Source organism: Cricetulus griseus, chromosome 2 (genome assembly GCF_003668045.3).
Source record: "Cricetulus griseus strain 17A/GY chromosome 2, alternate assembly CriGri-PICRH-1.0, whole genome shotgun sequence".
Lineage (NCBI taxonomy): Eukaryota > Metazoa > Chordata > Mammalia > Rodentia > Cricetidae > Cricetulus > Cricetulus griseus.
This window is the reverse complement of record NC_048595.1, coordinates 184,749,369-184,893,547: the sequence shown is the minus strand read 5'-3', so window position 1 is coordinate 184,893,547 and position 144,179 is coordinate 184,749,369. Positions and strand designations below refer to the sequence as shown.

The 144,179-nt window shown below is 37.8% G+C and overlaps 1 protein-coding gene across 8 annotated transcripts; it reads left to right on the top strand.

Moving 5' to 3' along the window:
* Positions 1-42,058: 42,058 nt before the first annotated feature.
* Positions 42,059-129,333, top strand: Csnk1g3 (casein kinase 1 gamma 3). Of its 8 annotated transcripts, none has more exons than XM_027400908.2 (14): positions 42,062-42,304; positions 68,487-68,912; positions 77,358-77,398; positions 81,633-81,702; positions 87,588-87,736; positions 89,599-89,833; positions 101,789-101,874; positions 101,994-102,078; positions 104,071-104,219; positions 105,023-105,118; positions 108,469-108,564; positions 119,907-120,013; positions 120,524-120,547; positions 127,018-129,333. In XM_027400908.2, exons 2-14 carry the CDS (start codon positions 68,735-68,737, stop codon positions 127,070-127,072), a joined length of 1,371 nt encoding a protein of 456 aa, XP_027256709.1. In that variant the 5' UTR covers positions 42,062-42,304; positions 68,487-68,734; the 3' UTR covers positions 127,073-129,333. The 8 variants fall into 8 exon arrangements, with proteins under 8 accessions (XP_027256711.1, XP_027256712.1, XP_027256709.1 ...); XM_027400909.2 differs by having other exon boundaries at positions 42,063-42,304; positions 104,074-104,219; XM_027400910.2 differs by lacking the exon at positions 120,524-120,547 and having other exon boundaries at positions 42,059-42,304.
* The last annotated feature ends 14,846 nt before the right edge of the window (positions 129,334-144,179 follow it).

The window sequence follows — 144,179 nt, the reverse complement described above, 5'->3', positions numbered from 1 at the left end:
GGCTCCCTTTTCACCCAGGAGACTCCAGAGAGTTAAGGATTGAGCTAACATTATTTATCACCCACTGCTCCAAGTTATTGGTTTTATTTTTGGTCATTTTAGCTGAGTTACTGAACAGACAAAATATTCTGTTTTTGATTACTTGTTTTAAAGCAAATCAGTTTTTATTCACTTTGTTCAAGATGTCTAACCCAAATGAAGCAATACTGCATCTTGCTTTTCTTGATCTTCGCTTCCTGGGATCTATTATCCACACCAGAATGCTGGAGTACATGAGCAGGTGCTTATGAAAATTTTGCTTGGAAAAGGAACATAAACCATCAGGAAACTTAATCTATCATCATTGTACAGCTCTTTCTGTGGTCTTTCGGACATTGACCATGGGCTGCCCAAAGTCCTTTCTTCAGTGAGTATTCGTTGTGGGTGACCAGAGATGGTAACTGACTTCAATTTGAATGGCTACGCTGTCAAAGTAGCTGACTTTCACAATAGCTTAGTGTTTTTTTCCTGACATTACTTTAAAAGTCTGTTACCAGAAATGTCTATTACTTATTCATCTTGCTGATGTCTTAGCAGTCATAGTTCTTTGTGTTGGATCATTCTTGATGAAGTATTGGGCATCCTGGGTTCTCAATTGGTAAGCATTTACTGAACAGGATGGTGTTTTCTAGAATAGCAAGGAAATCTGGTGTGGAATCCCTGCTTCAGTGCTATTTAGTACCAATAAATGATGAACTATGAAGATTGTACAACAGGCTCTTCCAGTTATATTTTGACATATTATTATTATTGTATGTACAAATGGGTTCCAGGTTATTAAGATTACACTAAGCATTAACTTTCTCTGACCACACAGCACTCAGTCATTTAAATAGGTATTTTAGTCAAGGCAAAGTACTTGTGTAATTTGCAGTGTTGACTATGTAATTTAGAGATAAGCCTTTTAAAAAAAAATACCAAGGATAAAGGAGCAATTCTGTTGTGTGTGAAAAGACTCTAACAGTTCTAATGAAATGTCAAGTGTGGCAAGATTAATGATTTATATATTGGAGGGAAAGGGGAACAGGACTAACCTGCTACCTCTAGGATAGAATTTTGCCTCATCAATAAGTGAAGAATTACTTTAGGTGAACTACAAAGTGTCATTCAAATCTGTTATTCTATGAGTCTACAGAACACGAATAATTACATCTAACCAATGTTAGAAAAGCATAGTTCAACAGGGGATGCAGCTTGATTTGGTAGATGTCTTGCCTTGCCTGGCATGTAGGAAGTGCTGGGTTTGATCCCTAGAGCCACATAAAGTGAACGTAGTGACAGGTGCCTATAGTACCAACTCTTGGGAGGTGGAGTCAGAGAGATCAGAGTTTCAAAGGTCATTCTTTGCTCCATAGTTAATTTGAAGCTAGTCTGGGCTGCTTGAGACTGTCTCAGGCCCCCACCCACAAAACGACAGTTCATTGAAATCCATATGCTATAAAGTGTAAAAAAGGGAGTTTGCTTTTGTTTTCCTATTAGAGGGAATGATTGTCAGGCAGAAGGGCTATGGGGCTTATTCCATACTTGTGTTGGAAGTTCATGTAGGTATAATTAAGAAATTATTCTGTTATATCTGGAAGACTTTCTTTGTTTTGAGACTGTGTTTCACTCTGTAGTCCTGACTGGCCTGAAACTCATCATGTAGCCCAGGCTGGCCTCAGACTCATGTCAATCCTTCTGTTTCAGCCTTTTGAGTGCTGGGATTACAAGTGTGGGTCACTATGCCTAGCCCATGAGGACTGAATAGGAACTTGACAAAGTGTGTTGGAACACAGAACCACTCTGTGTGTAATACAAATTTCATCATAGGTATTGGTGGCTCACTCATTTTTAAAGTGATTGATTGATTTAGTGTGTGTGGGGTTGCATGAACACCTGGAAATCGGTTCCCTCCTTCCACCATGTGTTCTGAGGGTGGAGCTCATGTTATCAGGCCTAGAGGCAAATGCATTTACCCAGTGAGCCATCTTGCTGGCCCACTCCTTCATTCTTGATATGGACTTTCTGTAATACTTCAAGTTGAATTTTAGGCCACTATGTCAGCTATGGAAATCTTTGCAGTTTGCAACAAGCTACACATTTCCTGTGTGGCTGCAAGAGGTTTTGCTTTGTGAAGAATGAATCTGACCCTTGCCCTACATGTTATGCTCTGGAAAGTTATGTAATATTTTCATATTACTACATTGAAATGTCCTTGGCCACAGCTTAGATGACCCCTCTTAGTACCTTCAGTATGAAATAATGGTGGCTTTGAGGCAGCAAATAGTCCCCAGAAAATATAGTTTCACAAAGGTGATATGGGAAAGAAAGCTTTAGAAGCAGATGCCCTCCAACCATGGTATGACTTACAGGCAGACACAGTTCACCTACTATGATTGCTTGAGTGGGGGATGTGTGACTCTTGGACTTGGGTAATGACAATGAAAAGTAGCACTATAATATCAAGAGAGGGGGTTCAAGGCATGGCTCAGCAGGTAAGAGTACTTGTTGCTCTTGTATTGCACCTGAGTTTGAGTACCACACGGTAGCTCACAACCACCTGTTGCTCCAGTTCCAGGGGGATCCGATGCATTCTTCTGACCACCAACTATGCATGAGGTATGCATAAATACATTCAGGCAACCATTCATATACATAAACTAAAGCAATCTTTAAAAAAAATTTAAGACCAAGAAGGCCTAGGTTTGTTTTTTGAAAGTCATTTTCATGGAATCTCTCAAAGGTACTTTAAATAATACTTAGCAAATAAAACCATGATTTGGTGTTCCTTTATTTGGAATCCATTTTCCCCAGTGGAAAAATCTGGGCTTTGATCTTTACCTGTGAATCACTCAACATAGGCCTCAACATGTTTTCCTTTATAAGGAATGACTGTGCTGGATTCTGGCATGAATTTCCCCAAGGCTTCTTTAATGGCCTGCATTTTAATGCATGATAGTTTTAAACCCTTTTTCAATTTGATCGATTGCTTTTAAATCTGAATGCGCTTCTGCTCTTCCTTACAGACTTGGATAATGCTACTGACTCAGAGGCATGGGACCTGCACTTTGAGTGGATTCTGCAGTCGCGGTGGCATGAATCAGTCCAACCCAGATACGCCCACCCAGATCTCCATGTGCCTGAAGATGCTCCTAACTAGCAGAGTCAGACCTGGATCCCAGCCTAGAACAGAGTGAACTCTGGAACCTCCCATCGGGCTCACTCATCCTGGGCCTCTGTGCTAGGATTCCATGACCGGCAGATTTCAGAGATAGTAGGGACTTCTTTCATCTCTGAGGTAGACGTAGACTCCTACTGTCTCATTTCTCGTCCCATATCTTTAAGCAGGAATTGTTTTATTTGCTAATATTCTCTAGCTTAGGTCAGGTTTGCAGCCAAGGACATTACTGCAAGAGAAGCAAGAATAGAAAATCAATACTGTATCGATTGCCTGTGAAAATGGCTATGAATAACTTCAGTTATTTCTTCATAGTTTAAGGACCATTGTTCTGTCTTCCCTGTTTATGGATCTCTGAATTTTTATAATAAAAATATTAAATTTGAGTCAAGGACCCTAGGAAAAGCAATGTCTATTCAAGTTAGTAAACATCTAAACAGTGTGCTTAAATAAAATCTTTCAACATTGACCTAAGTTATATAGTTTTCATTTTACATACCAACCCCAAATCCAAATCCCCCTCCCTCCCCTTCTCCCACTCCCCTTGCCTCTCCCCTTTCCACTCCTATCCATTCCTGTTAGTGGGTAAGGCATTCCTTGGGGAGTCAACAAAGTCTGGTGTACCAAGTTGAGGCAGGACCAAGCCCTTCCCCCATGTGTAGAGTTATTTTATTATTATTTTTAACTATGTGAAGGGGTGTGTGTGTGTGTGTGTGTGTGTGTGTGTGTGTGTGTGTGTGTGTGTGTGTGTTGGTTATGTACCTGTGAGTACAAATGCCCTTGGAGACCAGAGGTGTCAGAGCTGGAGTTAAAAATGATTGTGAGATGTCTGATGTAGGTGCTGGGAACTGAACTGGAGTCCCATGGAAGGGCATAGAGTGCTCTTAACAGCTCAGCTGCTCTCCAGCTCCCCTCACCCCCCACCCCCCATCCCCGCCACACACACACACTTATTTTCTTGGTCACAATCACTAACACAGTAATCATGCTTGCTTAGCTCTAATTTACTTGTGCACAACATTGCCATTCCATTTCAATATATCACAGGCATATTGTTCATGTGATAATGTATTTATTTTAGATCCTGACATTTCCTTCAGATACGGAACAGAAAAGGTAGCATTTAGCTGACTGTTGAATGTATAAATGCTTTAGCCTTCGGAGAAGCCCCAGAGTGCTATGTCATGCTTTAAGAATTTCAGAACATAGGAAATGCATTCGTTAGTTACTGGAATAGAGAGTTAGATTAGGAGAGTCAGCCTGATGTGCTCAGTAGGTTCCTGGAGAAATAAGATTCTGCAGCTAGATGGCAGCTCTTTGGGGCCCCACAATGTGCAGATCCAGGGACAATACTCCTGGATCTACTCTTAGGAAGGTAGATTCCAGTTCTTGCTGTCATTTTTGATACTGAATCATTTGGTTGCAAACAACAGAAATGACCTCAGCTGACTCAAATGAAAGAAATATACACTAGAGAAATATGAATAGTCTCAGAAGACAGGAAACATTGAAGACCCAGACTTCCGGAAAGGAAATGAGCTAAAACAGAGTTGGCAACTGACTGTGCATGGAAGCCTACACTTAGCAGTGAGGTAACATCAGTTAGGCACCATTTCTTCCTTTCATTGTTGTTATTCAAATTCTGGGTAAGTGCAATTGATGTAGTCAGTGTCTTGGGCCCTGACTGGGCATGACACTTTGATGTGTTGATGGGAGATGGTTCTCAGAAAAAAAAAAAACCTAGGAAACTAGCTATTACCAGAAGGGCAGGAAACCAAACTAAAACACCAATAACAACAACAAAAACCCATTTATTCCCCAAAGGTGGCATTTGTCTCATTCTACTTTTCAGATGTGTCATTCATTGTCCCAATGACCCCCTCTCTTCATAGCAGTAACATTATGGACTTGACTCCTAGAAAGAACATACAAGCCTAGTTTAGCTTTAGTCAAACTCTGCATTCCGGAGTCCTTAGCTTTGGTTCAGCTAATGCCTATGGTCTGGTTTGAGCACCATTTTTTAAGACACAGCTTGCTTCTTTCTTCTTTTCCAGTTAGAAGAAACCCTGAACTGCTTCTAGCTAGTCCCTCATCCTAGCAAGAGGCTTGGATACTTTCCTGAACACCCAGTACCTGGCACTTTTCCATGTTATCGAACTTCCCTGAGCTGTTCAGCACAATTGCTTCCATATTTCTCAGCACTAGGCTTCTTCTACGAGAATATTTTGATTTTCCTGGTGGGTCCAGATAATGACAACTGATTGTCTGCCAAATCTCTCTCATAAATCCAGCTCTTTATACAGTTCTGGCTCATCCACTACTACTTCTATTTAATTTATCTTTTAATTTTTATTCTAGTCAATACTGAGTCATTACAAAAATCCTAAACATAGTATACATAAGATTTAAAGAAATAGGAAATAATCAAAGATCCTGGCCAGTGTTGGGGTTACAGGCATGCACAGCCATGTCTATGCCTAGCTTTTTACATGGATGCTGGGGATTCAAATTCAGGCCCTTACACTTGAATTGCAATTGCTCTTATGTAGTGAGCCCTTTCCCCAGCCTGTCCATCTCATGGTTTTGAAGCACAAGCTCTGGGCTGAACTGGAGATTTTCTATTTGACTAGATATTTCAACCAGTGAGCTTGGTCCCCACAGCCACTCCTGTTGGGATTATATGCCCTCACTATGGAGTTCAGCTTTGTATTTTAGTTATTTTTAGTTTTGGGGATTATAATTTAATTACATCATTTCCCCCTCCCTTTCTCCCCTTCAAACTTTCTCATATACCCTTCTGTGTTCTCTTTCAAAGTCATGGCCTCTTTTTTCATCAATTGTTGTAACATACATATATGTATGTGTATATACTTATACATTCTTAAATACATAAATACAAACTGCTCAGTCTGTATAAAATTACTTATGCGTACATTTTTAGGGATGACTATTTGGTATTGGATAACCAATTGGTAGGCTCTTTCCAGGGGAAGACCATTTCTCTGGCTGTCAGCATTCTTTAGTGGCCTGTAGTTCTTGGGGTGGGGTTGAGGCTTGTTGGGCTTTCTCCAGTCCATGTTAGATATCTATTGTTGTTCTTGTTCAGCTCATGTTTAAGCAGTCATGTTGGTGAGACTTTATGGGTGTAGTTTCTGACAATCCTAGGAGACACAATCTCACAGCAAACTCCTTGGCCCTCTGGGTTTTTACAATCTTTTTATTCCCTCTTCCACAATGTTCCATGAGCTGTTTTGTAGATGTAGCCACTGGAAATGGACTCCACAACTCTACATGTTGATTGGTGGTGGTTTTCCTTAATGGCCTCTATTGCAAAGAGAAGCTCACTTGGTAAGGGATGAAGACAACACTTATTTGTAAGCATAATGACAAACATTCAGAATGTTCTTAGGAATCATGCTGGTTTAGTAAAGTGGAAGTTGTAGGTTCTCCTCCAAGATATGTGCTTTTAATAGCACTGGATAGTTAGCTGGTTTCCAGTATCAAGCATGGTTTCCCTCTTACTGAGTAGATCTTAACTCCGACTAGAAAGGTGTTGATTACTGACAAGTTATGTGTGATACTAGTGCACCCTTAAGGTTATCATGCCATGTTGGCGATTGTTATGGTTCATAAGGCTCATAACTGGGTAGGACTGTTGTTTGCTTCCCTCCTTTGGAAGCTTTCATAGTGTCTTCTGGCCTCAGGAAAGCTAGTCCTTAGAGAGGAGGCTTTCAAATCAGTTCTAGCCCAAGGACCTCTGGGCCTTGAGTCAGAAGTACATTGTGTCTTCAGCAATAGAGACTTAACCTTCCACCCCTGGAGGGCAATAGCAATAGTCTGTAACATTCTGGGAGTCTGACCAACAACTCAAAAGAGAGCTTCTCATTCTTGGTGTTGGGTTTTTATTAGATGGTCTTCGGCCCTTGGTGGAAGCAATTTTGGCCCAGATGGGAAACTTTAAAATATATATGTATGTTTATGCACACTTATGTGTATTGTGCTTTTTAGGTAGATAATTAATAAATTGTATGATAACTTATGACTTTTCGTTGGACATCCTTTGTGTTATTTTACTCTCCCCTCTCCTTTGTCTTTATCTCTTGGCTTGTAACCATAGCCCCTCCCATTTTCCCATTTTCCCCAATCAGGTCACTTGTACGCTGTTCCCCTCCCTATTTCCCCTGCCCAGGCAACGGTCCCTCTTTACTTTCCTGCTCTGAGATTACTCCTAAATATGTACTCACATCAGAAGAGTTAAAATGAGGAGCCTCAGATGAGAGAGAACATGGGGCATCTGTCTTTCTGGATTTGCGTTACCTGACTCAATATGATTTTTTTCCCTAATTCTATCCATTTACTTACAAAGTTCACGATTTCATTTTTCTTTACAGCTTAATACTATTTCTTAGTGTGCGCGCATTACACTTCCATCATCCACTTGTCAGTCGGAGGGCATTTAGGTTGTTTCCGTTCCCTCGTTTGTAAATAGAGCCACAATGAACATGGATGGCAGGTATCTGTGGAGAAGGATGTCCAGTCCTTTGGCCTTACAACAAGGAGTGGTGTAGCTGGGTTTGATGGTAGATTTATTTTTAGTTTTTTGATATTCTCCTCACTGATTTCCAGATTGGCTGGAGCAGTTTGCAACCCCAACAGCAATGAATGAAGTTTTCCTTTTCCCACATCCCCGAATGTGTTGCCAGCTGTTGGGTTGAGCATTACCATGCTGTGCAGGGTGAGATGAAATTTCAATGTTCTTTCAAATTGCATTTCCCTATTAAGGACAATTAATATTTTCTAATATATTTTTTTTTCTTACAAGGACTCTCTGTTTAGGTCCCAGCCACATTTTTTGTTCATTTGTTTGTTTTTTTTTTTTTACTCTGTTTTCTTAGTTCTTTATATACTCTGGATTATTAATCCCCTGTCAGGTGTGTAGTTTACAATGGTTCTCTCCCATCTGAAGAGCCCAGGTTTTTATGAGTGCTGGAGTTCCCAGTTCAGGTCTCCTTGCCTGTGCACTTCGTGAACTAAACCATCTCTCCAGCTTCACCCCTCTGTCTTAAAGTACCACTTTGCCTGATGGATCAGAATGGGTCCAAAGAAACTTGCATATCAAATAAAATTGCCTATGTTTAACTAAATTGATGTCACTGTTACACTGCTGAAATAAGCATACATACTTTATGAGACAACTCTTAGCTAGTGTCCCCAGCACCCTGTTCCTCATGGTCAGATTCTCCTTGCTCCATTGAAAGGCACATTAAAAACATGTCTATAGTACAAAGATTTGAGGTCTTTAAATCATCTTAAGTTGAATTGATCTTTTGGTTTTTTGGAAGAAATTTAAATTAAATTTTAATTAATTTATTGTGTGTGTGTATGCGTGTGTGTGTGTGTGTGTGTGTGTGTGTGTGTGTGTGTGAGAGAGAGAGAGAGAGAGAGAGAGAGAGAGAGAGAGAGAGAGAGAGAGAGAGAATGTATGTTCTCACACATGAACAAATACTCACGCCATAGCAGACAAATAAAGGTCATATGACAGACTGTGGTCCTTCCACCAAGTGGGTACTAGGGATCAAACTTGGATTGTAAGCCTTGGTGGCAGGTGCCTTTATCTATCTCTTGTTCTTTTAATTTTGTTTTATTTCTTTCTTTTTGAGAGAGGTTCTCACGTAGCCTATGCTGACTTTGAACTCACTGTGTAATTCCTGGTCCTCCTAGCTCTGACCTCTCAAGTGTTGGAAATACAGGGATGCATCCCATGCTCAGCTCTAAAATTGGTCTGAAGAGCACAATCCAGCAGATATCCAGAGGTCCTGACCATACATAAGAAAGATAATACATTGCATCCATACTCCAAAATTACATGGTCACCTATGGAACCAAAGGTATCATAGCAAGACAGTAGTCATCTATGAGACTATTCAAACACTGTTCCTGTTCATCTTGCCTCCCATCTCCACATGTTCACTCCTGCTAAACCAATCATCTTATTTTTGGATCAGAATTACTCCAGGTACACGCCTCAGTCAAACCATTTACTATGTCAGATTTTTCTCTCAATACATCTTCCTTAAATATAATGCTCTTTCTTCTTACATTTCCATTCTGAGCACTATAAGCACCACACAGTGGGTGCTTAATGAATGTTTGTTTTGTAGAAAATATAGAGACAAGAGTCAGCCTACCTAGGACTTCTCAACAAACTTCTGTCTAAAAATAGTGTTTAAGGATGACTTGTCTGAAAGATCACTGCACTGATATTTTTAGAAAGAACCATAAACCAATAATCAAACTTGAACACACAATGCACTCAAAGGTCAGATGGTGTCAGACTGACTGCCTTTCTGTTTAAAATTTAAATTCCTTAGCCCATATTTGAACTCTTGTCTAATATGCTATTCTGTCATTTTCTGGTCTCTGAGTTTGACACTGTTCCAGGCTGGCCTGACAAGGCCAAGTGGCAAGTGGGCTGGGAGAATGCTTCATATTCAGCCTGACATACTAAGCAGGACCTCCTAACAGGGCCCTTACATCTGCACCCCTACACTCACCCCACGTCTCCACCCCCAGTGTGCATCCCTGATATGTGTGAGGAATGTTCTATGGATGTTAGCAGACGGAATCACATTCATAAGTTAACTCATTTCAGCTTAAGTGGATGTGTCCATGGGGATTGCCACCCACATCAGAAATTCTCTGGTTATAATAGTAATGGTTTTTCTTTCTTAAAAGAAATCCCATTTGGCTGACAATAAAAATTACTTAGAATTTCAATGTTTGTGATGCTGTCTTGAAAAGATCCCTGAGCCTTTTTAAATCCAATTTAGAACAAAGTCTATAATATGCAGAATGTTGCTTTCAATAAGAAAAACAGGCAAAATTTAACACATTGAATTCTAAGGAGGACATGATAAGTGCATTCACAGTCCCTGTGTGGGGGTTGATGCTATAGTGGCTGAGTGACTCAGAACAGCATTTCTCTCTGTGGGTGGTGGGTGGCAAGGAGTGTCTTGTGTGCAAAGAGCTAAGTGACAAACACATTTTTGGTCACAAAGCATGGATGGCATTTGTAAAGCCTTGGAACACAAAACAATCACACATAGACTGTACACATTTAGAAAAGAATCAGTAGTGTACATCTCACTATCTAGTTCGGCTTTCTGAATAGCCCAACCCATATTCCTCTCTTAATAACGGAAATTAGATCTGGGCAAATGGAAATTAGATCTGGGCAAACACAGACTGGCAGTGTATTTTAGCTTTTCCTTTTGCTTGTGCACCTGGGCTCTACCGAACACTATTATCATCCAGCTCCTTCATTTGCCCTGCAAGCTAGGCAAATTTCAAATTCAACTGGCTTTAGGTAACAAAGCAGGAGCTGCTTGACATGGTGATGAATAAATCTCAAATTTTCTCACTTCAAATTTTTCTAAAATTATGTGCATCTGTGTGTACCTGTGTGCCTTGAACTGTGAATGAGTGAGCACCCATGCATCTGGGGCCCAGAAGAGAGTTTTGGATGCCCCGAAGCTGGAGTCATAGGTCATTGTGAGCCATAAAAACATATTTACTTGACTAGTAAGCTCCCATTGTACCTTTATGTAGAAAATGAAGCACTAAATTCTGGGGCTGTGGAGAGAAATAGGGAGCCTTCTTGCTTCTAAGGAGTTTAGAAACCACTGACCGCTTAGCCTCTGATAATTTCTTGAAAACCAGTATGCTATGCTTATGCATGTCTTTCAGATAAGACAGAAAATTTAGACTACCTAGAACTTCAAACCTTCAAATCTATCAATATTGACTACAGTATAAGGTTACTGTGCCTAGGTTATGTTACTATTCATTATAGCACTAGGGGAATAAAATAACTTCTTCATAAACTGACAATGTAGACAATGCTGGATGAATTTTAGCCATGCTTTTCACTTTTTTTATAAATTTACAACAACTGATGGGTTTTCTCTTTGTATAAACATATATCTATTCTCCTGGGATTAAAAAAATAGTCAAAATGTACAATAGATGTCTATTTAAGTATTTAATACGGATCAAAAAAGCCTGGTAATCTATTATAACCCAGAAGGTTTTTTGTTTTGTTTTGCTTTGGTTTTTCGTTTGTTTGTTTGTTTTCAAGATTTTCAGTTGAATGTCAGCTGCTGCTAATATTTTTATGAGCTGGAGGGTACTAATTTTAAAGCCCCAAACATAGTTGCTGTTAAAGCATTTTCTTAAGCTTAGTAACAGTCATAGTAAATATTACTTGAAATTTTGTTGGCTTTTGTATTGACTTGGGTAGGGCCATTAATGGATAGCACTAGCCAATCCTTTGTCATGATTCTGTTAAAAGGTAGAGAGGTTGCCACATGTCATCCCTAATTGGTGTTATACTGAATTGGAAATTATAACAATTATTGTTACAATACAACTTTGAAAATTGGCCAGAGTTATTTCCCTATGTAGTGGCATCCTTTGTAGTACTGAAGTGGGTTAATCCTGAAAGCAAGTTAACAATAGTAAGGGTACCAATGAGGAAAACTTGCCAAAGATATATGACTGGGCTGCTTTTTAAAATACCAAGCTCAGGAATCAAATTCATGCAGCCTATTACTCTAGTGGATCTATCTTAGCTAAAGGATCCAAGAATCTCCAATGATAAATGTTTTCCCATTTCAATGAAATTATAGTGAGGAAGTTTCAATAAATAACAACTGGTTTGACCCTCACAGGCAGAAACTGGTCAATAATGACTGTAGGGATAGGAAAACTATCCACACCTTAAGGAATTAATATGTCCTATCTATAAATGCTGATTAAAAAGAAAAGGAGAAGCATAGGGCAGTTACAACAGCACAATCACATGTGACTGCTTGTTACTGCCTTTAATTACTCTATAGCTCATTCAAACAAACGTGTCCAGGACTGGAGAGATGGCTCAGTGGTTAAGAGCACTTGTGTTCTTGTAGAATACCCATGCTTGACTCCTAGCACTTCCTCTGCGGCTTGCAACAATCTGTAACTCCAGTTCCAGTGGCTCTGATAACTTCTGAGTTCCATAGGCTCCTGTACATATGTGGTGCACGTAAACTCAGGCACACTCCACCCCCAACACACACAACCAAAATAAATACATAATATTAAAAAATAAATGATGGTGTCTCATTTAATTCATGGATAATGAAATAATAAAATAATCCATGCATGCCAAATAATTTAAATTGACTTCTTTTTAAATCAGTTGGTTTGAGTAGTATCATTATTACTAATTTTCACATATTTCTCATGAACCCCATAACAAAATGTTACATAAACCTGAGTTTTGATGAGCTGGCCCACAGCAGCTACAAAGGAAAGAACTTTAGTTATCATTCGTTTGTTTTTTCTCTTGAACTTTATGCTGCATCAGCTTGAGGTCAATTCCAATGATGCATGAGTCTGTCTTTCACATCTTCATATTCAGTTCTTGTTCATCTATGCTGAATTCAAGTAATTCAAGACCTCTGGGGATTGACTGAGTCCTCTGGATTCTATGATTAAGAGTGAAGGTCACTCTGGATCTAGAAATATGGTATAGATCTAGTTTTCTTGTTCCTTTCTGCTCAACACAGCTATGATCCCTTAAAATAATGTGAAAGGTGATCAAAGGAGAAGTGTGAAATATGATCAGAAGACAGTAGTTTGGGACCCCAAGATTACAGAATACTTGTAGTAGACTATGCACCAATGTTACTCTCTTTCCAGAGAAAAGCCCATGGCAGGCTCTCCTGTATGTTCTTACACAACAGTGACCAAAATTGACTTTTGCTCTAGCAAAAGAAAGCAGCCCATGTAGGTTCATTTCTTTCCCTGGATCACACTGAAGTCTTTCTGACAGCCCTATGTGGGACTGACAACCACTAGTAACAGGATTAACCTGGGAACTGCCCTTGGAAATCAGTGGTTGAAGAGTCACTCTTGCTCACCACTGCATCTGAGACTCTTTTTATCTATGAGAAATAAGACAGATGGCAAGGCAGAGCTCTCAGGAGAGACTGGGACCTGGTCAGGAAAGTTCATCTGTTCTTACAGAGACTCTCCTCACCCACCCAGAGACGCCAGAATGGTAAGCAGAGGGGACAATAGGGAGATACCAATAGTGACACTTTTTAATTGAATTAAAACGGACTCTACAAAATCTCTTAGAAGGAATTTCCTAACTTACTTTACAAAGGCCAGCATTAGCCCTAACAGCAAGGCCAATGCCATAAAGTAAATGACATCAACAAAGCAGAACAAAAATTATAGACAAATGCAAACATTGTGAAAAGTGGTTAAGCAGACAAATTTCCAAAGTAACACATATAAAATGTACACTGTGACCAGGTGGCATTTATTATATAGGTAAGCAAGCTCATTGATAATTTTCTTTAAAAAGTTAATTTTATCTGTGAATGGAGAGATGGCTCAGTGGTTAGGAGCACTTGCCACACTTGCAGAGGACATGAGTTCAGTTCCCAGCACCCTCATGGTGGCTCACAGCTACCTATAACTCAGTTCCAGGGTACCCATTCCCTCTTTTGACCTTCAAGGGGATTGGACATGCACATGGTACAGAGACATACATGAAGGCAAAACACATATGTAAAAATAAAAGTAAACAAATCTTTAAGATGTTAGTTTTATCTACTTCATCAACAATCTAATAAAAGGAAACTCCTTTTACTTAACCAATGATGCCTTTTGCTATACAGAGCTTTTCAGAAGCTTTATGGAGTCCTATTTATTAATTATTGGTCTTAATGTCTATGCTACAGGTATGCCAAAGAGTTCAAGGCTATTCTTTATTTTCTCTTCTATCAGATTCAGGATATTGGGCCTTACGTTGAAGTCTTTGGTCCATTTGTAGTTCAGTATTGTGCAGGGTGATAGATATGGATCTATTTACATTCTTCTACATGCAGCTATACAGTTTAACTAACACAATTTGTTGAAGATGCTGTCTTTTCTCCAGTGTGCATTTTGGCTTCTTTGTAAAAAATTAGGTGTCTGTATGTGTATGGAGTTATGTTTGGGTCTTCAATTCTATTCAGTTCATCAGCATGTCTGTTTTTATGCCAATACCATGCTGGTTTTATTACTACAGTTCTGTAACACAGCTTGAAATCTGGAATAATGAATATTTCCAGCAGTTCTTCCATTATTCAGGATTGTTTTTTTTTTTTTTTTTAGATTTTATTTATTTTGTATACAATGTTCTTCCTAAATATCTGCCTGCAGGCCGGAAGAGGGCACCACATCTCATTATAGATGGTTATGAGCCATGATGTGGTTGCTGGGAACGGAACTCAGAACCTCTGGAAGAGCAGTCAGTGCTCTTAACCTCTGAGCCATCTCTCCAGCTCCCAGGATTGTTTTATCTATCCTGGGTTGGTATTGGTGGTGGTGGTGGTGGGGGGTGTTTGTGTGTGTTCGTGTGTGTGTGTGTGTGTGTGTGTGTGTGTGTGTGTGTGTGTGTGTATGTGTGTGTGTATGTGTGTGTGTTTCTATGTGAAGTTTAAGATTGTTTTTTTCAAGTTCTGTGAAGAATTGTTTTGGATTTTTGATGTGGGTTACATTGAATCTGTAGATTGCTTTTGGTGGGATGACTATTTTTACTATAGTAATCCTACCAATCCATTAGTATAGGAGATATTTCTTCTGAAGTCTTATCTGACTTCTTTCTTCAATGTCTTAACATTTTTATAATACAAGATGAAATGATTTCCCATGCTTGAGTTGGCTAGAGTTGTCCAAGGATGATATGTATAGGCTATTGTGAAAGGTATTGTTTCTTTGATTTCTTCTTAGGCTGTTTGTCATTTGTATATAGGACCCTGTCACGAAAGTGGTAAAATAATTTAGAGATTGAAAGAATACATTGCAAAATAATGCTGCTATGAACATTGTTGAACACATGTCCTTGTTGTATGAATATGCATCTTTTGGGTATATGCCTAAGAGTGGAATTGCTAGATCTTGTGGTAGACTGATTCCCATTTTCCTGAGGAACCGCCATGCTGATTTCTAAAGTTGCTGTACAAGTTGGCACTCCCACCAGCAGTGGAGGAGTGTTCTTCTTTCTCCACATCCTCTCCAGCATAAACTGTCATTGGTGTTTTTGATTTTAGCCATTCTAACAGGAGTAAGATGGCTGTTTTGATTTGCATTTCCCTGATGGCTAAGTATGTTGAGCACTTTCTTATGTAACTTTCAGCCATTTTAGATTCCTCCATTGAGAATACTCTATTTAGTTCTGTATCCCCACTTTTTAATTGGATTAGTTGGTGTTTTGGTGACTAGCTTGGGAGCAACCTAGATGCCCCTCAACTGAAGAATGGATGGAGAAAATGTGGTACATTTACACAATGGAGTACTACTCAGTGGAAAAAAAAACAATGGAATCTTGATATTTGCAAGAAAATGGACAGAACTGGAAGAAACCATCCTGAGTGAGGTACCCATTCACAAAAAGACAAAAATGGTATGTACTCACTCATATATGGATTTTAGACATAGATCAATGGATTACCAGCCTACAATCCACACCACTAGAGAAGCTAGGAAACAAGGAGGAAGCTAAGAGAGACATACATGGTCCCCCAAAGATGGGGAAAGGGATAAGATCTCCTGGGCTAATTGGGAGCATGGGGGAGGGGTCAGGAAGTTAGAAGAAAGAGAAGGGAAGAAGAGGAGGGGAGAGGAGGACATGAGACAGCAGGAAGATTTAGGGGGAAGAATAGAGAAGAGAAAGAAAAGAGATACCATAATAGAGGGAGTTATTGTAGGTTTAAAGAGAATTCTGGCACTAGGGAAATGTCCAGAGATCTACAAGTTTGATCCCACACAACAATCTAAGCAATAGTTGAGAGGCTACCTTAAATGCCCTTCTCTGATAATAAGATTGATGACTACCTTATATGTCATTATAGAGCCTTCATCCAGTAGCTGATGGAAGCAGAAACAGACACCCACAGCTAAACACTGAGCTGAACTCTGGAATCCAGTTGCAGAGAGGAGTGATAAACAAATTGGTCAGGACCATACTGAAGAAACCCACAGGGACAGCTCACCTGACAAGGGGTTGCTCATTGACCCCAGACTGATAGCTGGGAAACCAGCATAGCACTGTTCCAGACCCCCTTAATGAGGATGCCAGTTTGAAGGTCTGGGCAATCTATGGGGCCTCTGGTAGTGGATCAGTATTTATCCATAGTACACAAATGGACTTTGGGAGCCCACTCCACATAGAGGAATATTCTCTCAGCCTAGACACATTGGGGGAGGGCCTAGGTCCTGCCCCAAATTATGTGACAGACTTTGATGATCCCCCATGGGAGTGGATAGGGGTGGGATGGGGGAGTGGAGTATGGGAGGACAGGAGGGAGAGGGAACTGGGGTTGATATGTAAAATAAGATTGTTTTTAATTTAAATATCAATTTATTTTTAAAAGACACAAGAATAAGTAAAAAGAAAGCTAAGAAAGGAAAAGTAAAGCTCTATTTTACTTTTGTATTGAACCAACTTATGACATAAATACTTGATACATGAAGTCCTCAGGGCCACCTTTACCCTCTTTTGATAATAATCAAGGTTACTGTAAGGAATAGTCCAAGGTGTGTCAAGCTGTCACCTGGCCAAAGTTCCTTTAAGAGTTTCACTATCAACAGTCTCAGGCAAGACATTTTGTTTGTTTTTTGTTTTGTTTCAGACAGGGTCTCTCTACATAGTCCTGTCTGTCCTAGAATTTACTATGTGAAACAGGCTGTCCTCAAACTCACAGAGATCTGACTGCCTCTTCCTCTAAAGTGCTGGGATTACAGGTATGTGCCACCATGCCTGGAACTCAAACATGACTTTTTTATATACTTTATAGGACACTGATTGCTGATCTCAGCTATCAACTTCATGAGGTCTAAAATCATGTGCATGTCTCTGGGAATGACTACAAGAGATTATCTTGATTAACTTGAGGCAAGAAGACCTGCCTTCTACTGTGGGTGTAACCAATCCATGGACTGGGATCATGACTTGTATAAAAAGGAGAAAATTAGCTGAACACAAGCATTTGTCACTCCCAGCTTGACAGTGGATGCAGTGTGACCAGCTTTCTCTTCAAGCTCCTTCCACCATGATTTCCCCACCAAGATAGACAGTATCTGGAAATGTGAGACAAAACAAACCCCTCCCTCTCCCTCCCTCCTTCCCTCCCTTCTTCCTTTTTTTCTTTTTTTTAGTATGAGAATACTTCTCTCTGTGTGTGTCTGTGTCTCTCTCTGCCACAGCATGCATATGAGGTCAGAGGACAGTTTTGTAGAGCCTGTCTCTCCTTCTACCTTTAACATGTGTTGTGGAGAACCAAAGATAAGTTGTCAGGCTTGCTTAATTGGGTAGCAAAGGCCTTTCTCATAGACTCAGCTCTTCCTTCCTTCCTTCCTTCCTTCCTTCCTTCCTTCCTTCCTTCCTTCCTTCCTTTTTCTTTTGGGATTATACATTGATTAGAACATTCTTTTCTTGCTATTTCCTACCTTTTCATACATATACCAATCCTAAATATTAACCCTTCCTTCTTAGATTGTATTTCTGGCAGTATTTTATCACTGTGACAGATCAGTAACTAGAAACCCAGTCTCTCATTTTCTCTTAGCATGAATTGGAAAGATAACTAAGAGAAGAAAGTGTAAAATATCAATTTAATTAACATTTTAAAAAGTAGATTAAAACTGATAAAAAAATACCCCAATAGTGTGTCAAATGGTAGATTAATGTGAATTTTTGCCATGATGTAATGTGATTTACACTGGGACTTAGTTCTGGGGTTTGGATTTTACTCATTTCTGATCTTTAGAAATGTATTTATAAGGACTTCAATATGCCATGGGGGAGGTCTGGGGTTGGAGAAAGATGCTAAACCAGCAGCAATTAAGTAATATTTGAGAGAGCCATGAAGACCAGAAATTATACACCTAATCACCTACCATTTGGAAATGGCTTTGTGTCAGCCAGCACTCTCAGTATTTCTATCTTCAGAGTCAGTGAACAGCAACTCTGTCCTCAGAAGCACAGATACAATGAGCAATGGGCATGACGCCATACAGTCTCTCTACAGACAGCATCTAGTTATAACCAACCATAAGAGAATTGTCAGCCCACCGGAGGCAAAGCAAATGCAAGAGGCCACTCAGCATCCAGCATGGGAAGACGTTAATAACAAGTGTATGTGTGTAAGTGTATGTGAATACTGGAGGTTTTGCAGTTGGTACTATTTCATAGGCATTGCAAATTCCATTTCTGTTTGACCTTCACCACTCTTTTTTTTTTGGATCCTTTAAAGCAGTGCACCACAGCTTTTGAATTCTTGAGCTAATTAGATTAGAATGAAATAGTTACCCCATTTTCAGAGAACAATTTCACTAATAAGAAAAATAAAAGGACCCTATCTTCAGGATTTCTGCTCTGAAAAAGGACATTATAAGAAGGAGCATCTTCTTATCCCTTAAAAATGTAGAGGGAAGAGAGTTCATCATGAAGAGCACCAATTTTGAGAATTTTTTTTCCTGGAATTTTGTTAATACCCAGAAATAATCTTGTGTGGTTCTGAGGCACATTAAACAAATGGTGTGCTATGGAGCTACTGTTTAAAAATGAAGGATCCTGCAAGATGATTTATGCCACATTAGTAACTTAGTATCGGCCATTGTAGGAATATAACATCATAAAAATAAGCAAATTCCCCCATTACCTATCTGTCACATGGGTGGGGAGAGATGTTCCCATCACCATCCACACCTGAGACAGGTGGTGAGAGAGCTTGCCCTGAGGTCATAAGAGCAGGAGAGCTGCACCACTCAAGAGAGCTGGCCTTGCACACCTCGCCTGGGCAGCACAATAGAGCCAGTCCTGTTGTTGTTAAGTGTGGTTGAGCCAGCCCTGAAGTTGTGAGCATGGGAAAGCTGTCCCAATTACTAATCTGTCATGTGGCATGGAGGCATGGGTGGGTGGGGGAGAGATGGCCCCACCATCAACACTTGAGGCAGGTGGGAGAGCTGATCCTGCCCCTCATCAGCTGCAACATTCAAAAGAGTGGCTGCTTTCCCACACCAGGGCAACACAGTAAAGCCGGCCATGACTGTATAGGTGTGGGAAAACCAACCCTGAGGATGTGAAAGCAGGAGAACTGGCCCCACCCGTTGCTTGTCGCTGCAAGGGGTAAACAAGCCAGGGCAATGCAGGAGAGCTTCCCATGGTGGTGAGGACAAGAGGGAGCTAGCAGGCTAACCAACTTTGCAACTACCCAGGCCCAGAACCAGGGTTATATGTTAGCCCACCCCAACATCCACCCATCTGGATCTGTTGGAGTTTGTGAAGGGGCTTGTCTAAGGACAATTTTGAACTTTCTAATCTTGAGGAAGGATGAAATGGACCCCTCTTTATGGACCCTGACAGGCAAAGAGACCAAGAGTGAGCCAGCCAGACACCAAGAGAAGAACTAAGACAGTCACAGCCAAAACAGCTGAGTTATATAGGGGTGAGAAGCTGGGAGAAGGGAAGTAGAAGACCAACTCCTCAGAGAGAGAGGTTTAGGGTAGGGGCGGGATGAGAATTGCTGCAGCCACAGGTACTGATGCTGCAGCATCAGTACAGGTACAGATGCTGAGAGAGCTGTCCAGTGTTGCTTGAGATGCTAATTGGTACCTCAGTTGACCATTAGTCCCCTACATCTTTGAGGCCTAACAAAACTGCCACAGACAGTTGGTTCATAGCCCTTTACTACAAGCTGATAATGTGGATTTTATTATTACTCTCGGTTCTCATTGTAATTTTTTTTTATCTTGTCCAGAGTCATATACCAATATCTGCACTGATAAAGACACTTAGGTTTTTAAATTTTAACTTTAAAATAACTCCTAGTATAGCATGTTTAGGAAAGAAACATTCACTAAGATTGGCATACAGCCAAAATTGATTCTGATGTGTCCTTTGCTGTGATAGAATGCCCAGAACTGTGTCATTTATAAATGTCAGAGATTTCTTTCTTATGGTCTGGAAGCTGAAAAGTTTAAGGTTGAGTTGAAAAGTCCAAGTTGCTGCTGTTACAGAAGCCCTGAGTCTACTTCCCAGCACTCTCATGGCAGTGAGCTCACAACACTTGTAAACCCAGTTCTAGGGGATCCAATACCTTTAACTGACATTCTCAGACATCAGGGACATATATGGTACAAAGAAGCTATACACCTAAGTTAAAACAAGCTAATTGTCTTAGTTTGGGTTTTTATTGCTGCAAAGAGACACCATGACCACAGCAACTCTTACAAAGAAAACATTTAATTGTGGGGCTCATTTACAGTTCAGAGGTTCAGTTTATCATGGTGGGGAGCATGGTGGTGTGCCAGCTGAGAGTGCTACATTTTGCAGACAACAGGAAGTAAACTGACTCATTGGGTGGTATCCTGAGTATTTGAAGTCTCAAAGCCCACCTCCACAGTGACACACTTCCTCCAACAAGGCCATACCCACTCCAACAAAGTCACATCTGCTAATAGTGCCACTCCCTATGAGATTATGGGATTATGGGGGCCAATTACTTTCAAACTACCACATTAATAAGAATAAATCTTAAGATAAGAAAGAACTGTGCCAAATAAAAAGCAAACTAATTTTAAGATATGAGAGAGATCAAGGAGGGAGGGAGGAGAGGGAGAGAGAGAGAGAGAGAGAGAGAGAGAGAGAGAGAGAGAGACTATGAGACTATTGAATGTTGACTCAGGCCCAGGGAATAGTATTTATCTCAACCAAGGCTTTAGTTTTCTATGAACTAGTGCTCAATCAGGAATTGCTACTCTAGGCGTTTCTTATAGGTGACTTCATAAAGGAATTTTTTAATGTAAAGTAGGAAATGTGGAAAGTGAATGTAGAAGTTAGTAATTATGAGTAGCTGCAAGAAGCTGAAGTTGCTTCTGAGCTTGATTGCTTACTTATGGAATGCCCCATTCAAAGGTCACCTTTGCAATTCATGTCCTGCTACAACCACACTTGGGTGTGGTTTTCAGGGCAGGACAGGAAAAGCAGAGTTAAGGGGAAAAGTGTTCTCTGCTTTTATTCCAGTGAGGGAGGTTCCTGAGATTCTTGATGGAGGATTTGAACCCGAGGGTGATCTGGAAATTAACTTAGGCTCCCAAAGTGGGATTAAAGCAGAGTTAATCTCCAACACTCAGATCTGACATAATTTCTGATGTAGGGATTCCAATGGCTTCCAGAAATGCTTTGCAACCATTCACTGTAAACCAACCGGATCGTGCACAGAGCTCTTCAGGATGGGCTCCAAAAGGATCTAGGAATCCATAATTTGTAAAAAGCCTTGGATTGAAAGGTTTTTAAAAAATCTTAAGTGTTTCACGAGATCCACAAAAATTTACTCTGGAAATGAAATGGGTTCAGGAGACATTTAAAGGTTAATGTGGTTGAATTGCTTGCATATGGGCCCACATGAAATATATGTTATTAAATATGTGGGTTTGTGGGCATGTGGGATCTGTGTGTGTGTGTGTTGGGTGATGGTAGTAGATAGATAGCATACAAAACAAATGTGATGCTAAACTACTTATCTATGTAGTACAACAATAAATACATAGTATTTTATGTGTTAGACTATATATGGAATAATTATATATACTACATTCTATAAACTGTTTATTAAATCAATGTGCTTTATACACATATGAATTTAGAATGTCAGTAGCTATAAACTTATAGCAGTTCCTTTTGTGTCTACCTCATCCCAAATGAATCTTGGTTCATACTAGCTTTACAGGATGGTGGTAGCCTTACACCACATTAAAGAACCCTTGGAACATATAATCTACTTGGAGACAGTAGAGACACATATGGAAACAGCACTACTGAGACCACAATGAGGAACCATAAAAGGGGACAAGCATGTTTGTGGCAAGAAGAGAGTAGAAATGAGAGATTTGTTGAGACAGTATGTCTATAGTATGCCACCACACCATTTTGAAACACACTCTGTGTTTAGGAGCATAGACTCGGTAACCCATGGAGATTTCATTTTAATCAGATTCCTGAGCCAGGAGACCTGGCAAAGATTTATTTGGTTTTCGTATTTTCATTTCCCAGCTGTTAGAATCCCTATTGCTCTTATTTACATACAAAGTCTCTATATTAAATCAAGGAAATTTTCTAAAGGGGATAGTCAAAAAAATAACTAAGAAGCCTTGGAATCTTAGCACACTTCCAAGGACACAGTTTCTTGCCCTCTGTTCCTCCATGTCCCAAGCACTGGGTATGACACTGAGTCTCCTCATAAGAGAGCTGATGTGGCACTCGCTGAAGCTGGCATAACAGAACAAGGAAGGCGGGAGGCAGCTTTCTCCACAGCAAAATCACACCCTGTCTTTAAGAGGTGACCTTGATGGGTGGCACTAAATTGTCTGGGCAGGAGGAACCCTCCCTAACTTCATCTTCCATGTGGACTGCAGTGCATGGGGAACTGCTTTTGACATTTGGCAACCTTCATTTAGTCTACTAAAGAGCTATTGGTTTTGAGAAAGAAAATGGTTATGTAATTCTTTCTCTTATATACAAAACATACATTCATGTTAATTAAAATATACTCTGCATCAAATCTCTCTCAAGACACGTCTGGTTATGCTGCCATGTGTAGTATTGTCCGTCCACTTACTATAAGCCTTCTCACTAGCTGCCCTTTGTGGTCTAAAATCATCACAACAGCTGGCAAGATGGTCTTCAGTGTAAATCAGATAATATCTAAGCCATCCTTAAACTGTCCAGTGGCTTTCCTTTATTCTTCCCATTTGTAAGATGATCTGAGAAAAGTACCAACTTGTTGGGAATTTTAAAAAGATTCAAGGAGTGCATGTGGAGTATTTTATAGGTGTCTGCATATAGTGGGCACCTAATTAATATTTAAATTTAGCATTGCCATTATTTCTTAGGGGTGTTGATAAGATTTATTTTATACTTCTCATTCCTTTTCATTACTAGTGGTGGTATACAAAAATGACCCCAGCATGTTTTGGAGCAATATATAGAGAGCACGCCTCATAAAAAAAAAAAAAAGCAGTCTCCTCTGCAAATGCTTGCCCATGCTTGTTTCTTTATGGTTTAAGCTGGTCTGTGTTTGTTTTCTCTGACTGGAATACCTCAAATTGACAGCACATTTCTCCACATTGGAGACACTATCCTAAACATAGTGTGGTTGTTCTCAAAGACAAGTGCAACTCTTCTTAAGGTGTCTCTCAGGAAGTCCTACTGTGAAATCTAAAGGTGGCACAGTTAGGCCAAACTAACCTAAGCACTGTCCAAATTTTGAAATATAACTAACAATAGTTATAAAATACACTAAATCGTTACATAAGCAGAAATCTCTATAAATCTAAGCATACATTTGAGATTCTGTGTGTGCATGTATACATGTGTATACACAAACACACACATACACACACACCATAGCAAGAAAAATAAAGGGAGAATAAATAAAAGTGGAAGAATCAAGATTATACCAGAGTTGATGGCTAAAATGCATGTGATAAGGTACATGAACTACCTAGAAGTAGGCTGCAGGCTGCAAGCTTCCTATCAGCTTGTGCACCCGAATAGATGTTGTAGTCAAGGAATTAAAACAAACCATCTGTTTGAAAGGATTGTAGTCATTTTAGGTTGTCACTTGAAAAGTTTGTTCTTTCAGTCCTCATGATGAGGTTATGGTACCATGCAGTGTCATCCTCACAAACACTCCTATAGCTGGTGTGATGGGATAGAATTGCACCAGAAATCCCAGCTGAGGGGGTAGAGACCAGAGGACTATGTAGCAGGCACCTGTTTCAAACAAACCAAACAAAAGCTTCCTATAGTAACTGCCATAGTGTGTTTCCTAGGACTGTTTCTTCTGTTCCTCTGGCAGCTACAGTGACAACAAAGGGGCACAGGAAAAATAAAGCACATCTTGTTGAGGAATGCTCCTTGGGCAAGAGAGAGATACAACATCATATTAGTGAGATATGACATATGTCTGACTAAATGCAAATGTATATTTGACACTAAAAATAGAGGGGCGGCACTTTTTAAAAGGAAAGAAAGGAAGGAAGGAAGGAACAAAGAAAGAAAGAAAGAAAGAAAGAAAGAAAGAAAGAAAGAAAGAAAATACTCTACAAAGGTATTTTTCCACTCAGTTTTTTGGTAAGCTTAATGTGACAAAGCAGTTTATAGTAATATAATAGTCCCAGAGACTTCTCTTGATACCTAATGGCAGAGCAGACCCATTAATTTAATAGGCACTATTTTATCAGAGCTTAGCTTAAGTAAGACATGCTAGGATAGCTACTATCTAATCTCAACAATGCAACCTCCCACTGAATGCTGAAGCACGAAGCAGTTGAATAGGACACTTGGGGTTGAAATCCATTTAAAATGGAGGACTGTTTGCTAAAAATAATTATTGGGCTGGCCTGATGGCTTAGTGGATTAAGATGCTTGCCACCAAATCTGAAGATCTGAGATTGATCCCCTGGGACTCACATGTACTACAAGTTGTCCTTAGACCCTCACTTGCACTCATGTACACACAAACACACACAAGTAAATAAATAAATAAAATAATTAATTTTTAAAAATTAAGAGCTGGATCAGCAGTTAAAGTAGTTGCTATAAAGACAGCAGAGGTGAAGAGTTCTGATCCCCAGAAGCCGGCTAAAATTCTTGGTGGGTATTGTAGCCCATCTGTAACTCTTATGCTCAGAAGGCAGAGAAACAAACCCACTGGGGTAAACTGGATGATATCTATGTGGTGATATCTTGCACAAATAAAGCCTGTCTGGGGGTCAGAGAATGGAACTTGCCACTAACTAACTGTAGAGGTCTGCAGGTCTGTGCAGACAGGCAGGAAGTGATGTAGCTGGGCAGAAACTACCACTAGCTAACCATAAAGGTCTGGAGGTCTGTACAGACAGGCAGGAAGTGACATAGCTGGGCAGTAACAGTATATAAGCAAATACAAACAGGTAATCTCTCTCTTCTCTGTAGTCTCTGTAGAGACACTTAGGAGGTAAGGTGTGATGTGGCTTGCCCCTTCACTCTGATCTTGCAGCATTTCTCGATATATCTGACTTTGGCCTTTTGTTATGTAGACCAATTAAGGACTCCATTTTACAATACTATCAGCTAGCTTTGGGTTCAGTTGAATGACACTGCTTAGAAGAATAAGGTAAAAAAAAAAATAATTGTGCTTGGGTCTATGATGTTGTCTAGGTCAGGGCTGCTGCTAGGGCCATGTCTGGGTCCAAGGCCTTACTGAAACCAGGATCTGTGTTGATGTCCATGTGAAAGCCCTGCTAATGCCAGGGACCTGGGCTACCACCTGAGGCTATGTTGCTGTCTGAGGGCCACGATGCTGCCTCAGAGGCTATGACCATCTGAGTGGCCTGTGCTACCTCCTGGGGTCATAATGACATCTGAACCCAGGCTTCTGCCTAGGGCCATGTCTGGGTCCATGGTTGTACCATGGCTGGGGTCTGTGTTGAGGTCCATGGACCATGTTGCTACCAAAGATCACACGGAAGCCCAGAATCTAGGCTGCAACCAGTGGCCATATTGGTGTCTGAGGGCCATGCTGCCACCAGGGCCATGCTGATCTGGGTGGCCTGTGCTGACAACAGGGTCATGGTGTCATCTGGGCTGGGTTACTGGCTAGGGCTATGTCCGAGTTTGTGGCCCAGCAGCAGCCAGGGGCTGAGTTGATGTTCATGACTCCTAATAGTACAAAGCACTGTACAGATGCCCAGGGTCTGGACAGCCACCTGAGGCCATGTTGATATTGGAGGGCCGCAGGGGACATACTGATTAGGGTGGCTTGTGCTGCCACCAGGGCCACGGTGATATCCAGGTCAAGCTGCTGTTGAGGGCCATGTCTGGGTCTGTGTTCCTGCTGCAACTGGGATGTGTGATTATGTCCATGGCCCATGTTACCACAGGGGGTTATAGGAACCATGCATGTTGAAATCTGAGGGTCATTCTGAGCTCTCCACCTCCCCAGCCCTCACTGGCCATAGAATAGCTGACCCTGACCCTCTTTGGTCACTGTAGCAGAAGAGCTAGCTCCTGCACTCCAGAGAGATGGTCCCCCCTCTCACCATGGGCAGAGGTTAGCTGGCTCTGCTCCTTGCCTGAGAGGCACAGTCCCAGTGGCCAGGACCAACCAGTTCAGCTACCATGCATCTACCCTATCTATGACCTCCGGAGTGTGTGAAGGGACTGGTCCTGTGGAACAATGACCGCAGGATCCATGACTCTGAGCAACAGCAAGATATCCAAGAGGAGTTTCGATGAAGGTCCAGTGACAATGGTGTGCCACAGGCCTTGAACCAGACCAATGACTCATTGCAATGAACATTTTGTGGGTGGGGCTGATTGTAGCAAAGGGTGTATTGTGTGACACACTGCAGCTCCCGATGTCACTAGGATGAATGAAGAGGTATTGGAAAGTGAGGTGAGGTTTTTGGTTTTGTTTTAAATTAATTTTGGGGTGGGAAGATGCTGGGGGGAGGGTGAAGGGCAGACATGGAGGGGTTAGAAGGTGAGCAGGATTGGGATGCATGATGTGAAATTACCAAAGAATCAATAAAGAATTACATTACAGGAAAATTGTGAAAGATTCCAGACATCAGCCTCAGATCTCCACACAGATGTGAGTGTGTACCCATGTGTATGTATGCTACACACATCCACGTGAAAAGGAAAGCTACTAAAAACACAAAAATAATTAATGATTGAATACAAATATGGCAGAAAAGATCAAATATATAACTAAACCATTATTCTACAACTAATAGTACTTGAAATTCTTTAAGATTTATTGTTTTTTTTGTCTTAAAAATCTGTGATTTCATTTTTTTGTGTTCATGCAGTACAGGCTACCCAGATCAACATGGCCCTGGTGGCAGCATAGCCCTCAGACATCAACATGGCCACTGGTTGCAGCATAGACTCTGGGCGTCCATGTGACCTTTGATAGCAACATGGGCCATGGTCCTCAACACAGACCCCAGCCATGGTACAACCATGGACCCAGACATGGCCCTAGGCAACAGCCTGGGTTCAGATGTCACTATGGCCCTAGGTGGCAGCACAGGCCACTCAGCTGGGCATAGCCTCTGAGGCAGCATCGTGGCCCTCAGACAGCAACATAGGCCCAATTGGTAGCCCAGACCCCTGGCATTAGCATGGCTTTCAGTGGTATCAGAAGCCATGGGCATCAACATAGACCCTGGCTTCCATAAGGCCTTGGACCCAGACATAGCCCTAGCAGCAGCCCTGGCCTACACAACATCATGGGCCCAGGCACAATTATTATTATTATTATTTTTTTTTACCTTATTCTAAGCAGTGTCACTTAACTGAACTCATAGCTAGCCAATAGTATCACTATCCAGTTTACTCCAGGGGGTTCATTTCTCTGCATAATGACAATCATCCCATAAATAGTCAGAAGAGTAGCAGTGTGAGATGTGATGATGGGTGCAGAATTTAGAGTGGTGTGGTACTGGCTTTTAATACAGAAGCAAGGGATACTGGAAGCCTCTAGAAGCTGGAAACTGCAAGCAAATGAGTTCCCTCTTACAGCCTCCAAGAAGGAACATAATCTTGTGAATGCCAGAATTTTAGATGAATGAGAACCATTTGTGTACTTCTAACCTCCAAACCATGAACTACTAAATTTACATTCTTTGAAGCTACTAAGTTTTGGGTCATCTACAGCTGTAGGGAAATAATATAGTGCTGTGCTATATTTGGAGTCTAAAATATTCAGCTTTCCTCTGAGTCTTTTCAGTGAACCAAGCTATAAAACACTTGTGAGACCATGATAATATTCACACTTCCAAATCAAATTTAGTTCCTCTCTCTTAATTTGTATGCAAAAGGTAACTTAGACAAATGTATACATCAAATCTGGCTGTTGGAACTGGAATTGAGAATTTTGCCTAACCATCAGTGCAATTTGCTACATGAAACATCACAGGGAGGGAAAGATATAAAATCCCATCTCACCAAGGAAGAAATACTGACTGATGCAATGGTTTTAAAGTGAATGTCTCTGTGCTGGTTAGTTTCTGTCAACTTGACACAAACTACAGTCACCTGTAATGGTCTTGCTTTCCTTTGCATATGACTTGGTAAGTTTTAGAAAGTTATAAATGCTTCTCTGTGCATTCTATTGTGTAGTCTGTACTAGAACTTTCCATTATTTAAATAATCTTTAAACACCATGAGCACAGAAAATGAAGGTGTTCATTATCCCTCCCCCAAATATCAATTCCATAGTTTTTGGATAACAATAAGTAAATCAGGTAAAATCCCAGACAAATAATTCAAAGGAATATTCCCCAAAATACTTAGTGAAATAAAAAAGGATAGAAATAATCTTAAAAATGAATTATAAGAGAATACAAATAAGCAACTGTGAAAAGGAAAGTCAACACAGGGACTTGAAACAGGAATTCAACAAAGCAAAGTTTTACTGGAAGAATCAAATTGAAATTTGGAAACGAAAAGCTCAGTCAAATAAAAGACTCAGGAGAAGACTCACCAGTAGGATAGATCACGTGGAGGTCAGAAGGTCAGGAATGGGAGACAAAATAGACAAATTAGAACGTTCAACTCTGACAAAGCTAAAAATAAAAAAGTATGATAATATGAAATCTATAAAATAGCATTAAAAGACCAAATCTATAAATCACAGGGCTAAAAGAAGAGAGGAACTTAAGGCTAAACACAGAAACAATATTCAATAAAACCACAGTTGAAGAATCCCCAAATCTAGCATGATTACAGCCCAGACTTGTGAGGCATTTAGAACACCAAACAGACAAGACTAGAAAGAAACCTCCCCAGATTATATTGTAACATTAAAAGCATTAAACACTAAACATAGAGGAAAAAACAGATTGATAGATGCAATAGAGAAGCGCTAAGTTGCAGAGAGATGAACCCTTCATAACCACAGCACACTCCTCAACACAAAACCGAAAAGCTAGTAGAGAATGGTGCACTGTATCCCACGCACTAAAATACAATGGTAGCCAGGCTATACTATTATATCCAGCACCATGTCTATCATTGTTGGAGAAAGGAGAACTTTCCATGACAAAACAAACTAAAGGAATTCATGACAGCCTTATCAGTACTATAGAAGATATCTGATGGAACCCTTAAGACTGAAGAGAAAATCCAGGAAGCTATAGGAAAGACTGAAGTTGGCTAGAAGAGTAGTAAGAAAATGAGGCATAGGAAGACATCAAACATCACATCAACAGAATGACAGGGACTGGCGCTCAAATTTCAATGATAACTTTGAATATTAATTGCCTAAATTCCCCAATCTAAAGATTAGCAGATTTAAATTTTAAAAAATGGATTTAAAAATCAGGATCCATCTACTTGTTGCCTCTAAAAATGTGCCTCAACATCAAAGACAAATGTAAGTTTAGGATGAAGGGACCAAAAAAGATATTCCAAGAAAATGGGTCTAGAAAGCTAGTGAAGATTGCTGTTTGAATACCCAACAAAACAGACTTCGAACTAAAATATGGCAGAAGAGATGAAGGTCAGTCTCTACTGAGAATATTGCAATTTTGAATATATGCATGGTGAACATTTGTATACCCAATTTTATAAAATAAACAGTAATGGATGTAAAGGCACGGATTGACCTAATATAATAATAATGGGTGTCTTCCAACAAACCCTTCTTACCAATAGGTAATCTTGACAAAAAATAATCAGAGCAACATTTGAGTTAATGTTATCATACATCAAATGAACCTAACAGCCATCTACAGAACCTCCCACACAAACACTATAGAACATACATCTTTCTCATCAGTCTATAAAAATTTCTATAAAATGGGTCGAATAGTAGGATACAAAGAAAATCTTAACAAATATTGTGTGGTGATATATTGCTTATGATTTATTAAAGCCACTGGAGATCAAAGGAGAAAGAAGATCAATAGTTTAATGTTAGCTTGAATTTCTTGAGGCAAATGGTCTATCAAAATTAAATCAAGATGTGATAAACAACTTAAATAGAGTTATAACAAGAATGAAATAGAAACAGTAATAAAAAACAATTTTATAGCTAAGAATTTCCAGGTCCCGATGAATCCACAGACTTTTAAAGGAGAACTAACACCAATGTTTCTTTAACTACTCCTAAAACAAAAAAGGGGATAAATGCTACCAAGTGTGTGTGTGTGTGTGTGTGTGTGTATGTGTGTGTGTGCGTGCGTGTGTGTAATGGAACCAGTATCACCCTGATCTAACAACCAGATAATGATAGGACAGTAAAAGAAAATTATAAGCCAATCTCCCTGATGAACATAGATGCAAAAATTGTCAATAAGATACTTGCAAATTGAATTTAAGAACTCTTCTAAATGATCATTTACCATAATGGAGCTGTCTTCATTCCAGAGATACGGGAATGGTTCAACATATGCAAACCAGTAAATGTCATATACCACATAAATGGATTCAAGGATGATCACATGATCATCTCAGTACATGTAGTCAAGGCTTTTGATAAAACCCAACATCCTTTCATATAAAAGCCTTAAAGAGACTAAGAATATAAAGAATATATCTCAGTGTAACAAAAGTTATATATGACAAACCTATAGTTAATACCTGGGGAGGAATCCTCAAAGCATTTCCACTAAAATCAAGAAGAGAACAAAGGTGTCCACTTACTTTTTTATTAAATATTTTTTTTTAATTTTAGAAGCACTCTTATTTACATATCAATCCCCCATTCCCTCACCCTCCCATCCTCTCATGCTCCCCACCAACCCCCCAGCCCACTCTCCCACCCACTCTCCAGGGATAGTGAGGCCCTCCTCAAGGGACCATCCAAGTCTATCACATCATTTGGGGAAGGGCCTAGGCCCTCCTTCCCATATCTGGGCTGCAATAGTATCCCTCCATAGGGAATGGGCTCCCAAAGTCCATTTGTGCTCTATGGATAAACACTGGCTCCACTGTTAGAGGTCCCATAGACTGCCCTGGCCTCCTAGCTGGCACCCACATTCAGAGGGTTTGGTTCGGTCCAATGCTAGTTCCCCAGCTTTACGACTAGGGTCTCCGTGCTCTCACTAGGTTAGGTCAACTATTTCTGCAAGTTTCTCCAGGACAGTCTTGGCTCCTTTGCTCATCCCTCCTCCCTCTCCACAACTGGATTCCAGGAGTATGGCTCAGTATTTAGCTGTGGGCACCTGTTTCTGCTTCGATCAGCTACTAGATGAAGGCTTTCAAGCAGAGGACAGAGGGCGGAGGGGGTTGTCCACTTATTATACTCCTATTCAACATAGTGCTGGGGATCTTAGCTATAGCAATAAGATATGAGAAGGAAATGGAAAGGAGACAAATAGAAAAGAAAGAAGTCAAAATATGCTTATTTTAAAATGATAAGATTTTATCCATAAGATATCCTAAAGCAGTGGTTCTCAATCTTTCTAATGCTGATACTCTTTAATACAGTTATGGCCTGGTGACCCCCAACCATAAAATTATTTTTGTTGCTACTTCATACCTGTAATTTTGCTACTCTTATGAATTGTACTGTAAGTATCTATATTTTCTGATGGTCTTTGGTGATCACTGTGAAAAGGTCATTTAACTCCCAAAGGGGTCACAACCCACAGGTTGAGAACCACTGATCTAGTTACTCAAAAAATAATGCCAACAATTGACAAATGAAATTTCATGAAATTAAAGGCTTCTGCACATAAAAGAAATAACCAGGATAGATACAGTCTACAGAATTGAAGAAAAATTTTTGCTGTTATACCTCTGACAGAACATTAATGTCTAGTATACATAAAGAATGAAGAAAGGCCAAACATCAAGAAATCAGACAACCCAATCAATAAATAGACAAATGAAATGAGCAGACATTTCTCAACAGATAAAGTTCAAATGACCAAGAAACAGATGAAAAAAGTTCAATTTTACTAGCCAGTAGAGAAATGAAAAGTAAAACAAAATTGAGATTGCTTTTAACCCTAGTCAGAACACCAGTCATTAAGAAAGTAAATAACAGTCAAGCAGTGGTGGTGCACTCCTGTAATCCCAGCACTTGGGAACCAGAGGCAGGCAAGTCTCTATGGGTTCGAGGCCAACCTGGTCTACAGAGCAAGTTCTAGGACAGCCAGGGCTACACAGAGAAACCCTGTCTGGCAAAACAAATAAATAGCAAATGCTAGAGAGAATACAGATGAAGGCTTTTGGGAATATAAACAAATGCAGTCACTATGGAAATCTGTGAAGCTGTCTCTCAAAGAACTAAAAAAACCCAAACCAACTAGCCAATCAACCAAACAAACAAAAAGCAGAACTACTATATGACCTACTCATACCATGCCTGGCTATTTTCCTAAAGGGATACAAATCAGTGTAGTATAGCCTTGCACAGCAATGTTTATTACAGCACTATTCAGAATTAGCTAAACTACAGAACCAGGCTACACATCTGCCAACAAAAGAATGGATAAAGGAAATGTGGTATATACAGAATGGAATTTCTTTCAGCTGTAAAGGAGAAAGAAGTTTTATGTCATCTGAAGGAAAATAGATGCAGAAGTAGAGAATTATAAAGTGGATTAACTTATTCTCAGGACGATGTCTGTGTTCTCTAGATGTTATGTAGACAGATAAAATCGTATATGTGCATGTGATATGAAAGCAGAGGCAAAACTGCCTTGGGGGACAGGGGGTTAACAGGAGATAAAAGGTGAGAAGGGGTTTGGAGATGGGTAGTGGCTATGCTGAATGTACAGTGTATACCTGCAGGAAAATGACCTTACAGTATCCAATAGAATAAAATTTAAAAATTTAACAAGTCATTTTATATTGACAAGATCAAATTATTATTTCTTTTCATCTACTAATTGCAATCCTAGTATTTATTACAATTTTTATGACTTTGCTCAGTGTTTTGAGCATAGTAATCATAAATCATTATTAACACTTAGTCACATGAAAGTGAGTTTACTGATATCTGGAAACATATTTATGGTAACCTTGATCATGAATTGTAGAGTTCCCTGTTCAAACCACTTACAGATTTCCAGTGAAAAACTAATGTGTAATCAAAATACATCAGAGGGAGGCCCAGGACTGAATCTTCTGTTTGTAGCGCCAGTATTCTACAACTAGATTGTCTCAAATATCCCCTAACAAGAACTGGTTTTGTTAGGGAACTTGCAAAACCAAATTTAAGCAAACCAACAACTTGCTACACCATCTCCAAGTGCCCAGATGGCAACAAAATATTTACAGTACAAGCTCGGTGGTGGTGGAACATGCCTTTAATCCAAGCACTCGGGAGGCAGAGGCAGATAGATCTCTAAATTCAGGGCCAGCCTGGTCTACAAAGTGAGTTCCACGATAGCCAGGGCTATACAGAGAAACCCTGTCTAGAAAAACAGAAAACAAACAAACAAACAAACAAACAAAGACATAGTACCTAGTAAAGAAGCCAGTTGATTTTTTTCCTCTTTAAAAGGTTTATTTTGCATTTTGTTTTCTATAATGCTTATGCATTTGTCTCTCTCTGTCTTTCTCTCTCTGTGTGTGTGTGTATGCAGGTGCTTGAGGAGTTCAGAAGAGGGTGTTGGATCTCCTGAAGCTGGAGTTACAGGTGGCTGTGAAACCCCTGATGTGGGTGCTGGGATCCAAACTCAGGTCTTGTGCAAGAGCAGCATACTCTCTTAACTGCTGTGCCACCTCTTCAGCTCCAGTTGGTATTTATTGATCAGTTAGACTGTAAGTTAGAACAGAAGACTGTAGGAAACATAAGGGACTGAGATATTGGACTATATTGACTTTCATTATCTTAAATATACATTGATAAATATACACTTATACATATGAAAGTAACAGTTCCAGAAAGCAGCAAGTGTTGGTAGTGGGCTAAAACTTGTTTTCTGTTAGATCAGGTTACTCAGGCTGGCCGAACACAAAGCCTTAAGTCACAGTCCAAAGGGTTAGGCCTGCAACTGGCAGGGTTTCAGTACGAAGCTGAGGTAGACTGCCTGGTGACAGGATGCAGCTGCATTGGAACACAAAGCATTGGCAGGGTGTGATCAGCTTTGTCAATTATCAGAACACAAGCCAGAGTCCAGACGGACGGGTGGCGATTAGAATGGAGCAAGGCTAAATTCAAAAGTTCACAGGGTAGAGTCAGAGCTGGCAAAGAGAAGCCGATGCATGTCTTCTCCCTTTGTCCCTCCCCAACCTTAAGGCATTCCTACAGGAGGCAGGGCCCTCGCTGCTGAGCAAAAAAAAATGTGGAGAAGTCATCCAAAGGAAATCAGAGTGCACCTAGGAAATGATATCCAGGTGGGGGTCAGACAATAAGACCATAAATGTTCATATACACATACGAAAATCAAGACTAATAGGGCTTGAAGCAAGTTCAAATGATGTTTTAACATGGGCGCTAACAGTTTAAGACCATACATCCAATTCTAAGGCTTAGAATTTTACACTAGGAATATCTTGGAACTTGATATTTTCAACTTCCAATTACTATTCATGTTGGGTTGAAGAAAAGAGATTCCTGGGGGCTTGTGGTGTCTAATAACAGGCATCTATTTAGTGTTTACTGTGTGCTGGGCAATGTGGTAAGTATATTACATATTTATCACTGCATTTAATCTTTCTGGTGTCAGTATTCTATAGGTATTACTGGCCCATTTTGTAGATCAACTAAGGTCAAAACTACTTAAGTAGCTTACAGAAGAGGCATAACTCTAATTATAGTTGCAGAAAGAAAGTAAATAGAAGTAAGGGTTCTAACTAAGAATCTTCTTGCATCAATTTTAACTTTTTTGAACTTCTATTTGTTCCGTCAAATATGAAAACTATACCCTGGGAGAAGTAGGTGAGAGGATAAAGAAATGCTGTGGGATGAAGTGAACACTAGGAATATCCAAGTATGACAGAGATTAAAGAAGCAGAATTAGACAAAGAGGCTGACTTCCTTGTTTACTGTCCAAAGGGCACACGAAGTTCACCCTACCCTTGGCACTGGTGTAGTCCTACCAGGCAGAATGATTTAGCAATAGAGCATGATGATCCGTTTAGAAGCATGAAGCAGCCTTATCCAGTGACGTATGTTCAAGCTGAAACTGGAGCTAGTGAAGAAAATTTCCATGCAAATGCATACCTGCTGTGTGTGTGCTGGTTGGGAGCTTAGGAAAGGTTACAATTTTATTTAGGAAAGGAAGCTGAAAAAGTCTAGCAGCAGGTGTTAGGCAGATGGGTGAGTGAGTGGCAGAACTTTACTGTCCCCAGAGCTCAGCTCAGAGGCTGAGCACTGCCTGATTCTTATTGATGGGAACTGAGTAGACACCTAGTCTTGTTCAGATTTGGCTGTTATGGGCTCCTGAGTGGATATAGGGAGATATGATTTCAGAATCATAGATGAATGGGGAGGGTTGGAGCAGAGATAAATTATTAAGACCATCTAGAGAAGTCAGGATTCACATTACCCAGAATTCAAGCTATCCTGGAAACTGAGAGAGAGAGAGAGAGAGAGAGAGAGAGAGAGAGAGAGAGAGAGAGAGAGAGAGCGCTTTACCTAACTCTTCCATTTGTCACAAAGCAACATTCTCTGAATAGATAATCTTGTTTAAGAGCTGCCAAAATTCAGGACTCCTAATGGCAAAAAAAAAAAAAAAAAAAATTAAATTGCCTAGCAGGAGACTTAGCCACTCTTTTTGGCAAGACTTTATGTTTTTAGACTTTTGTGATTTTCTTTATTAAAGCTCCTTCTCTTAAGCACACACTCTTTTCTTTTATGAGGTTCTGACATAATTGTCCAAAAGTTACTGTTTTTTACTTACAATGTGTCTGCCCTTCAGCTTCTCTTTTATTTAAAGATGATCTAACTACTTCCTACATGCCATGTATTATTTTGAGGAGTGCTTGGGTCTGGATTTTGTCTTTCCAAAGTTTATGTGCTCAAACTTGAAATCCTAATACCATGATGGTACTTGATGGTGGAGCCTTGGGAGGTAACCCAGTTCAAAGTCAGGGTGCGAAGCCTTCAGGGTGGGATTAAGATTACAAGACAGATCACTGCTCTTGTCCACACACAGAGATAAGGGCATTTGAGGACAGAAGAAGGCACTAAGCCCAAAGTCTAGATAAAAAGCTCTCCTCAGAACTTTGCCTCCTTGGTAGTTTGATGTTGGAGTTCCCAGCTCAAAAAATGAGAAAATAAATTCACAATTTTAAGACATTCAACTTGTTATATTTTATTGTGATAGCCTGCTTTAGTCCATATCCCATTGAATAACATAGCACACAGTCTGGATAAATTTTAGAGATCCATTGATGTCTTAGTCACTGTTACTATTGCTGTAATTAAACACTGTGACCAAAAACAACTTGGGGAAGAAAGGGTTTATTTCACTCACAGTTCTGTATAACAGTTATCATTAAAGGAAGTCAGGACAGGCAGGAACCCGGAGGCAGGAGCTGATGCAGAGGCCATGGAGGGGAATTGCTTGCTGACTTGCTTTCCATGACTTGTTCAGCCCACCTTCTTATAGAACTCAAGACCACCAGCCCAGGGATGGCACCACCCACATGGGCTGGAACCTCCCCCCACTGATTACTAATTAAGATAGATCTTATGGAGGCATTTATCAACTGAAGCTCCCTTCTCTCTGATGACTCTGGTTTGTGTCAAGTTGACATAAAACTACCCAATACATTTGGGTTCGTAGTCCTCCAGGCTGGGAAGTCCAAGATCAGGCAGTTGAATGGCAGAGGATGAAGGGCCAATGGGTACATAAAAGACAATGTGAGGAGTGGACTTGCTTTATAACAACTTGCTTTCAAAGTAAGTCATGCAGTTCTCTGAAGGGATTCACTCAAGTACAAAAGGCATTCATCTACTTACTCTAGGGAGCTCTGCTCTCATAACTCAAATGTCTCCCATTGGGCCCCACTTCCAAAGCTTCTGCAGGGAGGAATTTCTCTGACCTTTTGGGGGACCTACCCAAACCTTGGTTCAGCTTGAACCCCAAAACTGGGGTTTTTATTAAACATTTCTGAAGATCATTTTTATAAGATATAATAAAGTCTCACACAAGTTTGGGGATTGTTGTATATACATTTTCCCATCTACAAAATATTTTAAAAATCCTGAGGATGGGCCGGGTGTTGGTGGCACACGCCTTTAATCCCAGCACTCAGGAGGCAGAGGCAGGCGTACCGCTGTGAGTTTGAGGCCAGCCTGGTCTCCTGAGCGAGTGCCAGGATAGGCTCCAAAGCTACACAGAGAAATCCTGTCTCAAAAACAAACAACCAAAAAAATCCTGACGGTATAAAGCAGCGCGTTGACTCTTTCTAGCAACAGTCACGCAATAGTTAGTATTTTGTGAACCTTGGGGACACATGAAGCAATACTCAGCCCAGATATCAAGGACAGACTAAAAGTTCCAACTTGGTGGACCAGTAAGTTTACTGGGCTTACTTAGATAGTATGGCTGAGGGATCACTTACACGTGTGGGTTACCACTCCCCAAACAGCTGCACCACCAAAGTCTCACCCTGGCATAGATTTCTAATTTCTCCCCCTTCTCCTCCCCATTTAACTTACTGCACTTTATATTCTCTGACACCTACTGAGAACACGAGGGCATGTGCAGTTTGGGCAGAATTATAGTAGGAAGGAGTGATGGTAATCTTTTTTTTTCTTTTGGTAGCTTTGGAGGCTGTCCTGAGACTTGCTCTGTAGACCAGGCTGGCCTCAAACTCAGAGATTTGCCTCTGCCTCTGAGTGCTGGGATTAAAGGAGTGAGCCACCCCCGCCAGGCCATGACAGGAATTGTAGATGTCTAATGACCTTCCCAACTCCTTTCTTCTATAAGGGAACATGGGGGCCAATCATCAAAAAAGTTTATTCTTTGAGAATTCCATATGTGTACTTTGATCATATTCCTCTCCTGTTACCTACCTGCTTTTATCCACCTCCCATTCCCTCTGGACCACTTCTTCTCAAAAAGTCCCTTTTGTACTTCCATTTCTTTCCACTTAATTAGGGCTTTTTGCAATGAGTAAAAGGGAGGGGCTGTTTATTGGAACATGGGGAACTTACCTTTGGCTATACCACTGAAGGGGAGAGTTAAAAAAAAAAAATGACTCCCCTTCCTGAAGTAGTCACTCACTACAGACAACAACTCTTCAGGGATGGGGCCTCATGCGCCCCTCCCCCATCTGTGATGGAATGTTTATAGGCTATGCGGTCCTGTACAAATAACCCCACTGCTCTGAGTTCATGAGCGCAATGACCACATTATGTCCAGAACACAGTGTTTCACGGCACTCTTCCTCATCCTCCATTATTTATGCTCCTTCTATGATATTTCCTTAGCCTTGGGCATGGTGTAGAAGAGTGTGTGTGTGTGTATGTGATATAAATGTTCCATTTAGGACCTAGCCATTAACAACCACTTGTTCTCAGCACTTTCACCAGTTAGGAGTCTGCACTAACCTGTACTTACTGAAAAAGAAGCTTTTCCAACAAAGACTGAAAGTAGCACTATGGGTATAAACATAAATTTTTAGAGGGCAGTTTGACACCATTTGCATTTTTATTTAGCAAAATGACAGTGGGAGGTAGGTTCCCTCTGAGCCTACGATGTCCACCAACCAATGGGCTTTTGATCAGGTTTATAGTACCCTGGACGAATTCCATCCTGTGGAGAAGGTTTTGAGTCTAATAGGGGAGTCAGTACTTCTTTCCATTACAGTCTTGCCACCATTGTATCAGTGGGCACATCTTGACAGGAAGGTCTTTGTTGTAGTATGCAGGGCCCACCACTGGGTATCATCTCCTGGCTCTATGAAAGGTAGCCAGAGGGAAGGAAGCTTCTGTTTCAGTTCTAGTGTGACTTCTCTATGTCCTGCAACCAAAGTATGTGCTATCCTCATCAATAAAATCTTACATAACAGTCCTGGTGGACAATCCATAGCAAGGGGTCTGTGGGGCTTCCCTGATCAACACTCAGAGTGAGGTATCACACACATTGACTGGCTCAGTCTTGTGGATTGCTTGCACATAGTGGCAGCTGCTTTGAAGACCATAGTAAGGTCTGCTCTTCTTAAGAGGATAGCATTCTACAACAATTGCAAAGAAAGTCTGCTACATAAACTTTCCCGTAACTGCAAGTTTCTGCTGCATGTGCCTGGCATTCTCATGGAACCCTTCCTTTTGCACTCCTTGATTGCAGGGTTCTCTGTAGGTGAAGTGGTTAAAACGTGTCCTACGTTTAATCCCAGCACTCTCGGATCTCTGTGAGTTCGAGACCAGCCTGGTCTACAAGAGCTAGTTCCAGGACAGCCTCCACAGAGAAACCCTGTCTCGAAAAACCAAAAAAAAAAAAAAAAAAAAAAAAAAAAAAAGTGCCCTACTTCCAGGCTATTGCTACAGTGTCTCATTTTGTTTCATTTTTCTTTTTGTTTGGCTATTTGATTTTTCTTAATTACACCTCTGCCACAGATAATAACCATAAGGATAATATTGAGAAAGAAACAGATGGGTTTACTTTAGTAATGCCTCAGGCTTTATCCTAGGTCAACCAGCAAATCATTATAGCAGGCTTCCAGGTAAAATATGTGGAAGAAAAACAACAACAAAAACCCCAAATGCTTCATCTGGTTTTGCTTTGAAAGGTTTTAATACGCATCTTAATCTCATAATTTCTCCTGCGTATAACTAAGAGCCCCCTTTCTCCTGCTTGAAACCTCACTTCTTAGGGAGGAGGGAAAATGGCCAGTTTTGCTTTCCGTACTGTACTGTTCCCTCTTTCCCACACAGCAAAGAACTGGTAGGAAATGCAGTTTCTCACAAAAGAGAAATCTGACAAATGAAAGTTTTCAGTGTGTTATAAAAGACTGCGGCTTCCTGAGCACAGGAACTGATGCTACAAGAGTGACAAAAAAATATCTGCAGAGTGTATATGTGTCAGAAGAATGGCAGTGTCAGGCTGAGTGATACAAGCCAACTGTGTTGGTTTGCAATTTAGCAGACTGGAAAGCACTTCCTGTTGGCTTTGTTGAGACATTATGCTCTGAAGCCTGTTGTTGAACTGTCCTTGGTTTGGCTTTTCCTCTCCTAGTATAAGCTAACTTCATATTGACTTTGTTTCTTCCTTACAAGTTATTGGAAGAAGCTGGAAATTGAATTCCCACCCAGATTTCTTGCTAGTTTCAATTCACCAGCTTCTAGTCAAGTATCAATGAAAAATATTTACTTAAGTATTCGAAATATAAACATTCTCACTCACGTCTAATTAAAATATATTTAATCCACATATTTATATTTGTGGTTTAAGAGGGTTTGCATTATTTACTGAAACTTGGCCTGGCCTGGTGACTCAGGCCTGTGATTCCAACCATATAGGATGTTGAGGTAGGAGGATTACAAATTCAAAGTCTTCGTTGGCTACAGAGTGAGTTCAATGTAAGCCTGGGCAATTTAGTGAAACTCTCAAAAAGAGGAAGGGCTTTAGATGTCTCAGTGATACAGCATTTGCTTAACCTCAAATACAACACTTGAGGTAGATAGCATATAATGGTGATTGCGAGACATTTCTCTTCCATTTATTAAGTTTAACTTCATTTCTTTTCTAGTACTGGGTCCTTGGAAGATCAGCTTTTTAGACCAGAGTTTGGGATATGTTGTTTGAAGAGATACATTATTACCTAGCCTGAGCATGCATACACCTTACCTGTTCTCTCAACACACTGGCCCCCTTGTACTGTGGACTGAACTTAAGAACTGAATGCTAGGTTAGATTCTGTTACTAAGTCTCAAGCCAGCCCCAGCCCCTGTCTGTCTCAGTCTCCCCAATAGCTGGGATTATAGGTCAGTGGGCCTGCGCCTGGCTGTCCTGTATTACACAATGGTGCTGTGTTACTCATGAAGTAGTGCTTAGCGAAGAAGATAAATCCTCTGCTCTTTCAAAGTGGCCAGAGTGGCCTGGGAAGTGGATTCCAAAACCACTGATTCCAGTTTGAGCTTTACAACGTCATGATTTAAGTCCCGTTTAGTGTCCACACTCTTAGAGCTTCATTTGAAAAAAAAAAAATGGCAGTAATATGACACAATTTGAGCTCAGGGGATGGTGACCTGAGCTCAAAAATGTGAACCACAAACTATTTTTCTAAGAATCCAGGGTCAGAAGGAGGTGGAGAACATAACAACCTGGTCCTGATTAGCTGGCACCTGGAGGGCCGTCCAGACATTGTTCAAGGCCTTGACATCCTGGCTGAGCAATGATGCCCTGAATGCTCTGTCCCTTGATTCTTGGCAGCATTTCTGAAGCTCTCCCAGTTCTCTGCAGACCTCGCTTAGCCTGCCTCCCACAGCTTCAGCCAGAAGCCACCAGGGACCTACAACCGCTCCCCTCTCGCGCGCCGCTCGTGCGAAGGCGGGGCGGGGCGGGACTTAGGACTTTCTAGGTCCTGCCAGCCAGTGAGCGCGTGGCCTCCTTTCCGGCCGGCGAGCCGACCAATCCGAGCGGTCCTGTGTCATCTTCGGCTCCACTCGGCTTTTTTCGCTGATGCGGGCAGCTTGGGGGCCTCCGCCGCTGGAGAGACGAGACGCTTTCCTTTTTTTTTTTTCTTTCTCTTTTCTTTCTTTTTTTTTCTTCCCCTCCTCTCATGTGTTCACTTCCGGGTCCGGTGCCGCTCCGGATGCTCGAGGCAGAAGGATATTTGACCTCCGGATAAGCGAGGCGCCGCCGTGCATTCATTCCCGGTTGCATCGGTGGCCACAGCCGCGGCCCGGCGCTCAGCGGCGGCAGTAGGAGGTGCCGGTGGCGACGCGCCGAGCCAGTAGACGCGGGCCCGTCCTTCCCTCGCTCGCACCTTCCTCTCCCCGGCTTCGTTCATCTTCTGCGGCCGCCGGCGGCGGGGATGTGCCGGCGCTGACGGGCGGACGCGCGCGCCGGGCCGAGCCCGCTGCCCGCGGCTGCGCCTCTGAGGTAAATTCCGGTCCGCGGAGGCCCGCGGGCTGGCGAGGCGAGCCAGGGCGGCGGGCTGGCGGGGCGCGGCCGGGGCGGCGGCGCGGGGGCTGCGGGCCCGGGCTGGGGAGGGGCCCGGCGGCCGCGCGGTTGCCCGAGCTCCCGGCGGGCGGCGAGGAGGCGGCAGCGGCGGCGGCGCGGAGCAACTTCCCTCGGCCAAGGCGGCGGCGACAGACCCACGGTGTGCCGAGCCTTCCTTCCGCCGACTTGGAACTTGGCCGAGCCTCTCGGGAAAGGCGGCGACGTGCCTGCCGTGGGCTCCGGGGTCGGGCTGCTGTGTTTACCGGCTCGCGGGGGAGGAGACGCCGCAGTTCTTGGGTGCGGGGTGGTGATGGAGATCCTGTGTGCTGCTGGAATGGGGGGGGGGGACTTCGGGCTGTGGCATCCCCGATCGCTCCTGTTCGCCCACCCAGTGTTTCAGGCCGAAAAGTTAAAGGGTGAGGGAGAAGTGTGAGTGGCAGCGGGCTACTGTTGTTGCTCCAGGCTGGGGATGAGTTTTAGCTCTGTCCGGATGAGTATCCGGGCGTAGGTCCGTGCCCCCTTTGAGCATTCTGTTCAACGTGAACTTAACATTAGAAGATGAAACGCCTTTGGATAATAAACTTACGAAAACAAACTGTTTTTTTAGTCTTGCAGTTACTTCTTGCGATTTTACTTGGCATTTGACCACAGGTAGAGATACCGAACTGTGAAAGTGGAATAGAATCAACAAATTTAAATGTATGCTTCTTTCAAGAATCTTGGCTTTCCCTGTAAACACAAGGTGGAAGCAAAATAGTCACAGAGTTGTATAAGAATAATCAAAATCAGACGTGAGACTGCTTTAAGAAAGTATATCCTGTGACAAAAATGAAATGCTTTGCTACATTCCTGATTGCTTGTTTTCTGAGATGTGCTTGCAGTGTTTTATAATGGTTACCTAACTTTGCTTCCACTGTGAATCTGCCCTAAGAGAAACTTCATATTTTGTATATTAGCTATTCTAGCTGCTCAGAGATTAATATTGTATTTCTAGGCACTGGAAAAAAGGTGTTATCAAATACATTGTGTGACTTTCACATACATTCTTAATAGAATGTATAGTTTTGCTTTAAATGAGCTTGCATTTCTGGATTTGCATGCATCATGTAGAAGGGACAGAAAGGTTCTATTTTGTTTTATTTATTTACTTACTTATTTTGGAATTTTGAAATGGTCTGACTGCATAGCTCAGATTGGACTTGAATTTTTTAATCTCCCTGCTGAGGTCTCTTGAGTGCTAGGATAACCAGCTAGTGTTCCACCTTGCTTTTAATGTTGATGTGGATTTGACTTTTTTTGAGGTTGTGGGGCATCTTGAGGAATGATTATTGATGATTTATGTACTTCATGCTCCATGACCCCCCTTCCATCAGCTTAAAAATTAATGAATTATGTAATTATTGACATTTTCGTTACTAGATTTGCAAATGTTAATGTATAACACAAATCTTATAAACACAGAAGTCATTTGTTTCTCTTTTCAAAATAAAGTACTGGGATGAGAATCAAGTGATAATTTAATGAGTTCATGCCTTTACCACTTTATGTTATTAGAAAAAAATGGGTGGAATTATGAATATGAATGAGACTCCAGTTACCTTCAAGGGAGAAGCAGGCATGGTCACAAATAATTGCAACACAAGCTTCCTGTAGGTTTTATTAGAGGTGGCTGGAAGCATGGGGAGCATGTCAAAGATACTAATTTGAAGGAAATTATGAATGAGCGTGGAGCTGTGACACTGTTTGGGCCTTAAAATTTTTGATAGGCCCAGGGGGCTGGGGACAGTATTTTTGTAAGTGGAGGGCAGCTGAGCACTGTCATAGGGCTGGGTGTTAGAACACCTGTTGAGCCTGATGGAAAGCTGCTGTGGAAGAGGAAGCTGTGAAAGTAGGTGGAGAACAGGCCATGGGGGTTCCAATGCCTTGTATTTAACAATGAGTCAGTTTGAGGTGTGAAGGTTCAAATGTGTCTCTTGTATGGTGACAAGAAGTAGACAAATCAGAATGCTATGTTTAAGGAAACAAATTATAACTCAATAGTTAGCTGGCTATCAATTCTGCTACTCAGAGGGAAACAATGTATACAATGGAAATCAGTTTATACATGGCTTTATAATTTTTCTTACATTGGAGTATGGGTGGGTCTGGTAATCTGGTAATTGCTTTTACGTGAAATAAATCAAGACTGTAAAAATGACTCGGGAGAAATGGGAAGCTCTCCAATTATTTCTGTGTTCCCTCTGATCCATCCTGTAATCTTTTCCCTGCTGGTAACAGAACTGACAATTTCTATGGTATAGTTTTTAGTTCAGTTTTTTTTTTCTTCCCAAAGTAGAACAAGTATTGGTTTAATTATAAAGGGTATCCCCAAACAGTATATACAGTTAAAGGGAGTGCTGAACTACTAAACAACACAACAAAATTCAGGCCGTTGCATAATCTGTTACCGTGAATGCATTTGAAGGTGAGATTTGCTATGGATAAAGTGTCATGAGAAAAAAAAAATCTACACATGAAGAAAACTGTAAAATGAGAATAACCACAATTTCAGGTAAACATATATGAGGTTTTTAGTCATCTTTACTATCAGTAGATTCTAAAATAATTTAACCCTCAAATCACTATAACATTGCTTAAATATATCACTCTCATACCATCAGTTTTGAGTGCTTGTAAAAAAGTGAACAATGTTACAATGAAGGTTTTTTTCTCTTTCTAATTTCTAATTTAATACTAAAAATACCTAGATTGTGACCAAGTTTATATTATCTTGAAACCTCTCCCCTAAAAAGAAAACTAGCTACAGTTTACTTTTAAGTCTACTTTGTGTAGTAGCATTTTGTGTAGTACCATTTTGAATTCTGGGGAATTCAGGTTAATGATGGGACTCCCATTTTGAGAGCAGGAAAGTCTAAGTGATTTTAAGTAAGCTGAAAATATATTTTGGGATAAGAATGTAAATTTGAGTGCTCCCCCACTTCTTAGTTACTAATATCATTTTTTTCAACTTTCATACTTTTTGTCTTTAAGCCAATATTACTTTATTGGCATTTAGTAATACTATTTGATACTGTTAGTATGTTCCAGTGTTGACTCTTTAAGAAAGTTGGCACTTTCTTTAGAAGTGGCAATTTGGGGATATATGTCATTTTCCAGTTGCAAGGAATCTATAGACTCAGAAAACAGAAAACAGAGTTTCAGTGACAAGCATTCCCTTTGTGTTGGGGTCTTATTTTTGGAATCAAGTATGCATTATTTGTTAATGTGAAATGACTCTGGAAGGCCTGGAAACTTCTGAGAAAATATGTAATAAGGCCTGGGGTTATAGCTCAGTGGTAGAGTGCTTGCCTAGCAAATACTGCAGGAGAGAGGTATATGTGGGGATTATTTTTAGATACTCACTGTAAGGCATGTTTTCCTAACTCACTTCTCAAAGTTGAAGTTTAGAAACTGTGTGTTTGAAGCGTCCTTCTATTATGGGACCTGGAGTGAGCACATACTGATTATGTTCCTAGACTGTAAGTGGTTATATCTTTTCATCCATTCCAGTTTCTCACCTTACTTAGCATTCTTTTTTTTTTTTTTTAAAGATTTACTTATTTTATCTTGTATACAGTGTTCTTCCTACATATATGCCTGTATGCCAGAAGAGGGAACCAGATCTCATTATAGATGGTTGTGAGCCACCATGTGGTTGCTGGGAATTGAACTCAGGACCTCTGGAAGAGCAGCCAGTGCTCTTAAACTCTGAGCCATCTCTCCAGCCCTTAGCATTCTTAACAGTGAAGTGTTAGTGTGTTTTGGGTAGAAAGAAATAAATTTTATCCATTGTCTTTAGTAATGATGTATAACCTACTTAGAATTAAGTGTAGTAAACTTGTTGGCTGAATCATGTCAACTTTTTATTTTTATAGTGTTTAGTGGTTTAAGTAAAAAATACCACATCATATCAGTTTTTTTTTTTTCTACTTGATGCTTTTTTCCTCTAGTATAGTAATGCAAGACTTGAAGTTCAAGTTTTTATTTGCATTTAGCCAATTCTGGATTGCCTAGAAATACTTTTTTTAGGTTATAGCTACATTTGGTGTGTGTGTGTGTGTGTGTGTGTGTGTGTGTGTGTGTATGTGTATGTTGGGGAAAGAGGAGAGGAGATGAGATTGAGGGTTGGTGTTGATTCTGCCATTATGCCCTTCATTGAGATTCAGCCAGCTGTTTTGAAAGTGCCGAGGTATGATGCCATATAGTTCTTCATTTCAGAAATTGCTGGTATGTATCAACTGCTAAAAGGCTGATTGTTGTGTAGAATAATCCAGGACTCTTGGGAAGACTCAGTATAGGAGAATGCCTCTTAAGTGACCTCTGCCTAAACTGTTCATGAGCTTGAATGATACTTTCTTCTCCCTGTAGAAGTGACAGAACAAAACCCATGCTGCATGGGGTGGCAGTAAGTTATTCTAGTTTCCGCTTGAACTTTCATTCCTACCAGTTGTCCCTCCCAAGAATCTTTTGTGTTTACGCTCCAAGAACCATTGGTGGCAGTTACATTTGATTTTGTAATCACATATTGCAGTAAAACCTTGTTCAGCAAATTCTGAGGTCAGAAACGTGTTTGTATGAGAGCAATTTGGCTGTGTTGGAAACAGCAGTGTAGCATAACCAATTACAGTTGAAATATCGGGGAGGATGAAATTATTTTAATCCAGGACAACATATAAAGACCCCACAATAAGGCTGCTTAAGTGTTGTGAGATGCACTGCAAGATTGCCCTGCAAATGGACCTTGTTTTGTAGCAGTAAATTATTTAGTGTCTGTGGGGTTTTTGCTGTTGTTTTGTAGATTTAAATTTTTTTCTCTTTAAAGTTAATTGACATCTTGCTGATAAATAAGCTAAAAAGGAATCTCCTAAAATCAAATCTCCTAGTTACACCAGCTTTGAGACTTACTTAGTAGCATTGCTTAATGATTGGTTTTGTTGTTGTTGTTGTTGTTTTTGTTGCTTTGTTTTGTTTTGAGATGATTTTGCTCTGTAGTGCAGATTAGCTTGGAATTCACTATGTAGTCCAGGTTTATCTTAAACTTTAAATCTTCCTGTCATCTTCCCAAGTGCTAGGGAGTTAGCGGCTTGAGCCACTTTGCCTGGCTGCATCTTCTTTTGAAAACAAGAAGGAAATTCTGGTATTCCTGACCCTACCAGAAGGCCATTTCTCAGAATAAATTGTTTAAATATCTAGTCATGTGATTAATGTAAGTCTCATATAGTTTGCACTACACTTGACTGGTCAAATTTCATGTGCTACTTTTCAGCTTTTATACAGCATCAGGAATGGAGTAGAGCCTTCTCATTTCAGTAGCTTGTCTAGTTAAGTAGGGACTACTAGGGTGAATTGGTAGGTGAGGTTGTTCTTAGAAAGTAAAATACCACTCCCTTGATGTGTAGCAGGGACACTTGAGTGTGGCGCAAAGCATGCTGTGGGTGGCTGAAGATTGTGGTGCTGACTTGCCTAACTTAGCTCAAGCTGGAAAGGAGGATCTGCAGTTGAGAAAAGAACAAGGTCTAGGTTGAGAAAGATGCAGGGATATGCGCTTATGTGGGTCCCACTGCTTCAGAAGTCTGAAATGCATTGTACTGTAGTGCAGCCTTGAATCAGAAAGGCTCAAGGCTGAGTCTTTAGTTGTTTTCCTTTCTGTGACTTTGCTGGCTCTGGTCTGTGCTCTCAGTACATCTGTAGGCTGCTATCAGCTCATATTGTGTTGGCAGAGGAGGGAGTGGAGCTTGCTTGCCTGCCCTTTCTCCACTTGTCCCTTCCTCCCAAATCAAAGAAATCTTAGCATTGGCCTACCAGCATATTTTTCTTCATATTTTATTGATCAGAATTAATGGCACACCTGTTTTATCTAGTTGAGACAAGGGAAATAGAGTTATCTTTGGTGTCTGCTGGTCAGGATATATCCCTTGCCCTGCAGTTACATAGTGGTGAGAGGATATTTTGAAAATAGTGTGAGAAGGAAGAATGGGAGAAATGGATATTAGAGATGTAATCAATAGTGACCATTATATCTGCTTGTTTTGAGAATGAAATAAATAATGCATGGAAATGCACTTTGAACTCCTCCATGTTATACAGATGCAATGGATGAAAGGTTAGAAAGCTTCCATGTTGTACTGTCTTAAATATACTCCGGGCTCAATATTTTTCAGACCTAAAAATATTTCTAGCTTCTAAACTGATTTCTTGACTCACTAAAATAGGTTATCCAAGTAGTAAGATTATATATTTTACACGGCACTCTTGAAGCTATTCTAATGTCAAATACAAAAATTCATGAATACATTTACTTAATTATTTACTAAATTGCTGCCCTCTGGTCCTTGTTCAAAATACTGCCTATACCTTTGATCTCAGTAAACTACTTTGTCCCTCACACCAAGTGGAGAGTAAGCACTCTGAGGAAATAAAAAAAATGTCCGACAGACTTGAAATTGGGGAGTCCCAAGGACAGGAAGAAAGGGTGGTTTCTTACCAAATTTGAGAACAGGAGAAACAGTGGTGGTGGGGTGGGGAGGTGTGGGAGAATCACACAGTTTTAAAATTGAATGAGTCATGGGAAGGTTGAGTGAAATATTGATGTCATGCACTTGATTAGTAGGACTCCGGTCTCCAAATTACTAGTGTCATACTCTTCTGACCAACAAGTGGGAGGCCATAAAAGTAGTCTTGTCCACCTGGCAGATTTAGGCTGTGACTGCACATCAGTAGGCCAAGCATTTCTGGAGCAGGTACAGTGTTCTTAGTCTTGGGAGGTGGTCAGCTCGAGTTTTTTTTGTTTTTTGTTTTCCAAGTAACAGATTTTTTTTTCCATTTCTCTTCAAATAAGCAGTAACAAACACTGAAGTGCACACCTGTGCGTCATACACTCACTGAATAATCTCGTTTGACTTGCTTCAGTGCAAATGCAAAACAGAGTGAGGATATATCCTCTTACATATATTCATTTTGAAGAGAGTTATATTAGACATTTCCTACCTTCATTTTATGTAAAGGGAAGGCACAGATATGTACATGTGTACATAAATATATGTACTATTTATCCCCCAAATGAATATGTTAGTGAAAGTTATTATTTTTTTTTTTTTTCCGAGACAGGGTTTCTCTGTGTAGCTTTGGAGCCTATCCTGGCACTCGCTCTAGAGACCAGGCTGGCCTTGAACTCACAGAGATCTGCCTGCCTCTGCCTCCCGAGTGTTGGGATTAAAGGCGTGCGCCACCAATGCCCGGCGTGAAAGTTATTTGTAAGTGATATTATTTACAGTTATTTTTACTTTTCTCCTTTTGGTATTTTTCTGTATTTGCATTTTCAGTTATGTCTGCATTTCTTCATCCAAAAAAAAATATCGTTTTTTTTTTGAGTAAAGAGAATAGATTTCTAGTGAGGAATGTTTTCTGCCAGTATAGGTATTTTTATACATAATTTTACTGCCATCATGTAATACCGTGAAATAAGTATTTCCTAAATGTATTGGTACATATATTTTTTTTTTTTTGATTTTTAAAATTGAATGCATTGAGATTATGTTAGTTTTGAGTTGTATGTGAGGGTGTATGTGTATGTATGTATTCACATGCGTGTGTGTGTGTGTGTGTGTGTGTGTGTGTGTGTGTGTGTGTGTGTGTATTTGCCTGTGAGCTGAGGCCAGAGTTCCTTCAGTATCTTCCTCTCTCTTCACCACAGTTTTTGAGGTAGTATTTGTTCCCGGACCTGGAGCTTGCTATTTCAGCTAGACTGACTGGCTGGAGCCCCTCAGATCTGCCTATATATCTTTGTCATGTTTCCTCCACCACTACCCCTCATGCTGGGAATAAGGCACGAGCTGCTGCCATGCCCAGCAATTGTACGTAAGTGCTGGATATCTGACCTCAGCTCCTCAAGCTCATGCAGCAAGGACTTTATTCACTGAGCCATCTCAGTAGACCTCTGAAGTTTTAAGGTAAAATTGGCCATATGATACCTTTTGGTGCAAATATACTTTGTAGAAGTAATAGGTTTCTCATTATTTTGAGATGATTGTTTTGTATATTTTTTTTTTTAGATTTGTTTTTGCAAGAGTACTAGACAGTGTATTAGAGTGTGATATATTTGAGTTAAAATTATGTTCAGAATTTCCTTTGTGAAAAGGGAAGTGAAAATACCTTTTCCCCCCCTTACACCCAGTCTGTGTCATGTTTATTCTCTATTTCTTTGAAATACTCTAGCAGTGAGTACTGCACATTCATATGGCAGGCAAATATGTTTGGTAAAGTAATGGAGAAGAGAGAACATTCATCCTGTCCCATAGTCTTATGTATGGCTTGTGTTGTGAAAACATATGACCATGAATCCTTATAATGAAATTGTAATCATGGATTGCCTGGCAGCAGTTTGCAGGTGTAACTACTAGGCATTAGTTGTTGGGTAGGTGTCATTTGTTGGTGCAAAGGTTTGTAAAGTGTTATTTTGTGTTCATTCCTGGGATCTGAAAATAATATTACCCACAACACTTCCTAAATCTAATTCTTCAAGACATGGAATCTTGTGATATCAGTTTTCATTCAAGCAAATGGTAGATTGTTTTCTGAGTTCTTTTCTAGCATGTGAATGTTAAGGTCTGTTGTGGCTAAAATATCTTTATGTAATTGAGATTCTATAAATGCTTATTGTTTATAAGGTATTAAAATGTTGCCCGTTTTGTATATTTTCTGATCTGTTGAAAGTTAGTTGATTAAATGAGTATGTGCTGTATGGTTTGCTAATTATCTTAATACTGTACTTATAAAAGTTCTTTTTGAAGACTGGAAAACAATTTATGAGTATTTAGGATGAGAAAAATCAGGTAAGTGGTTGGGCAGTGGTGGCACACCTTTTTTTTTTTTTTTTTTTGGTTTTACACACCTTTAATCCCAGCACTTGGGAGTCAGAGGCAGTCAGATTTCTGGGTTCCTGGCCAGCCTGGTTATAGAGGGAGTTCCAGGATAGCCAGTACTGTTACAAAGCAAAATTCTGTCTCGGAAAAAAACCCCACAAAAACAAAAAACAAGACAAAACAAAAAGTCAAAGGAGTGAAAATGAATCTTACTGCATGTATTTTCCTCCCTGTGGTAAGAGAAGAAAAGTATATTTATAAGATTGTGTTTGTAGACCTGAGAGTGGGAGTGCTAACACTTTGTTAGTAGATGAGTGGAGAGAAAGGACCCCGGAGAACATTTCCTATCAGTGGCTCTGAGCCCAAAATCCCTGTTAACATTTTCATAGGATGTTACCTAACTAATTTATATGTGAATGTGGTGATTGGGCCAGAGTGTTGGTATGCTTTATATTTCTATAGGCTATTCTAGTTGGCTGCAAGGTTGAAAAGAACTGATTTCCTCCTTTCTTTATACACACCTTTTACTATTAAAAACCAGTGACTTCATGCTGTCATTTTAATTGGGGATGAGGTGTGAAGATGATAAAAGAAATGCATGGGAAGGGCATGGTGGCTCGTGACCCCATAGTCTAGTACTCAGAAGGCCAATTCAGGTGGGTTGCTATGAGTTTGTAGCCAACCTGGTCTACTGAATGAGAACAAAATAAACAGACATGCACATACACATGGCTATTATTCAGAGGACCAGGTTAAAAAAGTGACTTTTTATAGCATCAGACCCTGCTTACTTGGTGAGGAATATTTATTTCACATTAATAATTATTGGTAAGCATAGCATTCAAGCTAGAACATTTAAGATATCCTGTAAGGCTTTTTAAGTGGAAACTTATCAAGAAGAAATTACAGCAGCAACTAGGGAGTAGTACCCTTGGATATATTAAGAATTAAGTAATAAAAGCAAATACATCTCTAAAATTATCTTTAAAGAATGCTTGCTAATTAAAAGTTACTCATGTTACATTGATCATATTTAGAGAATCATTGGGTTGTCCTTTTTTTTTTTTTTTTTTTTTAAGGTTTTTGTTAGGTTTTTGAGACAGAGTCTTGGTGTATAACCCAGACTGCAAACATTTGAATTTGCTTTCTTAGCTGCTAAGTGCCAAAGTGACAGGAGTCTCCTTGGGGACAGAAGAGACTTCAGTGGTCATGTAACAGACGTACTTCCTCCTTCTCTTTTGTATCATGGCTTACAAATACCTCTGAGTTTTCCTCAGTAGAAATATTTTATCTCAGTAATAGATATGCTATATTGTCTATAATAGATATACTGTATTGTCTATATATTATCTATATTGAGTATAGTTAGGAAATGTATACACAGTGTACATACTATACACTATGATAATAGGTGTGTATAGGATCCTGTTGTCATTGTTTCCTATTTGAGGTCTTTTTTTTGTGTCTAATTTGATGCTAGCTTTTGTCTCAGGAGTAGCCTCAATTGTTAAAACACTTTTGGTCTGACAGTATGGGAGCAAGCCTTTTACCTACCTACCTACCTTCTTTTTTTTTTTTCAGGGGCAGCAGGATTTTTCCGTGTAGCACTGGCTGCCCTGGACCTCACAATGTAGATCAGGTTGGCCTTGAACTCTGAGGTCTCCCTTCCTCTGCCTCCTGAGTGCTGGGATTAAAAGTGTGGCAAGGGAACAAGCCATTTTATTATGAGTTCAATTCAGTCCGTCCGTTCCCCCCCCCCCCAATGATGGCAAGTTTTTGTCATTGTTTTATAAATTGTAAGGATTAGATTTCTAAAACTATCCTGATATTAAGAATTTGTAGTAGAGAGCTTTAACATTGCATACTAGGATTTGGAGAACATGTTATTTGTGAACATTATGAATGGCTTTTGGAGATTATTTTTAATTCAGTAAAATACCACAGAACCATAGTAAAATAAACACGAAATGAAGAATAATGAGTACTGGTTTATAGGACTGCAGTTTGTTATTAATAATTTTACTATACAAAATGTTCTAAAATAAAAATTTTTTATTTTTGGCATTGACTTGTTTTAAAAATGCAAAATCTGTTCTGAGATGTTATTGTTAGTATTCTTAATTTTTAAACTGTATATGGTGTGTGTGTGTGTGTGTGTGTGTGTGTGTGTGTGTGTGTGCACATGCACTATGGCATGTGTGTGGATGTCAGAAGACAATTCTAGTTAGTTCCCTCCTTCCAGCTTTTGTGTGGGTCTGGAGCTGTGGCTGCCATTCCTTCATGAGAAGGTCCATTATATGATGAGTAGTCTTGCTGGCCCTTTAGGTGTTTTTTTTTCTTTTTTTCTTTTCTTCTTCTTCTTCTTCTTCTTCTTTTTTAGTGCTGGGAGTCAATCCAGGTTCTTGTGTATGGTAGGCAAGCAATCTGCCAGCTGAGGTATCTGTTACCCTTATTACACTATTTTATGTATTTGTAGGTTTCATTATAGATTTAGCAAGTGTATGACTTTTTTTTTTTTCTTTTTTAAATGTGTTGTCTTTCCTTACTGGGGTATATGCATCTGTCAAAACCTGAGACTTTCTGAAAAAACAAAAGGTGACTGCAAGAACTTTGAAAGGTGCTGTGTGGATTTGCATCTGCTGCTTGACAGAAACTACTTCCTAGGAATGCTTGTATATTACTTCCCTGGGTAGTTTCAGTAGATACTAGTTAAAATTTTTGCTTTCTTCCTTGTAAGTTTCTGTTCATCAATAGGACTTTATTATAATTTGCGTTAGTTTCTTTAACAGTATTGAAAGTCCCTCCCATCACTGCTAACCCTGGATCTTGGGCCTGATGAGGTCCCAGGAGCATAATGTAGTTAAGATACTCAGTGTGCACCCATGTAAGGAGTCTGGGCGCAACTGAGATCCAGGTGCTCTCTTCTGTCTTCAGGACTATATCAAGGGTATTGCACATGATAACTTCATGTCAGAGCACCTCCAGACAGCCTTCTTTTTATACATTTTGACTCTGCCCCAGCCCCAGCCCTCCTTAATGACAGACTCAAGGGTGTGGCTCTAATGTCTGTTTTAGTTTCCTTGAACTTCCTTCATTTATTTTTAAGTCAACACTGTAAATATCTTTATACCTATCTTGGCTACTCTTCCCCTTTACTTTCTAATCTGTACCTTCTCAGTTAGCTTGCTTTTTCCCTTCTGTACTTTCCTTTGTAATCTCCTCATTCCTCCCTCAAAATAGTGTTTCTCAAGAAACTTAAAATTGTGGCATTCTGTAACAGATTTTTCTTTTTCTTTTCTTTCTTTTTCTTTTTTTGCTTGCTGTAAAGGTAGCAGAAACAAACCTGCTTATAAAAGTCTTGTAGGAACTTGCTGTAGGGGAATGACACTGATTGTGAGGTATGGTGTTCTGTGTTTATGTTCTTCTTGCTTTCTTTTCATCCTGAAGAGTAGGGAGCAGTGGGCAGGGCTTCATGTGCTTACCTGTGTTTTTTTAGTGTACCAAGATACCAGGCACTTGAAGTTGCATATCCTAGAGTAAGCATGTTGAACCTTGTAGATAGCCAACTTCTCTACTTAAATGATAAGGCCTAAAACTTACAGTGCAGTTCTGTACACTTGGCATGTGTTCAGAAAGCCCTGTACTTTCATTGTAACACCTTACTGCCTGTTTAAATTTACAATGTCAAAAACTGTATGTGTCTTATTTGATTTCTTTATTTCTATGTTTGGCCCATAGTAGGCATCTAATGGCTGCCTATTTGTTGGAGAAATGAATTGTTTCATCTTTTTATTGGAAGATTATCACTTTAAAAATTAATGTGTGTGTTCAAGCACTTTTCATGTGTGGGTAGGTCCTATCATTCTCTATATTATTTCCTTAAGACAAGGTTTCTCTGCACCTGGAACTATCCTGTGCTGTGCCTCCCACAACATTGACTGGGGTTACAGGCACATGAAGTCACACCAGCTTTTATTCAAACTCATATCCTCTTGCTTGTGTATCAAGCAGTCTTAGCTGAGCCATTTTTCCAGTCCTTCAGCTTTAACGTTTAAAATTCTGTTTCTAGATTAACCTTATTAGACTTATTTAACAGAAAGTAACATTTAAGAGCTTTTATTGTTTAAAAAAGGTAGTATATGTATGTTGTATCTTTAGTGGTGTTTTTTAAGTACTGGGGATTGAATATGGGGCAGTGTACGTGTAAGCAAGTGCTCTACCATTGAGTTCCTCTCCCTTGCCTTCTTTTTACTTGTATTTTGAGGCAGGGGCTCACTAACTAAGTTAACCAGGTGTCCTTGAACTCATAACCCTCCTATTCATCCTGACATGTTGCTGGGATTTATAGGCCCAGTTTTTGTTTTTGTTTTTTCCTTTTTGGATCTTAGCATTTTGGAGAGTCAAAATTATGATATTAAAGAACTTTGAGGTCATCCTGATCTATAGAGTAAGGTCATCCTGATCTATAGAGTGAGTTTCCGGACAGCCTGGACTGTTTCACAGAGAAACCCTGTCTTAAAAAACAAAAACAAAAAACAAAAAAGACCTTTGATCCTAGTCAGGCAGTGGTGTCTCTGCACCTTTAATCCCAACACTCAGTAGGCAGAGGTAGATAGATCTCTAAGTTTGATGCCAGCCTGGTCTCTAAAGCTAGTTCCAGGATAGTATTACACACACAGAAACCCTTTTTCAAAAAACTAGAAGGAAAAAAAAGACTTTTGATCAATGAGCTATTTCATTTCATGTGGTGTGTCTTGGAACTGAAAATTGCCTTACAGCTTTATGATCAGCATTCTAGCTCTATATTTAGAAAGGAAACAGCGATATGAATTAATACTCTGAAATTTCTAAGAACATTTTCATCAATCATTGATTATTCTTTTAAACACTTTTTTATTATTATCTTAGTTAATTTGCCTCCACCCCCTTTTAAACAGTTTTTTTTAATGTGTTCTGTTATTGGGAAGAAAAGTTGAGTAGCATGACTTTTGAGGACATCAGATTAACAAATTGGAGTATTTTGATACTAAATAGAAGAGTAAAGCATTGATCTCTAGGCTTTCTTAACATGGACAGTGAAATGAAGAGGTCTGATTGATTCAGTTTCAGATGTTTTGCTTCTTTTGGAAAGAGTTGAACATTCTTATGATATTAGATCTTTGTTATATTCACCAGGAGTCACATAGTGTTGATATTTAATTCTCATTCCTTATTCATTTATTAGAGAGAGAGAGAGAGAGAGAGAGAGAGAGAGAGAGAGAGAGCGAGCCAAAGAGAGAGAAAGCCAGAGAGAGAGAAAGTCAGTGATTGACATCTGGTGTCTTCCTTATTTGTTCTCCATTTTGTTTTTTGAGAGTGTCTCTCATTGAAGCTGGGTCTCAGGATTTGGCTAGAATGGATGGCCTGCAAGCCCTGGGCATCTTCCAGTCTCCGCCTCCCTTGTGCTGGGATTACAGGTGCATGCTATAATCCCTGGTTTTACTTCAGAGAGGGTTGAGGGTACTGGGGCTTAAATTTATGTCCCTGTGCTTACATAGTTAGCACTTTCACCTGAGCACTCTCTCCAGCCCTGGAATTAATTTTTTTTTTTTTTAAAGCCAAGGTTTCTCACTGTGTTGCCCAGGTTGGTCTCCAATTTAAGATGCTCCTACCTCAGCCTAGGATTTCAGATGCAGACAGATGCAGTGTTTAGCTTTTTATTTGTATGCTGGAGATCCAAACTCAACTCCTTGCTTGTATGACTGAACCATCTTCCCAGCCGGAGTTGGGATACTTTCAATGAGAAAATTTTCATCAATTAGAGAAGAGTTCTACTTTTTTTTTTTTTTTTGACTGTTTGAAGATTCCATATTTTTAAATTTTTCTGATTGCTGACATTGATTTGTAGCCTGACAATTAATACTCCTGCTGCTGTGAGTATCAAGTGAGTCACAAACAGGAGCTTATGAAAAGTAGAAAAAACTTTGATTTAGTTAGTGTGTGTTCCCAGCTGAGGTTAAATAAGGTGACTTAGTCCCCTGGTGTTACTTTTCATGACGAGTCCTTTCCTTTTCATTTTCCTTGTGTGATTTTGTTTAAAATGACTCCAGATCTTCTGTTGAAGTGATGAATGATGTTCTTAAACATAAGGAAACTGGTGTGTCCTGGAGAAAATAAATCCGTTCAGGTGCAGTTATAGGTATAGAGTTGTAAAGTGTTTTAAAACAGAAATATACATAAAATAAGTTTGGATATTGCTTGGTTGATTGAACTTTTGTGACCAATTAAAGAGTCTGGACAAACCCCAAATGTATTTTTCCTAGGAGCAGTAGTTCAGTGTCTGATTATTCTGTATATTCACCAGCCTGATAAAACACAACTATTGTGAATCAGATGCTTTTTTCTTTCCTGATGAACAGAAGAAAATAATTTTTAATGAATATAAGAGGTATACTTGAAAAGTTGTAGGTCATAGAAGTACAGATAATATTCACCCCAACCCTTCTGTTTGACTCCCCCATATCCACCTTCTCAGCACCTTCCAATTTCATGTCCTCTTTCTTTTTAAATAACTCACCAAGTCCAATTTGTGCTGCTCATGTACTCATGGGTATGGGGCCATCTACTGGAGTATGGTTCACCTACCAGGGACCACACCCTTAAAGAAAACCTACAGACTCCCTCCCCTAGCAGCCATCAGTTGGCAGTAGCTCCTAAGAAGAGGAGGCTTGTGAACTCCTCCCTCTATGCTAGTATGCTGACTGGCTTGATCTTGCAGTCTTAAGCAGATAGACAGCTGCTGTGAGTCCTTGTCATGATTCAAAGGCACTTTCACGCCTACTCCCCTCACCTCTGTTTCTTACAGTCTTCCTTTCCCTCTTCCTTGATGGTCCCCAAGCCTTTGGGGTGTGAGTAGGAGTAAGATGTACATTTCCTATTTGAGGCTGAGTGCTCTACTGATACTTAGTCTCTCCACTCTGATTAGTTGTGAGTTTTGTGCTTACCACTGTCTACTGCACAAAGAAACTTTCTGGTGACATTTGAGGGCTACAGAAAGATGAATTCATGGGACAGCTTGGTCCTTTGTCTGTTTAGCAGAATAATAGTAATAAATTTACCATGGGAGCCTGCAAGCTCTGCAAGCACAGGTTCATAGCCAGATTTATGGTAGTGGGCATGAATTTTCTCTTCTGGAACAGGCCTTAAAACCAATGAGTAAGCAGCAGGCTACCCTCATAACATTGTTCTTGCTGTTGTACTCATGACGTATCTTAGACCAGTTGTTACTGTAATTCAGAGGGTTCCATGGTAGAAGAGGTTTGTTGGAGTGTTGAGTGGGTCAGTTCTGCAACTGGAGAAGTAGCTGATGGAATGATAAAATCTTCCTGTTTCATTCATTCCCAAAGTGCAATCAACCAGTGGTTCTGATGGCTTCTAGCTCACAATCTTACCTGGAAAGATAGTTCTTCAAAGGTCAGAATGTGAGTCTAACCTGCTGTTCTCTGTATGTAATACAGTAGGTACTTAAGAGACTGGGTAGTTCACAGTTCTTCTACTAACTGTTGAGACATGTGGCCTTCAGGAAAGATGGGTGAGTGCTTATATTCACTTATGAGGGGCTGGAGAGCTGGTTCAGTTGTTAGAAGGTAAGAACACTTGCTGCTCTTTCAGAGGACCTGAGTTTGGTTCCTAGCACCCATATTAGGTGGCTCCCAAGCTGCCTGTAACTCCAGCTCCAGGAAATTCAACACCCTCTTCTGACCTCTGCAGACGATTGCACATATGTGGCATACACATATAAACATACACATAAATAAACATAAAAACAAATCTACTTGTGAAATTGAAAATAAAAGACACAAAAGACACTGTGTGGACCCACACATACTTACATCCTAATTAATGTATTGGTTTGCTTTCTGTTAGTATTCTGAAAAGTTGAAGTTGAGTGCTTTTATAAAGACATGAAGTTGGGGCTGATGAAATGGCTCAGTTGGCAAAGTGTCTGCGACCATAAGAACACGAGTTCGTATTCCCAAGATTCTTGTAAAAGATCCAGGTGTGGTTGTTGAGTACATCCATAAGTCTACTGCCGTGGATCAGTGGAGACAGCTGGATTTTAGTCAATCAGTCCTAGTTTCAGAGAGAGAGAGAGAACCCGTTTTGATAAGATGGATAGCAATTGAGGAAGACAGCCACAACCTCCCCACACATGTGCAGAAGTGATCACACACACACTACATGCTTACATTTATACTTCACTTAACTATGATTTAGCTCATAGTTCTAGAGATTTAAGGGCATGCTGATGACATTGGCCTGAGTCTGGTGAGGAATTCCTTTTGGGTGTTCTTATTTGTGGATGGAGAAGTCCCATGGGGAGACAGGAAAGCAGAGGGCAGGGGCGATGACTCTTTTGAGAACTAAATCACTTCCAAGAGTTTATCCCGATGACCTAATGCTTTTCTTCTAGAACTTCTTAAAAATCACACCATCTTTTAATACCACATTGGGGACCCAGTTTTCAACATGTGAGCCCTTGGGGACATGTTGAAACTCTATGCATCATGGCATCTACTTACTTTGACAATAGTCAGATCTGTTTGACTAGAAAACTCATTTAACTAGACTTGCAAACTTTACTCTGCTGAGGAAGCTTAGAATTTATAAAGTTTCTTATTTAAAAATTGCCTTAGTTGTACATAATTATAATATGCTATGATTTGGTATTCCTTTTGTTATATATTAGTTTTAATTGTAGAAATATCTTTGGCCACACACACACACACACACACACACACACACACACACACACACACACACACACACCATTCATTTATAGAACCGAAAGCCTTATCAAGCACAATTTATTTTTATTTTTATTTTTTTGGGCCAGGCATGGTAGCTCATGCCTTTGATCTCAGCACTTGGGATGCAGAGACTGGTGGGTCTCTGTGAGTTTGTGGCCAGTCTGGTCTACAGAAGTGAGTTCCAGGACAGCCAGGATTGTATAGACAGACCCTGTCTCAAAACAAAACAAACAGTAACAAAAAAAAAAAAAAGATTTTTCCTTATTACATATGTGCACTCCATTTTCTTTTCTATTAGACAGTTTCATTTTAAATAACTGCTGTTTAAGACCCATTAAATTAGTTTCATGAGAGACTAGTAGATCCTACCTAATCTACAGTTGAGAATATAAAAACTAGTTAGTAATCTCTTTTAAATTTCCTCCTTCCCTCCCTCCCTCCCTCCCTCCCTTCCTTCCTTCCTTTCTTTCTTTTGTTTTCTTTTTTGCATTCTTTTTTCCCTTCTTCTAGGTGGTAAGTTTCAAAGTCAAGATGGTCTTGGACAATCCTCATGGGAATGTACAGGGATGTCATTGAAATCAAGTTTTAGAAATATCAAGTCATTGTAGATGATAGGTTCTAAGTCATTTGAAACAATTTTTGTAGTATATAATTAAAGAAACTGATCTATATTTTTGTCATTACGGCTAATGGTTTAACTTTAAAAATAAGTGTTTATTCTTTTCTTAGACTACTGCAGTTGGAGTAATGCCAGAAACCAGTAACTGGGACACTTGCTGCTAACAGCATGTGATGTAGTGGCTAGCCATCACATTCAAATGTCTTCACTCATTTAAATTTCAGAGAGGCTTGAAGACACATGTTCTAATACATTTTTTCTTAGTGACTGAATATAAATTGTTTGATACCCCAAATGAGCCTTTTTGTAATATAGAATTTTAATTTTCTACTTTTTGAGAATTTTATGCATGAATAGTTTATATCATTTGTACTCCTTTCTCCCCCTCCAATTCCAAGTTCCCTCTATACCTTTTAAATTCAAGGTCTCTTTATTATTTTATATCCATACACATATGTACACACATACACACAACCTAGTGAGTCTATTTAGTGTTGCTTATATAAATATACATATGTTTATTTTATGTAACCAACCTGTGGGGAAATAGCACTGTCACAAATAAGATTTGATTATAAAATTTGATATTAACCTTATATGTTCCAATTTTGACTTTATAAATTATAGTGCCCATTAGAGATGCATGAAATGATTCTCTTATTTTGCTACAATAGTATTTTGAAAGTTAGTGTAATATTAAATTATTTTAAAAATCTGGAAGTTCTCACTGGTGTCTATTTGGGATACTTGACAGAACATAGCTACACAGATACATTCTCAGACTGTTTCTCTGGGTTATCTAGGCTGTGTCCTTAAAGAGGTCAGCCCTCTTTGTAGTCTTAACTGGTTGAACCATACAGATTAGAAAATCTGATTTTCTGTTTTGAAGATTTATCAGATTGTCATATTAGAGTATACAGTCCTCATATGTCTACACACAGTCAGGTAATGTTAGTGTTCTCCAAACTGAGATGCTCTTTTGTTAGTGGATGTCACTATATCAGAATTGAAGTTGTTCATGAAAGTAAGACAGTTGATTATTCATACTTGTTCCTTCTTATAGACAACTGTAAAAGTACCCTTTTGGCAAATTCCCTGTCTTTTAATGTATATTTTGTTACCATTTATATACATTCACATAGCTAAATGTGTTTACTAATTTTAGTAGAAGGATTAAGATTTCAGTTAAAGGGGAAACTTCTGTTATAAAAATTACAATATCCTCAGGCATTATAAATACTTTGAGTTATGAAAAATTGTGAACAGGGTGTTCACAGTAGTTTTGATGCCCAATCTTTAAGATCTGTTTAGTCATGTTTCTTGTATCCTTTGACTGTTTCTCTGAACATGGTTTTTAGTTTCCCTCTTGATTGCATCTGTAGGTACAGTGCAGTATTATAGTACTACAGTACTGCAGTACTACAGTTCTTTCCTTAGCTATGTTTTTTCAAGCCTCTGGAATTTAATTGGACATAGTGAATCATATCTAGTCACATATGTGCTTTTTGTTTGACTACTAGAAAACGCAGAAATAAATTCACTTTGTGTGGGTGCTAAATGAACAGTATTCTTTCTTCCTTTTCTTACTTGAATATTTTTTAGGCCTTTTATGGTGTGTCTGTTGAAACTGTTGTAGATACTTTTTTAGGGGAGGGAGGGGTTTTGAGACAGGGTTTCTCTGTAGCTTTGGAGCCTATCCTGGTACTCTGTAGAACAAACTCACAGAGATCCACCTGCCTCTGCCTCCCAAGTGCTGGGATTAAAGGCCTGCACCACCAACGCCTGGCTTGTTCTAGATTCTTAAAAAAAAAACAAAAACAAAGTAACAACAACAACAAAACAGTTGGATTTTCAACCAATTGGTGTTACATAGTATTTAAATAGTTTCTGAGATTTTTTTATGTTTCAAGTGCTAGGGCTGGGGCTCAGGATCTTTGAATGTGAAAGACAAGTACTTTATGAAAGAGCTGCATCCCAGCCCTGTATAATCTAAAAAGGTGTTTATACAACAGCTAAGTGAGGAAATGAAAGGATGGATACCTTTTTAGTTATTCATTACTTTTTAAAGATAGTGCATCATTTGAAAACTATGGATTCTTTCATCAGAAACATACTGGGGGGGGTCATAGATTTCAGATTAAGAAGTCCTCAACCCTTTCCACTCTTAACTTTTGTGTTACATTTAAGTATCCACATAGAATAATGGGGTTTTAGCACTCCTACTCTGGCTTCCTATTACTCTTAAGTCTTTACTTCATCCTCATCTGTTCCATTCCTCTGATACTTTAAATATTAACTTTATCTCTATTTCTTATCCTAGTAAACATTTACCTTAACTTTTCACTTAATATTATGCAAGAAACAGAAAATTCTTGTCTCTGTACTTTCTTTTTTCTTTCTTTCTTTTTTTTATTAGTTCAAATTAGGAACAAGCTTGCTTCACATGCCAATCCCTTCTCCCTCTCCCTCCCCTCCCCCCCAACATCCCACCTGCCCCTAGCCATCCCTCCTCCATTCCCCGGCCGGGTAAGGCCCTCAAAAGGGGCTCCCCAAAGGCTAACACATCATCCTGGGCCAGGCCTAGGCCCTTCCCCATGTGTCTGTCCCTGTACTTTCATTTGCCTAATCAACAACCAAACTTCTATTAATTGTGCCCAAACTTATACATACATGGTTAGGGTCCATACATTTTTTTTTATTTTATGTTTTTGTAAAATTAATTCTGCAGGTTGAAAATTAGTGACGATCAACTTTGGGTCTATGCAGTTTACTAGGTTTACCTTTCCCCAATTTAGCATTTCTTTGATGCCCCCTCTTTTGTTTGTTAAATAATTTACTAACCAGGGTGCCTGCCTGCCTGCCTGCCTCCCTCCCTCCCTCCCCTCCCTCCCTCCCTCCCTCCCTCCCTCTCTCCCTACCTCCCTCTCTCCCTTTCTTTCATAGGGGGGATATTTTTCATATTAGATTTCCATACATGTCTAGTGATTCTTGATTGTCAGTTCATATTTGTGAATGAGGGGATTAGAGTATGTATTTAGGCTTTTCTCATGAAGCTCTTAGAGTCCTGTGTATAAATAAAGCTTATCGACTAGAAGTGTTATAAAAAATGAGGAAGAAATATTACATTGATTTATCAATGTATAATATGTATAACTGTCCTAGCTCCAAGCATGGTAATTAAGGTCAGGGATCATAAAGTTACATATACTGCTTCATGAGTATTGTCATAGAGAAAGTTCTACCACTATTTGGGTCTGGTCTAGAACTCGGCAATCCTCCTTAGTGTCCCAAGTGATAGGATTACAGGCATATGTCACCATGCCTGGTTCTCTTGAGATTTTGTGTATGTATGTGTGTATATGTATGATGTCTCTCTGTGTGTGGCCATGATGTGTGTGTGGAGGTCAGAGGTTCACCTTCCAGTGTTTGCTTTTGCCATTTCACCTGGTTCAAAAAAGTGTCTCTCTACTTTGGCATAACCAGGCTAGTTGACTCTTCTCCCTGTAAGTGCCTGTGTTGGGAATAAGATAATGCATTGTCTGGCTTTTACATAGGTTCTGGGGAATCCAAACTCAGGTCATAAGACTTTGGGACAAGTGCTTTTACTTACTGAGCCATCCCTCCAAACTACCCCCTATAGCTGAAAGTCTTAGTTTTAAGCTATTTTAATGTCTAAAAAATAGTTTTAAAAATAAGAATTCTATATTACAAGTTTATGAATAGTTTCTGGAACATTCTGAACTGAGTGAGATAAAATAGGGGATGTCTTAGTTTCTTAGTGAGCATTGTTGTTATATGTTGACTTGTCCCCTTACTCCCATGAATGATCGATTTCCTAGTCAGTTTCCATTGCTTCATTTTTATCTATCAGAAAGTTCAGTTTTGAGAATGGACTCATTTCCAGCCCTTTAAAAAGCCTGTTCATTTTTAAAGGTTCTATTTTAAGCTAATTCACTGCTTCTTCATGATTTCCCAGTTTCAGGTGTGGGCCTTGGTTCTGGACCCTCCAGAGGGAAGGGATTTAGGGCTGTTTCTTGGCTCTGCTCTCCTTCATCTTGCTGCTGAGCTTCCCTCCCCCTCCCTTCTAGGGTTCATGAGGGATGGAAGGTTATGAAAGGCAGAGAGTAAAAGCTCTTGGATTTAATGATATTCTTTTACTTTCTGTTTCTATTGTGGAACAGTTTGTATTCTTTGAAGACTTCCTGTGCACCTTTTACACAGACAGGGCAGTCTAAAAGTGTTTCTCCATACAACTTTGCACACAGAGGCTTTACCAAAAAGAAGCACATTCAGTGTCCTGAGGAGTAGTTAACCCCTGGGAAGGCAAATAGGCTGAGGAGTGAGAAATGTATAAACACCTGTGGGACATTTTTACTTCATTTGTGGATTATTTGGTTTCTTATATGCAGAGTTTGGTTTTGGATAGATAGCTCACTGTTTAAACAGAAGTGAAAGACTATATATTGAAAATAGGAAAATTTTCCGAAGGAAAATAATTTTCTTCTAAGTGGAATAAAAGAAAAGGAATTTTATTTTGAAAGTTTCAAAAATAGTGCTATTATATTAGTTAATATTTAATAGTTCATTAACTATTTAAAAGCTGCATTTTAAGGTAAACTTTATGTAAAAATAAGGGGGATTTAATATACTTTGAGATATTGTGCTAAATTTTTTGTTTTGTGACTGGGCATTGTTTTTTAATATTTATTTTAAATTATATTTATATATCTCTGTGTATACACATGTCTTTATATGCGTGTGTAGAGGTCAGAGGACAGTTTATGGTGGTTGGAGCACTATGCCTTTACCCTCTGAGCCATTTTTGTCAGCCCATTTATTATTTTAAAAGCTCATTTTGAGGTGCAATGTACATATGACACCATGTACAAGTTTTAAATGTAGTTTTATGCATTGACAAATAATATAGCTGCCTATACTCCTCTTAATGAAGGTACAGGATATACACTTCTATGAGGAAGTTCCTCCATTTTCTAGTGAACTGTCCTCCACCTGGTAAACCACGGCTCTGATTTCTATTCCCGTTGCTTAATTCTGCTGGTACTAGAATTCCAATGACTATAACTCACTTGTGCATGGTGTCTTTTGACCTACTCGTGATCCAAGCAGTATTCTGCTATTTGCTTATTCTTCTGTTGAGAACACTTTGATTGTGTCCAGTTTTAGTTATTATAAATAAGTTTACAATAAAAATTGGTGACAAATCTTTCTGAATAAATTGTTTTGTTAGGTCATAGGACAAATATACATTTTACTTTACAAGAAACTGTCAAACTTGGTTCCATTGTCATACTATTTTACACTTGCACCAGAAATTAAACTATGTATTTCCATGAGGCTGTGGCTTACCAGTAATGCTCTAGAATGTTACTCCTTCAGCAGCTATGTGGTGTCTCCGAGACTCACTCTCTGTCTCCTTCCCAGCATTCCTAGTCTGGTAGCCCTGCCTGTACTTCCTGCCTGGCTACTGGCCAATCAGCATTTATTCATCAACCAATAAGAGAAACATATATTCACAGCATACAGAAGGACATCTCCCATCAATTATTTAATTATAGTATATTAATGTATATTCATAAATATATGAACTAATTTTCCTTAATTTTTGGTGTTTCTGTTTAGTTCTATGTATTAACTTTTTATCTTATTTTTCTTTTCTATGCTACAAGCTTACAAAGCTATTTTCCACTGTGATTCTAAATTTTTTGTATTTAGATTTGTGATTCATTACGTATTATTCTTTCATGGATTGAAGCAGGGTCCAACTTTTTCAAACATGCGTATGTTTGTGACCCATGTCACTTTTGAATCGACTTGGTGTCTTAGTAGAAAATCAACTGGCATCCGTGTGGCTCTTTTGGACTCTGCTGTTGCATTTGCCTGTTCTGTATATGTAGCTCCACTTTGTCTTGATTACTGTAGTTCTCTAGTTAAGTGTTGGCATTAGGTGCCGTGTATTTAATTTTGTTTTGTGGTTTGAGATTGTTTATTCTAGATCCTGCATTTTCACATCAACTTTAAGAACAGTCTTACCAGTTTAGAAAACAAACTCAATGACCAGTTGTTTGGGGTTGTATTGATTCTATAGGTATTTTAAAAAGTTACATTTTGATGTGTTCTGTTCTTCCTTCCTTATTTCATTATGTAGCCCAGTAAGGGCAATGTTCGAATTTGTCACCACAGCCTACTTTGAAACTGTTTGCCGGAATGGAAGCCCGCTTGGAGTTTTTAGATGAAAGTGGGTGTTTCTGTAATACAGCTGCCGCACTGACCACAGATTTCACACATATTTGCTAGCTGAAATTTCTTTTTTTTTTTTTGCTTTTGTTTTTGTGTTTCAAGACAGGGTTTCTCTGTGGCTTTTGGAGGCTGTCCTGGAACTAGCTCTTGTAGACCAGGCTGGTTTCGAACTCACAGAGATCCGCCTGCCTCTGCCTCCCGAGTGCTGGGATTAAAGGCGTGTGCCACCAATGCCTGGCTGTGAATGCTTTTTTTTTTTAAAAGACTCTAATATCTTTTTAAATGCTTTAGTGTTTACATCTGTGAATTAGGAAATTCCGTACATGTGGCATGGAGGTATATGGCTGTAATGTTAGAACTTGGGAGTCTGAGTCAGAAGATTGCAAGTCTGAGACCAGCCTGTGATACATAATAAAACCCTGTCTCTAAAAGAAACTGTCATACTTATCTTCTCCAACATCTCTTAGCCTTGTGAAGTTACTTTTTTAAAAGACTTAGGTTGAGTGTTACATAGAAATTATTTTCCTTGAGAGATATGAAGACTATATTTTTCTTTATCAATTTTATGACTCTTTCCTACATATAGAGAATAATGTTTGAGGAAATGGGAATATACTTTTGAAATGAAGATAAAATGAAAATATATTTTTGAAAATTCTAAATATAAGTGTACAAGAGTGAAGAAAATAATTAAGATTTAAAAATTTTAAAATGTTGTTTTTCTACTTTTAAATAGAATAGCTATATTAATTCCCCAGACTTTGAGTAGTCCTTTTTCTAATTGCATTAACTTTGAAGCCGGGCATGATGTAACCCTATCACTGGAAAAGGGCACAGGCAGGGGCACCTTTGAAGCTGGCTGTCCTGCCAGCCTGGCTAGTCCACAAGCACTACCTAGGTGGTTAAGAGAGACACCTGTAGTGACTTAAATGAGAATGGCCCCGTAAACATGTGTATTTGAACACTTGATCCCCAGTTGGTGGTGCTGTTTGGGGAGGTTACAGAATTCTTTGGAGGTCTAGCCTTGTTGGAGAAAGTGTGTCACTAGAGAGGTTGGTTTACAGAGTTTTTAGTCTCACCCAGTTTACAGTTTGCTTTCTCTGCTTGATACTTGTGGTTGAGATATCATCTCTCACCCTCCTAGTTGGACCACCTGCTGTCTTGCCTTCCTTACCAGTGTGACCAAAATAAACTATTTTATAAGCAGATTTTGATTATGGTGTTTTACCATAGAAACTGATAAAATGCCTGATTTCTATCTCTGGTCTCCATACATATATGCACATAATGTGTGTCCACATGCTCATGGTCATATAAACATCTACACACACATAATACACATGTACACACAAAACACACATTTTTTAAAGTTAAATTTGTTTTTTTTTTTGTGTGTGATGTTTGTGTTAAAGTATAGACATGAGATTTAATGGTTGACTTAACAGTCTACTGTGCTTTGATTTCAGGGGCCTCAGCCGTAACCTAAGCTTTTGTCATTCAATTTCCTAAATACTTATGTTATCTGTGTTGACAGTTTTCTCTTCTTAATGTTACAGCTCTCCATCAACACCAGCTTATATCACTGAGAAGATAACTTGGAAGACATACTTTGCTGAGAAGACAACTGTGCACAGTTGTCCGAATGGGATGAACACGCATCAGTTGACTGACTCTCCGCTGAAGTTTGAGTGCTAACGTTGCTCATCGGGTACTGTTACCTAGTGATGCACCTACTCTTACAGTACCCCATTTCATTGTGCTTGTCTTGATTAAAGAATTCAAAGTGGAGTACCGCAAACTTGATATGGATAATAAAAAGAAAGACAAGGACAAATCAGATGATAGAATGGCACGACCCAGTGGTCGATCAGGGCACAGCACTCGAGGAACTGGGTCTTCTTCATCTGGAGTTTTAATGGTTGGACCTAACTTTAGAGTTGGGAAAAAAATTGGATGTGGCAATTTTGGAGAATTACGATTAGGTAAGGCTTTTTGTTTTTATTACATTATGTGAAGAGCATTTTCTAACTGAATATACTTGTAAAAACTACTTTGTTGTTTTAGTTGTTAAGTTCTTTAAGTGTATACATTGGGGACTTTAGTTGATCATTGTTTCTCAAAATGCTGGTTATAAAGAATACAGCTGTTGAAATTTTCTTATTTATTTGTATTTTCATTTGTAAGGAATCCCATAGTATTTAGATGCCTATTTCTTTGAGATTAACCATTCATATTTCTTAAGAATGTAAGAAATGAGCCAGGTAGTAGTGACCCATCCCAGCAATTGGGAGACAGAGGCAGGTGGATCTCTGTGAGTTTGAGGCCAGCCTGGTCTACAGAGTGAGTTCCAGGATAGGCTCCAAAGCTACACAGAGAAACCCTGTCTCGACAAACAAAAAACAAAACAAAACAAAAATGTGAGAAAACAAGATAAAGTAAACTTAAAAGGCTGGAGAGGTGACTGAGTGGTCTAGAGCACTTGCTGCTCTTCTAGAGCACCCAAGTTTGAGTCCCAGAACCATATGGCAGCTCACAACCACTTGTAACTCCAATTCAAAGAGATCCGGTGCCTTCTTCTGACCTTCTTGAGTGTCAAGCTCAAGTGTATAGTGCACGGATGTATGTATGTATGCATGTATGTATATGTGCAAGCAAAACACCCATCCACATACATACAAATAAATACAATTTTGAAAAGGCCATAGCTTTCAGTAAGTCTTTTGTTGTATAGTATATTTTGGGGGATATTTAGGTTCCATTTTTTATATTTCCAAGCATTTAGTAACTGATTGCTTTAGAATCATATATGTGACTTAAAGTCAAGATACTATGTAAAATTAACTTTTACTTGTTATAATAGCTTGTTTCTCTGCACCATTCTCCTCTTTCCTTTGCTCTGCTGTGTTTGGGGTAAGGTTCTGAGTAATTTCTTTAGCAAATATCTCAGAGCCATCTACCTACTCATGCTGTAATAGTTTGGGAAATTCTAGGCTTACTGAAGTTCCTAGCTGTTCACTTTAGGAACCCGAGGCTCCATAAGGAAGGCACTTTCTGGATGCCACATAGCAGTTCAGTGGTGACATAGGAATTCAGTACTTGTATAATTAGATACATTAAGGGCTTACCTCATTGGATCACCAAGACTATGATCTTGAGGGGAAAAAAATGGCTTCACAGTTTTCACTGGTTCTCATTTGTTGTTGAAAATAAAATGATTTGTATTTCTGCTGAGCTATCTCTTATCATCTTGTAATACACCCTGATTTGTAGTGTCTCTTCTATTTCATTTGTTTTTTGTGTTGGTAATATACATTAAATATGAATGAATGAAGAAGCAAGCTAATAAAGGCTAGTGACAATCTTTGTACATAGCTATAAATGCTGTAGTTGGCACACTGTTTTGCATTTAGTAGGAACTAAAATATTTGAAAGGGCAAATATTTTATGACTTATTTTTTAAAGATGGTGTTCTTACTTGGGAGTTAGAGAAACTATTTACTTTCTGTCAAATTTCGAGATTATCAATCCGATTCTTGACATTGATCATATACTGAAAAATATTGATGAATCACTTTCTAGGTTACTATAAATATTAAGTTTAGAGTATAATATAACTAACACAATATCTGTATAGGCTTTGGTTGTTTTTATTATAATTTTCCACATTATTGAGAAGTAACTATTCTTATACACTCTGTGTGTGTGTATTCATACAGAACAATTCTAGTGGGCCACCTTAACCAGAACAATATGAGACATAGTGTCTCATGAACCATATACTGAAATTATATTATATTGTGGAACATTCCTTTCTTTGTATCTGTGAATGAGCAAAAATAAAAACAATGTGCTGGCTTAGTATCTCTAATCTTATCCAATCAAGTGATTATGTAGAATCTTAAGTGTGCTGTATATATGTGTATGGTACTTACATATTTACTTAATTATATTAAACATGTGAATTTTAAAAAGTCAAGTTAATATACTATAATAACATATGAGTCTTTTCCTGCAAAGACATGATTCTACCAAAATTGAGCTTGGTGAACCTATGAGTTTATTGGCTTTAATTTGAGTAGTGTTGTGAAATGCTGGTATGAGTCCAAAGGTAGTTGTATCACCGTATGTGGGTGCCAGCTCAGGAAAAGTTGCATTTCTGGAGATGCTTAACTTAACAGGTAGCTTGGCAGGTTGGGAGGGTGACCTTCTCATAGCCTCATGGGTCGAGAGTCCCCTTTTGAAGCAGCTGTTTATTGTTTCCATAAACTTAGCCTTGGGCAGGGGCCTAGTGAATCTCTGAAAACTTCAGCCCTCTAAGATTTAGAAGATCATTTACTTCCTGATCTTCATGCTTCATTCCCCTCTCCAGGAGGGAGTGTTTCCATATACAGCAAAGAAATATATCTTCTCTCTCTGTACATGCCATTGTTTTATGGATAGCTAAGTATTTTACATATATACACCCATATCTACATACAAAGACATACAGAGCTAAGTTGGTCAATTTAATTTTTCTTTACTCAGAGACCACTGAGAGGATCTTTTACTACTTTCTTTTCAAAGCCCTCCATGGTTTCTTTGTTTAGAATAAGTTATTATAAGTATTACTTTTTTTTAAAAAAATTTAGATTCCATTTTTTTTTATTAACTTTTTATTTTTAGTCTCTGTGGATATTTTTCCTGCGTGTATATGTGAGTACTGTGTATGCAGTATTTGCGGTACTTGCAGAGGCTAGAAGAGGGTGTGAGATTCTCTGAGACTAGAGCTACAGATGGCTGTGAGCTGCCATGTGGATGCTGGGAATTGAACCCAGGTCCTCTGGATGAGTAACCAGTGCTCTTAACTGCTGAGCCATCTCTACAGTCTTTCTGTGTATTCTTAAAATACTTTTATTAAAGTCACATTAATAAAAACATCGTGAACATTTGATTTTCAATACTAATTTGTGTGTGTGTGTGTGTGTGTGTATGTGTAGTATTTGAGCAAAAATGAATCTTAGGTTTACCTTTTCAACAAAGGTACTTATTTTCAACAAGGATGCCCTGTTTTAGGCTGGACAGTTTTTGCTTTTGTAAAAATCCATCTCTTATATTGTAAGGCGCATTAAATACTTGAGACCTTTTTGTTACCTTGCTGTTGTAACTTTACATATAACTCAAAGATAATCCCAGCCCCATCCCATGTGTAGTTGCCCCAAGGAGAGAGACAGTGCTTGTCCACTGCTGGAAACTGTTCTTACAGGTTATTAGTTTTTCAAAAAATGACTTGATATTAAAAACCAAACAAACTTGTAAACATTGAATTTAAATTTTATGTAAATCAACACGTTAAGCATTTTTTATTTTAAATGATAGGCTGATTTATTTGTGGTTTTCTTTTATCTTTATATGTTGGCAGTGAAACTTGCATTTTTGCCTGTTAGTAGATAGATTCAAGTTTAAATGGTAATTCAGAATTCCTACAACTATTTTTGACACATACCAAATACTTCAAACATAGCTAGCTAAAATAATAGGATTATATTGTATATTTAAAACCCTTTTTGTATGTTAAGATGTTTGGACATCTTTTAAAATAATTCAGAATCTTTAACAATTTCATGCATATATATAATGTATTTTGATCCCCACACAGCTCTTACATTCTTTTCAAGTGCTCTATACTCTTCCCAGCAGTTTCCCCTCCTCCTCTCATGTTTTTATTTTTAGAAAATTCTCCTACTGAATTTAATTAGGGCTGCTTTGCCTGTGCCTGTGTGTGGGGTTATTTACTAGAGCACAGACACTTACCAGGGGATACATCTCTTTGAAGAAAATGCTTTCCCTTATCCTAGCGTAGCAACTAACTGCCAGCAGTTCCTCAGCAAGGGGTGGGGGGGGTGTGGTGGTGGGGTGTGGTGGGACACCTCATGAGTTCCTCCCACTCATGCGGCAATGTTGATGGCCTCAATCTTGTGCAAGACTTGTGAAGACAGCCTCAGTTGCTCTAAGCTCATGAGTGTAGTCATGTTATGTCATATCCAGAAGACAGCATTTCAGCCACTTTTCCCAATTCTTAGGCTCCTAAATTCTTTCTGCCCCCTCTTTCTCCATGTTCTCTGAGCCCTAATGGTTGGGGAAGTCATACTCGACAGTTACTTGATTTCACTTACTTCAGCCACTGGCTTTAACTGCAACATTAAGCTTCTATGAATTAATATTGATACCAGCTCTAATTTATTGAATGATTTGGGCTAAATTGAAAGGTGAGGGGCCTCAGATCCCTCTGGCTCTAGTACTCTCTACTTGGTGTTGTGTAGGGGAGGGGCAGGTGAGAGCTCTGTGTCTAAATTATCCAAGGGTTTCTATAGCCTCAGTGTCTGCTGAGGTTCTTTTCTCTTGAAATAAAAGAACATTGTGCATTGTCTTGACTTTTTATTTCACCGAGTTTTAGTGCCAAGGTTTCTCCATCACCTCCCTTTATTTTGTTTGGGTGTTTTGCCTGTGTGTTTGTCAGTGCACCATGTATGTGCAAGGGCAGAGGTTAGAAGAGGGTGTTAAATCCACTGGATTGGAGTTACAGATGGTTGTTAGCTGTCATGTGGGTGCTGGGAATTGAACCCAGGTCCTCTGGAATACCCAGAAGTCTTCTTTGGGCATCTTCAAAAAACAAACAAAAAAACCCAAAAATCCATTTTGTTCGGAGGGAGCCTGTGTCTCCTAAAGTTGGTCAATTCTTAGGAAAAGAACAATTACAAGAGACTTAGGTAGAGGCATGCCTTGGGTATGGGAATTATCTTATCCCCTGCTTTACTGTCTTTAACCGCCTACTTACTGGGAACAGTATTCCGTGGCATGCTAATAGAGGCCAGCCCTCTACCCCAGAGGTCATTGGAACTATGTAGACACATCAGTCCTCATCTATTTACCTTGTCCTGCCTTTCCCCCCCCAAATAATAATAAAGGCCTTTGCTTAAGCTTTCCTTATGCTCTTGGCTTCTGCCACCTAACCCATACAGGGTGCTTCTGCAGTCCTGCATGCAAGTGGTTCTCAACCTTCTAATGCTGCGATGTTTATAGTACAGTTCTCATGTTGTGGTGACCCCAACCATAGAATTATTTCCATTGCTACTTCACATCTGTAATTTTGCTACTGTTATGAATTGTAATGTAAATATCTGTGTTTTCCAATGGCCTTAGGCCACCCCTGTGAAAATGTTGTTCAGCTACTCCCAAAGGTGTTGTGACCAACAGATTGAGAACCCCTGCTCTCTGGCTTTCTGTATGACCCCTTCAGACTTGTAAATATAATTAACTTTATTTCCCCAAGCTTCTCCTCTATTTTCTTGCGACTACACCTGATTGACATTAACATTAAAAAAAAAAATCAAACCCAGAAATATTGCTTTATGGATTGCCATATCTGAAATAAGATACTGTACCTTTTGGCATAGCATATTTCCACAGGAGTTTCTATAACTTCTCTTATTTTTGTTTTTCTCCTCTTATTCCTGTATTACTCACAACTCCTTATCTTGATGTTTGTGCTTGAAAATTACAGTGTTGAAAGTTTCATAGGCCTTATATCTCCATTACATAAAGATTTGAGTAAATTCATCATTTTTATGTTTATTGACTTTTCTTCTTCGAAAACATTCTAAAACACTTGAAAATGTAAAAATAAAGAGAGAATGGTGGGACTGGCCAGATGGCCTAATGCACAAAGGCACTTGTCACCAGGCCTGATGACCTAAGTTTAATCTTCTGACCATACATCTACTCCATGGCACATTTGTATCCTCCCCCAATGAATGAATGAATGAATGAATGAATGAATAAATAAATAAATATGTGAAAATTTAAAAAAAAAAAACGATAGTGGTGCTATAACAACAAATTTGAAAATCCCGAAATGCAGTCATTTTCATCAAATTATTTTGTTTTCCACATAACACAGAGTAGAGGGAGAGCATTTGGGCTATCTGTACTCTGTATGTTCAGTGTGTGGCTTTAGTGTCTGTAGTGTGATTTTACTAGCTGCTATTCCTTTCCAGTCAGCCAAAGAGAAGAAGGAAGAAGAATCAGGGACATAACACATTCCTGGAAATTGGAGGTGTCATACATACTTCATGTCCACTGGTGTGGAGTTAGTCACTTGGCCACACTGAGCTGAAAAAGCCTGGAAAATGTAGTTTATAGCTGGAAAACCATTTTTAAACTTGGACATTCTTTATTATGGGAAGTACAGTGTTAATACTGATGGGTAACTAGTAGTCCCTGCTATAAACACATATGTAACATCTGAAGGACATAGTTTTCTCTAATAACTTCAATTTCACAATATTGGTAAAACTTCTTTGGGTTCAGTGCACCAGAAAACTGTATTGGAAATGTTACTTGAAATAGATTAAGATATCAATGAACTAGGCACAGTCCACATGCAGCCTTAATGAGATTCTCTATATCCTTCTATCTTACTCATATCACAAGGACAGACACACTTGGTGTACCATCGCTTTTGTGTGTAACACATTGATTAAAATCTAACTGTAGGACTATGACTATACTCAGCAATAAGACTGTATTGTTTAATCTTCACTTATTTATGACTGTAATCCCCTCCAGATCTCTAGTATTAACAAAGATGATGCTTTTTGGGATTCAACTTATTTTTTCTTTGTTTGCTTTTTTCTTTTTTTGCTGAAAATAAAAGATGAGACTATAAAATATGAAAGCCAATAAAAATGTTGGCATGTTTTGGTTCTGTGGGATCGATATTTAACTACTTTTCTTTTGAATTTTTCCTGCATATATTCAGATAAAAATTATATAGTTAAACAGAGATTATAATGCTCTGAGGAAACATAAAATTTTAATCTTTGCTCAGTTGTGAATAGGATACTAGTCTAAAATCAGGTTCCTCATTGTTAATAACACTCTTTTCTTAGGTTTCCTAGAGAACACCTATATTTTCATAATGATGAGTTCCTAAAAATGTATGTGAAAACATTTCTAAATGCAAAACTAGTTGCTTAAAAATATAAAATATCCTCTAAAATTTGAAAAATATTTATGTGTGTTTGAGTTTCAGAATAGAACTTGATTTGTACCACTTTTGGTATTTTTGTTAGGTTAAATCTATCAAGTATGTTGAGCTTATGAAATCTGTGCTACTCAGCATTAATATGGGTGTTTCCCCTTTTACACAATTTTATGCAATAAGGGTAATATTTAGGATATGTCTATGAATATTCTGCTCTGTAAAGATGGCAGCACATCTGAAGCTAGATTAGGAGCTCTCTGAAAGGTTAAAGGGTGCTGTGCAGAAAAATCCAGGCATGAAAACTGATAAACTGCCTATTTTGTTTTTAGTGGTCATTGTAACCAGAGCCACTTTCTTGGCTTAACAACAAACAAACAAGTCATTCTGTTTTCATTATAGTAGTCATTTATGCAGTTGAAAAATACTGGAAATTAAGAAATAACATGTACACTTCTTTTTATTTAATTCTTTTTGATGTATGTATAAAGATACATGTTAATTTATATTTCAAACTGTCCTCTCCATCTTAACTGTCAAGTTCTCCATAGTATTTTCCCGGGGCTGCAGATTCTGACCATTGGATTTTTCTTAGCTTGTAGTCAACACAAAAATAATTGTAGTTTATTTAAATTCTTTGCATGTTAGTGATGTTAAACCTGTGTTCTGATTTGTCATTTACATACCTTTGTATTTAACATAATTTTCAGTATTTAGAAGTTTAAATTTTCATATAATCAAATATGTGTAAAATCTTTTGTTCTTCATGTTTTCTTATCCCAATAAAAGGTCTCCATTTATTGACATAAGTATTTTTGGTTTCATTTCTCATATTTAACTCTACATAGTTGAAATTAGTTTGTAAGTTGAGCCAATTATTGATTAGTTTCTTATGTAATTATATTTTGAACATATTCCAGAGTTTTGAGATATGTGTGTGTGTGTGTGTGTGTGTGTGTGTGTGTGTGTGTATTTATATCTATAATTAAATATGTGGCCTAATAAGACTATTCCATAATGGTTTAAAAGGAAATGGTGGATGGGCAAGGTTTTATATTCTTCTTTTACATAGGTGTTCTGGCTTAAAATGTATTCAGTATTTGCTTGAATACTGGTTATTTTCTGAGTTGCATGATGTATTACAAATCAATATCTTTCTTACTATAATTGAATAACATTTATTGGTACAAGTTTCTAACTGGAATCTAAGTGAAATATTAAATGCATTATTGAGTTGATAGTAAGTTTAGCAATTTCCTTTTCTTCAGAGTTGAAAGTAAAAGATTTCGCTTTATTTAAATGTCTTACTTTTTTTTTTTTTAAAAAAAAAACAATGCAGGTCAAAAAATTATGTAAGTTAAATTTAAAAATATTAGCAGGATCTGACTTATTTTTTTCCTTTTTCAAGGGAAAAATTTATACACAAATGAATATGTGGCGATTAAACTGGTAAGTTTATGATTATTACTCTATAACTATTTCCTTTAGTTATTGACTTACAACTTTTCATCGTTACATTAATAGCTTGGGTGTTCATCCAAAAAGTTATACTTGCATGACTGACTTTTTGTTCATGTGTCTAATGATGTGTAGCATGCCAGTGCTTTCTCTGCCACGAAAACTCTGTCTTCTCTTTGGCAGCATCATGGAAAGTGAAATTTTGTAGTTTGTCAGTATTTTTAGTTTAGAAAGGTTTTTTTTAAGTGTATAAAAGCAAAATTTTTTCTTTCTGATTCAAGCATTTAGAAAAAATAGATATGTTTTTAGCATTTAGGATCATATTTGAACACACACATTTATAAATAAGGTAAAGCTGCTTATTGCTTGACTTCCAGAAAGCCATATGAGTATGGGTGGTAGCAAGAAGAGCTGGCATGGGAATATTCCAAAATTTCATGTGCTCAGTGTGACAGGTACAAAATAGTTCTCTTCTGGAAGAATTTGTATCCAAGAACTAGTTTTATTCATTTATTATTATTATTTATTTGTTTATTTATTATTTATTTATTTAGGCAGCATCTATTTAGATCTGGCTGTTCTAGATAGACCAGGCTGGCCTTGAACTCACTGAGATTCACTAACTTCTGCTTCTCACAATTGTTGGGATTAAAGGCTTGTTTGCCTACTATGCAATGCTAGGAATGATTTTTATGAGGCATAGTTTCTCTTTATGGTTGTCCATCAGGTTTCCCTGAGGTTCAGGTTGGCTTGGTGTTCTCTTTCTCCTTATCCTTGTCACCCTTGTCCTGACAGTGTGACCTGTGTTACCAGGGTGATATGAGTCAGGCTGTTAGAGGAAGCGGCAATGGGAAAAAGTTAAGAAAAAGAAAGAAAGCTTTTGAACTACAGTGGAAAGTCCCTACTTTGTGATTGTCTTTGTGAGTGTAGGCCCATTTCCCCCTCTTTCACCAAAATGAAGATAAGCTTTGGGCTATGGCACCACAGGACACATGGGACTGACCACCCAGAATATTTCTCCCTGATTTCAAGGTCTAGTCCTTGACTTTATACTGCAAACTCTGATTAGGTTATGTCAGAATTGTCACTTTTTTTTTTTTTTTAAAACTGGATTTGTGGTAATCATCCACGAGTGTCAGTTAATATAATCAAGCTCTCAGAGATGTCAAAGTTGAGGAAATAATTTCTAATTTTTGATGAGGAATTTTTACTGTTAAGGTCTCAAGTGCCCAAATTAGTATATTGTTTTATTTTAAAAATATTTAAAGTTTATTCTTTATCCATGTTATGTATGTAGACAGTGTATTGTGACCATAGCCATTTCCTCTCTGCCTCCTCTCCATTTTGTCTTGTATGCCCCCCACCCACTTCATGTCCCTTAAAAAGCAAAAATGAAAGGTCACTGAGCCCAGTTAGTGCTGCCTACATTCCTATGGGTGTTGGGCTGTCGAGTAGGGCATGGTCAACCTGTCATCCCCTACCCACCCTTTTTACTCTCCCTTCTCCAGAAGCCATCAACTGCCAGTAGCTTGTCAGCTATGGAGAGTGCCTTATGTGTCCCTCCTCTTCATCCGTGCTGGAGTGTTGATGGGCTTGGGCTTGTCTTTTTCAGGGCTTGTGCAGGCAATCTTAGCTGTTCTGAGTCCATGAGTACAGTGGCCAGCCATGTCATGCCAGAAGACAGCATTTTTACCGCACTGCTTCCCCTGCTCTGACTTTTAAATTCCTTCTGTCCTCTTTAGGAAGGTGATATTTCTTGAGGTTTTAAGGAATAAGGCAGGGTGTGTGTGTGTTGACATAGATCCCCTATTTAGGGCTGAATAGTCAGTAATCACTTATTCTCAGCACTTTGACAAGTTTTGAATCACTGCATTAAATAATTTTTAAGGGTTAAACAGACAGCCAGTTTAAACAGACAAAGGAGGTTAGTATATAGGAATCACAGTAGAGAGACTCAGCATAAAGGAACTCTACAATATTTGAACGGGCATTCTGAAATTATTGGAATTTTTTTCTTTTTCTTTTTTTGTTTTTTTAGACATTCTAGCCCATTGTATGGCATTGGAGTTCGAAGTGGTGTTCCAGGATAGAATTGTGTGGTGTTCTGTGCTAGTGATGAAGTGGTCATAATTAATTAACAGCAGTGTGCAGAGGGTGTGCCAGACTGACTGCTTCCTGTCTGGTTAATTCATCAGGTGTGACCCTCAAGTCTTGTTATTTTCAGATTTGGAACTTGTTTGTCCTGTCCCTACCACTGGTGTGTTAGTAAATGGGAATCATGTCATCTTTCAGTCTCTCTATACATGTCCATGTAGCACTTTTATTTCAGCTTATTTTATATATATCTCTTTTCTGTCTGTTCCTGGGGAGATGTGGGGCAGGGCACCCTTTACTCTGTCTTTTTAGGCAGGTTTTTTTTTTCTAGCCCAGGCTGGCCTTGGGCTTGCTGTGCAGCTGAGAATGACCTTGGACTTGGGATCCACAACTGCCACTTTTCAAGTGCTGTGATGACAGGTGTGCACCTCCACACCCAGCCTGTTTGTCCTTTTCTTTTTAAGTGCAGCGATCAGCATTACATACAAAATTATTACTACTCATACTTTAGGGTAACTAAAGTTTTATATTGTGAGGTAAGTATGATCTATTGTCATATTTTCCCCAAATTTATTGGAAGGTCAGAAGAATGCTTACATTTTGGTTCTTAGTTTACTGTTTTCCATGTGTGGTTTGTTATGTTGATTGCGTCTAAGTGCAGTAGGTGAGATGTAATTTTGTTTAGAAACAGCCATAAAGACAGTCACATGGAAATATTATATCTGTGTACTTTTAAGCATACCTCATTTCTGTATTTCTGAGAAATAATGTTTTGAAAGCAGATCTTAGTGGCTGTTTGTAGTTCTGTCTTAGCTTAAAAGATGTTCACTTTTGTCTTTTATTACCCTACTTCAGATTGTTAGCTTATCTAGCTGTTTTCACTCATATAGTAACCATTCCCATCGACTACTGAAAATGTCATTCTTTGGTGATGTGACTTTTCCTACATGGTGATATTATGACTGTTATTGCTGTTAAAGCACAGGAATCAAGTTGAAATTACTAAAGTAAGTCAGGGCTAGTTCCTTTTCTTTTTACCTGGAGGAGAACAGTGATTAAGGTATATGTTTAATTTCAGTTGTGGTGGTGTAACTGGATATTATTTCACATCTTAAGGTTGTATACTTTTAGACAATCAAGATTGATGATGTGTTATGTGGAAGACACTATTTTCACTGTTTTATATTTATATTACACACACCCATGCATTCTGAAGGGGGGGGCATAAAAAGTTTTAACTTTTTTTCAGATGAGGAATTGCAACATCCAGCAAAGTTAACTGACTTTCCAAAACACACAGCTAATGAAGTGGGGCATTGAGGTTTTAAACCTAGTGTAATTTGGTTTCAATCTCTGTGTTTTTAACTAGTACTCTGCATTGCCCCTCAAGATTTAAGCTTACCATTTTCTATAAGTATTCATGATTCTATGTTTCTGATGTGTTTCATTTATATTTATACACATACCTGCTTAGGCTTCTCATTCTTTTTTTGTTGTTGTTTCTTGAGACAGGATTTCTCTGTATTGTTTTGGAGCCTGTCCTGTAACTTGCTCTGTAGACCAGGCTGGTCTCGAACTCACAGAGATCTGCCCACCTCTGCCTCCTGAGTGCTGGGATTAAAGGAGTGTGCCACCAACACCTGGCTAGGCTTCTTATTCTTGAATCTGGGTTTTGCTTGTGATCATTACTGCCTTCCTCCTCATCACTGCCTATTAGACTTTCTTACTGTGTTATGCAGATCTCTAATGATGTGTAGTTTCTGCTTCCTCCCTCATAATGCATCTAGATAGTTTTTTCTGTTAACCCTTTAATTCCCTTAGTCTCTTTGTTGTTTTGTTGTGGTTTATCTTTTGTTACATAGAACTATGCTTTTAATTACTTTTTTTTTTAAATTCTGTTGGTTCTTCTGGTGTTTGTTCAAATACTTACCTTATAATTATGTTTACAGATGCTATCAGTTTAGTGAACATTGAACACAATGCTGATTTATACAGATCTAGAGGATTAGAGATACCGAGTAGAATATTATAGGGTATATGAGTTGATACTATAGTTTAAAGCACTTGGCATTAGAATCCAGTGATTGTCTTATAACTGAAATGTCTTTTCTTTATTCACTTGTTTGCCTAGGAGCCCATGAAATCCAGAGCACCACAGCTGCATTTGGAATACAGATTCTACAAGCAGTTAGGATCTGGAGGTAAGTTATATGAATTTTAAAATTTGGAATAATGCAGGCTGTCATAAAAATAAAATAAAATTTTAAATTTTATTACAGAGATTTCTTTTTCTAAAAATGTTTTTTTTACTGGGGCTGAAGAGATGCTTCAGTGGCTGAGAGTGCTTCCTGCTCTTCCAGCGGATGACAGTACATGTGTCAGGAGGGCAGTTCCAACTGCAGAAGATGGTGTGCATTGTGGTGCATATGTGGAGGATAAGGGATGGCATTGTGGGAGTTGTTGCTCTCTCTCCACCTTGTGTGTTCTGGGAACTAAGCCCAGGTTGTTGGGGTTGTTGGCAAATGCCTTTACTGCTGATTGTTCATACTGTTAGCCCCTTTAGCAATATTACTGCTGTTATGATGGTATAAAAGTGGCTCCATAAATACATCCACATGACAATCCTGGGGACCCATAGTTAGCCTATAGCAGACACCTGAGGTTGCAAGATTGTCCTGGATGTTGTCTAGGTAAGCTCTAAATGCAACCGCCAGTGTCTTTAAGAGGAAGGCAGAGAAATTTGACATATACAGAAGAGGAGACTGTATGTCCATGGGGAATTGGGTAAGTGATGCAAGTGAACTGAAGAATGCCTGCAGCTCTAAGATACTGAAGGAGGCTCCTGGGTTCCCTCCTAGAGCCTGTAAAGGGAGTGTGGCTCTGCCTCGAGTTAGCCTCATGAAACTGATTTGAGACACTGGCCTCTAAGGTGTAATATAATCAGCCTTTGTTATTTTTCATTTCCAATTTTATTTTAATTTGAGTTTTTTTTAGTGATTCTATTTCTTTGTTCAGTTCTGCTGTTATGTTTTGAATTGTTTCATTATTCTGTTCAGTTCTTTGTGTTTTCATGGTCTTCATTAAGGCATTTATTCATATCCTCTTTAATGTCCTTGAGCGTATTCTTTCTTTTTCTACTGGCCACTTACTGGTTGTTTTAAGTTTATTATTACTTGCATGAGGCTATTACTGTCACATCTGTATTGTTGCATATGGAATGCCCTCTCCCAGTGAATGTGTACCTGCTTTGCTGCACATTTCCTGTCACCACTTGCCTCCTCTCTGGAAGAGAGGCTTCTATGTTATATCATGCTATTCATCTGTTACTTTCATTATTTTCAATATTCAATGGGAAACTTTGCTTCTCACGTGAATGGCTTGACCTTTTGAGGTTCTTTGAACTGTGCAGATCTACACTAATTTGGTGATATTAGTGGCTGTTACTAAAATTATATCTTCATAGTGTTATCTTCTAAGAAGTTAGGAAACCTCCCTTCCTTCTTCTTATTGCCCTTCCGATTCTTTGTCTGTGCTTTGTGAGAAAATCATGACTACTGTATTCTTTACATGCTTCCATATGGTTATTAATACGTTTGCATATACCATCTTTTAAAAACTATTTAGTTCTGTCTGCTGTAAAACAAATGTAGAGTATTCTATAATGTATGGGAATTTTAATTGTACTTTTTGTGAAGAATTTTGGTTATTGTATAAGCCCTGTAAGCATCAGTGATATCTAGAATTCATCTTTTTTTTTAACAGAGTTAACCTGATCATGCTTTTCAGAATCACATTTTAACAAACAAGAAATTTTCCTGGTATATTAACCCATGCCTATGATCTCACCACTTAGAAGTCTGGGGCTTCATACTGCAACAGCTTTGATTGTTTATTTAGTTTTTAAATTCTGTATATCCTTTTAATATTGTGTTAGTTATTTTTCTCATTCCAGAAGACACAGACCAGAGATTGATATAACCCTAAAACCTGACACCAGTATCCTACATCCCCCTCTGGACTGTGAATCTCAAAGTTCCTGCTTCTTTAGGGAGGAATTTCCTAAAGTGGCACCTCTGGCTAGGGACCAAATGTTCAAATACACAAGCCTGGCGATTATATGGTGGAGGGCATTTTACATTCATAGCAGGTACTATACCAAAGCGTGAAGATAGTGGTTTCTTAAAGTTTAGTTGCAATGTAAAGTTTGAAGCTTTTACCCAGAGTATATATGTTAAAATCCATTTATCCAGACAGGATTTTGCATCTATATGAAGCCTTGATCTTCTGGGAAGATATTGTTTCATTGACATGCATATATTATTTTAAATATTGATGTTTCACTATCCAAATTGAACCATAATAAATAGTATCACAAAATTTTGTCAGAATATTAGCTTCTTTTGAATTTAACTTTTAATTTATTCTTTGTGGCTTTCATGTCATGCATCTCGATACCATTTATCTCCTGGTCCCTTCACATCCACCCTCTACCCCTGCAACCAACTCCTCAAAATAAAACAAAATAAAATTTAAGAGAAAAGAAAAAAAATCTCATATTGGAAGCTGCTTTGTGATGCAGTGACTCACACAGTGTACCCTCCAGTCATCTGGCAAGTGTTTCCTGCAGTGAGTCACTGGTCTGGTTCGAGGCCTCTGGCTTCTGCTACACTATTGATAGTGGGCCCTCACTGGTACTTCTCTTGGGTATCCTTGTGTCGTGGACATCATGCAGCTTTGGATCCATAGGGCCAACCTCTTCATTTGCTCCCCACAGTTCATAGATAGGGTGGATCTGGGCAGGTTGGTTAGCCAGCTAGCTCTCTCCCATTCTCAACAGTAGAGTGAGCTCTCCAACATTGCCCTGGCTAGGTCACCTTATGCAGCAAGGTGCAAAGGAGGGGTGGGGTCGGATCTCCTGCTGTCATGCCCCCGGGGGCTGGCTCTACTACATCTACAGCACCAGGGCCAGATCTACTGTTTTGCCCAGGTGAAGTGCAGGGTCCACTGCAGCTGGTGAGGGGCAGTCAGAGGAGGGGCTCTCCCATTCTCATGCCCTTAGGGTTATCTCACCTGTGCCTCCACCCCTCCAACAGAGTCAGTTCTGTTGTGCTGCCTAGGAGAGGTAGAGGGCATACTCTCCCAAGTACTGCAGCCAGTGAGGGGTGGGGCCAAAGCAACTCTGTGCAGCTATGGACATCAACACAGATGGCAGCTGCAGCAGGGCCATAGGGCAGGACAACACCATGTCTCTGGGGGAGTGCACCCAGTGGGGCAGGCTGTGTGTGGGCTCAGTTTCTTTTCTTTGCTGCTTGGGGCTGGCCACCCTCAGAATATTTAAGCATTATAAAGTTGTTAAGGTCATTGGTAGATATAAATTCTACAAAATTGTAACTCTTGCTTAAAAGTTTGATTTTTTTTTTGAAGGGGGGTGCTTGGTAACAATTTTATCAGTTTGTCTTGAGTAGTTTCTCAGTGAATTTTCAAGAATGCTTTGTGCTTTTTTTGCCCCTCCCCAGGGTTTCTCTGTGTAGCTTTGGAGCCTATTCTGGCACTGGCTCTATAGACCAAGCTGGAGTGGAACTCACAGAGATATGCCTGCCTCAGACTCCCAATTGCTGGGATTAAAGGTGTGCGCCACCAATGCCCAGCCAGAATGCTTTGTTTTTATACTTGTCAAAGGATAGGACTTTGGATTAAGGATTTTAATTGTCCTTCCTTCCTTCCTTCTTTCCTTCCTTCTTTGTTTTTGTTGTTAGTCTTGTAGTACATGTTGGCCTCAGCTCACTGTGTATTGGAGGATGACCTTAGACTCCAGACCCTGCTCCTCGTCCTCAGCGCTCTAGTTACAGGTGGTGTGTAAGTCACCATTCCCAGCTTAGAATAGACCCTAATATTTCCCCAGGGATCAAAACCAGGGCATTATGAACACTTAAGCAAAAATTCTATCACTGAATTACACTTTCAGGCCAGTTTTTATTTTTTAAAAGATTGCACCAGGACCAGGTATGGTGGTGCACACCTTTAATCCTGGCACTGCAGAGGCAGAGGCAGGTGGATCTCTGAGTTGGAGGCCAGCATGGTCTGAATAATGAGTTCCAGGCAAGCTGATACTATATAATAAGACCCTGCCTGAAAAAAAACAAACAAAAAAACCCCCACAAAACAAACAAAAATTGCATCAGTATCTTTCTATAAACAGCCCAGGTAAGACGCCAGCTTCTTAGAGTACCAGGATTACAGATCTGTAACACTTATTTCCATAGCATGGAATTAAGTATCTTGGTGAGCTGTGCAGAAGAGAGTGGTTCTCTACACAGGAAAAGGCCGAAAAAAGCAGAAACAAGGATCAAGAAGCAGATTGGCCATTTCAGAGTTGCTTCCCTTAAAAGATAGTAGAGGGGAGACAGAACAGTAGACAACACATGGCTGGTTAACAACAGATTATGTTACATCACTTTGTGTAAGGATTAAAGCAGAAGGAATTTAAACATCATGCTGATTGAAACTAGACTATCGAGAAAATTTCTCCTCGTTTCATGAAAGGTCAGTTAAACAAGTCTGATATTTGGTAACATGGAACTTTATCATGGGTGACTCCATTTTGATTCTGCTTGTTCTGTTAAAGCATGGTTGAATAGAAGCGTTCAAAGTGCATGTTCTTGTCTTGTTCCCAGTCATTAGTGGAATAAATTCAGTCTTAACCATTTTTAGCTTGTAATTGATCATAGATGTGCTCTATCTGACTTTACCAGCTTATGTTCCAAATTTTGCTGATAGTTATATGTTTCCTTTGTGTTATAAAATGGCCCTCCTCCTCTCCCCCGTTTCATTAAATGTGAGTTATATTGATAGATTTTTAAAAATGTTAGCCAACTATGCATTTCTGGGCAAACTCTCTTCAGATACAGTATATTACTTGATTTTATATGCATAATATAATTTCATAAGTCAGTCCAATTAAGATGTTGTCAATGATCAATAAATATTTAGTGAATAAAGACAGTGGTGTTCCTTAAGTGTTTTCCATTTTGGGTAACATTTTAAAAATGACAACAGTATACTAATCATATAATATCCCCAATTTTCTGAGACTTTATTCAGAGATTACTTCTCTACATCTTGATTAGAAAGTGGATGGTGAGTCAGAAGGAAGTGGAGGAGTCCTGTCATTTAGGAACTTTATAGTCTGTTCATTTTTATATCCTGTATAGTTTGACAAACTTTGATGATCTGATTTACTTACCTCTTACAGATCAGAAAGAACAAATTACAGAGTGGTAATGTTTACTAGAAAATTTTAAATTGAGAACATAGAGATTAGCAACTTTCAGTGCTGTGGAGGAGAAAATAGATTGTGAGAACTTTAAAAACTGAGTCCGAGAGCTGTTGAAAAGTCCCAGGAGCACTTCTGTGTATTGACCTTATCCCAAGCTCTTAGATTAGATAAGGTTAAACCCATCTAGATATGCACTCTGCCTTTTGATTGACTCAAGATCTGCTGATAAGGGTGTGTGTGTGTGTGTGTGTGTGTGTGTGTGTGTGTGTGTGTGTGTGTGTGTGTGTGTGTGTGTGTACACACGTATGTATGTATGTGTGTGAGTGTGATACCTCCCCACACACATGTATTCCTAGTTGGAAGGGTGAAATCTTAGGATTTTTCCCACACTTAAGGGGAAGATATTTAGGTTGAACTTAGGATGCCAGGCATGGAGTTATTATAGACAGCAATGACACCTACTTCAATAAAAGTAGGATCTTTCCTATTGTATAAGCCTTTCTGTAGTCTATAGAAATAGAAGGCTAAATAAATAAAGCAGGTGAGATTGTAGAGAGATAATAAAGTACTTTTTATATGATTTCAGAGACACAGCTACAGTACAGGTGCACTGGGTTACTATGTGAACATCAAGAAGGGGGTTTAGAGAAGGAGGTTTAATCAGAAAAGTGCTTTTTTTTCTGGAAGAAATAAATTTACTGTTAAAGTGCTTAAACTAGAAAAATTAAAATATTGTTTATTGGTTTTCCAGGAAAAAGACTTAGTATTTAAGATGATGAAATTATTAAATAACTTTTTCTTTTTCCCTAGATGGTATACCTCAAGTTTACTATTTTGGCCCATGTGGTAAATACAATGCTATGGTGCTGGAACTGCTGGGACCTAGTTTGGAAGATTTGTTTGACCTGTGTGATAGAACATTTTCTCTTAAAACAGTTCTTATGATAGCTATACAATTGGTAAGTAAAGCAGGGTGTCGGAAGTTGCTTGAACAACTACATAGTTCTTTGATCACAAATTCCTCTGTCTCTCCCTTCCTCTATCCCTCTCTCACTCTATTCCTCACTCTCTAGCTATGTATCTTGATTTTTTTGGGACCCAGTCTCATGTAACCAAAGGTTGGTCTCAAACTCCCTATGTAGTGTATGTTGGTCTTGAACTACTGATCTCCTGCCTTTGCCTTCCGAGTGCTGGTGATATCGGTGTGCACCACCATGCCTGGTTTTCATAAATTTAAGTTAAAAGTTCCATTAATGCTTTTTGATCTTGTCATATGGAACATTGGACCCATATAATAGAAATGTTTTTTGCTTTTTCTATTTTCTTTCTAGGATGCACAGAATGTAAAATTATTGACCCAAGTGCATTTTAGTTGTATCTAAATTAATATTTTAATTGTTTTAAGGACAGAAGGCTAACTTCAAGGGTTGAGGGTTTTTTTTTTAACACTATTTTCTTGTGTAAGATGAAACCTTTGAATCCTCAGAAACAGAATTCTTAATCTTTGAAGTTGGCTTTAATGACTTAATAAAAGAAGAAAAAAGTTAATGAACAGTATATATACTTCAGTATTTACATTTCAGGGAGCCTTTGAGGAAACACTAGAGATGAGTTTTAGACAGTTTTGGCATAAATGCCAATATAAAGTCTTGAAATTGTTTTTATTCATTTGGTCATTAATTCTATTTCTGTAGGTTTATGTTGGAAATATTTAGGATATATATATATATATATACATATATATATATGTATACATATATACATATATATATATGGGTAGATACAGTTGTAAAATAATGAGTAACATGCAATGGTATGGAAGTGACAGGGTGAATTGAGTAAATCATGAAAATCAAAAAGTAATTTGCAGCATTAAGAACTGCATTAGATAATTTTTGTGACCCAGAAAATGCTCATAAAATATTGTTAATTAAGGCATGGGTCACAGGAGTATAGGCTACAGTTTGTTAATAAACAGACTAGAACGGTCCCTGTGATTGTCTGCTGACATGGCACTGTTTTCCAGGATTGCCACAGATGAAACAGTTACCTTATCTCTAAAGTTCTGTTCAGTTATTTTGTATGGTAAGCATTATTTGAGAATATGAAAAATGATTATTATGAATATGCTGTTTGTGGTTTATTTATTTATATATAAATATATCTACATATAGATATACTATATTTATAAAGTTAATATAAATGTTTATGTTTGTGTTAATAAAATTAATATAAATATGTGTTATTATAGTTGGAATTCAGAAATTTTTAGTTTCAAGATTTTAAAGTATTTAATACCTAGGAAAAATAAAATCTACTATGAGAAAGAATACTAAATGATGTTAATTTTTTGATGGTAATTTTTTTAAAGGTAAAATTACATTCTTAAGGTTTTTTGATCATAAAAATTGCCTGATTATTGAACTGAGGAAGGAAAATGTTAACTTTATGAGTGTGTCTTAGGTTTGAATTTGAGGTTTTTATTTTTAATCAGTAAAGTTTTTAAATTTATAACCTAGCATCCTCTGAAAGTGGTGATTTGAGTCTGACTTACTGCTAGGAAATGCATTCCTAAAATTCAGATATTTTCATTTATCTGTGACCATTACAGCAAAGACAAACATTTCAAGTCTGAAATGGATATGTACTCTTTGAGGAAGTGAAGACTTGACATCTTTTTAACTTTAAATGGTTGGAACAATTTCTAATTGTTTTCTTTATTATGTTATTCTTATGGTGAAAGTTCTGTCTTGGTTTTAATCATGATTTTGTTTGATAGTGAAAATCTAAAATAAAAATTCTTTTCTCTTTTTCCACCAAGATTTCTCGCATGGAATATGTCCACTCAAAGAACTTGATATACAGAGATGTGAAACCTGAGAACTTCTTAATAGGACGGCCAGGAAACAAAACCCAGCAAGTCATTCATATCATAGATTTTGGTTTGGCAAAGGAATATATTGATCCAGAAACAAAGAAACATATACCATACAGAGAACACAAAAGCCTTACAGGAACAGCTAGATACATGAGCATAAACACACATTTAGGAAAAGGTAAGTGAACATGTTTTGAGTGTGGAAGCTTGAATTCTGCTGTGTCAGAAGTGTAAGCTTGTTTGCTGCTGCCTTGCAGTGTTTGCAAATTAAAGCAGCCCATATTGTAACTTTTATTCACCACATACCTATACTTTTCTGTATTTTGATGATACTTAAAAATAAGGCCCTGTATAGGGTAAATGTTTCCATTGATAACTTGAAATGTCCAGCCTTGATACAATTAGGGGATCCATTTGATTATTTCTTTTAATACACAATTTTAACTTAATTCAGATTATAGCTCCTTTATACAGCTAGCCAGGTTAGTAGCAACCTGACTAATGGTATAATGCTGGCAACCTGGAGTGTAAAGGCAAGCAGGTGGCTTCTAATGTTGGCTAGAGAAGTTTTCCTACCAGTATGGCTTTGGACAAGTTATTAATTTTAAAAATGTATTTGCTATGTGTATAAAGAGTAAAATATCAAATGTATAGCATTTTAATGTTTTTTTTTTTTTTCTCCTTTTTTAAGTTCTGGGTCTAGTTGGGACAATGTATTATATGTTGCATAGTTTTAGTCCTTTTTTAAAATTTTAAATCAGCCCTATGTCGTTTATAGGTGCTTTCTTTATAGGTCTTAATCTTTATTATTTTAGGAGTAAGGGCAATATTTTAGAATGTTCTTAGTTTGGGTCCTTATTTTTTTCTTGATTAGATATTGGCATGCATGTCTAATACAAATCTGTGAGGAAGCATAGGAGTCTTTTTCTTGTATTATGTCAGGGTCAGTTGGTGTAGTTATTTCCAGCTGGGTCTGTTCACTTATTTAGATGATGTCTGCTAAGTTTCCCCAGAAAAGGGTATTTTCCCTTGGCAGATAAAAAGCATGTTGTAGTTGGTTCTTTGAAATTATGTAAGCATGTTATTCTTTAAATTTCTTTTGAGATAGGGTCTAGCTTCATAGCCTTTGAACTTGAAATCCTTTTTTCCTTGGCCTCTCATATTCACATTTTAGGGTTATAGGCATATGCTACCATGAAAGGGTCTTTAATAAATTTTTACATACTAGATTTAATAGCTATTGATGATTCCCTCTCTCTGTTTCTTACATATTTATTAGCTGATATGCTAGCATCACAACCTTCCGCTTTTACCCAATTATTGACTTATATCTGTACAGACTGAAAGTTTGGCCACTGATTGCTCCTTTGAAGCTGGCTCCTCTTCTTGACAGTCAAGCATTCTTTGACCACTTTCTGATTTTTTAGTTTGTCTATTCCAGGCATAGCCAATCATGCCTAAAGATGTCCTGGGTCTCTGTTGGATAAAGATAGTATTTGATGACCAAGATTTGCCACTGGTTATGCTTCTTGCTCTGCTTTGGTATTACAAATAGTGTCTGGGTAATGTGTAAGTGTATGTATACCCCCCCCCCCCACACACACACAGAGGCTATACATGTGTACTATGTACACAGCCACTAATGCATTCCTAGTAGAGCTTCAAGGTTATACTGGTACTTCTGAGTTTTGGGTTTGTTCACTACAAAGTAGTATTCCCCCATCTATATTCATTTTTCCTTCTATATATTTATCTTCCTTTGTTAACAGAGAGTAGTCTGCCCGTCATTCATTTACTCAGTGTTTAAAAGCTAGGCTACTCAGAATATAGCTTCAAAATTGCTAAATGACCCTCCTTTGTGAAGTAAGATTACTGCACATAATTTTAATTATTTATCAGAGTTCTTTTTAAAATTTCAACAAAATTTATGTTGAATAAAGCACAAATACTTAGATATAGAATGTGTCAACAAATATCTACATCGCATAATGCAGCTCTATCTTTTTTTAATGTTTCTTCTAGAAGCCTTATGATTTTGGTTTCTTATATTTGTGACTTATATAGAATTAGTTTTTTTTTTTCTTTTTGTTTAAGGCGAGATAAGGGTTGAGGTTTTATTCATGGAATGCTCATTCACACTAAATTGTCCTTTTCTCTTAAAAATCATTTCTAGCTGGGCGTTGGTGGCGCACACCTTTAATCCCGGCACTTGAGAGTCAGAGGCAGGTGGATCTCTGTGAGTTCAAGGCCAGCCTAGTCTACAGAGGGAGTTCCAGGACAGGCTCCAAAACAATATATAGAAACCCTGTCTCGAAAAACCAAACCAAACCAAACCAAACAAACCACATTTTTTTTTTAATTGTATTTGCAATGGGTTTTTCTTAAACCATGCTTTGTGCTTATAACATTGGAAACACAGACTTGATTTTTTACTCTATTCCTAGCAGCTTAATCACAAGGACTAGGCAGGAATGTAAAGCTATCATTTGTCCATTTGCTCGATGCCTTAAAGTAGCAACTACTGTGGGGGTTGAAGGACTTTTTCACAGGGGTTGCATACTAGATATCCTGCATATCACATTTTATATTATAATTTATAAAAGCAGCAAAATAGTTATGAAATAGCAAAAATAATTTTATGGTTGGGGGGTGTAATCACAACATGAAGAATTGTATTCAAGGGTTATAGCATTGGGAAGGCTCAGAACTGCTGACTTAAAGTGTAAAGGAAGATGACGACAGGTCTTTGGTTCTTCTCCAGCAGCTTTCCTCAGACTTAGCTGTTACAGATTGGAAGTCTTTGCTCTGCTTCTCAGCTGTGAATTAAGTAGCATTGGCATTGTTGCTGGCAGCCTGCCTGATACTAGGCTCATGCCGCTTTCTCCTTACACATATGAAATGCATGAGAAATGGGAGTCTGCCTTTAAGCACAGTTTCAGATGATAAAAGGCAAGCTTTTCAGATAATATTTTTGTGAGTCCTTTCAATAACAAACTCTTCTAACAGATTTAAAACACTACTGGGTAGCGAGCCGGTGCCTTCTGCTGAAGCCAGTCACACCCATATTTGCATGTGCAATTGTCTGTGAGAAAGTTTCATTTAAAGGGAGTTGTTACAGACGGTTTCAAAATAACTAACAAAGTTTCACAACCTTTTTATTGTAAGACATGAGGTCATTGCTTCCTCATGGGCTTGAGTGTGTGTGTGTGTGAACAATGGTAATATGTAGCAGCTTTCTATTTGTAGAAAGGGCAAAGTAAATTTTTGTCATTGTTAAGAAAGTCCTCCAGAGCTTGGGGAAGCGACATTTAACTGTTGCAGGAATCTACTGACAACAAAAGCTATAGGATTTACTTTTCAAAGACCTGCTTAGCAAGTCTAATGTAGATGGATAATATTGATAGAGGAAGTGCTTGTTTGCCAGAAGACATGAATTCCAAATAATAAGAGGCAGCTAAAGTAGTATGTGTTTGGGTGCATTTTATATATTCTGTGAGTTTGGGATGCCTGTGGACATAGGTATCTCATGTTTCTTTAAATTTAAGACCATGATTTAAGTACATGAATGGTGAAGAGAGAGAAACCAATACAGAAGAAAGAGGACAGACAAAATGTGACTCTTGAATGTGATTTTTTGCTTTTTATGTGTCTGACTAAAGCCTTCCCAGCTTTGCCTGGATCTTAACAACTCCTTCCTTTCCGTGCTGTTCTTTTCTTCCTTCCATCTTTTCCTTTCTTTTGTGTTTGCAGAGATAGAGGGTCAAACTCAGGCCCTTGCACCTGCTAGGCAACTGCTGAACTGGTGAACTATATCCCCAGCCTGTTAGTGATTACTTTTAAGGCATCAGTAATTAATTCATTCATTCATTTGCATTTCTTTATTTATATTGGACCATTATAAGAATTTTTCCTTTTGAAGATTAGCAGAGTATCAGATCTAATCAGAAAAAGGTATTTCCAGTATACTATAGGTAAATAATATAAAAACCACATTGTATAGCCTTTTGTTTTTACAACATCTGTTGATCTTAACATGGCATAAGGCCATTTATGCTCAGAAGACAAATACAGTGACTTAGTTATATCTTTGCATGTCTACTTATGTCATTGTCCAAAGTGAAATCCTCATAAGGGTGTGTGACAGATAAAGATTTCCACTGTCACTTAATAAATAAGCTGCTGCTGCCATTTCTTCTTCTTTGTATTTTATGCTGAGTTATTTTATATTAGCTGTAGCTGTATGTCTACTGTTGAGTAGATTTTTAAAGACTGTTGCTTTGAGTCTCGTTATTGTAATTCTTGGGTCACTCTTCTACCCATTTATATTTTTCTTGTTGAAGTAATTTGAAGTTAAGTTTTGTCTCTGTCTCTGTCTCTGTCTCTCTCTGTCTCTCTCTCTCTCTCTCACACACACACACACCAGTAACCTTAGAGAAAATACACTGTATTATTATTTTTTTTGTGAGTTTTTTTCTTTGTCTTTCAGCTTTATTTTGTCTTATTTTTGCCATGTTGTATGTATGTGTTTCCTTATGGCAGCACTTAGCTTTTCCCTTATTTTGATTTGTTTCTCTTAACTTCAAAACCAGACTTACTGAATTATATCCAAATTGAGAGCCATTTCAAGAGAGAGCTAGTTTAGGAATTAAGTGATTATATGCACTGGGTTTTTTCGCAGAAAAGGAATGTCCATATTTAGATTTTGTTGATAGTGTTGGGTTGTGTGTCTAGGTGAGGGAGCTGTTACTGCATATTGTGTTATATTATTCTTTTATGTTGACTCGGTCTTTCTGTGTAGCTAGTGTGGTGTGGAACTCCCTTTGTAGCGGAGGGTGGCTTGGAACTCAGTTGTGTTTATCAGGCTAGATTTGAAGTCAGCATTCTCCTGCCTTAGCCTTCAGAATGCTGGGATTACAAGCATGTACTCTCATGCTTTGGCCTTGTATTGTCTTTGGAAAAGCACCAAAACTCATCTTTATTATGTAATCTGAAGAAACGTGAACTCAGTGAATTTTGTGACAAATGTGGGGTAGAGAAAACTACTAAAATTTTTTATAAGGAAATATTAAATAAAGCCATCTCAAAAGATTTACTTCTCTTTTAATTATGTGTATACATGTATTTTGTATATTATTATTTACATAGAGTGCAGTTGTCTGTGGGGCCAGAAGAGATCATGGATGTCCTGGAGCTGAAGTTATAGGACTTGTGAGTTGTGAGTATGGCAGGTACTTTATGAGGACAGCAAGCTGTCTTAAACACTGATCCATCTCTCCAGCTCCAAAACAACCTTTACTTATATGTAGTAGTTTTTTTTTAGTGTTATATTTATAAAAATAATTTGTACCCTTGAAGAGTTTTTACCCTTTGAGTTCTCCTACCAGTCAGAACTTGTCTTTTGCCTTAGTTGTTTTTTCGGGTAAGAAATGAAGTAATAAATTTATTCTTATATATATGTACATATAATAGAAAGTTTCCTGCTTCTAAAAAAGTATTTGGCATATTCTAGTTGAAAGAAATAAATTTGAGTTCATGAAAAAAGTTTTCCTAGTAAGAATTAAATTTTAATTGATATGGACAATTACAGGTAATTGAATAGTACGATCATATTTATTTGGTGAAAAGATAATGTTGAATTTTTAATAGAAAAGCATTGCAGGAGATTGTCAGTGAACTTAATTTCATTGTTAGACTTTCCCCAATGAACAGAAGGCACACAAGTACTTAGAATCCTACCCTCTTAAATACTGGTAGTTATTTAACCTTTCTGAGCCTATACTCCAGATTTGAGATAATAATTATAACTAAAAACATTTGATATTTGTAAGGCTCTTAAAATTTGTTATTTTTATGTAATACATATATTTCTAATGAGTAAAAGTTTAAATTATAGAAGTTAAATTGCTTTGAATTTATTTAAAAGAAATTGGGACTGTACTTATCTCCATTTAAACTTTTAAAACGTTACATAATAAATAATAGCTCTGAGGGAAATACTCATTTTCAAACAGGCCTTTTAGTTAAATGATTTAGAAAAAAATGTGAACAGGTTTTAATTAGAGCCTGATAACCTGTGAGAGATCTTTTTCATGTAACAGAACTCTCTCAAACTTGAAGGGTGAGTTACTCTATTTCAAAGAGAAAGCTTTCTTGTGATTTCTATTACTTCCCACTTGGTGACATTTATTTCTAGGTGTCACTTGGTAAAAGAACACAAAGAAAGCAATTATGAAGGTAGAAGGGGTTTGGATTGAGTTTTAGTAGTTGGCTTACTTTACTAGCTTCTATTTATGGCTTGAATTTATGAGTCTAATACTGTCCTTTGATGGAGTGATAAGGGTGAGATCACTGCATGATCTTTTTTCATTGACAGTGTGGTAACTAAGTACCATTCTGATAGAGTAGAAATGGCTTTTTTGCTGTTTCTCTCTTTAACAAAGAATCCTATTCTAAGGCTAAAATTATATATATAATATAGTGTGTGTGTGTGTGTGTGTGTGTGTGTGTGTGTGTGTGTGTTTGTGTGTGTGTGTATGTATATGTCTGTATGTGTATGGGGTGGGGTGTTGGGATTTTTTTGGAAGGCCAGAGGACAACTTAAGGGAGTTAGTTTTTTCAAGTCTTTATAAGCATTTGCTATTTTACACACACACACACACACACACACACACACACACACACACACACACACACACACACGTGTAAATTTTTATATTGGTAAATTTGTGTATTTTCTGGGTTTTAATACTGTTGTATAAAGGTGTTGGTTTTTAAATTTAATTTCTGATTGTTCATTGCTAGTATAGAAATCTGTTTGATTTATATATTCATCTTGTGTCATCTTGTGTCTGAAACCTTGATAAACTCAGTAGTTAAAGTATTTTGCAGATTACTTAGAATTTTCTACATTGCATATTTATGTTGTCTGTAAAGAAAAATAGCATTTCTTTTTCCAATTTGGACATCTTTAAAAGTTTTGCTTCTCTACTTATTATTTTATGTGTGTGTATGTGTGTGTTGGTTGCATATGCCATGGTACTCATGTGGAGTTCATACTCTCATCCCTTTATGTGTGTGCTAGAGTCACCAGGATTGCTCCATTGAGCTGTCTTGTTGGCTCCTGAATGCATTCAATAATTAAATGATGTTTTTCTTGCTTTGTTTTACTGTCAAGAATTTTCCATTGGGTTTGGTGGTGCACACCTTTAATCCTAGCACTTGGGAGGCAGAGGCAGGTGAATCTCTGTGAGTTGGAGGCCAGCTTGATGTACAAAGCAAGTTCCAGGATAGCCATAGCTGTTACACAGAGAAACTCTGTCTCAATAACCCTGCTCCCCCAAAAGAAAAAAGAATTTTCTATGTGATACTGAATAGAAACAAGTAATAGGTATTTTTATTTTTTGGTCCCCACCTTAGGCTGTGTTTCTTATAATTTAAAATTTATCTTAGGCCATATCTATTGGCTCCAGGAATATAATCCCAGCTACTGTGGAGTCCAAGGCAATAAGATCACAAAGTCAAGGCCTGTCTAGGCTAATAAGTGTAAGTTCAAGGCTATTTTGGAAAAGTTCATGAGAACCAATCTCAAGTAAAAAACAAACAAGGGGAGAAAAAATGGAAAAAGAGAGCTTGGAGTTTAGCTCAGAGATAGAGTGCTTGTCTAAGTACCCCAAGGCCTTGGGGATGAAAAGGCTAACAAAAAAGAATATCCCAGACTTTTCATAGTTGTCTTTTGTTAGGCTAAAGAAATTTCTATAACTTATTTTGCCGAGGTTTTTATTTAAAACAATATGTTTTGTGATGCTGAGGATCGAGCTGAGGGTCTTGTGTAAGCTAGGAAACAGTCACTGAGACATTCCATCAACCTTTGCTGAGAATTTTATGATGAATGCATGCTAGATTTTCTCAAATGCTTTGTATGATGAGATGGTCATATAGTTCATGTCTTCTAAATTTTAGTTACTAGTGTATGTGTTACATGCATGTGAATGTGCAGGTATGTAGCACAGGTGAAGTCCAGAGCAGGTCATCAGGGTTTTCTTTATTGTCTCATGACAGTCTCTCATGGAAATGGACACCTGCCTTTTTTAGCTAGTAAGTTCGTGGGAATTGTCTGTTTCTGCCTCCAAGTCCTGGGGTTGCAGGCAGTGGCAGCCATTTCTGGCTTAATGTACTTGCTGGGAATTTAAACTCAGGGCCTCATGCTTCCATAGCAAGTAAGAACATATGTTCTTCCCCAGTCTCCATAGATTCAACTTTGGAAGTTAAACTGACCTTATATTCTATGGGTGAAGATTACTTAGTCAGAGAATATTACCTTCTTAGGGATTTTATGCTTGCTTGTGATATATTTTCTATAGTTTTTGTAACTTGCAGTAATTTTGTATTTGAAACAGGATAATGATGAGTTGAAAACTATTTCTAAGAGTTTTTGTTGACTTGATACTTTTTGGCCTTTAGTAGAATTTATCAGTTATGCCTTATATTTAAGTAAGATTTCAGGTTGTATTAAATTTTTTTTTTTTTTTAGAAAAAATCTGTATATATGTGTGTGTATGCATGTGTGTTCATGCATGTATGCATGTATATATAGATGCAGGTTATGTGAGAGACTTTTTCTGGGGAGATTAAATGCTCATACATTTCTGCTCATCCCAGAAAGCAAACCTACAACAGACCAAAGTTAACAGTTGTACTGGAGTCCAATTTGGTGAACCAATGAGTTTTTCTTGAGGTTACTAACAAGAATATGGGTGAGGAATTGCTTTCAGAAGCAGAATGACTCAAAGGCAGCCTCATCACCAAAAAGCCCACACCAACACAGATGATGATTCATACAGTTTCTCTGAAGCTTTCTGCATAGCTCCCAGGCAGTTCAGCAGGTAACCTCTTGGTGAGATAGTGGTCATTGTCTCCTCCAACAGTTGTTTAATGCTTCTATACCTCTAGATGGACTCTTAGGAATCTTGCAAATGTCAGCTTTCCTAGACATAAGAAGTTTGCTTAACTCCGGAGTCTCATGAAGTCCCCTCTCCTCCCATTGAATGTTTCAGTTTAGAGGAATGTTCTGTCCAACAGCACATGTGTGGTATCACATGTATGTGAAGGTCAGAGTACATCCTCCGGTATTGATCCTTGAGTTCCATCATGATTGAGCCAGGGTTTATAGTTGTGTATTCTTGCATATGTCACCTTAGTTGTCCTGGGAACTTGGAGAATTCTACTCTCTGCTCCTTCCATCTTACAGTAGGTGAGCTGAGTTTATAAATGCATGTATGACATCCAGCTTTATGTGGTTCTGGGGATCTGAACACTGGTCTTTATTCTTATGTGGCATGTGCTTTATTCACTGAGCCATCTCCCCAGTTCATGATTTAAAATTTAAATTAGATTTCTTTTATTGGCATAGAGCTATTCAAATATTCTTGAGGCAGTTTGGTAATTAGTAAATCTTACAAAGCATTTGTCTATTTCATCTCAGTTGTTGAGTTGGCATACTGTTGGTTCCTAATGTTATTAATCATTCTTTCATTCTATTCTAATGCTTCTTCTGTTATTCCTATTATTGCTAATTCATGCTTCTTTTAGTCTAGAAAGAGGATTAATGATTTTATTGAAGTTTTCAAATAATCAACTTTTTCTTTTAGTTTTTTTTTTTTTTTTGTATTGAATTTTTGTTTTCTGGTCATTGACCTCTTTTCGTATATCAGCCTTCAACCCCTCGCCAAACTTATTTTGGGCAGTATTGGTATGAAGACAGATAAGTAGTCAGAATATAGAGTCCAGAGTATGAAGATAGATGGTCGTCTTAGTTATGAGAATAATGCAAAAACAGTTTTGGGGCAGGGAAATTCTTGTCAAAATTTAGTGTAGCCAGATTATCATTATTGACAAAAAATGGATCTGTTATTTTACTCTATACCTAAAGCAAAAATAAGTTTATTGCAAAATGTATAGTAGGGTTAAATATAAGAAGCAAAACTATAAAATCTATAGTTATAAAAATAGAAAAATCTGTGGTCTCAAGGCCTAGTCAAGAGATTATTTGAATTGGACATAAGCCATTAGGAATAGGAAGAGAAAAATTGGAAATGAATTGGACTTCATGAAAATACAAAGCACACACACACACACACACACACACACACACACACACACACAGAGAGAGAGAGAGAGAGAGAGAGAGAAGAGAGAGATTGGACTTCATGAAAATACAAAGCACACACACACACACACAGAGAGAGAGAGAGAGAGAGAGAGAGAGAGAGAGAGAGAGAGAGAGAGAGAGAGAGAGAATTCAAGAATCATTTATAGTAGTAACATTTGAAGTTAAGAGCATTAGTCACTGGTAAGATACTGTTAATCCACAGTAAACTTATATGTCATAGCTATTGTCTTGTATGAAATGGAAAAGACTGGCAATACTAAATTTCTAAGTAACTGGTGATCTCATATTGCTGGTGGGGATCTGAAATGGCACAACCTTTCCACAATATACTTTAGAAATGTCTTATGAAGCTGAGTGTGCACTGCCTTCCAATGTTGTGAGGGACTCCGAAGTATTTACTGAAGATGAATGAAAATGAGTGGTTGTACCAAGACTCCCTCCCCAATAGCTGCAAACTGGAGCCTGTGTAGGTGAATAGACGGATCTGTTGTGGTTGTCTTCATGAAAAGCAATGAGTTCTTGATCATGGAGCTATATGGGTGAATCATCAAAGCATACTGAGGGAAGGAATCCAGATATGAATCTGTACTGTATAATTCATACTGTGTGAAACAAATCTAATCTACAGTGACAGAGCAGTTAAGTGGGATCCTGAGGCTAGAGGTTGGAGGTGGAAAGGAAATTAATGGCAGAGCTATTTAGAGTCTCCAAGAAATGCCTTGATTGTGGTGATAGTTATGCAGGTGTGGTGTCAAGGGTATATTTTATTACAGTGAGCAAAGCTTTTCCTTCTAGTAATTATCAAACCCTACTCTACTTCAGTATCATCTACGAAGCTTTTCAAATGCACATACCTCTGCTCTACCATATCCAAGGAGTCAGTTACCAGCAAGAGGCCAGTTTCTCTGAGCTTTTAAAACTTTCCAAAATGCTTTCAGTTCCCATCTGGAGTTTGTAAAAATGTTTTGTTTATGTTATTTTTCCTTTTTAAGACTCTGGGACCCTAAGCATCCGGAGCCATTTTACTGGGTTTTGAGAGTGATGAGCCCTTCTGTAACTTGCAGTGTAGGAGAATGATAGATAGTGAGTAACAGTGTAAGCATTAAGTGCCTTTGGGAACGCAAGGTGGAAAAGTCAAAGGTCTCCCGACTTTCATTTTACTGCAGTTCAGTACTGTGGAACGTTTGCTCTTCTGAATGCATTGAGTATTGTTTAGAATAATACACAGTAAAATGGCTCATTTGAGGAACATAGCTTGCCTGCTGCATTTTCTTAAAAGTTTTTTCTTCTCATTTGTTAACCCCTTTGTATCATTTTGGAAATAAAGGAATCTCAATCTTCAGTGACAGATATTGAAATGTTTATGTGTCTTCCAGAGGCTTAGTCTGTTACTGTCAGCCATTTATATGACAGCTTTAAAATGACAGTTGTTATAGTAGCATTTGGGGGAACAAATAATAGTGGAGGAGCTATTAATGTTGATATGTGTCTGACATGAATGTTTATTAAGTGGTTTCAATACTAATTCTGTTTATTGTTAATAGAGAATATGTGGGATGGAAATTTTGTGCTCGTGTGTTTAGGAAATTCAGAGTTAAAGAATACTAAGTACTTTCAACTCCAGGGTTTCTCAGAACCTGTAGCCTGTTCTCTTCTGACTCTTTTAAGATGGAGCTGCAGGATACAGAGATACTCAGTTTGATCATTGAACCTCTTTTTCCGTGGCCTCTAGTTCCAAGAATAAGTATCTAGGCAAGTAAATAAATTTTCAGTAGCACTGAAGATATCATATGGCATATTTTAAAGATGATAATTTAAAAAAAGAGTTTGTATATACTTTTGTTATTTATAGATAGTAAATTCATATTCTACATTTATGTCATAAGCTTAGAAATAATTATTTTCCATTTTTGCACCTTTCACTGGTAAGTGAAAGTGAACTTTCATATTTCTCTTCTGTTTCAGAGCAGAGTAGAAGAGATGATTTAGAAGCTCTAGGCCATATGTTCATGTACTTCCTGAGAGGCAGTCTTCCTTGGCAAGGCTTAAAGGTAATTGTTTTGTGTTTCTTTATTGGAGTTCATAAAATCTTAATGCATATTAAAGCCTTCTGTTACAACTAAATAGTTGTTAATACACCACATTCTTGCACTCCTCTTTCCTACTTTAGGCTGATACATTAAAAGAGAGGTATCAGAAAATTGGAGACACGAAACGAGCCACACCAATAGAAGTGTTGTGTGAAAACTTTCCAGGTAATGGACAATGGTAAATTTCAAAAATTGAAACAGTACTTATGCACAGAAAAAGGCTAATTTTCACTGCTTACGTTTATAAGTACTTTTTTGTACACTTTGAAAAACAAGAGTACTTTAAAAATGTGATTTAAAAGTTGCCAACAATTACTGCATAGATTACAGAGTTTGTATATTTGCTCCACAAGATGGCATTATATGAAGAAAATTCCGTCTTTTAATTATGTTAAGACCAACTAAAGTCATGTTTCCTTCAATGATTCATTTTTTTTTTTTTTTTTCTGAGACAGGGTTTCTTTGTGTAGCTTTTGGAGCCTATCCTGGCACTCACTCTGGAGACCAGGCTGGCCTTGAACTCACAGAGATCCACCTGCCTCTGCCTCCCGAGTGCTGCTGGGATTAAAGGCGTGCGCCACCAACGCCCGGCTCTCAATGATTCACTTTTAATAAGTTGAAATACATACTAAAGAATATAAGTGATGTTATTTAGTGCACTGTTACTTATTTGAATCTCAATGTCAAAGTTGTTAAAATATTACTTAATTTTATCTTCAGGGTACTTTAAAATCTTACTGACTTTACTAATTTTAGGGAAATTTTATATTAAAGTGCTATATACATTTTGAAAATAATTCTCCTTTAAGCATTTATGGCAACTCAGAAGCAAAAATTTGCTTAAATAAGATTCCTTAATCTTAAATTGAGAAATGTTAATGATTTGTTAATTAAGAAGTTATGTTTGAGATAGAAGCTTACTGAGTTGCCCAAGCCTGTCTGTGGCTTTGCTCTGTTCCCCGGGATGGCCTGGGACTTTCTGTCTTCCTGCTTCAGCCTTCTGAGTGGCCTATACCACCAAGCTTAGCTGTAGGTAGTTACCAAATATATGATGTGGTTTGCACAGCAACATGAAGTATAGAGAAGACTGACTTTGTTCAAGATGGTGGTCTTATATCACTTTGTATTCGCTAGCTCTTCTGTGTAATGGTATCAATAAAACCAGTGCTCTGAAATAGCATATATTTCCTTATTCGTTGTCAGTAAACTTCAAAAAATGGAAGATTAAACAATATTGGTGATAGTCCTGGAAGTTTAGGTGTAGATAGATTGAGTGACTGTATTAGGAAGTGTATAAGCAATTTTCCAGGAAAAATGGAGGTGTTAAGATAATTAACCCTGTAATTAGGCAGCAAGTGGAATAGTGAGAAAGTCCCTCTGTGAGGAAAGTCACAGGGCACTGTGTTGCACTGAGTGGGAGCAGAGAGGCAGTGAAATCTCCACATCTAAGATTTTAGTATTGGTAGCCTACCATTTCTTTCTTTAATGTTGGAATACTCTTTTTAACTGGTTAACAACTTTATCCATTAGAATTTTGTTTTTCCTTTCTTTTAAAACTATAAAGTAAAAAAAAATATGTGCTGTAGAAATGTATATATTACCCGAGGAACTGATAAAATGTTAAGAGAAAACTCTGTGTTCCTGTGTAAGGTGTTTGTTTTTCGACTCATTTTTGCCAGTTCAGTTGTTTAAAATCCTGCTCATGGTGAAGGTTAGAACTTTTGTCGCATATTAGTTAAGTTAGCATATGTTGCTGCTGCTGAAAAACAAAACAAAACAAAACAAAACACAGCAAACTAGTGCAGATGCTCTCACATGAGCTAGTTCCAGCAGTGTTTTGAATAAATTTTAAAATATGCATGAAGTATGCCTTGTGATTAGTCAGTTGTATCATTGAGCTGCTAATTCAACCTTTAGTACTTCTCAAGATACCTATTAAAATATTATTAAAAACCATTTTAACCTTTGGTAATAAATGTCGAAAACATAGTAGTTAGACTAAATGGCTCACTTCTTTTCCTCTTGTTTCCTTTCTCCCTTCCTTTCCCTCTTCTTAATTTTGCTGTAATTGAAAATTTTAAATTGAAATACTTTTGTTGTTCTTTTTATTGAGTATTATAGAGATACGTAGTCAGAATAACTTTGTTTCCTTTCTAGAAGAAATGGCAACGTACCTTCGTTATGTACGGAGGCTGGATTTTTTTGAAAAGCCTGACTATGATTACCTAAGAAAGCTTTTTACTGATTTGTTTGATCGCAAAGGATATATGTTTGACTATGAATACGACTGGATTGGTAAACAGTTGGTGGGTATTTTATGCTGTTATAGTAAAAGATTATATTTAATAGTACAGAATATTTCCACTGAAGATTGATAATAGTTTGTAAGGAGTTCCTTTTATTTCCTGTTCGGGAACATTTCTTCGGGGCTCACCATAAGTGGAATTTTATTAAGCTCTACTTAATAAAATTCTGTTTTTCATAAAAGGGTAATGATTTATTTTGGACTTTCTATCTTAATTTGTTTTTAATATCAAATATGATATTCCTATATAGTATTCTTATGGTATCATAGTATTGCCTGTTTTTCTATAGTAACTTATGTTTTGCTTTGATCAAAATTAAGAATTTTAAAAGCTTCTTTTCTGAGTCAAGTTACTAAGTATATAATTTTGTTATTTAAGAAGTATTTTTAAATTTTATAGTAATGTTTTAATTTATATATTAGTGTTGTATGTGAGATTCATAAACACATTTTTATTTTTAATGTGAGAAAGTAACTTAAAATTAATAAGAACATTAGAAGACCCTTTATACACCTAAAAGTAAATACATTGAAAAGTGTTTAAATGTCTTAAAAATACTTTAGAAGGTAGCTGTGTTCTCCTTGCTTTACTCTGGAAACCTTTATCAATGTGCTTGAGAACAGTGTTGCTACTTGAAGACTTAGTTCACTTAGCAATATCATTTATTGATTCATCGATTCTTTTAAGTTCTTAATTCATGGTACAAATTAATCAAACCCAAGCAATATTTGATGCTAATGAAACTATTTTTGATGGCAATTCAGAAGCAGGCCATTCCAGCACTAACTGTTATTCTCTTGTAGCCTACTCCAGTGGGTGCAGTTCAGCAAGACCCTGCTCTGTCATCGAACAGAGAAGCACACCAACACAGAGATAAGATGCAGCAGTCTAAAAACCAGGTTTGCTGCCCTTTGAATATGAAATCTTTACTTTCATTATTTTTCTTCAATGGGTCACACATTATGCACACATGAAAGAATTGAAAGAACTTGTAATTTCAAGAAACTTTCAATTTTCTCCATTTAGTTTCAGAATAGTTATCAGTTCCTAATTCATGGTACAAATTAATCAAACCAGCAATATTTGGTGCTATTATAATGGAAGCATTAGAATTATAGCAACTTTTGCTCTTTCTCTCTATAGTTAAATTCAGTAACTTATTTAATAAATTTCTGCTGTTTAAAGTGATTTTTTTTTATTCATGTGTTTAGAAATAGAGAAGCAGAGAAGACAGTCTGTACTGAGTGACTAAGTGGTGTTTAGTTAACAGCTCACTTGTCCCTGGAAGCAGACAAACATGAATGTGTTTTCACTCTGTATAAATTAATTTCTTAAGGCCTGTTTTCTCACCTATAAAGTAGTAATGTAACTTCTAGAATATAATTTTTAATTAGAATGCTAATAATAGAATAAAATAGAATAGAATATAAATTTACTCTCAGTAAATCTGAACTCAAGAATGATATTGCTCTTATGATTTTTGCAATACATGCACAGATAGCTACATTTTGAAGTAGAGTAAACTGTACATGCTTGGAATATGCTACTTGGAAGATATGCTATATACATTTGCATATCTAATACAGAAAAGTTTGTTTCTCGTGATAAATCTGCAGAGTAAATGGACTTCTTTTAGGCAAATAATGGAATAAAGGCATTTTAAGAGTAGTGAGCAGGAGTCAGGGAAAAGAGAGAGGAGGAAAGAGAAGGGTTGGGGAGAGAGAAGAAAGACAACAGAAAAGCAGGAAGCTAAAAATCATAGATTATTTGTTTGAGAAATATCAGTCAGTCTAGTTTGCTTGGAACAGAGCCTAAATTGGAGACAGTGCATGTAAGAGAGTGAATGAGATAAGAGATTAGATTGAGAATGAAGAGTCATGTTTCCTGGGGAAGAGCATGGACAGTTGAAAACTTCAGCAATATTTTTGTGGCTCTTTTTGCTCAAGAATTTTACTATCTCCTTGAATCAGAGAATGTCTACAAATTCTTAGTTATTGCCCTGTGTAGATTCTATCTTGCCTCTTTTTATTTTCACTTCTTTTATCCCATTAAAGTTCAAGTGATGGTTAAAACAAGATGAAAACTAAAGGACAGAATATTACTCATTAAAAGCATATAGTTAAAACAAAATGCTCACTTTAGGGCATGTTTGTCAATATGTATGGTATAGCTAATTTAGAAAGATTTGGTATTTAGAGTTTGACACAGAAAAATTGGCACAATGAAAAGTCTCATTAATTAGTTCAACTATAACATATAATTAGTTGATAACTTGAATGATCTGACAAGATAACTCTATAAGTATAGGGCTCAGAAGTTGAGGTCTGGTGTTGTTTTCTAAAGTAGAGTAAATTTCTTAGATGTTCTTGGAGCATCAATGCTTGGTACTCTCTAAACTTACTGCAAGCTGCTGTAGTAAGATATTGTAGTAAGGGAAACCTTCAGTGTTTAATTGCTTCTAACTTTCTACTTATTACAGACATAGATATTTTGATGTAAACTCTCTAGCAGTAGGGTCTGTATTTTCTTTGTAGTTCTTTGTGGACTAAATGCAGGGAAGATTTTCTATGTATGCATAATGTTTTAGTAAATCCTTTGGGATAGGGCTATGCATGGGATTTGAGACCTGAACATACAGTCTCCTTGTTAAAGAAAAGCTATATGCATATAAAAAGTTCTTAATCAATGCATCAGCAAACAGTTGTTTTTTCCTTATGACAGACCCCATGGTTCACAGTTCAAAAGAGGAGAAACATGAGTTCCTTTAAAGGGCTGAACACTGTAGTGACGCAGACAGAGAGCAGTCAGTGGTTACAGTTCAGGGGAGCTACAGTTACATATAAAATATTAGGTACGTGGTAGTGTTTATACAGAAAGAGTGCACCTTAAAATTGCCTTACTGAGGTCTGTCACCAGGTGCCAGTTGCCAATTTTAGCATCTTTTTCATTTTTAGATTTGATTTCCTGTAATTTATTTCAGTGTCAGCTACAAATCCACAAATTCTGGCTATGGAGTTAAAGAGTGATGAAAAGACAGAACTCTCACAGTGATTTGGTGGCAAACTTCATACCATGGCCTATGCAATTTTGCACAATACAGTTTAATTTAGGAGGCTTACTTGCAGATGTTTTTTTCCCATGTCCTTTTGCTTATATTTAACATCTGTTCCAGAAAAGGGTTACTGTGGTCTCCAGTGTATGTGGGCTCCCTCTAGCCCAGCATACTTGGCACTTAGTGGTAAGATTTTGTGGAATTTGGTTGAAAAAGAAGGAAGAGCACCAGAGACTCTAGGTCATTTGTAGTTAGTGTCAGGAGTTTGGTAGCTTTGTTGAAGCTGGCTGTGGTTGGAATCCATACTGTGTTCTTTGGTAAGTCTGTGACCTTAGCATAGTGTTGAATGTCAGTGTCTTTATCCGTGAAATGAGGATTTTATCTAAAGTAACTAATTCAGAAGCAAATGTTAAGAACTTTCTTCTTCTGTTAGTGCTGTCTGCCTGTTCCTGAAATTGAGAAACTGAGTGGAATTAAGAAAGCATCTTAATATCTACTGGTTGGATGCTAGGAGTCTGTACTTATTCCCAGACACATCTACCAAGGTTTCAGTCTGTTTCATAAAAGAAGGCTCTTTAATTAGAACCAAATTCTTAAAAAATTAAAGCAGCAAAGAGATTGATAATTGTGGGATTACCAGTTTTTAGAGTGTTTGTTTTGTTATAGTCTCATAGTATTATGATAGCGCTTTTCAATTTTCAAAGACCTCTTCTGTTTTCTCCTATTATACTTGCAGTAGAAACAGAATACAATGAAAGAGAGAAGCATTTCCTAGGATCTCAGCCTTTTGAGAATTATTTTTTTTCTCATTGCTAAAAATAGCTCCTCATGGCAGAACCACTGAGGATTCTTTAAGAAAACACAGTGACACTTTTCAGTGCACTCATGCAGTTTTACTCCCGAGTTCTTAGTTAATTTGTTTATGAACTTGATGGAACCTGTGACAGACTTCCCAAATTCTTCTATTTCTAAAATTTTATGGTTCTAAGTTACTTTATTGCTGGTCATTACTCAATTTAACAATAAAAAAATTTATCTTTCATCTTCAGAGATAAATAGCTGTATGTATGATTTAGAATAGTAAGGGTATTTTCAATTTCCTTTTATACATTTGTTTTGTATATTATAAGGATGAGATGTTTAACATATTGGGTTTTTCTTCTTCCATGCATGCCACATGCATTAAATAAATGGCAGTCGGCAGACCACAGGGCAGCTTGGGACTCCCAGCAGGCAAATCCCCACCATTTGAGAGCTCACCTTGCAGCAGACAGACATGGTGGCTCGGTACAGGTATTTTCTGATTTTTGCATGAGTGATTATTCCCCAGATTTATACAACTAACCTTTTTTTGAGCTCATGGCATGATACTCTATTCTTATGAAAACTTGTTGCCGAATTCTATCCATAATTCTATTCCTTTGTTACTTAACCAAAACCAAAGTTAACATGGTCCAGGAAGACCACCAGAGATGCTACAGTTTGCCTTGATTCATTTTTGCAAGTACACGCAACAGTATTTAAGTCATACTCACAGCAAGTTAGAAAAAAATGAGCTGTAGTAAGTATAAGTTGAGCTTGATTTTTAAATATTAAGCTAAATATCTTTATTAATGCTTTAAATAAGACATTTACAAAACTTTTCCCCCTTCCACTGACTTTGCTTCCTTCAAGTTTCATGCATAAGATATCTAAACCTTTTCATCTGTGCTACTTGGAAACATGGCTCTGTTTGCACTTAGAGAAAATAGCTGCTGAGTATCTATCTACATTTATAGATATCCGTAAGCTGTGGTTTCTGCACATAGAAAGTAGGTCCTTACTTATGGTTTGCTTCTTCTTTCCATCACTTCCTCACTGGAACAACCAGCTACTGCTCTTCACTATCTGGCCTCTAAGTGTAACTATTTAGGTGTGATTGTAGAAACAGGGAAGACTGTAGCTTTGTATGTATTTAAAGTACCTGTTTAAGGCAATCTAAATGCTAGGTTAAAGTAACAAACACTATCTCAACCTGTTTCAGTTTGAAATCCTTGTTTTGGTTTTGTTCCTCTGCATATTTCTACTTGAACAATTTTCCATTATATTTTTATCATTTTGCATTCTTTTTAATACATTATTAATCAGCTAAATCTATATTGAATCATTTTTATTTAAATTCTAAAAATCAGTTCAAAACTAAGTCTCAGGAGCTATGTTGTTTTCCTCACCATTGCGTTGTTTTTAGAGATAAATTATGTAACCATCCATTTAAATATATAAATTTTTAGTGAAATGTAGTGGAAATATTTGAATAGCTATATGAATTCTGGAGCGACAAACTCATAGTCAAGAGTGCCTGAATTCATATCATTGGAAAAGCTGAGTGTGTTTAATTTCCATGAAATGTTTACCTATATTCTTACTTGCATCTTAGTTCTCTTGTTTGTGTTATGCTGCATGTTTTGCTAGTGCACAGGGAGATCTGTAGCAGCTAAGGCTCTAATAGAATTCTCTCCTACCATTTACAGCATTCCTTTGAGTCCGTTTTCCTAGCCTGTTATTCCTCTTACTTGTTTCCCGGGATGAATTAATTTGTTGTTTCATCACATCAGCAGTTCATGCTCTGTTTTTCCTTAGAGCATTTTACTTCTTTCCTTTCTTTCCAAAGCTTTTCTGTCTATTGAGATTCCATACAGCTTCATTCTAATATTCAATATGTGATCAGTTTATTCAGTAGAATTCTAGTAATAGAATGAACACAGAGATAAAAATAAGAAGTTATGCTCATGTTGTTGGTTTCATTTCTTTTCGATCTGTTCTTTTGCATTTCTTCCCCAACCCCTTTTTTAACATTCTGACCACAGTTTGCCCTCACTCCTCTGTCTTTTCAATCTTAAATTGACTTAGTACAGAAACATTTTAAAAAGTTTATGATTAATTTACTAAAACCCCAAGTATGGTAATGCCAGAATCATACCCCATTGCAAAATAAAGACTGGATTTATTATATTTTACTTGCAAATTATGTCATGCACATTCAGGATTACTTGAATTATTATGATTATGCTTACTTAGACTAATGAAAGTATAAATTAAAACTAATAATAATGGAAGGAAGTTACCTAAAAGCTACCTATTATGATTATTATAATTAAGTACTATAGTTGATCCGAAATAAAGATAGGAAGGGAAGCAATGTGTTCTGTTATTCTCGTGGTCTTAATAGGGAAGTAGTACAGTGCTTAAAAAACTTGATTTTTGTCTTGGCCTTTTTGAAGAGTCAAACTGTGTGTGTGTGTGTGTGTGTGTTTGTTTCAAATCTTAGCACAGTAGGCAAGAACTCTAACATGAAGCTCTAAGCCCAGCCTTCCACAGGCTTTTCCTAGTCAGTGGTAACACCGCATCACTGCAGTTTGTTATGTGGAACAGTGAAGCACTGTTAAATATTTATTCTAGGCTGTTTAGAGTTGACCATGATGAAATTTCTTGAAGTTTTTGACTTAAAGACATATATGATAGCTCTTATTTCAGGTATGCTGAGTGTAGTATTTATATGTGGAAGCTGGAGGTCTATGACAGATAGCTTTTTCACTTGCTTTTCACATTATTATTATTATTATTATTATTATTATTATTATTATTATTTGAGATAGGGTCTCTCCTCAAACCTGTAGCTAACTGATTGGCTTGGCTGGCTGACCAGTGTGCTCTAGGGATGTGCTTGTCTCCACTTACCTGATGTTGGATTTACACAGACATTTACTGTCTTTTCCTGAGTTTTAATGTGGTATTGGGGAACCCAAGCATGGGCTCTTGTTCTGGTGTGGTAGCCATTTTACTGACTGAGCCATATCCCTACCTCCTGATGAGCTTTTAATAGAAGCTGAGTAGCAGAGTCTAAACTTGAACTTTCTACCTGTTCTGAATAATAATAATTATACAGACCAGATGTATATGCTACCAAAATGATGATATTGTGGTCAAGAGTACAATAGATTTGGTTCAAATTTTGTATGCTGGATTAATTATCAGTAAAAGGAGGATATTAATAATATTTTTACCTCTTGGTTTTGCTGTGAAATTTTTGTAAAAATTATTTTATAGAGAAACAGGTTTTCAAAGTACTGGCTAAGTAAAATAAACTTTTTGTAAATCAGCAAGCAGCTATATTGCATTCATTTCCTAAAAGTGAAGTATAAAGGTATAGCTGAGAGAAAACATTGCCAAATTCACTTTTTCTTTTCATATTTATTTAGTGAAAAAATAGAAACACGTAGTTATACATCCAATAAACTTTTTCTGCTAGAAGAATGAAGAATAGATTAGTATCTAAAGATGTTATTTTGAGTCAGTTCTTGCCTGTGTGTATTTCAGAGAGCTGCTGATGAATTTAGTGTACCCATCTCTGTGAACCCATAGAATCATTGCAATGGATACAGCTGGGAAAAAGACCTACCCATTCATAATTTTAGCTATTTATTATTCAGAAGTATCTATGTAAGTTATCTTTAGGTGTTAGGCACTGTTCTTGGCTCATGGAATGGAAAGAAGAATGGAGAGACAGGAGGCTGTGATAGGCAGGTAGCACAGTGCTAGGTGAATATTTAGAGAAAACATACCTAAAAATGGCCTGGGGTAATGGTTTAAATTTTCATGCAAAAATACTATGAATACAAAAAATCAGTAGTGATTATCAGCTGAAGAAGGCAGTAGGGGAAAGAGGAGTTCCTCAGGCATAGAAAATGGCATGCATAAAGTTGTTGAGCACAGGGTTACACTGAGGATTGAACTCAGTAGGTAACCGGCATGTGTATTGAATAGAAGATGACTTTATCTTATTCATGACTTTAGAGGAAATGTGTTGTCTTTCCAGTTTAGTATAATGTTTGGATATTTACAGTTTTTATGATGTTGAGACATGGTTCTACTGTTCCTAGTTTCTTCAGCGTTTTTATTATAAAGAGATGCAGAACTGTGTTAAAGGCCTTTTCTACATCTAGTGAAATAGTCATGTGATTTTATTTTCCTACGTATATTTACATACATCATTCCATTTATTTTTATGTATATAGTAAATCTTCCATGCATTCCCTGTAATGAAGTAAATTTAATCATGGAGTATTCTTTTTATGTTTTTTATTTCATCTCTGCAAGTACTTTGTTGAGAATTTTCGCATCTATATCATCAAGGAAATTGATGTTTTTTTCTCTTTCTGTTGCTTCCTTATCTGGTTTTGGTATTGGTAACATTTTCTTCAAAGATTGATTTTGGGATAGTTTCTCTTCCTTTTTTATTTTAAAAAAGTATTTGACAAACACCAGTGTTCATTTGTTCCTAGTTCTGGGAGAATTCACGTCAGTGAGTCCCTCCAGTCCTGGGCTTTTCTTTGTTAGGACACTATCACTGCTTCTATCTTGTTGCCTATTTATGTTGTAGAGGGTTCTATATAAATATAATTTACTCATTACTTCTAGAATTTACATCATTCCCTAAGGATCCTCTCGATTTCATTGTTATTGTAGTGTCCACCTTTTCATCTCTGATTTTATATTTTTGGTCTTCTGTCTCTTTGTTTTGGTTAATTTGGCTAAAGTTTTGTCAATCTTGTTTATATTTTCAAGGAAGCAACTCCTTTGTTTCATTGATACTTTGTATCAGTCTCCTAATCCCCACTTTTATTAATTTTGACCCCATCCTTATTACTTCTTGTCTCAGATTCTGCTCCTATGCCATGGATGTTTAGTTTGTTTTCTTGAACCTGTCCCAGAGTTCTTCCATGTTGTTGACATGCTTGTCAAGTTTTCTTTGTTTATGTTTGAATGTAGGGTTTCTTAACCTTTCTCCAAGCCCTGATGCCCTTTCTTTGCTTTACCTGGTCTATTGTGATGTTTTCCACCATTTAAATAAATTTCTTGTCTCCAGAGTGTCTTCTTCATTGTGGACTTGACTTTCTAGGAGTCATTTGTTGCTTTTGGAAGTAGATTTTGGATTCTTTGGCTGACACCAGCTCTTTCAGTGGATTATGGTCTTGGATATATTGTGCTGCCTTGCCTTTTTGTGTGTCTTGTGACTCCTGTGTCTGCTGCTTATCTCTTCTTTTGTATTTCAGGTTGTTCTTAAAATGAGCAGCTCCTCTGAGCTCAACCCAGTACCATTGAAAGAGTACAAAACACACTGATGTAATAGCAGCAATTAATTTAAAAATACATGATATAGATCGGTTACAGCCCATTGATGCACTACCAATGACTGTAGAATAGAAAATGGCAAAAATAATGTTCTGTAATATTAATGTAAGGAAATAGGGAAAGAAGAAAAACAAAGGAGAAGCAGGGTTAAGTAAAAGAGGAAAGGAAGAAAAGTAAAGAATATTATGAAGAAGGAGAAAAAAAACTTAAAAATGCTTACTAATGCGAATGTATAAACAAACTAGACAAATATAACAGCTGTTATAAAAATAAAAACATGAAAGCCTTTTTTAAAACATAGAAAGTAAAATTAAGATGCTGTTAAAAGCATAGTAAGAGGAAAATGGAGGAACATAGAAGGAGAAGATGGAGTACCTTCTTTGTGTGTCCTAAAGTTAGAGTCTTATGTTTAGTGGTGTAGCCATTTGTAAGTTACCCATACTGTCAAAAATAACCTGTAACTCTTGTTCCCATAGTACTCTAGTCCCCTTCCCCAGGCAAAAAAGACATGGATGTAGGAGCACTAGCCAAGAAGAGGAAGGAGATCAGCAGAAGTGGGAGGGGGATGAGAGTAATGGGGGTGAATATGATTAAGTATATATGTGTGAAAATGGAATAATGAAACCTGCCTAATTAACATATGCTAATAAAACCTTTAAAAATACAAAGTAAAAGAATATAACCAGAATTTTGCCCAGTCCATAAGAACAGAAGTTTCTTCAGTGGACACAGCATTAAACCCAGATACAATTTAGAAGGATAAAAAGGAATTAATTATATGGTTGTTGGGAGAGTAGAAGTGCTAGGAATTGTGAGGGTTATTGCAATATAACCTTCTTGTAGAGGTGGCCATTCAATAAAACAATATCTCATTTAAAAATAACAGAATTGGTGTTTTGAGGTAGAGGCATGAAGGTAGGGGGGATCTGTTTAAACAGGAGAGTGGGGTTTTTGTTTGTTTGTTTGTTTGTTTTTGTTTTTGTTTTTTTCTCTTCTCCTGGCTGGTGCTGAGTCTGGACTGGACAAATATGAGGTGTCTGACAGAACTATGTTTCTTTTTAGTAGTTTCTATTCTTTGTGGCAGGAACTTAACATCCTTAGTAATGCAGTTTGTGGACCACACAGATTCTTTCCTGGTCCCATCTGTTTTATACACCTGGGATATCTAAATGTTCTAGCCAGAGATGTCTCCTTAGTATATTGGGGAGTTGGAAAAGCAAGCACAGCATTCAGACCTACACAGCCAGACCCGTGTCATGTCCCATCCTGTCTCTCTCCATTCCCCAATCCCCCGTCCCTGTTGATTTATTTTTTGAGACATGGTCCCTTTATGTAACCCTGGCTGTCCTGGACTTGGATACATTGACTAGGCTATCCTTGAACCTACAGAGAATCAGCCTGCCACTGTCTGTGTTTGCTGGGATTAAAGGCCTGCGCCACCACATCTGGAAGTTTCTACACTTTGACAACCCCCTCCTCGACCCCAGTATTGCTGCTGGAGGATGTAAATGTCAAGCAGTCCACTTGAGAGTTCTCAGTCCTTATGACAGTGAACCTTGTGGCTGATACATGGTTTCAGAGGCTGGCTTATCAGCTGATGACTGGCTTGGACTTCTTGGAATTCACAGTAATTCTTAGGTGAGAGGCCAAGCTCTTAGTGATTGAGGTTGGGGCTACTGACCACCATACCCTTTACTGCTCCAGCTGAGGCTGCTGACTCTTTCTTTATGACTGCCAGCCGTAATTATCTCTCACTTAAAAGCTGTGTTGGGTTGGTTCCAGACTCCTGGTCTACGCTTGCTCCTTGTTATCAGGCTCCCAGTGTAATTTAGTCTTAAACATAGGTTCCCTCTTAAGCTGATACCTGGCCACAGCACTTTACATTGATAACTTGTTACACCAGAGGAGGCACTATCTAACTAAACTCTGAAGTACTTTCAAGGCTTGTGTAAACTGTATGCTTGTTCTTTGGGCAAGGTTGCTGGTTTCTTTTCACCAAGGTTTCCTTGCTTAACTTTAGATGGCACTTCTGTGCTCCTCCTCTCCTTGAGAGCTTTGCAGGGCCTTCTTTTTGCAATACTTTGCATTGGTTCTATCACTTTGTGTTTCCACTGTTCTTTCACTGGATCTCTTTGGAATGGAGTCTGAATTTTATTATCTTGACTCTTCTTCATGGTATCACAAAGAAGCAGCTTTATCCTGTCTTCTTACCCTGGAATCTTGAAGATTACTTTGGTAAAGACTTGATTAAAGGGAGAGAAGTATGAGTCAGAGATTCAACTATGAAAAGTCTACAGCTGAAGCTGGGTGTGTTCACTCATGTCTGCAATCCCAACACTTAGGAGGCTGAAGGAGGACTGGCCCAACTTCAAGGCTTATAGTCTGGGTTACAGATGTCTTTAGAAAACCAAAACTAGTCAGCCAGGTATGGCGGTGCACACCTTTAATCCCAGTACTTGGGAGGCAGAGGCAGGCAAATCTCTGTGAGTTTGAGGCCAACCAGGTCTACAGAGGGAGTTCCAGGACAGCCAGAGATAACACAGAGAAACCCTGTCTTGACAAAACAAAACAAGCAAGCAAAACCAAAACCAAAAGAACCCCCAAAAGTCTATAGCTGTGTTGCAGGAGTGAGTTGTAGAGATGAGAGAAATGAAATGATTTGAAATTGAACTAGAGTAGAGTTTGGTTGGATGTGGGGGCTAGGAAATTAGGAGCACAGTTGCCACCTCAGTATGAGGTGCTCAGATCAGATCTCTAAAACTAGGTTTTAGAATTACTGGTCTTAACAGATAGTAGTAACCTCCAATTTCATTGTAGCTGAGCCTTTCATTGTAGTACATTTTTGTTTAGCTCACCACCATTGAAAATGGATTCCACAATGATAGTTGGCAACTCTAAGCAAAAGGAAGAAGAAAAACCCAAATGATCCTAGTGTGCTGAATGACATCTTGATTGTTTGGGGATCTTTTATGGTTGGGAAGTTTCTTATTTGAGCCTTAGGAATGTTGTGGTTTTTGGAAATCTAGGATAAGACAGGTATAGAATCACAAATCATCTAAAAGACATGTGCAGCCAGGTACTGTTAAGGAAAATAAAAGAATAATATAAATTGTTGTAATAAGTAATCTGATGTCTTGTAGGTATAGTATCAGATTCAAATATAGATAGTACTGACATAAAAAAGGATGCAAACAGAAGTATCTTGCAGTGGTATCTAATGTACATGGTTCAATGGGAGAAGAGGGATTTTCACTTTGCAGACAGCTCTCAGTTGTGCTTATTGTGTATATGACCTTTCTAAAGACATTTCTAAAACTAGTCTTAGTCTTCTAGATCAGGTCATTAGCAATACAGAGTTAATAATGAGGAACAAAATTGAGTGACTATTATAATTCCATCTGCTCTCCATAGTTTTCTGGGGTACTGATGTCTGAAAAAGAGCATTTATAGAAAGATGTAGTTATAGTTTCTATTATGTAATTAATTCCACCTTCATTAGTTTAGGAAGTTTCCTGGTGAGTCACATTGGTATGAATCAATGTGATTTATTTATTGTGATCTTCTGTTTTAATAACATTTTACATTAACCTCTCCAAAGATTTGGATACTCAGAGAAATTTGCTACAATTAATGTCTCTATTAGTGAATGTTAAATTGAAAATCTACATTATCTTGGTTGAAAAACAATGAAGACCAGTTGTGGTGAATCATACCTGTGGTCCATGAGAAAGCCATTTCACTGTGGTGTCATCTTTTAAAATGACAACCATCAATTATTTGCTAGTTACAGTTTTCAGAGTAAGTAGTGATTTATGTGTTTACTAGCATGGGTTCAATAAACTCTGAAAAATATTCTTTTAGCTGTATCTCACATATCAGCATGGTTTTTAGTGAATGTAATAAGAGAATGCTGGTATATATGTGTTTTAGTATTTCTGATGTATTTAGCGGCTGGATGGCTATCTGATTCATTAATATTGTGAACATGTGCTGTATGCTTGGTAACCATGCTTTTGAGAAATAAAACAAACTGGAAATATAGTAGTATAAGTAGTTTTTATGAATTTGTTATATTGGAAAATAATAATTTTGTTTTTGAAAATCATTGCCTATGAGCTGAGGGTAGTGCTGCCAGCACTTAGGAGACAGAGACAGCCTGGACAGTGTCTGCTTCCCCACAAATCCTTGGTGACCAAGGTGCTGCTTTGTCTGAGGCCTGCTCTGTCTTATCTGACTATGAGAATGGCTTCTTTTGGAAGTTGCTTGTGGTCTTTTCTTCTCCTGTCCTCTGAAACTTGGTAGTGAAACTAGAGTCAATTTCTTAAAATACTATGATGTGGCTGTTTTTTTTCCCTTCAAAGCAGTGATTACAGATTACAGGAGGGAATGTAGATTAGCAGAATATCTTTAAGCATTGTAACAGTAAACTATAAGACAGCAATGCCAAACTTCAGATTATCTGTCGCTTTCATAAACTTTCCTAAAAAGAAATCAGTCTGAGAAAACACTGATGTTTCAGCCTTCTAGTTTAGTTGTTATTCTAGAAATGCCAGCCAAATAGACCTATTCATTAGAATTGGTGAAATTTTAAAAAAATGTATTTGCTTATTTGATTGGTTTGGGCTTACCTATAGCATTGTACCTTCATTTCTCCTTTGTAACGTACCTCTGCCAAAGGCTGGCTGATAGTGGTGATGGCCACCATTGCTTGATCTCTGGCTATATGTATTGGTCCCATTTTAGCCTGATAGTTAAATAGACACTGACTGCCCTTTCCCATTTCATAGTTGAGGACGCCAAGATTTAGCAAAATCAAGGTATCTTTCTTAAGCAAGGTATCTTGCTTCGATGGTAGTGGTATAGGTAGTTTTGGGTATATAAGTCTGTATATAGAGAATAGTGATCACCTGATGCCAGCAGACACAAAAATTGTGTAGGAAAATGAGCAAAGCTTACAGTATATATTTTTCAGACTTAGTAGCTGTTTTTAAGGAGTTCTCAGTTTGAAAATAAAGTCAGAGCAGATGGAGTGATAAAAAGGAGAAAGTGAATGGAAGAACCTTAGTAAGGGAAGAGTGGAGTGTGAGTGTCTTTTCGAGTTTAGTATTAAGAGAAAAGAAAAGAATAGGGAAATTAAATGAATTTGAAGGACGTTGGATAATTTAGCACTTTTGTTATTTTAATGTGAAATCTTAGAATATTATTCATGCATGGTTCTATTCATTTATTCTGACAAGTAGGTAGAGTGCCTGTTCTGTGTCAGGTATATTAGAGAGCAAGATGATATTACAGTTCTTTATGAAACAGTTTAATAGAGGTAGAATATTAATAACAAAATAGATAAATCAGGAATTAAGAACATCAAGACAAAACCAAAAAAATATATGAAGAAGCCAGGTATAGGTGTGTGCCTTTAATCCTAGCACCCGGAAAGCAAAGACATGCAGATCTCTGTAAGTTCAAGTTTCAGGATAGCTAGGGCTACATAGAGATACCATGTGTCAAAACATAAAACAAATAATCAAATAAATAAAAGTCAACACAAATAACTTATACAAAGAATCAAAAATAAAGTACAGCATGAAAGACTATTTCTGCATGGAAATTGCGGTGCTCTCTGGGAGTCTGACACATAAGAAGACCACACATAAGTAAGAGTAGAAAACCCTAGCTAGTGACAGTGGACAGTGCTAAGGCCTGGCTTGATGTCTTAGATAGAAGCTGGTGAGCTAAGAGATTCTTGAGGTAGGCAGATAGTAGGTTATGTGAGACTTTAGTATGTAGGGTAAGGAATACAGCTTTTTATTCTAAGTTAAATGAGAATACAAAAGTTGGGACTTTTCAGAAGAGAATTACCACAGTGGGATTTATACCTTGAAAGGAGTACTCTGGTTGCTTTGTGGATAATGTATCTTACTTGTAATAGTCAGAGCAGAAGACTAACTAATAGGCTTTTTTGCTCTTAGGAGAGATCATGTTGTTTTGGTACTGGAGTCCTAGTGGTAATAGAGGTGGTAAGAACTGAGTAAATAGGATATGTGTTTGGGGGAATGTCTCAGAGGACCTACTTACAGATCAGATGTGGGATCTACATAATGAGGTGAATAGATGATACTGGGGTCCTTAAAATGGGCAGTGTGAATTGGAAGTCTCAGTGATTACAGATTACAGGAGGGAAAGTAGATCATGTGTAATGTGCTAAAGAGGATGGGCACACAAAAGAACTGATGGAAACCTCAATATAGGAGGTAGTTTCTAGAAAGAAACAGAAAATAAGTTTTAAGACAGATAGGGAGTAAGTCAAAAGCACATGTTGGATGGCTTTGATCTACTAATTATTTTGTGTTCCTCATATTAACTTTCTAATTTAAATGCCTTAATCTTTACTTGGTATATATGATTATGTATGTGTGTTTGATTATATATATGTATATAAATAGTCTTTCTCTCTCTTTGTAAAACAGGTTGTAAGTTCTACAAACGGAGAGTTAAACACAGATGACCCCACGGCAGGACGATCAAACGCGCCCATCACAGCCCCTACAGAAGTAGAAGTGATGGATGAAACCAAGTATGTTTTGTTTTACTTATTTCGGTACTATTTTTTTTTTTTTTGGTTCATAACTTTGCATGTTTGAATTTTATAGTTACATACAATTATTCCACATTTTATCTGTAGGAAGTAGAACACACAAAAGAAGTGATACAATTATCTTAATCAGTGCTTAAAATACTACTACTTTAGTAAATACTTTCTTAATACAAAGATTGTTATTTAGGAACTGTGCTCAAATTTTCATTTAAAATTCAGAGCACATTTTTAGCTTTTGGTATTAGAAATATTGCATGGATATTATTGCTGTATTAATTATTACTTTTCTGTAAGTGTAAGTTCTTGGCATTGTAGGATGCTTCATGTTTATTGTTACTTTAACATTAATCTTTAAGATATAAATTATAGTAATGCTGCTTGGGAAAATTAAGCATGTAAAAACAATGTGATTATTTAATTATGGGCTATTTTTGATGATCTCTTTCTTCCTCTCTCCCTTTTCTTTTCTTTTTGTTTTTCTGTGTATAGCTGCCAGAAAGTATTGAATATGTGGTGAGTTCATAAGTGTAGGCAGGCAGAAATAGCTCCATTGACTATAATTTCAAAGATTTAGCACCATTTAATATAAAACAATTCTTAACTTAGAAATTATAATTGGTAAACTGAAACTTAATTGATGACAATAACATTAGCTCTGAAAAACAAGAAATAATTGTTGAGGAGCTGTTTTGCCTGCTGCAGCTTTTTTTTTTTTTTTTTTTTTTGCATTAAGTTACATAGTTTTGGGGCACTTTTTAACTTCATAGATGATATGCCAACCTGCTTGCGCTTGCACTTTTGTAACATGAAAGTTTTTATTTGTTATTTTAAATAGAAAGCTAAGTTTATGAGTTATACTTTATATTTCCTTGTTTTCAGTTTTTTAATGCACACTCTTTCCCATACAGTATCACTAAAATCCTACTTCGTTTACTAACCAGTGCTTTAAAAATCCTCTAATAGTTCTAATAATATTCTTCTTGGGAGAAGTGGTACTGAATTTTAGTTACTTTCTGGTATTTGCTGACAGTTGCAATTCTGTGTTTAAGTGTTTCTCTTCATTTCAAAACAGATTTTTGAGTCGGCTTTGCAGTGAATAAAGCCTTAGTTCTAAAGCCTGCCAGTCATTTTACTTGTACACTTAAAAAACACTCATTTGCTAGTTGTGGATTTTTTTTTTCCTTTTTACAAGCAGTGATCCATTTCAATCAGCTTTTATTTAAGAATTTCTTGACAGTATGGCTAAATTTAGTATATTTCAAGAGATATTTAGTCTGCTATTTACTTGTTTGTTATTAACTCTAAAAATTACCATAATGGTTTGTGTTTGTGAATTTTAAGTAAGGTGCTAAGGACAGTTATGACATAGGGTAGTTATGTGGTTCTTTTTTTTTAGGCTTGTTTCTTTTTTTTGTAAAACACGGCTAATAATATCCACCTCATAGGGAGTTTCTCAGTAGAAGTGGTAAGGCCTCAATTATTTTGTCTGTTACATATGGAGCCTATGTAGCTATTTTCTCACCTATTTATTTCTTCATCACTAACTGCTGGTGACCTTTCTCATCTATGCTCTTCACAAGAGTTTGCTGTCTGTGTTCACTTCCTTTTAGAGACTTACTTTCAGTCCAGTCTATCCATTCTATGTAAATTCATTCAGTGGCTACACTGTTGAAATTTCAGTTGCATTAGCAGATATTAGTACATGGTAAAGCTTTGAATTTTGCAAAGAAAAGGACTGCTTCCTGATGAATAATCAGAGAATGCTTTGTAAGGTAGCTTTCAAGAATGACATAATATATGGTTCATTTAGTTGTGATGCCTGTGGGTATGTGTGCAAATAGACTGGCTTTTCTCTCTAGAGGCATTGGAGGACAAGAATGAAGAAAGTGATGGGACTGCTGTTCCTGAAGGGACTGTCCTCCATTCTTTGGAGAATTGTGTCCACATTTCTTGATATGATATCAAAGGCCTTTATAGCTTGCTTACTGTTGTCATTTCCTTTTTTTCCCCCCAAACCCAACCTAATTCTGATGCTATATATATTACTACTATTTTGTTAATATACCTATTGTTTTCTTTATACATCTCACATCATGATGGCTTTCTCAATGTATTAAAAATAAGGCCTCTTTTGTCTTTAGATCCCCAGTGGTCAAAATTGAAAACTACAAAAAGTAAATAATTCACCAAAGCAATTTAACATACCTGTGAAATGCATTATTATATACTACAAAGAAGTGAGCTGCAAATTCTTCTAAATGAAACAGAATAATGCCATGCATTAGATAGCTCCACTTACATAAATTGTGAACAGGGCAGTGGTAAAGGAACAGAAAATAAAGTAGTGGTTGTCTTTGGCAGAGAAGAAAATGTGAGGGACTGATGATAGCAGGATTCCTTTAAGGCAATGGTTCTCAATCTTCCTAATGCTGCAACACTTAAATACAGTTCCACATGTTGTGACCCCCAACCATAAAATTATTTTGTGGCTACTTTATAACTGTAATTTTGCTATTGTTATGAATTGCAATGTAAATATCTGATATGCAGGATGTCTTAATATGTGATTCCCATGGGGTCACGTCCCAAAAGTTGAGAACCACTGCTTTAAGAAATGAGATGGCTTTGAAGTTAGGTAGTCCTGGTATCTGTACAATTCTGTGAATAGACTACTTGTCTCTGCATTGTACGTAGTATGAGGACAAATTTTATGACGTGAATTATGTCTAGATAAAGTGGTGTTAAAAGATAGCAACTTGTGGGTTCAGGAAAACTTTATTCTAGTTGGGTTGCAAGAGTCCCCAAAATTTCACTTCATTAAAACTTTTTTTTTTTTTAAGATTTTATTCATTGTGTATACAACATTCCGCTTCTATGTATACCTGCACACCAGATGATGGCACCAGATCTCATAGTGGATGGTTGTGAGCCACCATGTGGTTGTTGGGAATTGAACTCAGGACCTCTGGAAGAGCAGTCAGTGCTCTTAACCTCATTAAAACTCTTTAACCACATTTATTCCTTTCTTTTACTCAGATTAATTCTTAGCATTTCTATAAGGTCATTAACACGTTTTTCAAATCCTCTGACGCTCAGACTAAGGAATATGAGCATAACTTCTTTTTCGAGGTTGCATCCTTTCTCTCTTCTAATATTTACTGGATAAATTGTTGTATATTTAGTGATTGGGTGCTTATGAAGACATTTCAAAACTTTTATTCAAAGATTTGAGCAGATATGAAGTACACCTGTAGATAGTGTTGTCAGCCACAGAGGTGTAAGGTTTTGTGTGTGCTTTGTGTGTACCTGTGTTTGTGTGGGGGTGTTCAATCTAGTGCCTTATACTGTAAAGCAAGTGCCCTATCACCATGCTATACCCAGTTACTGTAACTATTATAGGAGAAAAAAGGGAGTTACAAAGGGATATAAAAGACTGTGTGGTGTGCACTACAAATGGGAAATCAATGCTTCCCCTACTTCCTCACGCTTTCCCTTTTCCTTCAAAGATAAAATTAAGAGGATCATGGAAATAGGGGGACCGAAGTTTGAAGAACACCATTGTTTCAAGAGCTTAACCAATGAAGAACTAAGGATGAAATTGATGAACAAGAGAGCATGGCTGTTCTTATGTGGACAAATTGTCAAGTAGAGACTTTTAAGTTTACTCTGACTTGGGAAAGTGAAGCATTGGAGCATGGTCTTCCTCTAGTTCAGGCTGGCTTTTGCTTTTGATCTTCTTGGTTTAGTTTACATGCTGGGATTAGAGGTGTAGTCAGTTTAAAGAGGAAATTCAATTGAAAAATTCTAAGCCATGGAACAGGCAAGATGAAATTTCTGAGCTAAGCCAGCTTGAAAGGTGTGAGAAGGTTGCATCATTTTAGACAGAAACATTAATTGTCAGTAGGTAGAGAGGAAGACACTGGACATGGGACTGTAGGTGTCTTACTTGAAGAAGTTACATACATAATCTTGTTTCTGATCTGAACTGTTGGCCTAGCTTAACAGTTCTTCCTTTTTAAAATGAAGAAATCCAGCACACACCTGTAATCACAGCACTCGGAAGACAGAGGCAGGTGGATCTCTGTGAGCTCCAGGCCAGCCTGACCTACAAATTGAGTTGCAGGACAGCCAGAACTGTTAGAGAAACCCTATCTGGAAAAACAAACAAATAAATAATAAAAAAGTCAAGAAATCCAAAGATAAGGAATTGCACTATGGGTATTACTTTTAAGGTAAAATATTTCTTTGTCAAAAAGTAAGTACTAGTCATAAAAGATATTTTTTTCTATATGCTCATTAAGCCAGGGCAGGAGAGACTGGCTTCTGAAGTCCTGAGTGGGGAATACAAGCTGGATGCAGTAGCAGCCTCCACCAAAGGTGATGCTGATGAGTCATTGTAGAAGGTGTAGGTAGGAACCTCAGACCCAGACAGGAAAACATGCAGCAGTTTCATTGCAAGAAGTAAGTGTGTGACATAGCTCCAGGAAAACAGCACAGTGTAGCCCAAGAGGGCAGTGGGTGAAGTGGAATGGAGGTGTAATGTAAACAACAAAACCGAACATGGCTCACTGTGATTTTAGGATGAATTCTAATGGCATAGGCTGTTAATTGCCAGTTAGTCTACACTGGTGTTGGATTCACCTCGCCTCACTGGTTTCTCTAGTTTTGCTTTCAGTTATGAAAGCTAAATTCTTCCCATTTGTTAAATAACCTTTTGAGTGTAAGTATTATTGGATACAGAAGCTGTGCCAGGTATCTTAACCTTGAGACCCAGACTCAGCATTTTAAGACCGTATCCCAAGTCAGTTTTTTTTTTTTTTTTTCAGAAAAGCCTCACAATGATGCTGAAATAGCATTTTGTAGGCTACAGTAGAGTTTGTGGCCCATGGGTAAGAACTCTAGACTCAGAACATAACCTATAATTTTAACTAGATGTTACTGTAGGGTTTGATTGTGTTAATGAGGCATATCCTTTAACACATACTAAATGAGTGGCAACTTTTTGCTCGTTTGATGGGGTATTACTGTGAGCTTCCTTGTAGTGAGAAGGGAAGTAGTAAGTCAAACAGAATCATTTGAAAGTAACCGTAAATGCAGAAATAAAAGACAGTATTGTGAGAACAGCCCTGTTTCAGATTGAGTGCTTGGGAGCAGGAAATAAGTGAGAGGACCATTTCTTAATCACCAAGTCTATGAATCAGCTGGTTTTGAAATGAATTTTATCTTAAAAACCAGCAGGGATTAAAATTCTAATTTACTCCTTTAATGCTTCTGCTTTGTGGGCAGATGAATTCATAGAACACAGGTCAATGCTGCCCTCTGGTGGTAATTGCTTTAATAGTAGGCCATATCATTTAGTGGGATTTATTCTAAAGTTTTTGGATAATCTTTTAGTGTTGTTTTGAACTTAAAGAACCCGTGGCATTAGAATTTTTCTTAAAATTGTATTTAGTTTAAAATAAATTATTTGGCATATTTTCTTTATCCAATAATACTTACATTAGAAAGAAAGGTCATTTAACAAATGGAGAAAACTTCACATTCATAACTAAAAGCAAAATAAGTGAGGCAATGTAACTACAGCCCCAGTGTGGAAAAACTGGCAATTAACAGCCTGTTTATCAAACTTATATTGCATTACAGTTCCCATTGTAAGAAGCTTACATAATTTAAAATACCTTTTTAGTAGAAAGATTTTGAAGGAATATACTTTGGAGCTTGAAATGACAAATGAAAATATAGAGAAACATTTAATATCAGGAACAGGGACTTTATATAAACAGCACTGAATTTTCATTGAAATATCACTAGATTCTTAAATTTAATATTTTAAATATTTGGTTTATTTCTTTTAAGTAGTCTCCCCCTCCCCTCATTTTATCTCTTACTCAGTGGCTGTTTCCTAGAAATTGAAATATGTACTTGAATAGTATGTTACCCCTTCCATTTGAGACAGGGTCCCATATATTCCAGGCTCAATTCAAACTCTTGTTATCAGACGTTGATCCTGAACTCCTGGTCCTTCTGTCTCTACCTCCTGTCCAGTTTATGTGACAACCAAGATTGAAGCCAGGGCTCTGCCACTGAGCAGGGTCCCTTTTGCATTTCTATCTTTGAAAATTTGTATATCTGAGATTTGAGAAAGTATTAGGTACATATAGTTGAAAGTAAACATAGCTGGTTTTTCTGATTCCAGTATGCTTTGTTTTTTTTTTATTGCTCTCGCTCTCTCATTTCAGCTTTTTCTGGATAGTCCTATCAGTGAGGCAGAGAGTGTGTGTGTGTGTGTGTGTGTGTGTGTGTGTATTTAGTTATATATATGTATATATATATATATATATATATATATAGTTTCAGTTTTAAAATATATATATAAAGCCTATATATTTTTGAATATATAGTTTTTGAACTATAAAATGGATTCACTTTGGCTATGCTATTTTAAATGTTAAGTATCTCTTTCTCTTGATAAATAGGATAGGAAATTCTTGTTAATTAATGTTTTTTATTTTGTTTTAGATTCTAAACTGATTTTTATTAAAATGAAATGGGGTTGTTGTTGCTTCTGTAACAGTGGCATCAGGAGTCAAAACTACCAGACAGAAAGGGAAGAACTATATGGATGAACTTTATAAAAGCATGACAGACACACAGAGACTATTGAATATCCTGAGTGAAATGTGGCAGGTTCATGGAAAGTCAGAGCATCTGTAGCTTTTCACTTCTTGAAACAAAGCCTTGTGGACTTACTTCTGGCTCCTTTTTATGTTGCACAGAATGCTCTGCTGTATCCAAAAGGCATGCTGATAGGCCATAGTCCTAATAACTGCCTTAGGGTCACTAATACAATGCTTCGCTGATGTGCTCACTGTCTATCCTGCACGAGCCTGGTGCTGTGTATGACCATCTAAATTACTCTGATAAATTCAGTCTCTGATAACTTGAGTGTTTTTATAATAAAGGAATGTTTTCTTCATCTTCAGGTGCTGCTGTTTTTTCAAACGAAGGAAAAGGAAAACCATACAACGTCACAAATGACTGGATGCAGAGAGATCCTGGGGAGTTACTTACATGTTCATACGCTGTCTCGTGATTAAAATCATCTCTGTAGTGACCACATATATTTTCAAGGACTCACTCTTGAAACAGAAATGTCATACCTTCATATTTCATTTTGTGGTTGTCTTACATTCATTTCCCCTCCTAATTTAACTTTATGGAAGCTTTAAAATTTTGTCAAAATGTGAGTGCTTTGCCCATCATTGAATGGAATGGACCAGTGAAGTGGTATTGATGAACACAGTTCCAGAGGACATTTTTCAGAAGCTCTTCTGTTACAGAAAACAATACAGGTGTCCAAGTGTCAAATAATTGCACATAATTTGATTTTTATGTCTTCTATAAAAGCATAATCAAACAGGAATTTTCTTCCCAATGGATAGTACAGCAGAGAAAATAGTTGCACAAATATTAAAAACAACTTTCTTGAAAAGTTACTATTTTGTAACATCTGCATTGATTTCAGTATGACTTATGGTACTGTTATTCATGAATCATATTGACATTCTCTCTGTGAAATCAAGGTACAGTCACTGCCCATAGGTACTGAGGAAAAAGCACTATGGGATTGGCAAGCGGTGGTTGTAAATAAATCAGAAGAAATGTGGGAAATAGGAGCTTGGCTTCTGTGCCACTGTGTCAAGTGCAGCTGCAGAAGTGGCAGAAGCACTAATAATATTTGTACAATGTCACTCTATGCTTCCAGATGATAATGTATGCTAGATAGTGAAAAATGAATACTGGAGAAGTAATGTATGCTGGAGTTTGAAAACTACACCAAGGAAAGGAAATAAATGTGAAACTTGTTGCAGTGTGTAAGGCTAGAGCCCCTTGAAGCCTGCTACTGGGTGGCCACATCTCCCAGAAGCAGAAATCTGAGGATGTGGCATACAGTGGTAGCTGTTTGTTGTGTAGTTCTTTGATTAAAGAAAAGAAACATATTCCCAGAAATAAACCCTGGGTCACTCTGTCACCCGCTGTGCACATTAGTCTCTTGTATTCAGCTCTGCTAGTTCTCTGAACTTTCCTGTCTTGAGCATAGTGTTGATGATGGGAGAATGTTTGGAGAGGGTGGACCAGGTGCATTGCCTCCATAGCTTTCACAGTGCCTGCAGATGAACAGTGAGCAGTTCTGTTAGTGAGTCCATTCCACTTTGCTTTGTTTTAAGCCATAAGATTACAGGCATACTTTTGTCACATTCTCTTAGCCAGATTTTCAAGAGTTATAATAAAAAGACTGACTAGAAAGATACTGTTGATCATATCACACATTCATCTTTCATTTATAAAATGTTATTCTTTCCATGCAGTCTGTCGTAAGTGTGAACCTTCAGGTATGCTTATTTATTTTTTTGTCTCAAAGTAACATTTAAAATATGTATTAAAGGAAATGAATCCACTTTTTTTACTTCATTATTGAATTTACAGGTATTTAATTGTATTTTGTAATTTATTTTTCTTATTAGCCAAAAGTTCAATGTGTTGCTTTTGATAAATTGGGCACCCATATGAACACGACGAATCAGGACATTGTTTATCATTGTTTCTTTTAATCCTATGAGCAGTCTTTTTTTCTTGATTTTGAAGACATACACTCAGTCTAGAAAGCATTTGCTGTGTAATTTGATCAGCAGTTTCCATTCTATTTGTATACTGTCATGATGTCTAAACTGCAGGAGTTAAATACTGAGTTTTTGGTTTTGTTTGCTTTGAGCAAGGTAGATGGATGTTTTGGCCATTTATAATGTGAAACCACTTCTTTACAGTATTTGACCAAATTTGTGTGTCTATGATATTTGTAAATACATGCAATATCTGTATTTCTTATCATAAGCCTATTTAGTTTTATTCTCAGTAGGGTTTTTTGGACTGTACAGTGTTTATATGATCTGAACTCCTTATACATAAGAAGGTGTGTATATTAATCCAATTATGGACTTAAATATTTTAAAAGTATGAATACCCTTATTTGCTGCAAAGGCCAGTGTGTAGACATTTGCTTTTTAGCAATATTTTTAAGTGCTCCATTTTAGTGTCAGAGAACAAGTCTTTGGCACACAGACTGGTCAGTAATAGGTAATGCAGGTATGTTCAGGTTAAGCCAACAATGTTTTGCATTTTTATGCTTCTTTTCTGTCAACACTAATGAAGTCAACATTGCCTGAATGTCTGAATACTGAAACACAGCCCTGTTTAAAAGTATGTAACTGAAAAAGATAAATAAAGGTAGTTTTTTTAAACTCGCTCTTTCCCCTTTCCTCTAACCAAGAGTAAACTAATGCCATTCACTGCTGCACAGTAGTTTAAAAATCGACTTCTGTTAGTTTATTTCTCTAAGAGGCAGAAGGAACTTGTTTTTGTCATTTTGTTTCTGTTTTTGTTCTTTGTTGGAGCACAGTTGTAAGGAACACAAAACAGGAAAGATCTTAGCTTGCTCTGTTCTCAGTTTTTAATGTATGTTCTTTTCTGAGTTACTCGATAGATCAATTAGTTAAATCTGTCCTCTAATAACTTAGGGGATAAACAATAATTTTACTCCTTTTTTGAAAATGAAGTTATGCTATTAATGAAAGTTCACTGTTAATTAATTTTAAGTGAAGAAATCCATTGCAGATGGGAGCATATATTTGTAACAGTAATTTGACTTCTCATTATGTTGGTCCTTTAAGCAGTTTTACCAAATGGTGTTAATGGAGTCTTGTTTACTGAAGGATGCTGTAGGCAAGAGAAGGCAAGTAAAACCATTTAGCCCATGACTAGTTTGTACACTGAGCACCAGAGACTTTACAAAACAGGAGAACAGAAGAATGTGGACCAGGGAGATGACTCAGCAGGTAAGAATGCTTCCTATAAAAGCATGAGGGATTAAGTTCAAATCCTAGAGACTCCATAAAAGGCCAGTATGGCTAAGCATGCACCTGTTACTCCAGCAAGGGGTCCTGCAGTGGGGCTTGCTGGCTGCCAGTCTAGCTCCAGGTTTAGTGACAGACTCTGCCTCAACTGGATACGGAAGAGATAGATGTCATTACCACCTGGATTCTGTGTATGTCTTTGTCAGGGTTTCTATTGATGTGATGAAACAACATGACCAAAGCAACTTGGGGAAGAAAGGGTTTATTTGGCTTACACTTCCACAGCACTGTTCATCACTGAAGGAAGTCGGGACAGGAACTCAGACGGCGTAACAACCAGGAGCTCATGAAGAGGCCATGAAGGAGTGCTGCTTACTGGTTTCTCATAGCTTGCTTAGTCTGCTTTCTTAGAACCAAACACCAGCCCAGGGGTGCCCCTACCCACAATGGACTGGGCCCTTCTCCATTAGTCACTAATTAAGAACATGCCTTGCAGCTGGATCTTACATAGGCATTTTCTTAATTGAGGTTTCTTCTTCTCAGATGAATGTAGTTTGTGTCAAGTTGGTATAAAAATACCCAGCACAGTATTCGTGTGTATGTGCACCCACACTCACGTCTATATACAGCACACACAACAATACATACATAGAAACAGAATGATCTGAGACACATAATCTTCAACAGGCCTTGTCTAGGAAAAGCAGTGTGATTTTAGAGTGGATTCTAGCCTCCATGACAATATTTGCATTAGTAAGAATCTTTCACCTGCAAGTAACAACCCGACATAGACAATAAAAATATTTCACTTAATTGTAAATCCTGGTAAAACTAGCTTCTGATAGCTAATCTTGGTATTAAAGCAGGCACCTGTCCTTCTCTTGTGTCATTTCTTGGCTCTACTTTCATCTTACTGTTTTCGTTTTCAGTGTGAGGGTCAAGTGGCTGGTCAGGAGCTTGAGTCATTACTACCGTTTTACTTGGTAGGCAAGTAAAAACAGAGCAGTTTCTTGGTAGGCAGGTCCAACAACTTTCCATGCCTACTGGAGCCAATACCTGTGGACAAAAACTACTGTTCTGATAGTTGTGTCCATGCACTTAAAAGTGACATGTGAAAGGATATCAAGATATTTAACTGTAGTTAAATCTGATGCTTGTAAAAACAATGACAAAAAATACCCCACTGTGTTTAAGTGAGTAGATTTAAAATAGGTATGAATGGTTGCTCTTGATACATTAGGAATGTATAAAAGAGAAATGCTGATGTTGACTTAGATTAGGGTGTTTGCCAGCAAGGAAAAGAAAGGTAATTATCCAGTAGATTTGTTAGTTATATTACTGCTCCTGGAAATGAAAGTGTAGAAATCATAGATAATTAGCTCTGTGTATCTCATGTGGGTATTTTAAAAGGTGGAGACATATTTTGTTAGACATGAACATGAAAGGGGGGAAGATGAGAAAGTCCCCAAATTTGTTGTGGGATATAATAAATTTGAAGTGCACTTATATATTCAATGAAATACATGTAAAAAAGTACAGGATTTAAGTCAAACTCAGAAAAGATACAAATGTAAATATGCATAAACATGGCTATTGAAGGCATGACAGTAATGGGATCACCTGATTTGGAAGAAAGTAACCTAGGTTAGGATCTCCTATGAAACATTTACATCTTGGTAAGTAGTGTTCATTCAACACTTCATGCATTCTCATTCTTTGTGTGACATTTTGGAGAGTACTCAAGAAGCTTACAAATGTGTCTCTGTTGTCATGTTTAGTTGAGATATTTGGAATTAGAGAGCATTTGTTATTTTGAATGGGAGTAATTAGAAAACTGTAGTTTGGAGAAGAGGTAATGATTGGCTGAACATAGAAAATGTCTGCAGACTTGCTAGTATTTAGCCTACTATTTGGCCTCCAATATGAAGCATTTGCTTTTTTTGTTAGTCTGTTTTTAGCTAGATGGTTATGTATGCCAATAGTTGTCAAAGACACTAACTTTTGAACTTGTAAGATTTATTTAACACTGTTGTGGGTTAAAATACTTACTTAAATTTTTTTTTAACAAATTTTCTACCTTTTACTATTTTGTTAAAAACTTTGTAGTGCCTGTATACCACAGGCACAGCACATTTCCTAGCCTGTTTGCTATATATCTTGTGCTGTGACCTGTATTATTTCATTGAATATGAAAAAGCTAATGGGTGAAACATGGAGGGAAAAGATAAGGAAAGTCAATAACTGCTGAGCAGTGAAATACAGATATCCTCTCTCAATCCAAGAAAATCAAAGTGTAGCATAAAGGTACAAACTTAGTTTTCAGAATTTTATAAGTACATCTTCAGATGTTGCTAACATAGTGCATGATTGTATTTGAAAAATGTTTGGGTTCAAGGAAAAAGTGAGTCTCAAGTACCTTCTTAGCTGGTATGTTTCTGTTCAACCTTTCAGGACTGTGCGGATGGTTACAAGAGTTCAAAGCTTATTTTCCAGCATGCAAATGATCATGACTATAGAACTTCGTTACTGTTGAAAATAGATAATTAGTTTGTATCTGCCCAGCTTTTACCAGAGCCATAAATTAATAAATTAACTTCTTTATGAGGATATTTATAAATCATAAACAAAGAAAAGCATTATAAAATCATTATTAGGTAATGTTGCTGGGATATGCAAATTTTTTTTCTTTGAAGCCATATTCTTAGTTTATCCCCTAAGCCAGCCTTGAACTCATGATATTCTTGTCTCTGCTTCCTGAGTACCAGGGTTGTAGGAGTAAGTTACCATTGCCAAGCATGAAATAGTTTTGTTATAACAGTTGTTAAGAGGGTATTTGTTAGGTTATAGGTTTTCTTAATTGGAAATCATTCTATTTCTCTGGCCTAGGATTGGCAAACTTTTGGGGGATGGGTGGGATAAAGTTTAGACCTTATAGGCCAAGAGGCAAATTTGAGGCTTTTATATACTTACACAATTAAAAAAAAAACTATACATATTTTGTTGGTGAAATTCAAAATATATTAATACTGGAATACAGTTTTGTTTGTAATATAGGTCTGCAAAAGGTAAACGTTAAGGAGATACTATTTCACTTAGCTGGAGTCTAAAATTGATCATAAATATTTGTTGATGATCTTGAATATTTCATATTACTTCAAAGTGTCTTTACAAGTAGATACTATCAAATATTTTTAATCTTTGTGATCATTTGGACAGAGTTTGTAGAATTAGTTTGTAGAATTCTAGTAGTTTTGCTCTATTATTTGCTTTTAAACATACGTTATTCTGAAGATGAATCACTTCCTACCACACCTGTCAGATGTGCTTCTCTTGATTGTACTCAGTGATGTTGGTTTGGAATTATGGAATGTGCCTCTGTACTTATATTGGAAATACAATGCACATAATGCAACTGGTTGAGTTGGGAAATTGTAAGCACTGCCATCAAACACTGTTTAGGAAAGTCACCATAATCAGTTTCTTCCTGACGGAACGTACAATAATAATGATAATAGTAATACTCTTTACTAGTTAAATATAAACGCTCCCACAAAATCACCTACTAAGTATAAAGTAGCTATCAATTCTAAACAGCGACATTCCCGAGCTTTGCAAATTTGTCCAGTATCTTTCCTTGTCACACATATTTCTGCATTATCTATTGCAACATATCGATGTACTTCAGGTTGTGCCAAATTGGTGTTTTCTCAGCTTCATTGAAAATACTCTTGTGACTCTGTTCAATGTATTCATAAAAATGGATCCTTGAGTCACTTTGATCTCAGTATCACCTTTTTAGGTAAAGAACTGGGCAGTATTGGTAATACCTATTGAGTTAAAGAAGACAAGAAAAACTATGTAAAACCAATTGCCTTGGTTTTGAATCAACAATGGGTGATTATAGTATCTTCACAACTCACTACTGCAAAGCTTAGACACAAACAGGTTCCTTTTCTTTGGCTGTTTCAGTCAAATGCAGTTAACTCCATCCCATTGCTAGTAAGTAGCTTTCTTTGTTTAACTAGCAAATGAGTCACTCAGGAAGCTCTTTCGTGTGTGTGTGTGTGTGTGTGTGTGTGTGTGTGTGTGTGTGTGTGTGTGTGTGTGTGTGTGTGTGTGTGTGTGTGGTGTGTTGTGTGCATGCATGTGCACATGTGCAGGCAAACACACGTACAGACTTGCATGGGTAAATACTGCTGTGATAAAATACTCTGCTCTAGTTTTCTAATTGTCCTAATTACTGCTTTTCTTAAAAATGTTGCAATGAGCGCTTACTCTGGTAATATGGAAATACATTCTTTTAATACAGCTAAAGTATCATTGCATAATGAACACAATGTTTTGCCATGTAATTGTATTATAGTCCACATTCCACTGTGCCTTAAAATTGCAATACTTAAAGATTACTTTTTTTCATGAAGAATATACACTGGTAAAAAAATAAATGTCTGTCTGACAATATGTGTGGCACTTCAAGTATTTTGAATTATAGTCATTACTAAGATTTACAGTGTTTTGCACAGCAGTGCAAAGCAATGAAAGTACCACATATGGTCTCTGTCACAACTATTCAGCTCTGCTTTTGTGGCATGAAAGCAGCCGTATACAATATGTAAATGAATTAGCATGGCTGTGTTCCAATAAGATTTTATTTATGGACACTGCAATTTGAATTTCATATAATTTTTATGTGTTTTAAGAAGTTCTTGTGATGTTTTTCAACCATTTGAAAATTTAAATATCATTCTTAGCTCATGAGCTAACCAGACACAGGAGATGGGTTGCACACCACAGTGAAAGGATTTGAATGTTTGAGGAAAATTATATTTTATCTGGTTGAGAGACATTAATTACCCAAAGATGAGTCTGTTTCATACAATGGGAAACAGCACTTTGAAGTGGTACCAATAATTAACAATATAAAGAACAGCCCATGTGGGAACTAGGAAAACGTAGGCAAGGTAAGCCAGACTCCCATGCGAATTTAGATGAGAGGCAGTGGGTGATCTTGAAAAGTGTGGACCTACCCTGGGATTAGACAGATGAAATTTATGGCATTAGAAATGAGGCAGAAGGACTCTCCTACATTTGGCGAATGCCTCTGACTTCTCATTCCCTGCCACAAATAAATGTAATTTGAATCCAGATTTCTTCTTTAAATTTTTGAAAACTGCCAGTTAGATTTTCTTAGCTTTAGTTTTCTCAGCTTAGGTTGTAGATGACAGCTTAGTCACATGGTTCTGAGGATCAGGGTACTTGTCATTAGGTTCTTAATACTAAGTACAAGGTGCTGTTGCTCTTCGGGGCAAGAATAAGGTTTGATACTGGTTAAATGTTGTCTTGGATTAAAGTCATCATGCCTATCTGTTTATTCATTTGGTCACTGACGTATCAGACTTCTTATCTAGTGACACTTAAAAATGATGAATATTATACCTTGCTCAAATGGCAAACAGAAAAGGCTCAGGGTAAAGCCCTGAGTCAGGCCACTGGAGTCTTAGGTTAAGGGTGCATTTTGTCCACTATACCACTAATGCAATGTGTTCTTTTCAAACAGTGGTGTCCCTTCACTCCTTGATCACCAGTGTGTGCTATAATACAAGCAACTGGGTGGCTTCCTTTCTCTACTGTTCTCATTCCATCAGGGGACAAAAAGGTTTCACAATTTTCTTGTTACATATTTATTTCTAAAGATTAACATTTCTATTTCTGACATGGATAAACTATCTTTTTATTGCAACTGATCTCCCACAGACTCATAATTTGCCAGTCTGTGGCTGTAAATTCTCCCTTTCCATCTAAACAGATAGTGTGTGTGTGTGTGTGTGTGTGTGTGTATCAATAATGTCAGTATGTTATGCATCAATAGCAGCAACAGCATTTCCAGCTTTGTCATTTGAACAAAATTGTAGAGACATCCAGCACTCTCCATTTAAAAAAAAAAGTAAAAAAGAAAATCACAGAAAAACAGCACAGTTCTGTTACTCTTGTGGTACCTGGCACCATTTTATTTTATTTTTTTTAAATTAGCTTCTCAATCATCATCTGTAAGGAAACCATTCTGAGCAACATCATTAAAAACAGCTCTGATAAAGCACGGTCACTACTATGTATCATAAAGCAGGTCCACATATGAGTGAGTACATATCATGTTTGCCTTTTTGTGATTGGGTTACCTCCCTCAGAATGGTTTCTTTGAGTTCCAACCATTTTCCTGCAAATTTCAAGATTCCATTGTTTTTTTCTGCTGAGTAGTACTCCATTGTGTAAATGTACCACATTTTCTGTATCCATTCTTCATTTGAGGGGCATCTAGGCTGCTTCCTGTTTCTGGCTATTACAAATAATGCTGCTATGAACATGGTTGAACAGATGTCCTTGTTATATGAATGTGCTTCTTATGGGTAGATGCCTAGGAGTGGAATTGCTGGATCTTGTGGTAGACTGATTCCCATTTTCTTGAGGAGTCACCATACTGATTTCCACAGTGGCTGTACAAGTTGGCACTCCCACCAGCAGTGGAGGAGTGTTCCTCTTTCTCCGCATCCTCTCCAGCATAAACTATCATTGGTGTTTTTGATTTTAGCCATTCTGACAGGAGTGAGATGGTATCTCAGAGTTGTTTTGATTTGCATTTCCCTGATGGCTAAGGATGTTGAACACTTTCTCATGTGTCTTTCAGCCATTTTAGATTCCTCTATTGAGAATTGTCTATTTAGTTCTATACCCCATTTTTTACTTGGATTGTGTGGTGTTTTGGTGAATAGCTTCTGGAATTCTTTGTAAATTTTGGAGATCAACCCTCTGTCAGATGTGGGATTGGTGAATATCTTTTCCCAGTCTGTGGGCTGTTGTTTTGTCTTGCTGACTATGTCCTTTGCCTTACAGGAGCTTCTCAGTTTCAGGAGGTCCCATTTATTAATTGTTGATCTCAGTGTCTGTGCTACTGGTGTTTTGTTCAGGAAGCAGTCTCCTGTACCGATTAATTCAAGGGTATTTCCCACTTTATCTTCTAGTAGGTTCAGTGTGGCTGGGTTTATGTTGCGGTCTTTGAGCCATTTTGACTTAAGTTTTGTGCAGGGCAAAAGGCTTGGGTCTATCTGTAGTCTTCTACATGTTTGAATCCAGTTATGGCAGCACCATTTGTTGAAGATGTTCTCTTTGTTCCAGCGTATATATGTGGATTGTTTGTCAAAAATCAGGTGTTCATAGGTGTGTGGGTTAATTTCAGGGTTTTCAACTCTATTCCATTGGTCTACCTGTCTATATTTGTGCCAATACCAAGCTGTTTTCAGGACTATAGTTCTGTAATAGAGCTTAAAGTTAGGGATGGTGATGCCTCCAGAAGTTCTTCTATTGTACAGGGTTGTTTCGGCTATCCTGGGTCTTTTGTTTTTCCATATAAAGTTGAGAATTGTTCTTTCAAGGTCAGTGAAGAAATATGTTGGGATTTTGATGGGGATTGCATTGAATCTGTAGATTGCTTTTGCCAAGATTGCCATTTTTACTATGTTGATCCTGCCTATCCAAGAGCATGGGAGATCTTTCCATTTTCAGGTATCTTCTTTAATTTCTTTCTTTAGAGACTCAAAATTCTTACAGTACAGGTCTTTCACTTTTTTTGGTTAGTGTTACTCCAAGGTATTTTATGTTGTTTGTGGCAATTGTAAAGGGTGATGCTTCTCTGATTTCTTTCTCCACCAATGTGTCATTGGTATATAGTAGGACTACAGATTTTTTTGAGTTAATCTTGTATTCTGCTACTTTGCTGAAGGTGTTTATCAGCTTTAGGAGTTCCCTGCTTGAGTTTCTCAGGTCACTTATGTAGACTATCATATCATCTGTAAATAGTGAGAGTTTGACTTCTTCCTTTCCAATTTGTATTCCCTTGATCTCCTTTTGTTGTCTTATTGCTCTAGCTAGAACTTCAAAGACAATATTGAAGAGGTATGGAGAGAGTGGACAGCCTTGTCTTGTACCTGATTTTAGAGGAATTGCATTGAGTTTCTCTCCATTTAATTTGATGTTGGCTTTTGGCTTGCTGTATATTGCTTTTATTATGTTGAGGTATGTTCCTGTTATCCATGATTTCTCCAGGACCTTTATCATGAAGGGGGGGTTGGATTTTGTCAAAGGCCTTTTCTGCATCTAGTGAGATGATCATGTGACTTCCCCCCCCCCAGTTTGTTTATATGGTGGATTACATTGATGGATTTTTGTATGTTGAACCATCCTTGCATCCCTGGGATGAAGCCTACTTGATCGGGATGGATGATTTCTCTGATGTGTTCTTGGATTCGTTTTGCCAATATTTTATTGAGAATTTTTGCATCAATGTTCCTGAGGGATATTGGTCTGTAGTTCTCTTTCTTAGTTGTGTCTTTGTGTGGCTTGGGTATCAAGGTTATTGTGGCCTCATAAAAAGAGTTTGATAATGACCCATCTGCTTCTATTGTGTGGAATACTTTGAGGAGAATTGGTATTAGCTGTACTTTGAATTTCTGGTAGAATTCTGCACTGAAGCCATCTGGCCCTGGGCTTTTTTTTGTTTGGGAGACTTCTAATGACTGCTTCAATTTCATTAGAGGTTATAGGTCTATTTAAGTTGCTTATCTGTTCTTGATTTAATTTTGGTAAGTGAAATCTGTCCAGAAAATTGTCCATTTCGTTTAGATTTTCAAATTTTGAGAATATAGGTTTTCAAAGTATGACCTGATGATTCTCTGGATTTCCTCTGTGTCTGTTGTTATGACCCCCTTTTCATTCCTGATTTTATTAATTTGCATGTTCACTCTTTGTTGTTTGGTAAGTTTGGATAAAGGTTTGTCTATCTTGTTGAATTTCTCGAAGAACCAACGTTTTGTTATATTGATTCTTTGTATTGTTCTCCTAGTTTCTGTTTTATTGATTTCAGCCCTCAATTTGATTATTTCCTGGTGTCTGCTCCTCTGGGGTGTATTCGCTTTTTTGTTTTCTAAAACTTTCAGTTGTGCTGTTAATTCTCTACTGTGATTATTCTCCTCTTTCTTCATATGGGCATTTAGCACTATGAACTTTCCTCTTAGCACTGCTTTCAGAGTATCCCATAGGTTTGGTTATGTTGTGTCTGCATTCTCATTGAATTCTAGGAAATCTTACTTTCTTTTTTTATTTCTTCCTGGACCTGTGAATTGTGCAATTGGGTGTTACTTAATTTCCATGAGTTTGTAGGTTTTCTGTAGTTCTTGTTGTTGAATTCTAATTTTAAAGCATGGTGATCTGATAAGAGACAGGGGGTTATTTCAGTTTTTTTGTACTAGTTGAGGTTTGCTATGTTGCCAAGTATGTGGTCGATTTTAGAGAAAGTTCCATGTGGCTCTGAGAAGAAGGTAAATTGTTTTGTATTTGGGTGGAATGTTCTATAGATATCTGTTAAGTCCAATTGCGCCATAACTTCTATTAGTTCTTTTGTTTCTTTGTTAAGTTTCTGTCTGGTGTTCCTGTCCAGTGGTGAGAGTCAGGTGTTGAAATCTCCCACTATAAGTGTGTGCGGTTTTATGTGTGATTTTGAGTTTTAGTAAAATTTCTTTTACAAACGTGGATGCCTTTGTATTTGGGGCATAAATGTTCAGAATTGAGACTTCATCCTGATGGATTTCTCCTGTGATGAGTAGGAAATGAATGACCTTCTTCATCTCTTTTGACTGATTTTAGTTTAAAGTCCAATTTATTGGATATTAGGATTGCTACCCCCGCTTGTTTCTTGGGTCCATTTGATTGAAAGATCTTTCCCCAACCTTTAATTCTTAGGTACCATCTGTATTTGAGGTTGAGGTGAGTTTCTTGTATGCAGCAGAAGGAAGGATTCTGTCTTCTTATCCATTCTGCTAATCTGTGTCTTTTTATAGGGGAGTTAAGACCATTAAGGTTGATGGATATTAATGACCATTGATTATTGTTCATTCTTCTTTGTTTTTGATTTGGTGATGGTGGCAAGATTATGTGTGGGATTCTATCCCTTTTTTCTTTTGACTGTTGGTAAGTTGGGATTATCAATTGCCTATGCTTTTCTGGTTGTAGTTAACTTCCCTGGGTTGCAGTTTACCTTCCAGTACTTTCTGTAGGGCTGGATTGGTAGATATGTATTGTTTGAATCTGGTTTTGTCATGGAATATCTTGTTTTCTCCATCTATAATGATTGAAAGCTTTGCTGGGTATAGTAGTTTGGGCTGGCATCCATGGTCTCTCTGTGTAGGTAGAATATCGATCCAGGACGTTCTGGCTTTCAGAGTTTCCAAGGAAAAGTCAGGTGTAATTCTGATAGGTTTGCCTTTATAGGTTACTTGACCTTTTTCCTTTGTTGCGCTTAATATTTTCTCTTTGTTGTGTGTGCTCAGTGTTTTGATTATTATGTGGAGAGGTGATCTTTTTTTTTTTTTTTTTGGTGTTCAGTCTATTTGGTGTTCTGTAGGCTTCTTGTATTTTCATTGGCATGTCTTTCTTTAGGTTGGGAAAGTTTTCTTGTATGATTTTGTTGAATATGTTTTCTGCTCCTTTGAGTTGGATTTCTTCACCTTCTTCTATACTTATTATTCTTAGGTTTGGTCTTTTCACGGTATCCCATATTTCCTGGATATTTTGTGTTAGGGATTTGTTGGACTTAAGATTTTCTTTGGTTGATGAATCTATTTCTGCTAGTGTGTCTTCAACTCCTGAGATTGTCTCTTCCATCTCTTGTATTCTGTTGGTTATGCTTACATCTGTAGTTCCTGATTGTATACTCAGCTTTTCTATTTCCAGCATTCCCTCAGATTGTGCTTTCTTTATTGTCTGTATTTCGGTTTTTAGGTCTTGAACTGTTTCTTGTATTTTTGGTTAGTTTTGTCTTCAATTTCTTTAAGGGATTTTCTCATGTCCTCTTTGAGGTCCTCTTTGAGTTCCTCTATCATTTTCCTGAAGATGTTTTTAAGGTCATTCTCTTCTGGTTCATCTGCATCATGATGTTGGGGTCTTACTGGTGTATGGTTCCTAGTTTCTGGTGGTGTCATACTGTGTTTTCTGTTGTTGGATGTGCTTTTACCTTGTCCTCATCATTTCTTCTGGTGGGTGTAGCAAGTGTTTCTTGTTCTCCTGGTGGGTGTGGGACCACGGTTTCCTTCTGGTAGATGCAATCAGATCCAATACTCTGATGTCTGTCCTCTTCTCGTGGATGGAGGTGTCACTGTTACCCGGGTGTCGGCGGTTTTCGGGTCCCGCCGGGCTGGCAGTTGGAGGCAGAGCTGTCACTGGGCCTCGGGGTATTGGATCCTGCTGCCAAACTCCGTATGGCACGCTGGTTGCTTGCTTCAGATGACTCTGAGCAGAGATCATGAGCAGGAGCCGGAAACAGCCCCTGGCCTACCTGGGCCGGCGGATGGAGGCCGGGCTGCCTCTGGGTGTTCGGTGTTCAGAACCTGCCACCGCCGAACTGGTAAAGAGATAGTTTTATTTCCTGTTTCAAGTCTTTTTCCTGTGTTGCAGATGCCACTGATAGTCTCTAGGTGAATTTGTTGAGGTGGATCTGAAGAATCCATTTTCTTTTGAAGTTTGGCAGCTACCTATGAAAAGTCTGTTATTCTTGCCCCCAACCCCACTCCTTAGATGGAAATATTGTTCATGATTTAAATGCAGTTAGATAGAAACAAAGCCAAGTCGAGTGTTAATGTTTTCTTAGTCGGTCCTCAACCTTTTCTTTACACCTGATCCTGTGCACAGTTTATAAAATCCTTGTATTAAATCCCAACTAATTGGGAAACTAAGAATCTTACCACTTCTCATTAAATTGCCATATAGACTATTATTTTTAATTCTTGCATATATTTTAAAATCTGAGCTTCCTGGGGAGAAGGGATGCTTTTCAATTTGCAAGCTTACTCTTCTTTTTTCCCTTTGGAATCATTCTTGAATTGTATGATTGGAATCAGAGTTTTTTTGTTTGTTTGCTTTATTTTTTTCTCCACTAAGAATCATAAATGTTTAGATGAGGTACAAACACTTCTTGATCAGTCAGTCAGTGTGTGTGTGTGTGTGTATGTATGCAGGCAGGTAGGCAGGCATGTATGTATTTCAGACTAGTAACCTCAGCCTTTCCTTTCTGTGTTCTCTGGGAACTTGGATTTTAGCATTGTCAGATTTTCTAGCCCTGAAAAATTAAAAGTTGAGGTATCTGGACCATTTCAGTTCTTTTTCACTAACATTTACATTTGGTGATTTTTTTTTTAAGAATACTGTATGTTAGATAATGGCTTGTACACCTTAATTAGATTTTATTGGGTCTCAGATTTTAGAGTATATTTTCATAATCCTGTCTCACTTTCCTCTTCTCTCTCAGATGCTGTAGTGTGTTCTGACTTGAGTGTCCTGCATCCCTTTTAGGGAGTGTGCATTCCAGTCAGAAGCGTCACTGTGCCCAGTGTCACCAACTCTGACACCATGTTTCCTATGCTACCTTATGCCTATCTTCACAATTTTTTAGCATTATTGTGAGGACTTATTGTCATACCAATTGCTTAGTTTATTTGGGTAAAACCCTTGGTCTTCTCCAATATGGCAGTGTCGTGGCAATTATTGTGGTATATTTAGCTAATATTTTCACCTCCATTTGTGTGCATTGTAGAAATCATTTTAAATGTCCATTACACTCTTGCCAAGACTTCATGAGACTGCATTCATTCTAGCTATATGACCTTGAACTACCCTGATCTTTCTAGGCTTTGGTTTTTGTGGAGACACTTTTGTATTAATACATAATATTCCTTGTTTTCACTGTTTGCACCTATATTTCAAGTTTGGAAATATGTATTTGCAAGCAGCAATACAAAAGTATTCATGAAGAATACTTTTCTAATTATGAAACTAACATATTTGTCATTTCTGTTTAGCTAGAGAAGTTTCTTTTCAAAACATAAAATTCAGTCTGTAGGTGTAAATAGTATAAATAACAGTCTTTTAAAATTATTAGTTGTTTGGGATCCCTAAGCATGCAAAAGCTTTGAACAGGAGGGTCCACAAAGAACCAGTGTTCCATTCTGGCCTCCAGTTAGGCCAAAGCTGGGAATGCCTCTGGGTTATTTACATCAGGAGTAGAAGCACTTACCGGTTCTGCTGCCATGGTTTGAACATCCACCAGGTCTTCCACATATAATAGTTATTAATGGGTAGTGAGATATGCTTGAATCTGTTTTGATGTTTTTCAGCACCTTTCAAGTAAAAACTTAAAACCAACCCAGTGAGTGAGTAAGTGAAGGAGCAACACAGCCTGAACTCAGATTCTTTCACAAAACCTTGCCCAAGAGGAGCCAGCCCTGTGGGGAGAGGCTCAAGAAGGATGCTTCATTTTTAAGATCCACCAGTGAAGCCAGCTATGTGTTACTAAAGGGCGGGGGGGAATCAGTGGGCATGAGCCCAACACCACCAACAGAGTGGTGTGGAAGAAAGGAGGCCTGGGGTCAGGGGAGGTGGCTAGGCTGGATCTCCAACCTCAGGGGGGAAGTGCTAGGGTAAAGACTGCTTAGGCTCTGGGGACTTGTCTGTGAAGCGGGTGGGAAAACTGCCTCAGTGCTGCCTGGCATGACCGAGGATCACAATGTAAGGGTGTCCACAGTGTTCCTGGACAAAGGGAACCATCAGGAGTATGGGGTTTGTGCTTTAAAATGTCAAAACACACATATAATTATTTCAAATGGTTTTATTTTAATATCTACCATTCTTGGCCTTCATTTTTGCTTTAGGCAGCATATAAACTTACCAATAGAAAGATGATTGGATTATAAACTTGTGCTTAAAGGAAAGAAAGCTTTCTTCTTCTGTTCTGAGATTCTCCTTATAAAATATCTTTTTATATGAGAAGGTTGCATAAGCCAATTATTCTTGTGAAGAGTCCTCAGCATTACAAGATACATTATGCATCTAGCTGGCATTTCATGATAGTCTATATTAATCATCCCATGTTCTTTCCAGTATCAGTGTGGCAACATAAGCAGCCCAAGCAGTGCTAATGCAACTCTGTGTTTTACTTCTAGACATGTAGACTACAGATCACCGTGGTATGTGTGCGTGTGCGCGTGCGCGTGCGTGTGCGTGCGTGTGCATGTGTGTGTGTGTGTGTGTGTGCATGAGTGTATGCTCGTCAGAGGACAACTTGTAGGAGCTGGTTCTCTCTATCTACCATGTAGATTCTAGGGATTGAACTCAGTACTATGTCATTTCACTGGCCC

Coding starts and splice junctions, on each gene's coding strand:
- Csnk1g3 (XM_027400908.2), top strand. CDS start 68,735: ATGGATAATAAAAAGAAAGACAAGGACAAATCAGATGATAGAATGGCA. Junction 87,737..89,598: donor TTATGATAGCTATACAATTG/GTAAGTAAAGCA, acceptor TTTTCCACCAAG/ATTTCTCGCATGGAATATGT. Junction 120,548..127,017: donor CAGAAAGTATTGAATATGTG/GTGAGTTCATAA, acceptor CTTCATCTTCAG/GTGCTGCTGTTTTTTCAAAC.